At 36.9% G+C, this 144,179-nt stretch overlaps 3 protein-coding genes and 2 long non-coding RNA genes across 16 annotated transcripts; 3 read left to right on the top strand and 2 right to left on the bottom strand.

The window, feature by feature from the left end:
* Positions 1-25,985: 25,985 nt before the first annotated feature.
* tmem182b (transmembrane protein 182b) lies at positions 25,986-31,133 on the bottom strand. Its single transcript, XM_065240079.2, has 5 exons — positions 30,641-31,133; positions 28,550-28,688; positions 27,674-27,769; positions 27,446-27,583; positions 25,986-27,156 (listed from the first exon to the last, which is right to left on the bottom strand). The coding sequence occupies exons 1-5, from the start codon at positions 30,794-30,796 to the stop codon at positions 26,888-26,890; spliced, it is 798 nt and encodes a 265-aa protein (XP_065096151.1). The 5' UTR covers positions 30,797-31,133; the 3' UTR covers positions 25,986-26,887.
* A 1,948-nt stretch (positions 31,134-33,081) lies between these two features.
* Positions 33,082-108,024, top strand: inpp4ab (inositol polyphosphate-4-phosphatase type I Ab). Of its 10 annotated transcripts, XM_065240081.2 has the most exons (25): positions 33,131-33,205; positions 33,470-33,535; positions 73,555-73,753; positions 73,844-73,888; positions 74,435-74,553; positions 74,970-75,086; positions 77,599-77,678; positions 78,040-78,151; positions 78,238-78,328; positions 80,222-80,369; positions 80,469-80,599; positions 80,899-81,003; positions 87,428-87,536; positions 88,616-88,633; positions 90,197-90,383; positions 92,445-92,660; positions 92,891-93,179; positions 94,022-94,057; positions 94,257-94,429; positions 97,230-97,353; positions 97,627-97,894; positions 98,024-98,121; positions 98,221-98,333; positions 100,039-100,193; positions 101,240-101,464. In XM_065240081.2, the coding sequence occupies exons 3-25, from the start codon at positions 73,669-73,671 to the stop codon at positions 101,418-101,420; spliced, it is 3,000 nt and encodes a 999-aa protein (XP_065096153.1). In that variant the 5' UTR covers positions 33,131-33,205; positions 33,470-33,535; positions 73,555-73,668; the 3' UTR covers positions 101,421-101,464. The 10 variants fall into 10 exon arrangements, with proteins under 10 accessions (XP_065096157.1, XP_065096158.1, XP_065096152.1 ...); XM_065240085.1 differs by lacking the exons at positions 33,470-33,535; positions 101,240-101,464 and adding an exon at positions 106,781-108,024 and having other exon boundaries at positions 33,082-33,205; XM_065240086.1 differs by lacking the exon at positions 33,470-33,535 and having other exon boundaries at positions 33,082-33,205; positions 92,891-93,032.
* LOC135718034 (uncharacterized) lies at positions 57,518-58,559 on the top strand. Its single transcript, XR_010520533.2, has 3 exons — positions 57,518-58,035; positions 58,125-58,190; positions 58,265-58,559. It is a non-coding gene; the product is annotated as an uncharacterized lncRNA (long non-coding RNA).
* Positions 65,788-66,830, bottom strand: LOC135718035 (uncharacterized). The gene is made up of 3 exons (XR_010520534.2): positions 66,312-66,830; positions 66,157-66,222; positions 65,788-66,082 (listed from the first exon to the last, which is right to left on the bottom strand). It is a non-coding gene; the product is annotated as an uncharacterized lncRNA (long non-coding RNA).
* A 4,550-nt stretch (positions 108,025-112,574) lies between the features above and the next one.
* On the top strand, positions 112,575-138,640 carry cacnb4b (calcium channel, voltage-dependent, beta 4b subunit). 3 transcript variants are annotated; one of them, XM_065240090.2, is made up of 14 exons: positions 112,575-112,782; positions 114,338-114,421; positions 125,352-125,483; positions 125,729-125,851; positions 126,029-126,156; positions 130,926-130,975; positions 131,229-131,248; positions 131,415-131,495; positions 132,181-132,239; positions 132,334-132,443; positions 134,948-135,099; positions 135,273-135,368; positions 136,157-136,345; positions 136,533-138,640. In XM_065240090.2, exons 1-14 carry the CDS (start codon positions 112,720-112,722, stop codon positions 136,815-136,817), a joined length of 1,572 nt encoding a protein of 523 aa, XP_065096162.1. In that variant the 5' UTR covers positions 112,575-112,719; the 3' UTR covers positions 136,818-138,640. The 3 variants fall into 3 exon arrangements, with proteins under 3 accessions (XP_065096162.1, XP_073671469.1, XP_065096163.1); XM_073815368.1 differs by lacking the exon at positions 130,926-130,975 and having other exon boundaries at positions 112,577-112,782; positions 131,230-131,248; XM_065240091.2 differs by lacking the exons at positions 112,575-112,782; positions 114,338-114,421 and adding an exon at positions 118,746-119,237.
* Positions 138,641-144,179: the final 5,539 nt, after the last annotated feature.

The following is a 144,179-nucleotide window of genomic DNA, read 5'->3' as shown; positions in this document are numbered from 1 at the left end:
TTGAGCGAAAGAGGCCCAAACAAGAGAATGATTGAGATGGATAATGGTACCTCTGGGGATAAAAGAGTAGCGCGGTTAAGAGAAACTGCAGACTGACCTGTTCCTCTCTCTGAATTAAAACACCAAAACTCTCTTATGACACACGGCCCAACATGTCTCTTCATTCATTTAATGTAAAGCTTATTTCATTTACATTTTTTAACCTGCTTTTATCGGAAGCCACAAGAACATGATTTTGGTGCGATATGGATTTTTTTTTCAAGCGAAGAAGATTGTGAAGATACACTGCAACAAAGGCAGATCCACCAGGCTGTATTCCACCAGCACCTGTTCGGTGGTTCCTGCTTGTCGCACAACATTCGGTCCCACAAAGGGTCAAGGGAGATGGCATTGATGTTCTACTCTACAATTACGCCGCTCGCCATGTCAGAAAGAGAAACCCCCCACAAAATCACAGAAGGTGAATACACAATTATGAGGGATCGGCGTAACTGCGATGGCCTCGCCGCACTGAGTGTGTCTGTCTGAACCTCCGGGTGATTGTGATGGCCTGTCTGTTCTTCTCCCCAATTCATCCAGCGCCGTCTGACTGCTCTGTTCACCATAACCTTGCAATCAGCCCACCTGACAGTGTACCATTACCCATGGTAACAAGCCTGGCGTAATTTCAGGCGCGGAGCAGGCCGCGGCGCAGACCGGGTTGATGGTGTATTGATGGTGCGCGCCTCTGTTATCTTTCCCCTTAATTTGTTTTCAAGAACTGTGATTTACATTTCAGTTGGATTAAACCTTTTAATGTATCGCCAGCGTGAAGAGGGCCTCTCTGAACATCGCCTCTCCCCCTCCATCTTCCGTCCCGATTTCAAACGGCACATTTTCAGCCCTCAAGTGGAGAGGATTACAATTACAATTAAAAATCAAAAGCCCGTGTGTCCACCTAACGACTGCCCATCACCCTTTGTGCTGCTCCAAACAACGTGCAGCCGGAGAGGAGAGGCAAGCAGATGTACCTCTGCACCGGAGCATCAGTAGGTATTTCTGACAGTTCGTCTTGTTATTACGCAATGAGTGTTATTTTAGATGAAAGTATGGGCGGCAAATGACATGCAAATGTAAGTCATTTGGCAGCAGGTAAAAGAACATTCAGACAGGCTTTTTAAAACAATGGTGTGCAGTTTAATATAGGAGTTCAATTATCTGCCTTGATGTTCTTATGCGTTCTGTAGGCTGAGGTCCAGCCTGTCAACAACATCGGTGTATTAATATATCAGGATGTATAACTTCTGTTTTAACTCTTCTTTTGCTAGAGTGTTTATATTTAATACGAAAAACTATTTGATGTTTTGTTGATTTAAAATTTGGGTTGTTATAAAGTGTCAACCTTGCTAAGTGACAGTAAAATGTGACACATTTTTTTTACTTCCTACCTTGTAGGCCTTTAAAAGCACTTAAAAAATAAAAAAAATCACCTAGATTACGGAATGTGATCAGAAACGTTTAATCAGTTTTGCCTTAGTCCATGAAAGAAAAAAAAAGCAAGAAAGAAAATGTAAATTATGAAATCGTTGACTCGCCCATCAAGTTGTTTTGAACATGGATACATTTCTTTGTTCAGCAAAATACAAATTAAGATATTTGAAAAATGTTTATAATCAAAAAGATCTGGGGCACCATTTACTTGCATAGCATTTTCTACTATAGAAGTCAATAGTGCCCCACATCTGCTTGTTTACAAAAAATCTTTAAAATATCTTATTTTGTGTTTAGCAGAACAAAGTGTAAATGATGACAGATTTTTTTAAGTTAACTATACCTTTAATTCTTTTCTGTTATTTTGGATATCTTTTTTATTCAGAAGTCACAAAAAACAACAAAATGTATAAAACAAAAAGAACTGTATACACTGAGCGCATTAAAATCCAACCTCCTTCATGGTAACAATGCACAAACCAGCCACACTGCGATAACCCCTAATGTAAATTATGATATTTAGGAATATCTTATCTGTTGGTTATTCATTATTATTACACGGCTCTCTGGAATGCTTGATTCTGATTGGTCAGTTGAGACATTTGCAGGTTCGTTCTTTTCGAATAATAACCGCTCCAAAATAATAACGTATAGCCGGACTACTTGCACAAGTAAAATCGTTCCGCGCCAATAAAGATCAATAAAGATTACTGTCTGTTTGGCGCCATCTTGTGACAAACACTCGACAACCACGACAAGACACAGAGAGCTTACTGAGACTGAACTTGACAAAATAGAGCATGACAGCTACGAAGCCAACACACAAAAAAATACAGAATGGCCATTAAAACTTCTCAAAGACTGGCTAAAAGAGAAAAAATGGAGACAAGTATGAAGCAGAGGATCTTAATAAGGTATTACGATCATTTTATGCATCTGTGCAAAGTTTCGCGGAAGGATAAAAATGTTAATTTAAAACAAATATGCCAATAAAATGTTTCAAATTCATATTCATGTCCAGTTTTTTTTCTTATGTGGCAAGTAGCCGTGTAATAAGCGGGATAATGTAGAGGCAGCCGGTAGTTATTGGGAAATAAGCCCCTTCAGTGTGATACAAGACCCTCCGCTTCGCGTCGGGTCCTGATCACACTGTCGGGGCTTATTTCCCAATAACTACCGGCTGCCTCTACATTATCCCTTACTTATTTTGCATTTTTTGCTAATTTCTTTCAAAAAACAAAATGTCAATGGAGAAGAAACGGGTATAGTATAATTTGTGCATAATAATATTCAAATAAATTCAGTTTCTCCAGGGCAATGATATCAATGAATTTTGCTTCTGTGCCACTTATTGTTAATTTCTGCAATCATTAATACCCCATGATGATACTTAATTCTGTATTATTAAACATATTCCATTTATTTTTCGGTAAGATGATTGTAGAAGTTTCCAATGATAGTGTGATTACAAAGTAGCCTAATGTTTTTTTTTATCTGATTACAGACCGTGCAGTATTAACTGCTCGACTAAAATGTCTTTTTAATAATTCCCAAAGTCTTTACAGAATAAAATCTATCCACAGATTATTTTGCCTATAAACCGATGAAAACTTTTTTTCTCTTTGGAGCAGTAAACGCACAGCCAAAGTTCATGGCCTCAATGCATTTAATGCTATACAATGCATTTATTTCTATAAGGCTAAATGCATGCAAGCTTATGTGGCATATAAAGCTAAAACATGAAAAAGCAGATTTCTTACCAAATGGTTGTTTAGTAAAAGTCTGGTTTGTTAGTTGTCCGTCTGGCAGGTGATGACACCCCTCACAGCGAATGCTGGGGTAGAATTACTGTTTACAGGTCACCAGGGGGTGCTGTATTGATTTTACATGGAGCGTACTGTGCCTAATATATTCCACTTTTCTCTTTTAGGCTAAAAGCATTGTATTTTTAACCCTTAACTTTTAAGCTGCTCAGTTTGTATAAACTTTTAACCTTTGACTATCAAGTTGCTCAACTGTATAAATATTCATGTAGTTTAATAGGTATAATGGTGAGGAGGGCGAGGAGAGATTTGGGGGCATTTAATGTAGATTTTTGCATGAAGATTTACAATAACCACAAAAGGTAAACACAGCAACTGGGTATTTTACAGTTATCAAATGCTTTAGCGACATCTAGTGGACGTAAGTGTCACTGCACATTTTGCATTAATTTATGCACAGCCACATAAAGACTAAACCAGTAATAGAATGCAGTGTGCGTATGTATTCAACCTGTATACACTTTTGTATAAGTTTATATAACTTTGTGTCTTTGAGGGATGTCTGTTGCGTGTCTACCATGTATAATTATTTTATATGCAAGCCAATTATTATTAATACAAAGATAATTGTTTTTTTTTTTTTTTAACCAAAGGGCCGGTGAGTAAAGGGTGTGGGGCTAGTGCTGTGTGGTTTGGCGTTTATTCATCGAGCCTTTGTCATAGATAATAGATGAGGTTCAAAGACAAGTATTATAGCAACATTTCATTAAGAGGTACAGGGCTTTTGATGTCAACCACTTGTGCAGCACCTGTAGCTTTGATAGTTAATCTCTGGACCACACTGAAGAAACCACATGGGTTATAATATACCTCTTGTTGGAGCTCAAATTCTTCCATATTCACCCAGGCGTGGAGAGCTTATGACCCACAAGGAACATTGGTTGTCGATACTGATTTTGCTTAGGTGATCTGATGACATTTCCTGATATAGACAAGATAAAAAGGTATTTTGTTTATTCTTAACAACACTACAAATAAACTTACTTTTAAAGGGATAGGTCACCAAAAAGGAAAAATCTGTAATTTACTCTCCATCATGTTGTTATAAACTTGTCTTAATTTCTTTGTTCTGCTGATATTTGAGCAACGTTTATAACCAAATCGTTTTTGAGCACTATTGACTTCTATAGTAGTATTTGAAGAGTTTGGTTCCAAAACACAATAAATCCATATTGACTAATTTCGTTTAAAATGTGTTTTCTATACCAAGAAAGTGACAAGATGAAAACCACTTTTTTCTGTTAAAAACTTTCACATAGCATCTTTAGGTTATAATAACATTAACAATTTTAATCCATTATTAGATTTTCAAAGATTTATTATAAAAACTGATTATTTTTTCCACAAAATCCAATTTTTTTTTTCAAAATGCTATAAATCTTTAGGGCTGTCAAAAGATTAATCGTGATTAATCGCATCCAACATAAAAGTTTGTGTTTACATAGCATATGTGTGTGTACTGTGTAGAAATATTATGTATATATAAATACACACACATTCATGTATATATTTAAGAAATATTTGCATTTAAATACTGTATATACATTTCTATAATTTATATTATATATAAATATAAATATTTTATATATAAATATAACAATTTTTTCTTAAATATATACATGATTGGGTGTGTTTTTATATATAAATAATAATTATACACAGTACACACACATATGTTATGTAAACACAAACTTTTATTTTGGATGCGATTAATCGCGATTAATCTTTTGACAGCCCTAAAATCTATTCAATCAATATTTTCATCTTTGTCATGTTATATTCATTTAGTTGACTAGTGGTATACATTGATTAAAAAAATAAACATTAATGGCATTAATCAAAAGACTTACTTTGTCATATTAAGATCACTGTCATTGTTGCTGTCAGCTTTGGGACGTCATCGCTGAACTTTTTCGACAGCGATCAGCTGTAAAATGTTTTGGTTCTGCTCGACTTTCGTTGACTTTGCGTAAAATAATGAAAAATTTTCATAAGATCCCCTGGGGTCAATGTGTTAGCATGACAGAAGCTTGATGCTGTCATGTGAGAACAAGCAACAGTCGGCATTTTTCTGTCTCCTGAGTGCCACTCACGTAAATTATTTGATTTTAATAGCTTACGCTTCTTCCCCACCACAGAAAACCACCACAGGTTTATCAATGCCATCACAAATTATTTTGTTTTTGTTTGTTTGTTGATCACAAAGTAGATGAGCAAAACTAGGATTCTGTGTTTATTCAACGCGCCACCATTGTTGTTTACAATGCGTGGAATGGTGCGCTGTGATTTGTTGAGTGGATTTATTGCAATCTGCAGAGAAGGAAGACTGGCGTTTATTGCTTTTTGGGTAAAAAGGGAGAAAAGATGACAGAATAACACGGCGGATATCGGATTTTGTGTAAAATTAAGCATTTACTTTTTAATATTGACCTGATATAATACTGATTTTGGTGGTAACTATTTTTTATTGCCTTTATCATGTTGAAACCAAACTCTTCATTTTTTCCTACTATGGAAGTCAATTGTGCTTCTGTTCTCTGCTTCCTTACAAATATCAGTTCAGCAGAACAAAGAAATTTATACAGGTTTGTAACAACATGAGTGTGAATAAATTATTTTTGGGTGAACTATTCTTTCAAATAAGCATTTAAAACCAACTTTTAATGGTTAACTTTCAACTCTTTAAACCAATAATAAGGCACTGAACAAGGCCTATTTTAAACATCCATTGGAGATTATATTGAAAGACGAAAGATTTGCTGATGTCTTCCTTAGAGTAACAGACAGCAACCATCTAAAAGTGGCGATAAGATCAGACAGAGGTGGAAGCCGGATATTCTACTCTTTGGTGCTGTGATCAAGTATTAGCGTATATTACCGGTGACGCAAAATCAAAGCGGACCCCTAGCATTGTCCTTAACGTCACGTCTCTCTAATTCACACTGTCCACATGTTTCTAAGCTTTTGTTCTGCGAATTACTTGTCAAGACATTCAGAAAGAGATGGAAACTCCTGTCAGCGGTGCAGTACCTTAACAGCAGACCTCTGGGAAAGTTAAATGTGAGCTGAAGGCTTGACTGCGGTTAAATACAGCTTTTTGTCTGATGGGTTCACGAAAAATTTGAGGGCCTTTTAATGCAGAGGTTCTTAACCTTTTTCGACTTCAAGGCCCCCTAGTTGCCCACAACAATATTTGAAGGCCCCCAAATCACTCAATTTTTCCGAAATAAAATTAACTAGAGCTTGGAATGACTAGACAGATATTCGCTAGAAAAATGACTAAAATAAAATAAGATAAGAAACATATTGATTTTTGTTTGTTTTGTCCAAATTTTAATAATTTTAAGTCATCTTGAGGCCCCCTTGGAAATCTGCTGAGGTCCCCCTGTTGGCCCCGCCCCCCTGGTTTGGAAACATTGCTTAATTGGTACAGAAGTTGGATTTTTTTTCAAATAGTGAAACTAAATTGTATGAAGAATAAAAAAATTCTTTAAACACTGTTATTTGTTAAACATTAAAAGTAATCACAAAACCAACAATTTTTAGAGGGGCAAGATGAAGCCCACGAGAGCCTGTGTCTTGAAATGTCTACGGGTCAGGCACCTACTACAGTATATGCAATCCTGAAAGAATATTCAAAATGCGTCTAAAATTTGTTCATAACTATTCAGTGATTCCAAAAGCTTTACTTTTTCTTTTTGCAAGCGTCTGTACACAACGTGTGCATGTGATGTGTGTGTTACGCTATGCGATCTTGCGGGAGAGAAGGTGTTTGGCATAATTAGGGCAATATCAGCAATGTCGCATTGCTCCCTCCTCTCTGCGATGATGAGAAGTACTGCCGGGTCTGTTGTTGCCTAATTCTTGCTAACAGCAGCCGGTGTAATCACACACCCCAATTAGCCACCCCTGCGCCCCGCTTCCCCCAACCACTTCCTCTGCACGCCTCTCCTCACCACGCTGGGTAATGAGCTTTCATCTGCCGCTGTAGTCCTCCGAACAGAAAAGAGCACCTCGCGGTACAATCAGTCATCGGCAAGATCCGAGCCTTACATTTACTCAGCTTGATTTTGTCACTTATTACTATTACATTATTATGTGGTGAATTATAATGTCGCAAGCCAGGATTCTTAAGCTCATTCTGACAGATGCTTTCCTTGCATTACCATTTACAGTATCGATAGATCCACATTAAAGTGTAGCGTGAGTGAGTTGCTCTCGGAAGGAGGGATAAATCTAAAGAGGGATCGATATCAGCATTCTCATCTGTATTCTAGCACCACCTCTCTTTTCACTGTCTGTTTGTCCTCTTATCTCTGAACGTCCTCAACAAATCAATGAGCCAGTGGTTAGTACAGAGACTGTCTGTTCAGCATTGTGAAACGTCCCGTATTAGAAGCCTGTAATGCATCTTCATGATTGTATACTACAGTGGATGGATCACATGAAGGAATTCGGAATCTTTTGATTTTATATCTTTAGAAACTACATAGTTTTTACCTTATTTAAGTACAGAATATTAGGGCTGGGAATTAAAACCAATCTGGCGATTTGATTCAATTCTTACGGTTTGGATTCGATTCGCTTCAATGACAATCATTTAGCAATATTTCTTTAAAAAAGTTCATTTTGCAGACATTACTTTTTTATTTAAATATAATGCTGTGTACACACCAAAAGTGAATTAAATTATTTGCGATTGCCGCAAACACACGCTATTCGCATCAAACGTGTCTTTCGCGCAAGTTGAAAATATTCAACTCACATGACGCAAAGTTAAATCCCGTAAGTAATCTAGATCGAGGAACACCGTGTGTTGTGTTTGGTGTGTATGCAACATTAATGTTGGTAGCCAAAATCCTCCCACTCAAAAACTAAAATCACTAAAATGCACATTTACATTAACTTTTCCTATACAAATGCAACAATGCACATTACTGTAAAAGTACTGTAAACATTTTTAAATGTGCAACAGTGAAATTCATAAGCAACATAAAAAATGTTTAATAAAAATAATGGTTGCATAACAACAACCCAACATTGGGTTATTTTAAAGTCCAATAGTTTCCCATTATTGGTAAAAAAACAGCAATTTTTCCTTGACTGAAGGCAATCAAAGGCAACAAAAGTTTATTTGTATAGCATATTTTATGCCGAGGCCCCCCTCAAGCATACCTCAAATTCATCCGAATGATCAACATAACCCTAAAAAGTCTTAATAAAACAATGATAGAAAGTCATTGCAGAAATAAATGTTATATTTATTTTAGGATCTTTCCTTTGGTTTATTGAAAGTTGTTGGTGCATTTGAAGCAGGAAGTTTTACATTCATTGATGTTAATAAATGAATCAAACAATGCACCGGCAAATGAGGGATTTCCCGACAGTTGTGATCTCGACCAATTTTAAAATAAAATCAAACTTTGAGAGCAAGACAAAACTGAGTATAAATGCAAAACTACTACTGCAAAAGATAAAAAACAGATTTACAGTAGCAATTCCAATGAACTAATAAAATAGTTAACAATCACTTTTAATTATAATATAATTCAGATGTTGGTATTAATAGCCTCAGTGCATCTATGTTTATCTAATTATATAAATTTTACATTTGCCACAAAATGTTTCCAGGCACAGGGCCACCTAGCTTTATGCCTCTGGTAGTCAAATACTATAAGGCACTGGCCACATAAGCTTGGTTCATAATCCATCTTTGGATACAAGCCACTCAAGTTCTGCTATAGTACAATCTTCAAACAAAACATCTGAAAGCCTAGATGCGCAACAAATGTTCATAATAAAATTATATGCAAATATTAGATGCTGAGGGCTGGGTTTTGTCATTTGTGCAAAGATTGGGTGAAATGATGCAGGAATCATTTTTCTTTGATTTATACCATGAATATGTATTTTCTGAAAACATTATTAATGACTCCTTGTTTACACATTCATGGTCGTTTGAATGCACTATCACTAATAATGTGTGAAAAAAGTTTCTCTGTTAAGTTTTAGTCTATGTTGTCTGTCAAAGGTAATGACGGTTAACAGATATGGATGAAGAAAAGCAAAAGAATTAATCTTGAAGAACATTTGTGGTTATTTCCACAGAGACTTTAATGTGTTCAATGAGTTGTTTGAAGACAGATGTAAACTGCTTGATTTAAAACAATATAACTTAACTCACACCATCCTTTATTTTCCTAGAAGAATGGTTGTCATGGTGAGCCACTGTCTGCAAAGCTCTGCAGATATAATATTCTGATGTTTGCATATTTAGGGCTTGGGCTTATAACCTGAAGGTGGCTGGTTCGAGTCTCGTGGCCAGGGGGTTGAGAATGGTTGCGAATGAGGTGCCCTTGAGCAAAGCACCCTTTGCTAAGTTGCTCCGGGGGGGTGTGGGTTCACGACTTGCAGTGCGTATGTTTACTACTTACGGGAATGAGTTAATTATGCAGAGGCTCACAGTGGATGAGTAGTAGCTAGCTGTGAGTGTATATTGTTTGTATGTCGTTATTGTGGTGCATTGTGGGATTGAATGAGTGCACTTGATAATGCCCACTATGATTTTAAACACCACTACAAATAGCTGTTCCCTCAAATAGCACTTAATATAACTGTATAGGGGGCTATTTCAGATACATCCATAGATTTTGCTGGTTACATTTACGCATTTGGCAGATGCTACTATCCAAATTTTGAGACAAAAAATAAAGCAATAACGTGCAATACAAACAAAGTTTCACCAAATTTTAGAGACAATGCCTTTTGGAATAGGTTCTGAATTAACTCTTATTCTAAGGTTTAAGCTACATTTTTGAGAATGCAAAGTCTGAAAACAAACTAGACTCAATTGAAAACTGTACTTTGACCGATCCGAGCCTGGGCATGCTTTCGTCATTAGGATGCGATTGTTTTGAAGAAAACAGGAAGTTAAGCGCTCTCTTAACACTGGAACCCATCATAATGTTAAGTCTATGTTTTTTATTCTGCGTTATTTGGTGCGCGATGACACACAGCCCACTCACATGCCTATCATATTGCTTAGTTGATCTGTCGCGTGTGCAACTCAGACATTCACATAACCCTGCTGCGCGCATCAAAAGGTTTTTACTACGGCAGATGAAGGTGAGTGGTCACGCAATTGACGTCTCTCATTTTGGACCGCGCTCTGGTGTGATTTGCGATCACACTACGAGTTTCGATCCTGAACCCAAGAAAACCGCACCGGAGCCCACCTCTGCAAGCTGGCCAGGACACGATTACCCAAACTACGCCCGGGCACGGTACAGAGTGATCACACTAGTTAAACGAACCAGGGGTCTCATTTATAAATCGTGCGTACGCACAGATTTTATCGTAAAGTGTCCGTACGCAAAAATCCACGGCAAAGTCCATATTTATAAAAACTGTCTTTGACGTGGAAAAGTGCTTAGCGCCAAGTCAGGGTCTGAGCAGACGTACGCACTTTTGCTTGTTTGATTGCTGCAGGTTTTTGGAAATATAAGCCATTCTTGCTGCTCGAAATTGGTTTAAACATTGACAAGTGCTCATTTATATGTCTATGACATTAATTAAGCATCATTTAAAGGCGGAGATCTGAAACCGCTCGGCTGCGCACAAGTACAAGTTCATTTGCGATTTATAGATTTAAAAGCTGTATGCGCGTTTTCTGCGCGTACGTTCGGTTTATGAATAACATGTACGCATTTTTGATAAATAATCGTAAGATCAAATGTAGGAATGTTTTTACGCAGCACTTTATAAATGAGGACCCAGGTTTTGGGGGTCAATCTCGTGCTGGCGCGGTTTGGTTGGGATAATGTTAGCGCGCCCATAAGATCCACTGAGTAGATTTTTGCGGCACCTAAGGCTGTGAATTGCAACCAACAGTTCAGTCCACAGCTTACCCCTATGTTAGCCACCACAGTACAAACATATCATTGTCTGAGAAAACGTAGTAACAACAAACACACTTTATATAACCATTTGTTCGTTTAGGGCTAATGTAGAAACATGGAGGCGCAATATGGCAACTTTTATGGGGGGGGCAGGGTGTATATAGATTAAAACGGCTCTTTATAAGGTCATTAAAACAATACATTTTGTAAGGTCTTTATACACCACTGATAATATAGTAATAAAAGTTACACAATGCACCTTCAAAGAAACTTAGGATCCACTGTTTAGCATTAACATGTTCCATGCCATATAATTCCTGTATGCTCTCTATTATTTTTTTTTTACAACATAATACAATTTTTCCTTGCTAATTTTTGCATGTTCCACCAAAGTCAACCCAGCGTCACAAGTCATCCACTGGCACTGCTCACCATACGGGCAACCTAAACCATGCACACACATAATGACATACACACAAACACCACACTCACCTCCCAGCCCTCTGCTGAGCTGTTTGTTTAGGAATCTTGGCCTGAAAATTGTATTCCATCGACCATGCTCGCTATCAACACACAATTATCTGGGTTAATCATGTGGAACAGTGGCAAATTCACCTGGGGCTTAGGAACTAATGACATTCGCGTCTGGCCTGCTTTAGTGAAATAGCCCCACACCTGCAGCGGGAGAAACGAGATTGCCAAAGAAAATTTGGTCTCATTTTGTCCCCCTCCCATCTAACGCATGTGCACCCTCGCCCCTTTTGCGCTCTCTTTCTTTTCTTCACTCTCTTCTTTTTGAATCTCCACCTTTGCTCTCACACCCCGACCATTTACTGTCACTGTTTCTTTACCCGTTTTCATTCCTTATATGCTTTCCCTTACTGTACTGTATGTTTTTATTCCGACACCTTATCATCTTGTGTTATTTCCCTTTCATTCTTTCCATCTCACAATACCCATTCCTTCAGGTGTCAGCTATGTTTCCATTTTTAAACAATGAGTCCGCTAGAACGCATCAGCAAAAGACATCAGAGCGTCACCGTCAATCGGGCGATTTCTGATTTGCGTATCAAGACCCGTCAGATGAAAAATGCATAAAACACCAGACAGCATCTCCCCACTAGAACCGAGATGCTCACATGCACGCTGGACGCCGAGATGTGCTCGCGCTGCATAATAACGGCGTGATTGTGAGCGGGCAGAAGGAAGCTGTCACGACATCACCTCTCCCACAATTCCCCAGCTTTATGAAGTCATTTCAGCCAACTTCCAATACAGGAAGAGAGTCTCATCGCTCATAATTATTTATCGATACTGTGACATACTTTTCTCATCACAGGCCGCATCCATGTGTGAAATAGCAGCGTGCAACTGGGAGATTATTACCTGTGTGATTGTGATAGGCTCCCTGTGTGCTTGGGATAATCAGCAAGGCACTGCCACAGACAAGGCTGCCAATCAATGCGACACTGAATCATCTAAACTCATTGCAACAATCGCATGGGTGTTGAATCTAGATCTGGGTAAATTGGCGTACCACCGTACAAGAAAACTGCTTTGCCAGCACCCATCGCATCCGAAGAACATGTCCCTTTATGTAAATGATTATGTTACATGGCAATTATATAGCATACAGTCATAGACAGCTGGATGTTATGGTACTCTGTTGTATTCTTTAACCACCATGGCTATTCAGTCCTAAAATGCAGTACATAATAAAGCAATGCAAACAGATCACACGAAGGCCAGACATTATCGAGCACTATTTTACAGACTCCGTATATATATAAATAAAGACCTTCTCAAGTCGACTCCTCCACACAGGGCTCAGAGTTAATTGAAAACTAAAATAAATAATCAAATTTAAGGCTTAATGTTACATTTTAGCACATCCAAAAGAGGCATGTGCATAGGACGGATGCGGTGTTATCCTCCAAAGTCCATGACATGGTTTAACAGTCTCATAGAATTTACAAAACGCCCCTGAAGGCCCACATAATCTCCCCTTTTTCCAGCTTAATGGGAGATAATACAGGAGCGTACCCTGATGAATCAACGCGCAACAGCAGCTTTAGTTTGATAATTAATGCCGACGTTGGAAATAGATTTGCGATTTGGCAGCACAGGTCTCACAGACTGATACGGCACAAACGTCTCCGCGCAAGCCAAGCCCTCCGTTCCAGCCGGATCTGCATCCATTCAGCTAATCTCATTTTTTCAATAGTGTTAATTCTTCGACTAAAGCCTGTTATCTCATTAAGAGCCCTGCCATGGGATCCGATGGCACCCTGACATCTGTATTCATTTGGCACAAAATTAGTCCTGACACAAATTTAATGAAAAAAATTCTCCAAACACAGGAGATTAGAAGCCGGGCCAGGAATATCGGAAAAAATTCCTTTCTATATAAAGAAGGTTTTCCTTTCTTTTTCTTCTCTTTAGAGGTGGTTTAATAACATTTCCATGCTGCCTCTGTATTTGGTTGTTCCATTAAAACCTTGTGTATATCGAGGTCAAACGTAAATCCCTCCTTCTAAGATTCTTAAATCTCGAAGCTGAAATGGTCTTTTCTGCTATGAGGATCTCTATGTCACTCTTCAATTCAATGATCATGTTTGATTCGACTTTATTAATCTACTGACCGAAACAATTCGAAACAAAAGAAGTAAAATCCTTCGCGCACCTTACTTTCTCATTCTTCACACTTCGTCCTTTTATCACCACAGGCTGCAAGAGTACCGTCGCTGATAATTCCTGCTCGAAAAAGACATAAGAGCACTCATGGATGAAAGAAACTTGGATTTAATCTTTCTCTCCTTTTCGCACACACCTCTAGTGTCGATAATTTTTCTCAGGAAAAATGTGATGTGCAAGGGATGTGAAGGGGGGAGAAGAAAATTATAAACCAACAACTGGGCTCGTCCCTTTTTGACCCAATGTTGGGTTGAAAAGAACCCAGCATTTTTAGAGTGTGGTTCCCCAAAGAACCTTTTAGTCAAGGGTCCTTAAAGGGATAGTTCACCCAAAAATGAAAATAATGTCATTAATGACTCACCCTCATATCGCTCCAAACTCAGAAGACATCTGTTCATCTTCGGAACACAGTTTAAGATGTTATTATTATCTCGGATTTAGTCGGAGAGCTTGCTGACCCACGGTATACTCTCCATGTCCATTAAGTTAATAAAAACATCATCAAAGTAGTCCATGTGACATTAGTGGGTCAGTTAGAGCATCGAAAAATACATTTTGGTCCAAAAATAACAAAAATGGAGTCACGCGACTGCAGTGACACGGATGACATACGACGTGGCTGACGTGTTATATGGCGTGCCCCAGCTGTTTTTTTGTGTGCCCGGGCTTCGTTAACAGCAGGAGTGGGGAACCCTGGGTCCTGGAGGGCCACTGTCCTGCAAAGTTTAGTTCCAACCCTAACCAAACACAAGTGAATTTCATTTCCAAGTAATCCTGAGGACTTTAATTTGATTTTTCAGGTGTGTTTAATTAGGGTTGGAACTATACTCTGCAGGACAGTGGTCCTCCAGGACCAGGTTTCCACACCCCTGGTTTACAGTCTGAGGGAGACGCACACTGTAAGTTTGAAAACTAAAAACAACGCAAACATGTTTGAGGATAACACGTCATCTGCGACACTGCAGTCACGTGACTTTAGTCTTGCGCATGCGCTTCACAACAGGCGCGGAAGATAAGGCAATGCTGAATAAAATCGAATTTTTTTTATTTTTGGACCAGAATGTATTTTCGATGCTTCAACACATTCTAACTGACCCACTGATGTCACATGGACTACTTTGATGATGTTTTATTACCTTTCTGGCATGGACAGTATACTGTACGTAGATTTTCAATGAAGGGTCAACAAGCTCTCAGACTAAATCCGAGATAATAATAACATCTTAAACTGTGTTCTGAAGATGAACGGAGGTCTTACAAGTTTGGAACGACATGAGGGTGAGTCATTAATGACATTAATTTGGGTGAACTATCCCTTTTAAAGAACCATTTCTATCTTAAGGAACCATATAAAGAACCCTTATTTTAAGAGTGTATGCCAACTGGTAGACCATGATGCTAGCAATTGCAAGGTCTTGGGTCCCAGGAAATGTAGATATGTAGACTGAAAGTTCTGTAAAGTTGGGATTGAAGCAACTGCCAACGATAAGCGATAAGCATCCAAATGAGGCATTCAGGCCTAAGGTACATAACCTCTTTGAATTGTAGACATTAAAGATGAGATATAAGCAATTTCACATAACCAAAATTATCAAAGGACTAACATAGCATAATAAGTAAATTAAACAAACACAGCACAGCACAGTGCAATGCCTTACGTATGCCAGCGATATATCTCTCCTAAAACTGGAGAGCAGCAAGCAACCCAGGCAGGGTTGAAAGAAAAGAAGGCCTGCCAGGCTCAGTGCCAAAGATGGACAGGGGTTTGTTCAACACCTCAGCGTCTGTGACATGTCTAACAGCGGCATGCTGATCTCTCCGATCCTCATTAACCTGCCGCAGAGCAGAGAGGGGATGCACAGGGCACAGGGGCGCACAGCAATCACAGAACTCATTATGGACCCTAAAAGAGTTGGCCAGAGTGAGTAAGCAAGAGAGAGGGAGAAAGAGAGGGTAGCCAAAGAAACCAACATGTTGGCTGGCATCTCTGAAAAATAAAGGACGGCCTTTTATTTAAGAGATGCCTGTAAATGAGATATAAGTGAGATTGTGACAATGCAGAAAACATTTGCAGTGCCATTGCAGTTTAATAAAGAATTTGTCTCAAATCAATGATTTGCTTTCCTCCCTGATAATATAAATGCAGCCATTCAACACCCTCTCCAGGGACAACATGCCGGGCCCCCGGCCCTTTGAGCAAAAGCCCAGACAAAGCATCATCTCAATATGACCTCCGGAGGGCCCACTCATAAACAGACAGCGCAGAAAAGGAGGGAGCATAATTGTGGAGGGGACAGTAGTCCAACACCAGGTCCCCTGGTTGAGAGGTCCTGAATCCAGAAACAGTAATTTTCTCTTTTTGGCGAGCAAGTTCGAGAGGTAATTGTGCCCCGTGGGTGTCTCCTCTAGGTGAATAGTATAATCCAAAAAATATGAAGGGCATTTATACAAGCAGTCTGACTCTGTTGTGAACCCAGCCCAACATCTGTGGACTTGGGTCTAGGCTGTATAAAACTGTATCAAGTGCAAGTTTCAAGTTCACTTCCTACATAAAAAGTCACACTCTGCATCTAAAATGATATTTAATAACACTCGAGTTAATAATGCTTGCAGGTTTTATGTCATAAGTTAACATACATAAGAGTCAAATGACAATACAAAATCATGCCATGTCAGAATTATCATAATTCCGAGATTCCAGCTTGTGTTAATGTAGAGGTGTTTTATGTATCCAGAACTCAAAATTATTTTCTTAGTGCACCGACTTGTACCACCTGACAGCCGCAACATCATGCACAATTTGCACAAACACTCAAAATGAACTTGAAAAACGTAAAACTTCAGGAGAAATTTATATTTAAGCTATTGGCTAATGTCTTAATGCAAAATTGTATGTAAATATGAACAAATAACACAATGCAGTGAGTCGCCCATGATAATTTTGAAATTTAAGGACATAAACGGTTCCATTTGGAACATCACGGGTTGTCTTTTCATGATTACCATAACTATGACATGGCGTAGAGGTTTTAGGCGCGCGATACTAATGGTCGAATCAGATTCAATGGATTGTGCTAAGCTATGCTAAAAGTGTTAGCGCCAGACCCGGAGATCAGCTGGATGGATTCCAAAACGGTAAGAATCAAATGTTTAACTCTAGGGGAGCTGGAAAATAAGCATATTTTCAAAAAAAAGTGGAGTGTCCCTTTAATATACCTGAAACTATTGACCCTGATAAAAGTATTGGGAAATTTCAGAATTAATCTGCATTCAGGCTAGCAGCGACTTTCTCGCTGTGTGTTGCTCATCTCTTTTAACGGGATGTTTCTAAATCTGGTTGTCTCCCATTGGTAGTCGCCAAGCGGGCCGCACAAGCCCTGAAAAGTGAAGCCAACACGTCTCGATCGTGTCCTAGTATAGGTCATAAACCCCACCCCCCTCATGTTATTCAATGGGACTTGAGACCAACCAAACAATTTAATTTTCAACTATCTTTTTTCCAAAGCTGGTTTTTGTCATTTACTGTAGTTTTATCACGCTGATGTAAATTCAAGTGTTTGTTTTTAAAATAAGTTTGTTTTAGTTAGTTATTTAATGCTATAAAAACGGTGGTGTCACGTCATGATTGAGAGCTGTGATATGCGCATTCTGTGAGAGCAAGGGCGGGGCCTTGATTTCGCGGCTTTACTTTATGCTCACTACTGCACAGGACTGGTCCCGAAATCGCTACTGCGCAGACTCAAGACCCAAGATGTCATCGCCGTATCGGGACACTGTCGGCTTCACTTTTCACCAATGGAATCTTTTTTACAGTCGCTCCCGAAAATCGCTCATTATAAAGTTAAACTTTTCTCAACTTTGTCAGGTGACTGGACACGCCCCATTCAGTCGGCAACAGTCACTGTCGCTCGTGTCGCCAAGCTTCCATTGAAATCAATGAGATTGTGTCGCTCTGCTACTGCTAATTTGAATACAACTTTAGAGTTTATATAAAAATTGCCAATTGTCTTAACAAATGATGAATAAAATGTATATATATACAATTATATTTGACTTTTGAGTTATTATTTTAAATATGTGACTCTTTTTTTAGGGGAACAGTGAAAATTTTGGCAGGGCAAGTGAAAACTTAAACCACTGGTCCAACTGGGCCAGTATAAAAATTATTTGCGTTGGGCCCTGCCTATAGGCTATATTATTTGGTATATGCTGTAATACAGTAGTTCGTGATTTAAGACACAGGGACAATCTTATGTGGACAAACATTGCATTGTTTAACATTTTAAGCAGGCAGTTAGCATTTTCATACTAACTGCCTCTGCCTGCCATACCAATTTCGGGCACGCTCCCCGAAATTCTTAGGCATTAAATATGTTTCCGCCCGCGCAGGACTTTTACAATGCATCTCATGCAATATCCAATCCTCATTGCATGGTTGTAGTATGTTTTCACTACAAACCACAATAAATACGTCAAGTCCGACCAACGGAAGCGTATTATATTTTGAACTTTCAACCCGGTCTCCCAGAGGTGTTTTTAGTTTACAGCAACTGTTTAAAATTTTTTAGTCACATTCAACCGGTCGGTGTGCTTCCACTAAACCCTGGACACTAATGAAGGGTAGGTGGACCAAAATATATAAGTGAATGTCCACTGCCGGCATTGTTCTAAAAACCATGGTTACCATGGGTCCAATGCCCATTCCAACTAAAGTCTGATGCCCATTCCAACTAAAGTCTGATGCCCATTCCGCCTAAAACAGTAAATGTTCATGATTTACTTTGAAAGAACTAACAAAATTCTACCTTCTGTTAAAATTTCATGCAAAATATCTGATAAAATGAGAAAGTTAAAACCAAAAACATGTGAATAAGCAGCATTTTCGGTCACACACCTTCCATTGACATCCATACACAACTTTTTCCTCTGATTTCTAATATTAAAAATATCATAACTTTTTCAATCCTCAACAGATTTTTACAATCCAGATATCTTTGTAAATGGCAATATGCTCTGTCTAGTCGTGGTAAATTCTGAGCTTTGTGGTTTTTGAAAATGTTGTCCTCATACCTAACACACTATAGAAACAAAAATGAAAGGCAAGCCAGCCACTACAGTAGCCTATGTGGCTTTTCACTTGTTTTGTTAAACTGAGGTGTAGTAGCTTTATTTATTTATTTATTTTGTGCAGTGTGTCAGATATTTGTGCCTCGTTGCCTCTTTTAATCGTACCTCTGGAAAAAACTGTGATGAGATTAAAATGCTTTCGTGGGTGCCGTTAAAGCTCCTGAGGTAATTGTTCTGGACAGTTCTATCTCTCTGGGACAAAGACCCTCGGTGATGAGGAGGACGAAAAACCATGCGAGCCGCACGGGTGACAGTCGAGCAGCGGGAAAAGATCGCGCGGGGGGTTGTTGTGGGCAAGCGCCAGTAATGAATCTGCCAACAGGGGAAGCGGAAGAAAGAAAAAAAATGAACTTGAGAAGATATGACCGAATTTGACTCTCCCTTATTCATTAAAACCTACCTTAAAACGTCAATTCATCGCGGTGGTTTGACGAGGGTCGGGAATGACAGAGATGTTTAAACCGGTCGCGGTGGCGGAAGCGGATTTGACAGGTTCAGGTGTAATTACACGCGCCAAGCTCGCGACTCAGATTAACAGCGTGGCGAGTGCGGTCTGATAGTAAAGGCAGATCTGAGTTGATGAGGCGCATCACTTCATCTAAGTCAAATATCACCATCTCGCCGAGCATCTCAGGGGTCTGTTTGCCTTTTCCAATTATAAAGGTGTGACAATAGACTCGACGAATGTATTGTAATTCGTTCATGCAAGAATGCCTTTAAAGCAAAACAGGGGACATTGAGGTTTGGATCAAATTTGATTCGTGTTTATTTCAGATGTACAGTTATTATCTGAGCTCCCGCGTCTTATTCATAAAACAGTGATTTATTTTCAATCTCAGCACTGTTGTTCCAGATATCAGGGATGAGCTTTTTGCAACAGTCCCTCTGATCCCCAGGGTGAGCGCTTATTGCGTCGCGTCACAGTTAAGACTTAAAGCAACACTGCCCTCTAGTGGTTGATTTGTAGGCTATAAAACAGAAACTATTAGAAACACTAGGTAGATCTCTGAAGTTCAGAGACAATCTTTTAAATGTGACTAAACTCATCTCAATATCAAGACCCATATATAGTTAATCAAGTATAGCTACTTTGGATTAAGTCATCCTGATTTATTTCCATTTTAATATTTATTTATTTATTAGGCTACATATTTTTATACTAGCTTGGCTTATTTTATGTAACATTTTAAACAATGATAAAACATAAAATAAAATCTAGGCATGGGCCGTTTACCGGTTTCAAGGTATACCGAGGTTTAAAACAGTCAAGGTTTCAAAACCACTAAAATGTTCTGATATACCGTCTCCAAGGTATGAGCTGTGTTTATACAAAATTCATTAAATCATGAAGTCATGTGATTGATTTGATGTTTACATTTAATATATATTACGAAAATATTATATATGTTTTGAAAGCATATTATAATTTAAAGGCTTTATTTGTACCTGGCATTTGAAAATAACACATTTTAGTGTTGCAATGGCAATACCGCAACACCGTGAAACCGTGGTATTTTTGCTAAAGGTTATCATACCGCCAGAATCTTATACCGGCCCATGCCTAAAATCAACAAGTAAAACAAAATTTTTGAGTAGACTATATGAACAATTATGCCTCCAGATTGTTTAATACATTGTGGTAGCCCTTGCTCACAAAAATATTGAAGACCCCTGCCTTAGACACTACTGCAATATACATGAAAGGTTAACTGTTATCCTGTGTTTCAAATAATAGGTTACGCATCTTAAGTAGGCTACATACATTTGTTGCATCTCTTCATGCTAAATATTAAAAGGTCTGTTTACATAGTCAAATTTTAATCTATAAATTCCTTTTAAACATATATTTAACAAATGTTTTATGAGCATTATCACACTGTACAGTGCATGAGAGAGTTTTAATGTTTTGCATGATGGCTTACATAATAATTAGAAACAATTTATATCTCCATCAATTGTATCAGGTTTCAGACATATTCATAACCAGTGGTGTAGTGCAGGGTATACGCAGGTATACGGAGTATACCCACTTCTTTATTTGATGGCATGGGGTATACCCACTTCTACTTTATTAAAGTTTGAGGCATAAAGGGGCATGAATAAAGAGTTTACCCACTTCTCCAGGCACCACTACACCACTGTTCATAACATAACATAATCAACAACAGCAAACAACTTCATTATGATCACCACAACAAACAACTTTGGGTTCCTTACAATATGACTTACTGAGGGACTAAAACTGCTATATAATATGTACTTAGTAAAATGTTAAAAATAATGTAAATATTTATGTATTGCTATAAGCAGCTTTATAACAAGGCATTGTGAAGTGTTCTGCAAATAAAAATATGAATTTCAAATATGAATTGAATATTGTTTTAAACAGTGAAATAGATCTGGAGCTGAGGCTACAGAAACACATTCAAGGCTGTAGCCTATAACAGTCCCTGCTCACTCATATAAAATGTTTACAGAACAAAAGAAAGTAAATCAATATACAGAATAGATTTAATACATTTGGAGACATACATACTACTTGAAAAAGAACATACATACATTGATTAAAGGCACAATATGTAAGATTTCATCACTAGAGGTCGCACTTTCAAAACAAAACAATGCTTAACTTCTTACACCCTGAAGCTATTTTGGGGATTTTCGCCTGGATTTGGCCTACCCAATTTCAAAAGCATCCCATACCCACATGCAGAGGTTTACATACAAAAGTTTGGTATCATTTTACAGGTAACCCTTGAAATTACATAAAACACTGTTAAATGTGCTCAACATGGTTGTATGTGATATCAGTCCTCTAATAAACACAAAAATAAATAGGCGCTTTTTGATGTTTTTTTCTAAAGTTTTTATTTGAAAGTATATAACTCTGGCCCTGGGTATCTCAGGTCCCTGCAGACAGTTTTGTTTGATTCCAGCAATTGTCAGCTTACAGAGGAAAAAGGAATTTTTTCTCTATCATAATCTATGCAAAAGTTATTTTACTCCAACTGAAGGGAGGAATAATACCCTTTTTGTATACAATTTCTGCCTAAGAACATTTGAAGTGTCCCCATAACCACATACAGTGGAATAAATGCAATTTCTTTATATCATTTTAAAGAAAACCCTTTGAAGTTACATAAAAAGCTGCTGTTTGTGACAAATTTTGTTATTTATGTTGTTTTTCATATGATGAAACACCAGATTTTATTTTTTATGTTGTAAATACTGTCTTTGATAGTGTATAACTCTGGTTCTGGATGCTCTAGCAGACTGCAGACAGTTCTGGTTGTTAGCAGCGGCAGACAGTAAACACCCAAAAAAAGAATGAACTCTTTAGCATGTCGCATTCAAAAGTTATTCTCATTTTACTAAAGGGTGTGAAAATACATTTTTCATAAAAATATTAATTTTTTGTTTTGCACATATAATAAAAAGCTAGGGATTAATTATGCACACAACCAAAGAAAATGCTGTGAATGGACTCATTGTTTAGAGTAGGACCTAAAATAAAAGATGGTGTATCATTTGTGGCTATCTGTGCTATCTGAGGCAGTCCACACTCAAGTTTCACATATGTTTACAAAAGACCATTTTTTACCTTATTATTCATTCGATGATTGTTGGATATGTGTTGATATTAGAACAAAAATAACGCTGTAGTCTTATTCCTGAGAGTGAGAGCTTTCATTTGATATAAGACTTGCCCATGTTTGTCATTTTTGAAAAATATGAAATATGTAAATATTAAATGATATAATAAAATATTGGGGGGGTGATAGTGTAAATTAAGTGTAAATAACTTTCTTACAGTACAAGATGTGTCAAAGTGATGCATATCTGCAGAAAGTAGAGACTCTAAGCTTTCAAACAGTATCTCATATGTGTTACTGGGGTCCATGACGGAGCATCAAAGATTAAAAGAATATTTTATATTAAGTCAAAATACGAAATTCTGGACCCGGGACAGGGTCCTCAGGGTTGAAGAGGTTTTTAATGACATAATGAAGGAGAGTTGAGCATATAAAAAAAAAAATTTCACCATCCAGAGACGTATGGAATTCGCTAATCATGCACGGATGAGGTAATAAATGAATGTTTACCTGTACGTTTAATCACATTATTTTATGCCATTGTAATGAATTAACTGCAAGGTACAACAGCTGCATGCTAGATGCTTTATAAACACCACTTTTGCATTTGTCCACTCATGTTGCCAGAGTTTCTACACTGTAAAAAATCTTTGCTGCCTTAAATGTTTTTAAAGAGATGAGTCGCTACAACTTATAAAATGAAGTTGACTTCATGATAAATAATAATAAGTTGAAATGACTTGTAAATCTGAGACCCGACCCGCTTATTACACGGCTACTTGCCACATAAGAAAAAAAAACTGGACATGAATATGAATTTGAAACATTTTATTGGCATATTTGTTTTAAATTAACATTTTTATCCTTCCGCGAAACTTTGCACAGATGCATAAAATGATCGTAATACCTTATTAAGATCCTCTGCTTCATACTTGTCTGTCTCCATTTTTTTCTCTTTTAGCCAGTCTTTGAGAAGTTTTAATGCCCATTCTGTATTTTTGTGTGTGTTGGCTTCGTAGCTGTCATGCTCTATTTTGTCAAATTCAGTCTCAGTAAGCTCTCTGTGTCTTGTCGTTGTTCGTTCTTCTATCCACTGTTTAAATGTTTTGTTTTTCCGTACATGTTAAAATTATGGTTGTCCAGTGTTTGTCACAAGATGGCGCCAAACAGCTAGTAATCTTTATTGGCGCGGAGTGATTTTAATCGTACAAGTAGTACCGGCCATGCGTTATTACTTTGGAGCGGTTATTATTTGAAAAGAACGAACCTGCAAATGTCTCAACTGACCAATCAGAATCAAGCATTCCAGAGAGCAGTGTAATAAGTGGCTTTAAGAATGTGGACAGTGTAGCTACTCAATAGTACTTTAATTGCAGTCCTTTCTTACGCTTACATTGAACAAAATTATAAACGCAACACTTTGTTTTTTGCCCCCATTTTCATGAGCTGAACTCAAAGATCTAAGACTTTTCCATGTATTTGTTTCAAATATTGTTCACAAATCTGTTTTAATCTGTGTTAGTGAGCACTATTCCTTTGCAGAGATGATCCATCTTCCTCACAGGTGTGGCATATCAAGATGCTGATTCAGGGCCGGAGTGGCTCAAATTCATTTTCAAGTGGTTGATGTCCTCAGGGCAACACATTTTGTTGACCCAAGGACAACATTTTTCTAAATAAAACCTAAACCCACCCCAAACCCCAACCCTAACCAAACCTTAAAATCAGAGGGACATGTTAAGTAAAACAGTAATAATCTAGAAACAGCTAATACTGGTTGTAAGCTTAACCTTAAAACAAACTGTAAATTTATTTCTGAAATCTGATTGGTTGATTTAATTGTTGTCCCAGGGTCAACATAATGTTGCCCTGAGGACCTCAACCACTCTGCAAAATCAGGAGAGCCGACCGGAGTGGGACTCATTTTCAGCCCTGGAGTTTCCGGCCCACTTTAGTTCATGACTGACTATATTAAAATAATATTAATATATTTTCTGCAGCTTTGCAATTCATTTTATTTTTCAAATATTTTATTTCCAATTCAATGCAAATACAGTAGTACATGTGAAACAAAACTTGTCTTCACAGGGGAGCGCTTTGAAAAAGCAGAAGAAAACAGCGCATCCTGCGTTTTCTATGTGTTTCAGATGTTAATGGACCCTAATGCAAGAATTCTTTCAATAAGTGGTCGGGACTCGGGAAACAATAAACTTAGACATAAAGCAGTGGGGACATTTCCCACTCACAAATTATGCGAGTGGTGCTAGATAATATTGTGAAAATACTGGCAGTCTAGGGAAAGCAACCTTCAACCCGGTGGCATAACAACACCGGCCCTTGTGGCCAAAAAAACAGACCAGCCCACCGGGAATTCTTCTGGTCCTCCAAATGGCCAATCCGGGCCTATGCTGATAAGAAAGCATGATTGTTGCACACACTGTAAACCCGAACAGTACAATGTACTCATTTAAAATGAGTGAACTGAACTCAATACTGTGAAAAAGTTTATTGAGCTTAAAATTTTTATGTGTTTTCAACAAGTTCGCCATTTTAAGTTCCAAAAACTCAAATAAAATGAGTCAAAGAACTCAAAAAATTTATTTATTACTTCCAAACGGAGTCATTTCAATACCACAGCCTCATTGTAACAAACACTGCAAATAAGTACAAACTTTTGGTGATTGTGATCAGTTCAATTTGCCAGGTTAGCTAAGAAAGAGTCTGGCACTGCAAATTTACTTCAGTTTAAAGTTAAATCAACACGATTGGTTGAGGAGGTTCCAGTTCCCAGCATGCTTTGCATGAGCCTGCAATACGAGAGCATTTTTTGAAATTAAGTGCTATTTTATGTGTTTTTTAGTAAAGAGAAAGACTAAATGGTGTTAAACATTTATTTATGTTGGAGATTTAGAAGAGTTTGCTATTTTTTTGTTTTGTGGTTACCATTGTTCAGAAGTGTAGTGCCTGTGCTTAGGCTGTAGGTCGGATACATGTTGGTTTATCATATAAACCATGATGACTGTGTGAAAGTCTGCACTGAGTTCAGTCTCAACACACTTTCAGTGGTATTACATTTTCATAAGTCACATGATCTATTTCTGTGACTTGTGAACAAAATTTAATGGTAAAAAGAGGTTTTAAGTACGGTATACAAAAAATATTTATCGTAAACAGTCCTTATAATAAACAGTAGTTTTATGTATATTGTACTTGAAGAATTAATAAAATGAAGCGTAAACTTTTAAATTTGGGTTAACTGAAATTTTTTAAGTTATCTTTACTTAAAATTTTTGATGTTGGCTTACTTAAAAAAAATTATGTAATCAGTTTCAACAAAATTTTTGAGTACTCTGAACTTGTCGGGTTTTACAGTGCAGGCATGCCTTAGGCTGGCCACACTAAAAGGCCACTTTAAAATGTCTGCCAAAAGTGTTGCGTTATAATTTTGTTAAATGTATTTACTTTAGCTGTGCTACTGTGTACCAGTGTGCTACCGTGGCCAATGCAGCCTATAGAAGTGGGAATTAATTTGGACCCTCATGATTCGATTCAGAATGGAATCTTACGGTCCCGATTTGATTCAGAATCGATTCTCGATGTACTAATTAGCATATTTGTGACGTCATACGTCACATTTGCGCTCAAAGCCATCTAGATAACAAACTATGTTACAGAAAACGCTATTTGCACAGTCAGATGACTTAGTAAATTAAAGGCACTGTTTCTCCCTTCTGCTCACTGAACAGAGAAAATGCAGAGGAACTTATCGAGTGTATTTTGTTTTCTTGCAGTTTAGAATTAGTCAAACAGAGCTGTCCTAAATATATTAGTTTTTTTCTTTCTCTACTGCTTGTGTATAAGCTTCGCTGTAGGTGCTCGTGCGGTGTGTGCTCTCAAGCTGTCCGTGTGCAGCACCGCTCCCGCAGTTGAGTTCTGCCTTTTGGTTCTGATAAAGTCATGTTATTATTTTGTAAACTAACTTTTAAAAATCGTTTTTTGATATTTGTGAATAGATTCAGAATTGTCCACGTCCGCATCGCAATGCATCGAAGATTCGATTTCCCCCCACTCCTAATGCACAGAAAAAAAACAGCATAATGTCCTCTTACTTTTGAGTCACTTTGGCACTGACAAAGTGTTAGCTGCAGTGCCTAGATCAGCAAAATCAATTTCCCCTGGGTCAGCTCATGTGCTTAACAGTACAAAACAGTACAATCTTATTACAACAGTTCCTTTGGACATTGGTAAGTAAAGACTCACACACCATATTTAAACAACAGAGCTATACACATTCCTCTCGCATCGAGAATATCAGCTTCTCTGTGTTCCTGGTTGATGCCCTGCTGGTTGATGAAATGAGCAGGAGGAACAGGCCAGTGAGAAGGCTGAGGAAGGCAGCAGTGGGAGCCAACATAAAGGATGGACCGTAATGGACACTAAGCTGCAGACTGGGACACACTAAACGCCTGCGCTGGAGACCGTACCTCTCTAAAGAGTCTGAGACCTGCATCCATAAAGCAAACATCAACACTACAGAGAAGATTAAGACACCTGCAGGGTGAAAACAATGTTTGAAAGAAGGTATACAATTCACTATTAAATGAAGAAGCAAAATAGGTATTTTGATGACTGATCTTTTTTTTAAATCCGACCCCACAAGTGTATTCGGATTTCATTTGTATGACTTGGTACTGTAGTATGAAAAAAATACTTTGTATAAAAAATTTTATGATGTCTCACAACCTAACCTATATGTGAGTGGGGCAAATTTGCAACTATGTCATCTTTCTAACTGTTAAAATAGTTACAAATGGTCATGAATGTGTTTCACATTCCTTACCTCCAGTTATAAAGAGAGACCCTCCAGCCTCATACAGGCGATGGCTGGTCCTTGGTGTTGCGCAGATTGTGACAAACCCTCCAATCAACATAGAGGTGGCTCCCAGCACAAAAATAGCACACCAAAATGCCCTTTGCACTAGAATTTATGAAATTAATTTAGATTTCTTTGTAAACAGAGTAAATGATGATGAATCCGTTTCAAAGACCATTTCATAAAGGTTCTGACCTGTGGCATAATCTGAAGTTGGAAGGCCATTGGCAATGGAGACAGGAGCGTGGGACAGGTAAGCTGGCATGCAAACCTTCTGGTATGGCTGGTTGGCTGGTAAAAAAAATGGAATCAGTATACAAATAATTTCCAGCAAAATTAGAATAATTGTGACCCTGTCTGTGAAACCATCAAGGTTTGAATTCAATGATTGTTTTTACATTGATTTCAATCTTTGACATGGTTCTTACTCAGCAAATATTAAACATATAAATGTGTAGGATGATGTAAAACAATAAATTACAAAAAATGTCTGGGTTTTCGCAATCAAAATAAGAGGAAGTAAAGAGATGCATTTGTAAAAAAAAATTCTGTATGTTTGCATTAGTGTATTTAAGTTCATATTAAGCAGTGGCGACCGGTGACTTCTCTTCCGAGAGATTTTAAAATACTGTATGTTTTGAGTATCGTGTGTTGCTCGTCATTTCAAAATATGTGTTTGTTGCTTCATGTGCATCATGTGTCTTGTCAAAATACGTACGTGCTGCACACACGTCAAAAGGATTTTTGGTTAAAAGAAATGCTCATATAAGTGAAATAATCACAAGACACTAACTTAACACTAAACTCTAATTACGAAGCGAGTATGGCAAACACCAGCGTATCTTTTATCATAAACCCCTTCGAGGAATCTGCAGCAGACACATATTATGACCTCACGCGTGATGCACATTAGTTTACATGACACACCGAACACATATTTTGAAATGATGAGCCACACACATGACGGGCTACATACATGTTGTGATGAGCTTCGCAACGTGCGCCCTCGAAAAAGAAGTCACCGGCCGCTACTAAAGTTTTAAAAAATGATAAAATAAACAAATAACTTACTGATCCAAAAAGTCAACATGCTTTCCTGCTCTCCATCTGAACCCTTCTGATAAGAACATCTCCAAAAGAGGCCTTCGTGATAGAGGAGAGGCATGTTTTCAACCGGGAAACTTTCATCTGGTTGTGTATTTAAAATATCCTAATCAAACATAATTTAAAAGTCAATAAACAAGTTGTAAGATTAGTTAAGAAGAATGTCATAACAGTTTGTTGCTTGTTACTTCATGTTGACTTCTGTGAAAGAAATAAAGCATAAGCATCATCACAATAAAAATGTTCACTGTAAAAAAAAAATCATTTTACGGTAAAAAAAAACCTGCAGCTGTGGTTGCTAGGAATACAGGATTTTTTAAAAGCTTTTATTATTTATTGTTTAATTTTTAGTTTTAGTTTTGTAAACTTCACAATTCTTAACTGTGTATTTAAATAACTGTTATTAATATGTTATTGTATGTTATTAATAATATATAAATGAATATATATGTATATATGTATATATGTATATATATATATATATATATATATATATATATATATATATATATATATATATATATATATATATATATATATATATATATATATATATATATATATATGTCATAAACATTAATTAAACCACACAAAATGTAACATAAAACCCCCTAATTGTAATGTACAGTCTGGGAATTTATACCGTATATATAATATATGATAATTCAGGGCCTTTACTTTGAAAAAAGTACATTTGACTTTATTTTACTGTTAAATTAAATGTAATATTTTGTTATTTAATATTATTTAATATGTCAAGTAGTTTACAATTAAACACTGGGTTTTACTGTAGCATTTTTACAACTTGTTTTAAACTTTATACAGCCAGGGGCGTCAGTTTGTGTTGAAAAGTGGTGGGGACAAAAAATCAGATGAAAAAACATTACAGCATGACGGGAAAAATATTGAATAATGGCGCATCAAAAATGGGCATAGTGTAGGCCGGTCAACAACACAAAAATACTCAGCATAAAGAAAAAAAAATCTTTGTATTTTTGCCTTGTTTTCAGTAAAAATATCTAAAAATTCTTGAAATTAAGATGCATTTTCTTGAAAAACAAGAAAATAAGTCTAGTTTTTAGACGAAAAATACCAAATTTAAGTGATTTTGTGCATAAAACAAGCAAAAAAATCTGCCAATGGGGTTAGCACAAAAATGTGAGAATTTTTCTCAAACACTAAATTCGCAAATTGGCAGATTTTTTGCTTGTTTAATGCACAAAATCACTTACATTTGATATTTTTGGTCTAAAAACTAGATTTTTGCACATCAAGAAAAAGCATTTTAATTTAAGAATTTTTAGATATTTTACTAAGAAATTTTTTCTTGAAAATCTGACTTTCTTACTTAGTATTTTGTCTTGTTTTCAGTAGAAATATCTAAAAATTTTTAAATCAAGACGTATTTTCTTCATGAGCAAAATGACTTAAGTCTAGTTTCTAGACAAAAAATATACAATTTAAGTGAATTTGTGCTTAAAACAAGCAAAAATATCTGCCAATGGGGTGAGAAAATTTTGCTTAAATTAAGTGTTTAAGAAAAAAGAAATCTTATTTTTAGATTTTTTTCTCACCCCATTGGCAGATATTTTTGCTTGTTTTAAGCACAAATTCACTTAAATTGTATATATTTTTTTGTCTAAAAACTAGACTTATTTTCTTAGGTCATTTCGCTCATCAAGAAAAAGCATCTTGATTTAAGAATTTTTAGATATTTTTACTGAAAACAAGACAAAAATACTAAGTAAGAAAGTCATTTTTGCAGTGTAAGTCGCACGGGGATTGTTTGATTTTTCAGAAATTTTTAACCAAATGCTTTCAAAAAGTGGTGGGGACAAAATCAGCCATTTCAAAAAGTGGTGGGGACATGTCCCCAGCGTCCCCAGTGTAAATGACACCTATACAGCACAGATTAAAGTTCTATAGCGTTACAATTTAAACATTAAAGCATTTAAACATGTACCGTAAATATGTAAAATGTATTCTTAAAATTAGATTAAGAACATGCTCAGAAGTTTGAACTTTCAAACACATGGTACAGTAAATATGCCCACTTACCTTTGTGACTCTCCATGGTCTGAAAACTGCCACATCACCTTGTTCGCAAGATTCAGATACCAAAAGCCAGTAATCAGACCCAAGAGACCCCAAAAGAAATATTAAGCTTAGAGCTCCAAAGAACCCAGCCAAGAACTGTAACACTTCCAGATGCATGGCTGCTGGATCGTCTTTCTGTCAGTCTCTGTCTCTGAATTTCTTTACTTCTTGGTCTGTGTTCCCAAAACCATCTCCATCTGCTTTGTTAATCAGTTTCTTTAGTGTTCACATTATTTCTTGTCTTCCTATCGAAATCTGAGTTCTGACTCTCACTAGTGTGGCCACTGTGCAATGACCCATGCTAAAAAAAGACCTGACATCACTATTCTTAGACTACTGTAAGGACTTATTTTAAAACAGATGTCTAATCCAGTAGCAAAATAAAGAGCAAGTATAAAAATTAATCTTTACAATATTTAAACGGCAATATGTGTCTGATAATTATTTTATGATTGTAGCACTATTCATATCAGGTTACACAATCTGTTCTCATTTAAGCTGTTCCGTACTGTGAGGTAATGGTATAGAAAATAGCGTCTGTCATCATGTGTTGCTGGAGTCAGTATTCAGTAACCACATTTAATAAAAATAGATGTACTACTGTAAAATGTTTATTTGAATTTGAAACAGATCTACCCGTGTTAAGACACTTAGGTCCTAATTAAATGAATGTATATTGCTGAGTAATAACAACAGTGAAATATTAACTTAAGTGTTATATTAAATTATTTCTGTTTAATATCTGAAAGAACATAATGCATAATTTCACAAAAATAAAAATGTCACTTTTACCACAATATATTCCCCAATCTGTAATTCCGTCACCTTGATCTTTATCAAGATGGCAAATTTGCTCTGAACCAAGCACACTAAATAGCTATGTTCATATGTTACTCGCTATTATGTAATAAAAGTAAATAGTAAATAAGTATGCAAAATATGTTTGCGCTTACGCTGTCAGAATAAAAATTGCAAAAAAAAAAAAAAAAAAATGGTTGCAGGCTGTCACTGGGGCAGCTCCCTTTAAAAAGATCCTAAAATGTATTTACATGTTACATTATGGCACCAATATACCTTTGATGTACAAATATGTACTGTTTGGTACCAATATGTACCTCTTTAGGTGCAAATGTGACAATTTTTAAAAGGGTACTGCACCAGTGACAGCTATTAAATTCAGGTACTAGGTAGATTAAAAAATCAGAGGCTAAGTAAAAAGTATAAAGCTTTTAGCTTGACTTAATTTTGAAGCTAGTTTCACCTTTGCATAGTTCACCTATATTTTACATAATACACCATCATATGAATGGCTGTGGTTGGTATTTTCCAGTTCCTCATAACCATGCAGAGAATTTTATTGGAGCCCAGTATAAATCTGGTTAAAATGAGTCATGTGGATTTTTCATGAACATGGTAAAGTATACCTAAAGTGTGACCACAAAGTAAGCAGGAAAAGTTTTATTCTGATGATATTACTTTGATACTAAATAAAGTTTAGCCTGTGAGGAAAGATAATACATTTAGAGTATTAGACAAAATCTTTACATCAATTCTAGTTGTTTTGTTTCTCTGTCTGTTTTAATAAACCTTTTTAGTCAATTTATACACCTATTTGTAATGCTAGTACATTGTAGTAGTTCGCCAGAGAAGAATACTTTAAAATGTAACAAAAAAATATATATTATATAGTGCTGCTAATTAATACAAAATATTTAGTTGTATTAATTCCTGTTAGTCAAATTATCAGAGATAAAAAAATATTTCGTTGTTGATTTTTTTAAGTAGACTAATTAAGACTAATTTTGTGGATTAGACAAAAAGTTTAAAGAATTAACAATGATGTGTATATTTACAATCATCCACATGATGGCAGAATAGAGCTAAGAATCTGTAAGTTTTCATATTTTTGCATGGCACGAAATACCTGTGTGAATGCACTTAGATGCACATGAAACCGTAAGCACGCATTGGAGACTTTTATCTCAGTATTAGAAAATGTATTATAAAATATATTATTTATTTATCAGGTATATTTTTATTTTAAATATGATATTTTTATTCTTAAACAAAAATGACAGCAATTACCGTCAATCTTACTCCCTGGCTTCACATTAAAATCCTTCCGATTTTTGTTTTGGGATGATATACTCCCTAGTTTCAACGTAATTAAAACATAATAAAACAAATTTAGTAGTAAATTTTCTAAGTGTATTACTTAGACAAATTATGTAAATACATTTTCATTAGACAAACCAGAATGTTAAGCTAACGCGTTGTTTTACTTTTGTCTCCTGAAATCAGATTATTTGTTTGTGTTGCCTGAGTGAGCGCGCTTGCACGTGTATCTGCAGACAGAGCGCGTGGAAAGGGCGGGACCGGACATGGAAGCGTCATGCACAAGGGCGGAGTCTCGCCCTGCAGCAGAGAAGCGCGCAGGAGGCAGAGCGCTGGAATTTGGCAACAGAGATTAGAAAGCATCTTTAACTCTTCCCAACGATATGGATTGACATAGCGACCCACTGGGATGTGAGTGCATTTTATTTGTGAAACATTAAGAAGAGTCTTTATGTTATTTGATGGTTACAAAACCACAGAAAGGCAATAAGTAATGTGCGTGCTGTTTCTGTGCTCTGTAGTGCGCAAGGCGATCGAACTAAAAATAAGTTAGGTTTGTATCGTTGTTATCCACTCGGTTGTGATGTATGTTGTGATCGTAATAGTCTGTTACGAGCTTTTATGTGAGAAATCTTTAAAGACCAAAGCGAAAGCTACTAACGATTCTTGTCGCAGGGAAAAGCCTGGAAGTGTCATTAATCGGCGGCGGAAGGTTAAAGTGAATGCAGTGTGACTTGAAAGGCCAGTGTTTTCTCTTGCTAAATTATCTGACATCATGCATTGTGAAAGTGAAACACGGTACAGGTTTAAACTTTGGCAAGTGCTTTCAAAATCCTTGTGCATGTGTAATTGTAAACTTGTAAACATTCTTATTACGGCTCATTACTTAATAAGGATGTGGTTTATGATAAAGTGCCCTGTGTACTAACGTTACATATGCTGTTTGGTTGTGCAATAATGTTTAGGATCATTATGCATATATGATAAGTTATAAATAGCTAATCTGTTTACTCAGGCCCTAAGAGAGGTCTCGTGGTGTATTCCGTCTATACACCAATTTGTCAGGTTTACCACGTTGGATCTCGTGAGGCTGGCGTTGTTGCATAAATGTTGTGTAATTGACCACACTGGGTTTTGGTGATTTGTTATAGTTTCACTAAGCTGAGAGGAAAACATGGGCACATGGCAGGAGATTGCCTTTATAAAGCACGAGTTAAGCAAAATATGAACATATGACACAATATGATACTGTTCTCAATCTCGGGTCCTGCAAACCTGTATGCATTAAAGGGGACATATTATGAAAATCTGACTTTTTTCAAGTTTAAGTGCTATAATGGGTCCCCAGTGCTCCTGTCAACCTAGAAAAAAAATCAGCCCAGTGCAAGCATGTAAAAAATAGGTAATTGAAATTTGGCTCCCCTTGTGATGTCAGAAGGGGATAATACTGCCCCTTAATCGGCACTATCCTACCACGGCACTGCCATTTAGTGCAGAGATCAGCTCATTTGCATATTAAAGCCCACACCCAAAAACTGCACATTTTTGCTCACACCTACAAAGTGGCCATTTTAATATGCTATAATAAATGATCTATATGGTACATACGTACTCTGGGGACACCAAAGATTTATTTTAAAAAGTCTTGTGAAATGTCACCTTTAGTGTCTTACGTGTGTAACACAAAATAATATATTTAGATTTTTTCGTCTATACAGTGAATCAAACTAAGTGAATCAAATTAAGAGCCCATTGACATTTCAAAATGCTTTTTATTTTCACACTTTGATAGTCATAGATTTGTAATGACATACAGGTTAGCAAATGATAGCAATATTTTTCTTCTTGTTTGGCTCAACCATCCATTTTAGACCTTTTAAATTGATATCAGTCTGTTTGATTGTAAATTATACATTTGTATGTCTTATAATTGTATGTAGAGCATAGCTTGTTTTTAAGTATCTTGTTTATACTTCCAGATTGGCTAACATTCGCCACAGGAAAAGTACTCAAAGGCTGTGTACAGAATAGGGGTGGACACAAGTAATCGATTGACCAAGTACTCGAACGTGGCATTGACAAAAACGATGACCGTGTGTTTATTAATTTTTTATGCTTTTTTTGTTGTTATGGCGGAATTTGGATATCTAGTTAGCATTACAAGCGCCTGTGGTAGTAAAGACTGGGTGCGTGTTTAACGTCGACGTAAGCTGAGCAGACCACCGTATGACATCAGTACCATACATGATTCAAAAGCTTCCTATGCGCACTCGTGCCGGCCGCGGCACCCCCGCTGATCCGTGCAACGATGTAAAGCCGAACATACCTCACATAACTGAGGCACTGTGGTTTTAAAAGGATGCAGTAATTTTCGGATTCACTTCGTTAAGAAGAAAATACAGTCAGTCAGGTGCAAAATATTCAGTGCCGTCACAGGTTCATGTCATCATTTAAGCATGTTTTAATGCATATCCACAACAGGAGTTAAACTTTCTGTCCAGTACATAACTTAGTGCAAGTCTTGCATTTTGTGCAGATATATGCATGTTGTATAATACATTTGTGTTGTATCAAGGCTTAATATTATGTAGAGTGCGTCATATAGAAATCGCTTCAGTTTGTGTTTGTTAACCCTTTAGTTTCACTTCATCACACAGCTATTCCTGTTAGAGGTTTCTGTTAAAACATTTAATTCATAAACAATTTGGTATGTGTTCACTTTTTTTGTCAAAGTTTCTTCAAGTTTTTTAAAGTTTTTTAATAAACAATATTTTATTTCCACTATGATGCGCAGGCCCTGTCCCTTTGATTGCCCCGCACCCAGTTAATCGAGTACTCATTTTCCAGACCTATGGATTAATCAAAATGAAAAATTACATACATGCACATCCCTAGTATGAAAACGCCTACTTTCATAGTATATAGTAGAATGGACCCTTTGATAGACTCGATGCATTTGATGGACCCTTTACTCTCTCGTGATCTCGGGAGAAGATTTATCCAACAAAGAAGGAGGTGCATTGTTTATTCAAAAATGTCCAAAAGAGGTAACGTGGCTCTATTAAAATGCAAATACATATATTAAACAGCTGTCCCTTGTGGTTAAATTGCGCTAATTTAAAGCTCACATAACACACACTGTTTCTGCATATCTGATGTTAATGTTTAGAACCTATAGAGTAGTACTACATCCTTCATATTTCCAAAGTCTTTAGTTTTATCAGATTTATAAAAGACAGATAAGCTCTACTGATTCTTTCCAACAACGTACAAAAAAATTAGGAAAGAGGAGTTACGAGCTGTGAGAGGAGCAAGTCACGACCCAAGCAACATTGTATACAACGCTGGATTTCCAAAATAACACAGAAGTCTTAGTTACCGCATGCAACTTAAGATTCGGTTGGGACTTTTAAATAAAATCCAGTGTTTAACAAACACACACGCTGTTACCCCGTATATACAAACTATATCCATTGTTTCCATAATGCTGGATTCTTCTCCTTACATCCAAAAACACACTTCTTCTTTTGTGCCATTGTTGAGTCTTGATATAAAACAAAGCTGTTGCGTTATGAGATGCCTGTGACTTTTAGCATCCTCGGTTCTCACTCTCCCGCTGATTGACGTGTGGGTGTGGTTTTCCGAGGTTAGTGCCCATAAAAGGAAATTATATGTATGGCATATTTGAAAAAAAACTTTCTGAAACTTGTACGAATCCTGCTGAAGTGCATTCGGCTCAGAAATACTCGGTAACATGTCCAACTGCTTTTTTGACACTTTGCCTATTTTTATCATGAGGAAACCAACTCTTAAACTGTGTTAATAAGTCAGAATGCATGAAATACCATTGAACCCCCCCTTAACGTCATTCCAGTTAACGACTAACTATAAGACTATGTATGTCACATAAGCTCTTTTCACACAGACATTCCGTAAAATACACGGGAAAGGCATCCTGGATTTTTCCGGAATCGTTCGATTTTTTTTGTTCTTTACACTGCCATGATTACCGGCATCTGATGGTCCCAGAAAGACAGGTGACCTGTTGAAAGTCCCGCCCTCTCTTCTATGCAGCGTCTGAAGTTTGCAAATTATTTAATATTTCTCTCTCTTTTTTCTCATTTTTGTTTATGATAAGACTATAAAGGATATGCTGGTGAATGATCTCAGCTTCAGAATGGATATTTGACAAGCTCCCTGATCTCTGCTTTAATATAGTTTCTCATCGTGATTGTTTATATGCATTTAAAACCCGCATTTTGAGGAGCTGAACGATATATCTTGTTGGGATGACGCGCTGGTATTTTCGTTTATTATAGCTCAAATGAGCATGTGACGCGATATTCTTTTATGCTGCTGAATGATCTCCGTCTCAATGCAGTAAGTGACGAGCTAACTTACCTGATTCTGCTTCAGTCCAGTTTGCTGACATTTCTCAACGTGAACGTTGTAAATCCCTCATTTTACAGAGTTGAACCAACTTCATGTTGCCATGACACGCGCGTCCTCACTACGGCACGTGCGTCATTGTTTATGCGTCTGATTTATCATTTCCTGATAACTGCTTCAATCTAGTTTGCAACATTTCTCGTGGTGAATGTTTATATGCATGTTATCTCTCCTTTTAAGGAGCTGAACCATAACTTTTGTTGTGATGACACGCGCGTCCTCACTACGACACGCCCATTATGGCATTATTTCGGCTTCTTATTCACACAGAGGGTTTTCCGTGTATCTGACTAGGTCCTCTTTCCGGCAACGATCCCAAAAGATTAACCGGACGAGTTTGTGTGGAAAAGTTGCGATGTGCGGTGACATTGTTTAATGTTGCAATGACGATGTGAGCTGCGATAAATATTTTATATTTTTTCATGTTTTAGGGGCCATTCACATGTCGCGCCTAAAACGTGTGGAAAACGCTTGACACGTAGGTTATTGTCACATGATCTGCACGCTGCGCTTGTGTCATTCTGAAAAGTTAAAATGTTTTTGAAAAGTCTGGAAAAACGAGCGCTTAGCACCACGTGCGAGTCGCGACCTCTGCGCTTCCAGAGCGCACATACTGCGCGCCTACATTTGAAATAATGAATTTGAGCGCGCAATAGACGCAATATGTGAATCACCGTTTCCACAGTACCTGTGTTTGTGGGGTCATCTCTCCTAAATCCAAAATAATTCCATGATATATCTTAAGTGCTATTCCTTTTCACCACAAGGTCTTGGTCTGACAACACATTTTTCTCACTCTTCTCTCCTTTCTCCGCCATCGTTTTTGCTAACAGGCACAGCGTCGCAACTGACACCTCACAAATCAATCTGAGCGTAGCTGACTTGGGGTTTCCCCTGATTGGCCTAATAGCATGAACGCGCAAACCATCCGTGCGTCCCAATTTACTGCCTACTTCCATACTATATAGTAGGCAAAGAGTACGAGAAGTAGTGCTTTTCGCCTACTATATAGTATGGAAGTATGCGGTTTGGGACGCAGGGCATGTCTTCAGGACTAAATGTGATAGGTCAAACGTTTATTACATGCGCTTACCGTTTTCCCTTCATTCATCGCGTCAAGGCTGTCTGTTGCGATGTGTTCATCGCGTGAGTTCATATCGCGATGACAATGAAAATTCGATGTATCGTTCAGCCCTACTAAATATTACCTACTGCTTTAACGGTTGATGATCATTTAATCAGTACCTACTGTCACAGTATGCGATTTTGGACGCAGGATAAAATCTCTTCCTTCACCCTCACAATCCGCAATGACTGGCTCACATCATCGCCTCAGCTCGAGGAACATTTAGCTCTGCTGAGATCAGTGTTTCAGTTTTATGTCAGTAATTTAAAGTTAGTCATATCTGTGACTCATACTGTACGTTACTTCCAGAACAGGTCTGCGATTAGTTTAACACATTTTTAACTGATTATTTCTCCTTGGTACCCAGAGAGGCACCTTGACAAGATTTAATGCTTGAGACTTACAATCACCGATACTTGTTTTCTCCTGAGGAATAAGCTTGTAGGCCTGTGCCAGGTTTGCAATGTCTATTTTTCTTCCAAGGACTCCCAGGCTGAGGGCAGGAAGCACATTTGCCATTGAGTTTGTGTAAACTGTGGAAAATCTTTATAGGCTAAGATAAACAGATATATCATCTTTTTTGCAAAAAGATGCTTATGCAATTGATGACATGTATTTCGGTCATGTTCAAGTGATGCACAATAGGATACATGTTGTGGTTCTCTTGGATTGTTTTCAGATCTGTCTCAATGACTCCCGAGGATGTAAGGAGATCAAAATCATTTGTTATTTGGCTACTCATACCATAATGCTACCAAAATGCCTAATAGTTATCCAGCACATGTCTATTGTTGATATATCCTGGGATATAAGATATTGCAGTCCATGTGGAGCTAAAACAAGAGTCTGTCCGTACTCCGTTTATAATATGTTTGCCCTGGAAAGCTCTCTGGTAATAGTTGTAAACGTGACCATGTGGAATCCTCCTCAGTCATATGCTGTGCTGAGGGAAGGATGTTATGTAATTGTGGTCCTGATGCAAACCATCCCACTGATCCTTCTCCAGTCATGTGGATGATGGAAACCTGGAAGCAATGTTGAAAAATATATTCAGGACTATTACCAGGACAATTCTTCTTTAAATATATAATCCTACAACATATCAAATGATAGAACAGACCATCTGCTTTTAAACAAAAAAACTGTTTCATCATATATTCATTTATTTTCTTTTTATTACCCCTCAAATATGGGTAGGTTTCTTCAAAAATACCACATTTTGAGCAGAAGGCTGAGATAATTGTATTTTTTAAGGACTTTTGATAGATATCAGATTCAGAGAGATTATCAAAACATACACAGAGTTTTTACTGTTTTTGAATCAGTGGCTGCTTTAGTAGTAGGTAGTCAAAAACACATTCGACCGGATTGCTTTTGTGTTGTAGACATGCATATGGTCAAATGTGTTTAAAGAGCCACTTAAGACCGCCTACTGACCTAATGTGTATTGAATGAGCACAATGTTTTTCCATTGGGCTAGGGCTGGACAATAATTCGGAATCAAAATATTTCAAGGTATATTTTTGTTCAATAATGGTGATATGGTTTCTAAACTTATTTCCGATATTTCGAAAACATTACAGCGTCCCGTGGCTATTCACATGTCACATCCAAAAACGTGTGTTAAGTGCTTGTCAAAATACCTTACCAGGTGATGCTGAAAAAACTGTGATGGGACCGAGGTGAGGGATGGCTATAGAGACCTCTTCACGCTGATTGGTTGAATTGCATGACCGCGCCCTTTCTGAACTAAGTTGAATAAACTTCATTTAAATCACTAGTATACTAAGATACCATCCGATAATTATATTGTATTTATATATGAAGAGTTTTGCTGCAAAACGAGATGAATCCGCTTTTAACATTTTTGTCAAAACATGTTTAATATTATGTTATCATGTTATTATCTTGTTTTATGGTGCTACTTAGCTGTATTTTTTAAGTTGTGAAGGTTTAAATCAAAACAAACCAACTGCAGTTGAATTCATATTAATTGGAATGCACAACCAAAAAACAAGATTTCTGAAAAAACGGAGTCATCTCGTTTTGCAACGAAACTCTTCATATAATCATTGGCTTGACATATGTACAATTTATCACATAGATGTAGCTAAAAATTTTTATTTAGTTGTGTTTGCGGATCCGCATAAACTGGGATCGTTTTAACCACATTGTCGTTTTTAGCACATTTTTAGCACATTCTCTGCAATATAAATGTACCTTTTTTGTACATAGGAAATTGCACACCCCTTTTATCACCACAGAGAAGGAACAAAACAGATGCAGGCTAAAATAATGGCCAGCATAATGTTTGTTTGCAGTGATCCATTTAATGCCAGAATAGAATCGTGGCACACAGCCATTTCTCTCATCCCCTTTTTAGATGGACCTCTGTGAAATAGGAGCTCAATATCGCTTATGTACGAAAAGCCGTGTCATTTCCCGCTGACCTTCAAAAGTTATTCTCCTTGTCTGGGCTCACTAAGGCTGAGAGAAAATTGCTGAATATGTGTTTTATATTCAGACATTGAACGCGAGACTTGTATCATGCATATCTTGTCAGGGTCTAGTTAAAGATTTCTCGTCCTGTGAGTTCTAGTCATTGTTATTGACATATAGTGTATTTGCCCAGAATAGAGAATTTAAGTACCCTAATTTAGTACCTTCATTCATATTCATTTACTTCCTCAAATTGATGCTTTGCTACAAGTGGGAGTATTTGCATCAAACCACATCCTTTAAGACCACTCAGACAAAGCAAAACAGCTCTCTCCAACTGCACATAAGCTCACATAAGCACATGTTCATTTCCACATATTCATAGTTTGATAAACACTTCTCACTTTCAATTATTATCCATTTTGAATTATTATTCTTAGCCTACATTTTAAAATTTGTGCAGATAACGTTAATGTTTCTCTTCATCAGACGTTAAAGATGTTTTCACATATAGTTCATTTTAAAAGAACCAAACCCAGTTCACTTAAAGTGAACCAGAGAAGGAACTAGCCAAATGTGTTCACAATATAGTGGACCCTTGTTCACATCAAAACTTTATAAGAAATCAGACCCCTGCTTTCTGTGTAGCAGTTGATTTTGATACATGTCAAAACAACACGTGAATCAGTCTGTGACCTAATTTTGCAACCAACCTCAATTCCGAAACGCAATGAGATGCTCTAGTAGCTGCCACAGGACAAACATGTTGTCATCTGAGACATCGTAAGGACAAAACGTGCTATGTAGAACAGTTTGTACATTTTAGGACTACTGTGTAGAAACATGACAGCGACTTCCATGTAAGGACACCCACAGTGTATGAAGATAAAAATGGCTCATTCTTAGGTCATAAAAACAATACAGTTCATATTGTGAAGTCTTTATACACTACTGATAATATAGTTATAGTATATTTCTGCACCTTTAGACACTCACACAAAGAGTGGATGAGATCAACTGATGATTCATTGAAAGCAGAAGTTGAAGTCCCAATGTTTCTATTTTTTAGTAAATCTTTATCCATGGTTGGTAAAAAATATGGTAACACTTTACTTGAAGGGGTGTGCATAAGACTGACACGACACCATCATAATCACGACATGAGACGTGTCATGAACATGAAGAAGATTTAATGCATGTTTATGTCAACTGTCATTAAGGGTATGATGGTTATATAATAATTATAATTATTATAGTTGAACACCATCACTAAAACTTATAACCGCCAAAACCCTGTAATTTAAATATTTTTAAAAGATTTTTTATCATAAAGAATGTTTAAATACTAATTAAAAACTGTCTGTGTTATTAATAGTCTACGTCGCTCTCACGCCCACCATGTTCTCAAACAGAAAACTACATCACGAAGCAGACACTGACAACTCAAATTATTTTAAATACTTTGACAAAATAAAACGGACACATCAAAAGTTTATACTAAACTTTATGTATGTGCAGAGTACATAAAAAAACTAACAGAACTTGTTCTTTCTCACACAGGGTTCTGAAGAAAACTAACAAAATATTTAATTAATTTAATGTAATTAACTTTGTACTGATATGGACCTAACTCTGGATGGCTTAACCCATTATTGTACTGTGTTCATTTGATTTTAAATCAAAATATACTTTTATAAATTTTCATTATTATTAATATTATTATTATTTATTATTGGATGATTATTTAATTTCTCTAACACCTGGAGAAAACTAGAGAAGATGATGAAGCTGTTATAAAACTATTTGACATAGTATTAACACTTGATGACATTTTAATGTCAAATTACATTTGTCCCACTCCAGTTGAGGTCAAGAAAAATATTCCTTTTGCTGTTATAAATCTATTTGACAGAGTATTAATAATTAATGACATTTTAATGACAAATTCAATTTGTATCACAGGTAAAAAGTGGTCAGTTATGTTGTCTTAGTAATGTGAAGTTGTCATGACAAGTTATAATGTATTGGTTAATATCAAGTTGTCATAATAAAGCCATCTCAAACAATGTCATCTTTGCAATAAAAATGACACACCTAATGACAGCTGTCATAAACGTGCATAAGATGTCCTTCATGTTCATGACACGTGTCATGTCATGATTATAAAAACATGAAGAGTTCAGATGCAAAACCCAAGTGCATATGTCATGTTTTTTTGTAAATGAGCATTTTTATAAGACTCTTATGTTAAAGGCGGGTTTAGGGTTAGGATTCGAAATTCGTATTGAAAAGATAGAAGCATTCAAACCCAACAGTTTCTTGCTTCCACCAATCTCTCACTTCCAGCTTTTATGACATCATTTTGCACTTTAGCTTCAAATCAGATTTCAGGCTTTGGGGTAAACTAAACACTACTGACTTTTTTAAAAAAGAGGGAGGAGACACTTTGTATTCCCCACCATAAATTCTTGTTTCAATAGAAATTATGTTAATGTCGAACAAGGCTGCACACAAGGAGCTTCAGTGGGTTTTTGGTATATTTTTTTTATAACTGTGCTTTCAAAAAGCTTGATACTCAACCTGAGTTCATGTGCAGGGAGAAGTAGCGAGCGATTTCATTTTTGCCAGATTCACAATTTTACCCTTAATGTGGAGAAAAAAGCTTGCAATTACTACAGGCAAGTATGAAAACTCCATCAAAAGTTTTATCAAAAGTGTTTAGCAGATGAATGCATGTGACTGTACATAAAATATCTATATTTAAAAAAGAATGCTGAGCCCATGCTGGGTGAAAGATGGCTGATGCTCATTTTCATCTCAAAGGGGGACATCTGTGGTTGTCCTCTAAAGAAATTATGCAAGCTCCAATTGGATGAACAGGCAAAAAAAGGAGGGGTAGATGCTTTTTGTTTTGTGCACAAAACACATACACCCTCACATAAGGAGTCTCTCACTCCTGATCTCTCTTGCTCACTTTGAGTCTCTCTGTTTATCACATACACTTTACGCACACACACGATTCCGAGGGCAGTGCAACTCTTAGATCAGTGTCTTCATAATGCTGCTTAGGCCATCTGGAGATCTTGCATAGTGGAAGCTATGTGCAAAAACATTAGGTAATCGGCTGTTTGACCCATACAGATAAACAGACTTAATCAGAAACCTAGGTTTGTTTTTAATAAAACATCCCACATTTGCATTTACCTGAAAATGTTAGAAATCTTGGGCATAACAATATGCCCAATACTTTATGATAGTAGGAGAAGACACCGAGTCTAAAAGTTGACAGGACAAACTTGTAATTAGATGGGAAAAAAAAGTTTACTGCAAGCTAGGGAATAGTACTGCTGGATTGTACTTGCATTACATCCTATTGCATGATCATAAAACTAGCATAATAAAATAAGTTGATTACAGGATGATAAGGGACACTTGTGGTACCACCAATTTAGGTACATTTTTAAATCAAAAAGATTGTTTGCCATCATAAACAGTCCTTAAAAGAGGGTAAAAACGGCTGAGAAAAGTTTTACCTGAGTGTGAATGTGTGTATGTGTGTGTGTGTGTGGGAGGAAATGATGCAGCTGTAAATGAGATGGGTGTGTGGGCTGTGGAAAGGAGAGTCTGATGTGTTACAGAGATGAGCAGTTCTTGGTCATTTTGAGCTTAGTGCGTTAACTCTTTGTGTGGGAAGTTCCAACCAGAGAAACAAAAGAGCATTTGAGGGGGATTTAGGCCACTCACCTCCTTAACTCTGTTTTGTTACCATGTTTGTGTTTGAGAAATGTGGCAGTGGAAGTTTGGCAGTCAGACAAAAAGTGAAAACTGGGGAAAATGTTTGCCCTTTTATGGTCTTCAGTTTTTGCCATCTGCCTAAGAGCCCGTCCACATGGAGATGCGTATGTAAGACTTTTGTACCGTATTGGCGCTTCGTCCAGATGGAGCATGAAACCGGATCCCAGAGTGGAAAAATCTAAAAATCACAACAATGTATTTTATAATACGAAGATGTTTTATTCAGGCACTGCTACGTCATGTAACAACAACAGCTATGGCAGACTATATGCTTCTGTTTGTGCTGCAGAATGTAGTGAGCCTATAAGCTTTACTAAAGCAAAATCTTCTGGTCCTTTGCCACTACGGTTAGCAATGACTATAGACAACAACAAGGTTTATGCACATGCTTCAATTCTTCTTTTACGTTTTAGTGTACCTCTGTGACAGAATTACAGCGCCACATACTGGTCTGGCATGTATCGATTTGAGTCAGTTTCAGTGTTTCGTCTGCACGCAGATATTTCGTTAGACAACGCCATGTTTACCGACTTTTTATTAGAATGAGGAAAAAGTGATTGGATAGAGAAAGCTCTGGCTTCGTGTGGATGTGGTCTCAGTCCACAATAAACACTCTCACTTTCTTTATTGTCTCTCTTAAATATGAGAAAAAGTTTTATAGCACTGCGCTTTAAATTCAAGAGACATTTAGTGTCATCCTTCAGAAACAAGACTTGATTTTAAATGATGTTTCTGGACGGTTTTGCAAAAAGGCAGCCCATATTCCATCTACTGTATGGTCTCTAAATTTGTGTCTTCTGCATTTTGAGTTGTCATTGAGTTGAGGTCGACTGACTTACAGATCTTACAGACATACAAATACAGAAAGAAACAATACTCTAGCTACGTTTACATGGACACCTTTTGCCTCCATCGAAATGAAATCATTCTGATTGATACATAATATTATAGTGTTTACATGAACACGTAATAATGTGATCGGATTGATGTGCGTGTTTATTTGGCATCAGCTTCAAAGCAGATTTGATCATTTGACATGCGCACATTTCACTAATATAGTTTTGCGTTGTTTCAAGATACACATACAAGGTCATAATTTATAAACGACAATCACACAAGCAGATTTATCAAGCAGAAGGACTGACCGGACTAAGCTGTCTTGTATCACTTTACAGAGGATTGGATTCACTTCATGTGACTTCCTTTAACAACACAAGCTCACGTTCTTTGCATCATGCGTAGGGGTGGGTATCGATTTAGATGTTCCAGATCTATTTGATTTCGATTCACAAGCTATAAGATCGATTCAGTTTCGATTCTCGGTTCGATTTACGATTCTGATTCTCTGGTCGGTTTTTATACTCGATTCTCGATTTAACTCAATGAATTTAGATTTAATACAAATACTATATTTCTAAAAAAGAACAGTGAACAGACGTTTACAAGTGGGTAATTAATAAAAAGAAATTAATAGCCACAAACCGGTATATTAAACTCTTTTATTTTAAGGTACACTTGGGTAAAATTATGTGCCTGTAAAATGTTCAAGCATTTGGCTTTTATTTCTAAAAAAAAAAACAGAGGTATAGACATTTGACTCCAAAAAATAAGCCTATTTATTTCAATTTTTACCCATTTAGTGTTTATAAGTGCCAGTGCCAACAATTAAACACTTTAATTTATTAATATGCACAATAGGTTTCATGCTGTAATCTAGCCCTGACATCAAAGTATATATCTGGTTTATGTACATTTCTACACCTGCAGCATTTACCATTAGGCTACTTACAAATTATATATAATTTCTGGGGTGAGCCTATTTGCTATGGTAACAACCTGTGTGTGTGTGCGCACACGTGCACCTGTGTTTGTGTATGTGTGCACGCGTGCTGTGCATGAGGAAGAGTGACACCCCAGTTTAAAAAAAAGTTTAAGCAACTGTGATGCATTGCGCGATTGGTCTGACTCGCGTGAGAGAGAGACAAGGGTGCATGCGTGTATGTGTGTGAAGGGGTTCTTTTTTAAGCTATACTCTCTTGCAATTGAACGTGAATACATTGACTACTTAAAAACATCAAAGCTAAACATCATATCTAGTCAAACCACATAACGACATCGCTACAAATACAGTATAGGATTAAAATCAGCGAAAGCTACGTAACCTTGTTTCATTGACGCTTAGTGAAACAGTAGTGGGTGTTTTCGGTTCAGATGCTGAATAGAATGTAATTATCCCAAACTTTAGACATTCTCTCTCTTCCCTTTATGGACATATTTACTCTCCGCCATCGCGCCAACTAAATTCAAAATGTATCACGCGCTATTATGTGCTTCCTGAACATTGAACAACGGTCCGTGTGAATCAGAACTCGGCGCGTGTAGTGCGCGTCATAGGAATTTAACGAAGCTTCGAGGCAGAATTTTTGCCTCGAGGATTTTTTTTAATCGAGTTAATAGGGTAACTCAATGAATCGTTTCAGCCCTACTTTATATTCATTTATAAAATTTATTACAATTGTCCATGTAAACGCACCTAATGATGGAAAACTTTATGGAAAATTGTAACAAAATGATTTAAGCAGGTGTTTTTTAATATTAATTCTGATAAAAAATAAATTAATACAGATATACATGCAAACTAGTGATGCGCAGATTGTGTGTATATCTCCAGGCTCTGCGGATAATACACGGTTCAGGTAATAAAAAAATCATATTATATTATTTGCGTTTGGGTCGCTGGTGGATGAAATAAATGAACACTCGCCAAATGCGGGAAATATCAGCTGTGGCAAGTAACTTTTTTAAATCACTAGCCAATTTGGCGGGTAACTTTTTAGGTTCAATCAATAATTTCTTCGTAAAACCCCTTTCTTCTGCTCATCTCTATTGCAAACTGAATCTGTTAAATATAAGTGTAACATGTTTTGGTGACCCATACTCGAAATGAGACCCCTGCCTATAACCCGTCCTAGTGAGTAGTGAACATGCGCACTGTAAGTCATGAACAAACACACACAGGTTTTCCACGGGTCCTTGAAAGTTTGTGAATCTGAGGGGATTCAAGGCCCTGGGAAGTTTTTAAAATATACTTACATAGATACAGGTCATTGAAAGTGCTTGAATCTATTTTATGCAAGAAATTTTCTGGAAAAAAATCCATTCCCTGTGTAGGATAGTATCAAAAAAATTCTAGACTTTTTAAGCACAAGTGCTAAACTGTTCGCTTTAAATGCTTATATCTTCTGTATGCGCATGTTGATTCATACCAAAATGCTTTTTTGCATAGTTGTGTTTGAGACATGAAAACATCTCGGGTTACGTATGTAACTGTTGTTCCCTGAGAAAAAAACAAGATACTGCGTCTCCCTTGCCATACTTCCTGTGTCCCTGTAACGCCATCTTTGGCAATATTTCAGATAACGATATACTTCCTGGCTCCCACGTCACCCTGTCTTTGTCATTAAGCCTCACAATTTGACATGTACATTTTAGACACACTTACCCCTGGAGTCGTCCCCAAAGTGTCACCGCAGTGACCCAGCGCAAGTTCCCTCGAAAGGGAATTGTAACAATGTATCTTAAAAGGTAACACAATGTAACCTTGCTCTCACTTAAAATGTGTCCCCACATTTAGTCCTTGAATTTGAGGGTATTGTACCTGGAAAGTCCTTGAAAGGTCCTTAAATTTGAAGTTAACAAAGGTGTGGTAACCCTGCACTCACACCTGGAGCAGTGGGCAGCGCCCGGGGAGCAACGGTGTTAAAGTTGGCTTTATACTTCTACGTCGATTGTATGGCCTAGCCTATGCAGAAATGAAAACCCAACTGATAAGCCTATGGGGTAGCCTGACGTGCACCTCTCCCAAAATATAACAACATTTCACTGCTATGCGGGATGCAAACGCTGTGATTTGTCTGCTAGAACTCCTCTCTCAGGTTAAAAAGATTTGCGTTGCATTTCCTTGCATGCATTTCTGCTTGCGATGGTAAAAACAATGATGGACCATTAAAGAGAGCTATATTTACAACTCATGTTGCAACAAAAGTCTGTTAACCTCAATCGTGCTTATGGTTCTCTAAAAATGTATACAATTCGCTTCTTCTTCGGCTTTTGCCTCAATGTTGTAACATGCTTGTGGACATTACCTATGTAATTGCACACCGAACAACGACACAGAAGGTTCCTGTCTAGGTTCTACACAGAACTATAAAGCCAGCTTAAGGTTCCTTACTCAAGGGTAACCACAGTCACAACCTGCCATGAGACTCAAACCGTCTACCTTTCATTTCAAGCCTGACCCTCCAACCACTAGGCTACTACTGGCCCTCATTTATTCATTGGTTAAACATATATTTAGGTCAGCCTCTACTCCTAAGAGGACCTTTTTTTTTGCTGTTAACATTATACATTTGTCTTATTTAAACATCCTGTCATTTCACTCACTTATGTAGTGAGTTCCTCTTTGTTGCTCATGAGAAATGCAGTAACCAGCAGGCGAGAAGTGAACAATACTTTCACTTCAGCTCTCAGTGCCCCCCGTACAGAACTAAGACGTTCAAAGGAGTCAACCGCTCAAACCACTGCTTGTCAAAGCATTTTTTGTTGTTTAAAATGACATTGAAATCTAGTTTCACTCTCACTTGGAGGAGGCTGAATCAATGTGCTGTTTTCAGCAGAGTAAATGAAAAAAAAAACTGTGTCAGGTATTCTGGGGGGAGTATCTGAAAAAGATCTCCCTGTCTTCCTGTTCCAGTTCATCTCACTCGTGGTGGGGTCTTCAGGAGCTATGTATGGCACTCAGTATTGGTGCTAAGGTCTCTTTCTGATCCACTGAGGTTTAAAACAAAAGGTTTTAGTCCATATAAATGACCTAGGCACACTAGCCTGATCTCTCACTGAGGACAGAATTGCAGACAGAACATTTCAGCTTCATGTTACAACTGATGTTTCATTATAACATTGGCAAATTACTTGGTTCAAACTCTGACTAGGGATGTGTGAGACTAGTTTTCTAAATGGGACTGCTACTAGTCGACACCTAAAACACTAGTCAACTACACAAAAAAAAAACAAATATTCTTGTAAATTACTGTCATTTATGTGAACTTCCGGGTCAATTTGACCCGTTTTGATTTTTAAGCTGTCGGATAAACCAGTTAACCTGTGATTTTATTCTTGAAATTTTCTGACTTTTTCTCATTTATGGCCATGAACATGCATGCAAAGTTTAGACATGCTGATATTTTTTGAAGTGTACCAAAATAATTTTGTAACGATTTTGAGGTTCACGGGTCAATTTGACCCGCATTTTGTTTTGCTCCAAAGCAACTGCATAGACGTAAATTAAATATATATTTTTAGTGTTTGTTGTTATATTGGTGTTTTACTATCCTGAAATGGGGGTAAAAATGCTTCTCCTCACTATTTTGAGTACTGAAAAAGACTTTTACAGACACAGATGGTAAAAGTGAGCTATAATTTCTGTTTACAGTGTATATGAAATACTACTTAAGTTTCAGTTTTCTTCCAGAAATTTTGTCACTTTTTCTCATTTAGGGCCATGAACATGCATGCAAAGTTAGGATACACTGATGTGTTTTGAAGTGTTTTTTTAGCACAAATAATGATTTTTGGTACGATTTTGATGTTCGCGGGTCAATTTGACCCATATTTGTTTGTTCCAAGGCAACTGTATAGACACAAATTAAATACATTTATTGCGTATATTTTGGTGTTTTACTACCCTGGAAAGGGAAAAGTGAGCTTTTCCTCACTATTTTCAGTACTGATAAAGACTTCCTCAGACACAGAAAAGTAAATGTGAACTATCATTTCTATTTTCAATGTGTAAGAAATACTATGTAAAGCAGATGAATTCAGACCCACAGTAAATCCAGAGGTGAATACAGGTGATGCCAGCTGTGTCCCACAAAACATGACACCAAAATAAGCATAATTTGTGTAAAATGCAAGAGGTCAGAAAGCACATGCTTGATGTGTGCACATCATGTAAACAGTGATTTCTTGAATTTGTACAATTAGCCTCAAGAACAAAAGATGAGCCTATTTAGAAAAATAAAAACTTAATTTCATTTCACAGCAATATTAAATTGTTCATTTAGGATGTCTTTAACATAGGTATGTTAAAAAAAACATGTTGAATTAAAATTTAAAATGTTAAATGTTGCAACAGTTTTTGTGCAACATTTGTTAAAACAAACATGTTAAAAATTGTGGTTAAATGCATTTTTTTAAATCTTACTTTTTAATTTTAAGTGTTTATGTGTGACAACGACTGATACTAAAATGGTTAGGTTCATACCTAATCCCTTCTTGTTTTTCATGTGATATTTAAGGAATTGCATTGAATCCAATGCGGGTCAATTTGACCCGCTCCATCAAAATCGTCACAAAAATCGAACACAATACAAGGGTTAATTTTGAGTAAACACATAATTTAAATAATATTGTGAAATATTTTAAATATATAATAAATTATTTTAAAATGTTATCTTAAGAAACAAAAAATTAAAAAAAATCATTTTCGCATGCGTTTTCTTTATTATTAGTCACGCATGGGTCAGAAATTGCCACTGGATGAAATTACCACTGGATGGTTTACACACAAATAAAAATGTAGTGATTATTTACTCACCATTCTGTCAGTCAAAGCCTTTAGGACTTGGGGTTGGATTGGGAGCACCTTTTCTCAAGCTTTTAAAGGACGCGTGTATTCCAAATGTCCCCATGGCATACAAATGGGTTTGGTGAAAAACAAACAAAAATATAAAGCATTATTTGATTAAATTCTTGACCTGTTCTGTCTACCTGCATTCTGCATTGTGGATGAAGTTTTGGATAAGCACGAGTAATCTAGGGATGCTCGAGTACTTGAACGTGGCATTGGTGGTCGATCACGAAAACATGGCCGTGTGGGTTTATGTATTTATTTATTTTTTGTGGTTATTTCGGCATTTGGATGTCTGGTTAGCGTTACTCAAAGTAACCCAAAGTTGGCATTTTAGCGTCTGCGTTTTCAGTTGATTCAACTAGGGCTGGAACGATGCGTCGACGTAGTCGATTACGTCGATTACGTAATTACGTCGATTTGCCGGAAATGCGTCGATGCGTCGCACTGTTTACATTTTGAAATGAAGGCGGCTTCAGCTCCGACCGGGTGATACAAGTGTTATACTAAACAGACAGAACGCGATCAAAAGTGTGGGAATACTTTAAGCAGAGACCAAATAAAACACATACTGTGTAAAACTGAAATGGCATACCACAGCAGCGCAACACCTGTGTATGATCATCTTAAAAGAAGAAAACCTGGAGCTCTCCGACCTCAAAATGACGAGACGTCAGCGTAAGAATTTGAACTATTACAGTAAGTTTTTATACTTACTCTATAAACAATAGAATCAATACATATTGTGCTTAATACAGCTGCGTTTACATCTTCGTTTAATACGAGCTGCGAGACGCCTGACAGACGTGACATTGCATCGCTTCTGGGCAGTATGTTGAAACAGTAAATAAAGAGCAGGACATGTTTTTATATTAAGAAGTTATGAAATAATAAGTTACTGTCACATTGAGAACTGATAGGCATGTGCCCGCGTGCACTGAAAGCCAGCTGGCAGTGCGGAGTTCCCAATGAACGTCTTTTTTTCGAATATGTGCGCAGATATTACAGAAGCTCGTCTTGTAAGGTATTCCTGACATGCGTTTATTTAAAGTAACAGCGGCGTAAACGCCGTTTATAAAATATTAGAAGATCATACTAACTGAACTTGTTTTTTACCCGGAACTTAAGAAAAGTTAAATGTTAAAGTTAAACGAGAATGCAGTACTACTATTAGTAATAATATTAACAGTAATAATATAACCATTACATTTCATATAAGGGTTCATGAATCACAATGAACTTATTTTTACTTCAGTCTGAACTAATGCTGAGTTAATGCATGTACTAATCATAAACTAATGTTTAAAATATTAATATATGCCTATTTTATTGTTTAAGGTGAATAATGCCTCTTTTAAAGTGGCACTGCCACTTTATTTTTCATGTTGAAAATTTTGGTTTGTGTGTTTGTTTAATTAAGAAAATGCTTAAATAAAATGTTGGCGTTAATGGCAGATGTTACATTTATTATTTGTTGGGGAATTATATGTATAAAAAAATCATTAGACTATTCGATTAATCGAAAAAATAATCGATAGATTAATCGGTTGAAAAAATAGTCGATAGTTGCAGCTCTAGATTCAACATTTATGTTGTATCAAGGCTTAATATTATGTAGAGTGCATCATATAGAAAGCGCTTTAGTTTGTGTTTATTAACCCTTTAGTTTCCATTCATCACACAGCTGTTCCTGTTAGAGATTTCTGTTGTTAATTCATTAATATTCTAGTATGTGTTCATTTTTCTGTCATAGTTTCTTCAAAATTAAGTCTTATTTGAATTTTTTATAAAAAATATTTTATTTTCACCATGATGCGTTTTTCAGACCTTTAGATTTATCGAAATGAAAAAAATGACATATATGCACATCCCTGTCTCACACAAAGGAAACAAACAAAGGTCAAGATTATGGATCATATTTACTTTGTCACCATATCCATTTGTGACTTCATTACACTTGGAATATACGGCACATCATGTGAAGTTATTTTATTTAACACTATTGCATAATTATGAAGCTTGAGAAGAGCTGGACATAATTCATACAATAATGTAACCAGAAAAAAAGAAAACAACACTTTTTAAAATTTTCTTTTTTTAGTCTTGAAGTACAAATAAAGCTAAGGGGGTTTGAGCGAGATGAGGCTAAGTAAATATAATAAAATTTACATTTTTGGGTGTACTACTCATTTAACTAGTAAAAAATACTTGTTGATCTTATGGCTTCTGCAGAAGTTGAGAAATGGGTTATGTAAGTTATGCCAGTAGAAAGTAAAAGTCTGTAGCCCACTAGCTTCATTTGTCTCGCACATAAAAGTCTTGTTTTTGCATTTAAAGGGGAATTCCGCCCTAAAACGGAATTTAGGGTGTTTTTTCGTTGTTAACGAGTCAAACTTTCATTTAAAAGCATATTTATGACTAAAGAGCAACATTTAAGATACTTAAGATTTTCGTTTTCTGGTAAACTGGCCTTTGAATGGGAGTGAATAGGGCATGTCGATTGAGCGCACAAAATCTCTATTTTTACAACACTAAGGAGGCTCGACACAACGTGATACTTTACTCGAAGTATCACGTGGGTCTCTACACATGAACGCGAGCATTGAGAACATTGTTTGTGTACACAGATTTTAGTAAAAGCGAAAAGTTTGGAACAACTTACCGTGCTGTTAAACTGCGTCCCGCCGCCATATTGCCAGTCATGAGCAATCGATTTCAGAATGCGATTGAATGGACTCCATAGGACGCTACTTTTCAACTACAGGGTCAATATTGTTTTTCACTTGAGACAAAACAACAAATTATCCGTGCATTTATATGGAACTATGCTTTAGGAGCTATCCATCTTTACTCTCCTTCCTCCTTATGTCGCATTCTGAGATCGATTTCTCATGACTGGCAAGATGGCGGCGGGACGCAGTTTAACAGCACGGTAAGTTGTTCCAAACTTTTCGCTTTTACTAAAATCTGTGTACACAAACAATGTTCTCAATGCTCGCGTTCATGTGTAGAGACCCACGTGATACTTCGAGTAAAGTATCACGTTGTGTCGAGCCTCCTTAGTGTTGTAAAAATAGAGATTTTGTGCGCTCAATCGACATGCCCTATTCACTCCCATTCAAAGGCCAGTTTACCAGAAAACGAAAATCTTAAATATCTTAAATGTTGCTCTTTAGTCATAAATATGCTTTTAAATGAAAGTTTGACTCGTTAACAACGAAAAAACACCCTAAATTCCGTTTTAGGGCGGAATTCCCCTTTAAGCAATGATAAAAGTACAATCGCACAGAGAGAGTCACACACCATAGAGTTTTAAAAAGCATCACCATAGAAACGGCTAGCTAAGCAGAGCTATGGACTTTTAAATTGTAATTTTTCTGTAAAATGTTATCTTATTATCTTTAATGTTATGAAATTGTTGACATTTAGCAAATAACCATATTAAAAACTTGTAAAGTGGAATTCTTGCCTCAGCTTTTCGCCATGTTTTTTAATATAGGGATAGGGAAAGGACAGTAATTGAAGGCAGTGAATCTCTCTCTCTTTCTCTCTCTCTGTCTCTCTGTCTCTCTCTCTCTCTCTCTCTTCCAAACACACAATCTTCTTTTTCTCTATCTCTCTCTGTAAGTGTGTTTGCTATGTTTACATTAATGCGTTTATCCTTTAAAACGCCTTACTGTTGCTACGTTTACGCCTTTCATCTACACTACATCACCGTTTTTGACCCTCATAAACGGATTCGTTCGCAAACGCTGAAGACCCTGTTTTAGTTTGAGAACTCAGACGTTGCTCTGAGTGTAAATGAACGTAGACGGAGTCTTATGTAAACGAACAGCTGTTAACGTGACAGCGCATCATTTTCAAAGTAAAAATTATTTTATTCATGTAAATGTTGGTTTGCAACGGAGGTTTTGCCAAAAATAGTAAACATCTACCAACCAGCTATTACGCTATATCGGATTGTTTTAACATGTATCCTTATAGATAATGTCTGTTTTATATTAATGTTTGAGTATTGTTGGGTTTAATGTGTTTATGTTTTCTTTAAATTTAGTTAGCTTACGAAAGATAGACTGTCATTTTAAACGCCATATAGGCGTTGTAAAGGCCAATATGAAGGGAGAATTGTAATGGGTCAGACATTATTTTTGAGTTTAATTTAAGTTTTGTTTGCTACTTTAAATGAATTTCGTTTCAGATAATTTGTCTCTTAATTTTAATCGATGTTTTGTTGATAAGTTTTGTGAATATAAATTAATAAAAACAATAAACTTTACGTCATTAATATAATGCTCGTTTAGGCGCTTGGCTTTTAGCTATTCTGTGTTGCTAGCGGAGGACGTGCACGGACCTCGCACACTTTTAAAAATTTATGCAATAAGCATTTCTGGTAAAGGCTAAAGCAATACTTCACCTCTTACTATGTTTGATTGAAGTTTGAATTTGCTGATTTATTTTTGCTTCAAGTTCGCTATACTGTTAAGTACTGTTCACTTGAATGCTTTCTTTTTAAATCATAAAGACCTTTCTGTTTAGTTATAAAATAAAAATTAACCTATTAATCATATTAATATGTTGTAGGGGGGAGCTAGAACAGTATAAGTGTTTATGTTTTGTTTAAATTTAGTTAGCTTACGAAAGCTAGACTGTAATTTTAAATGCCATATAGGCGTTGCAAAGGCCAATATGAAGGGAGAATTGTAATGGGTCAGAAATTATTTTCCAGTTTAATGTAAGTTTTGTTTGCTACTTTAAAATGAATTTCGTTTCAGATAATTTGTCTCTTAATTTGAATCGATGTTTTGTTGATAAGTTTTGTGAATATAAATTAATAAAAACAATAAACTCATCGTCATTAATATATAATGCTCTTTTAGGCATTGCGCTTTTAGCTATTTGTGTGTTGCTAGCGGAGGACGTGAGTAGTTGTATAGGGACACCATTCGTCAAACTTTTATGACCCCCTCCCCCACCCGGTGACAGTTGCTGTCTGACAGGTCGTTTTTATGACCCCTTTGACAGGGGGGCGGGACCATCAATCAAAATCTGGACAAGTTGTCAACTTTAGACAGAAAGTATTTAATGGTTTTATTGCCGGTCATTTAGAGTGATTGTTTTTCCTGAGTGTGTTTTATGTTAAGCGTATGGTGTCATGTTTAATGACGGCCCGTGTTTCGACATTTACTGTTTATTGACATTTGATGTCAGATCTCAACCATCCTCCCACCTTTGCTCGCCCCGTGCGCTTCTCAATACTGACTTTTACACCGCGGGTGTGTTGTTGAATCTAAAGTTTTGCAACAGCATAAGTTTATTTAAAGGCAATCACTAATCATATATATATATATATATATTAGATGTACCAGGCTACGCTTAAAGCCGATGTTTTCTATCGAGCTATAGTTTCTGATCAGACACAAAGTCTGAACTAAATAAAATTTTAAACGGTTCACGAAGTCCGGGAATCTTTTCATGACATGGTCTACAGTTTCACGCGTATTAAAGATCCGGCGGTGTCTGACAAAGCGTCGGGTGATTGTTCATATCTGTCATTTAAAATAAAGTTAATAAATGTAATTCTGTCCACTATGGCAAAATAGGAATTTATTTTAGATTTAGGGGAATCTTTAACCATGTCTCTGATTAAAACTTTTGATTGTAACATCACAAGTTATTTAATTAAATATTCTGTATACGGGTATAGTTTAAGCAATGACCTGAGCCATTACCTTCGGAGCCGTCAATACTACATTCTTTAGACGATAGTCTAAACTAAATAAAATTTTTAAACGGTTCAGGAATTCCGTGAATCTTTTCATAACCTGCACTATAGTTTCACGCGTATTAAAGATCCGGCGGTGCCTGACAAAGCGCCGGGTGAGTGTTCATATCTGCCATTTTAAAATAATGTTAATAAATGTAATTCTGTCCACTATGGCAAAATAGGATTTTATTTTAGATTTAGTGGAATCTTTAACCAAGTCTCTGATTAAGACATGTGTATACGTGCACAGATGGTGACAGAGAAACTTATATATGACGTTAATAATCTTTTAAATGTTTTTAAGACGTATTCATCCCCATTTTGGGGTTTTATTTTTAATTAAAGGCTTCTTAAAACGTGTGAATATGTGTGTATTATACAAAGAGTCTTATATTGTCTGCTCTGACAAAAATAAAGTATTTTTTAGGTTTAGGGGAATTGACTGCGTGCGTCTTATAAATACAACTTGATAATACGTTTGTTTTGTAAAGAGACTTCTTTAAAGTCACGCAAGAATAAAATATTTTAGTTGTAACTGGTTAAACTTAAAGCCGATATTTTCTATCGAACTAGTCTATTTTCTGTTCAGACACAAAGTTTTCTGATGCTGATATTATGTCAGTGTGTGTTTGTGTGGGGGTCGTGTGATGTAATCTTTGAAAGTTTATGACCGAACCTTTATTGGGGAGCGACAAGAGATCTCCCGGAATCAGTTTGGATGGAGCAGAGCTGTTATACTCAAGTCTATTGGTATGTATGTGTTTCGCTGTGTTCGTTCCAGTATTTTGTATGATTTATTTAAAAACTAAAAATTCGATCTCTGGTATTGCAGCGAAATTGTCTAAACTGGTATTAACTATTCCTGGTAAATCGCGGAGAAGAGTGGCCTGAACAAAAAAGTCAGACCGAGACTAGAACCTCCCGCAGCGTAACACGGAAATCTTGGAACAAAAGAGACGCCGACTGGCTCGTGTTGTCCGGTGTGTTTTTATTTAATCCTGTTACAATAGATTTAAACAAACTGGTTTGGTTTAATATTTTCTAATAACATGTGTTATCTGTTTTAAAGGTTTGGATATCAGAGGCAAAGCGAACGTTGTGTGTACTATTGCAAAATATATAGCGGATCTCCACGGTACGTTTATCTTGCATAAGAAAATTGTTTTATTTAGATATTTGTCCTAATAACTTGTTTTTATCTGTTTACAGGTTAGGATACAGACCACAACGCTTTGGACGTATCTTTAAAAAAGATTAAAATCAGAGACTTTTTGGATTTGTCTGGGGACATTTTAAACATTTTGTGGCAAATTGGATTTAAAACATTTCGGATACTGGATACCTAGTTTGATTTGTCCACAGAGCTTGTTTAAGACGTTTTCACCGCATTTTAGGGTTTATTTTTAATTAAAGGCTTCTTAAAACATGTGTGAAAATGTGTATATTATACAATGAGTCTTATATTGTCTGCTCTGACATAAATAAATTTTTATATTAGATTTTAGATCAATTGACTGTGTGTGTTTTATGTCAAGCGTATGCTGTTATGTTTAATGACGGCTCGTGTGACAGCTTGTGTTTAGGCATTTGATGTCAGATATCACCCTTCCTCCATCCTTTCGCACAAGACCTGCATTCTTTCACAGGGGGCGTGTTGTAAAGCGATTAAAGATTTCTAAAACTCAATGTTGGTAAAACAATCCCCCATTACGGTGTCAAAAAAGTAAAATGTTTATTTTAGATTTAGACAAATCATGAACAATGCTACGATTAAAACATTTGTTTGTAACATCACAAGTTATTTAATGAAATATTCCGTATACGTGTATAGTTTAAGCAATGATCTGAGCCATAACCTTCGGAGCCGGCAATACTATAATCTTTAGACGAAAGTCTAAACTAAATAAAATTTTAAACGATTCATGAGTTCCGTGAATCTTTTCATGACCTGCTCTATAGATTCACACGTATTAAAGATCCGACGGTGCCTGACAAAGCGCCGGGTGAGTGTTCATATATGCCGTTTTAAAATAACCTTAATAAATGTAATTCTGTCCACTATGACAAAATAGGATTTTATTTTAGATTTAGGGGAGTCTTTAACCAAGTCTCTGACTAAGACATGTGTATACGTGCACAGATGGTGACAGAGAAACTTATATATGACGTTAATAAACTTTTAAATGTTTTTAAGACGTATTCACCCCATTTTGGGGTTTTATTTTTAATTAAAGGCTTCTTAAAACATGTGTTAATATGTGTATATTATACAAAGAGTCTTATAGTGTCTGCTCTGACAAAAATAAATTATTATTTTAGATTTTAGGACAAATGACTGCGTCTATCTTATAAATACAACTTGATATATACGTTTGTTTTGTCAATAGACTTCTTTAAAGTCACGCAAGAATAAAATATTTTAGTTGTAACTGGTTAAACTTAAATGTACTATTATCTATTTAACTATAAGCTATATTTTCTGAGCAGATATTTTTCTGTTTCTGATGCTGGTCTTATAACAGTGTGTGGGAGATGATGGCTGTTCACAGCAGGTGGCGGGTTGTAAACTAGGGTCTTTTTAAAACTGTAGTGGTAAAAAATGTAATAGCACATTGACAAAAATAAAGCATTTGGTTGTAACAAATTATTTAATGAAATATTCAGTATGTGTATAGCGATGAACGGTGTCAAAATCACCGGGGTCCCAACAATACTATAGTCTTTAGACTAAAGTGTATTTATTTTAATATAAATAAAATCTTAATCTTTTCGTGCACAATATTCTGAGCACGCCATTAGATTGTGTACCAGCGTTTACAATAGAGAACATACGCGGATGAGTGTTCATATACACCGTTAAGAAACTTTTTTTTAAACGATTAAAGACATTTTCAAATCATCTTATGGGGTTTGTTTTAAATTAATGACATCTTAAAACCAACAGGGAATATGTGTTTATTACACAATAAAATGTAATTCTGGCCGCTCTGACAAAATAAGGGTTTAATTTTAGATTTAGTGAATTCTTTAATCAAGGCTCTGATTAAAACACATGAATGCGCGAACCACAGTTGCCAGAGAACGTACGCTGAGGCGCTCTTATGGCGTTAAGAACCTTTTTATTGTTTAAGACATTTTGACCCCATTTCCTGGTTTTGTGTCCGCTGTGGATCCCAACCTCTATGTGTTTATTATACAACAAATGCAATTCTGTCAGCATTTCTAATTTAGAACGCCTTTGATTTAAACATGAGGGTTTTAAAATGAAACGGCCATGTGACTTTTATGACAAAAGCTATTCGATCTTAATTTTTTGTTTTAACATCCAAAAGTTTTATACACAGTCCATAATTAAACAACTAGGTGTGTATGAGTAAGATTATATCTAATGTCACACGAGCAGCACCAAATCGCGCATGTGTCTGTGTGTGTGTGTGTGCATCCAGGCTGTTTATGTGTGGGCGTGTTTATGAGCCTGTGTCTTTGCAAGGTGTGTGTGCGTGTGTGTGTGTGTGTGTGTGTGTGTGTTTGCATGGGGGTCTATGATGTCTCTGTTTGTTACTAAAGTTTTGATATTAAGTCTGTGTCCTCAATGACAATAAGTAAGGGTTTTTAGATGTAGGCTTTATTACACAGATACTGATTAAATCATGTTATGCATTATTTGCGATTTAAAGAAACTTAAAAGGTTTAAGACATTTTATCTCACATTGTGGTGTTGTTTTTTAATTAATGTAACCTTAAAACCATCTGTTATCCATTTAGGGAACAATAAAATGTTAGCAAATATTATTTATCAAAGTTGACGATGTTATAAGCCAGGATGTCACTAACGTGACAACAAACATTTATTTAAAGACAAAACATTTTAACAAAATTGCCATGGCTTACAGAGACACACTAGACTTAATAATAAAAATAAAAATATACTATCCGAACATCCTAACCTGGTATTAGGTTAGATTAGGTTTTAAGGTCAATCAGCGTCTTTAGCTTTACAACTTACAGCACAAAACCCCCAATGACAGGATTTTTATGAAGTGGAGCAGACCCTTGGTATGCCTGTGGGGTTAGGTACAACTAAGGTCAACATCTATCAGTGCATAATAAGCAAACATGAAATTATATTTTAACTATGGTTTGTTAATGATGTTGCTAGGTTCGCGTATTTTTTCTGAAACAAACTTTTCTTTTCAAACTTAGTTAGGATACACACGTTTGTCGCCTCAAACACCTGATCAAAGTTTTTCTTCGCTAGCGACAACTAATGTCTGAGATTTTGTAAATTCATCAGATGTTTCTTACTTGTGTATTTTCTTAAACAAACTTTTTCTTTTCAATCTTAGACAGTCTTCATACGTTTGTCTTTCGATAAGTTGTTCATAGTTTTTCTTCGCTAGTGTCAACTCATGTATGAGATTTGTAAATTTCATCATATGTTCTTACATGTGTATTTTCTGAAACAAATTTATGCTTTTCAAACTCAGGTAGTCATCATACTTTTGTCTCTACATACATTTGTTCAAAGTTTCTTGTAGCTAGTGTCAACTGATGTCTGAGATTTTGTAAATTCAACAGATGGTCTTACGTGTGTATTTCTTAAACAAACATGTTGCTGTTCAAACTTAGGCAGTGTTCATACGTTTGTCTTTTCATAAGTTGTTCATAGTTTTTATTTGTTAGCGTCAACTAATGACAGAGATTTTGTAAACTCATCAGATTCAAACAAAACTCATTCATTTCTGTAGTTTATGTAACACCTTGTCAAACTCTTAAAGGTAGTACTATCTGTTTAAAACAACAATGCAAAGTATTTAAGATTTACTTGATAATCTTTTACATCAAAACAAACTAGGATAGCAATATGTTTGAATCTGTAACAGGTGATACCACCAATAGCGTGTTGTACATAACAAAGTCTGTAAAATAATAAAGATTGATTAGGTTTTTATTTAGTAAACCTTTTAACACAAAGTGTAGAGTCTTTTGTATGTAACAACAAAGATGCGATGAAACAACGCAAAACAAGAGAGGATGCGTTTGTTAAAACACATATAAATTAAGATGCATACATCTACAAATGGGGGCAATGTTTGAAATAGTTTGGCCGTATAGCCTCTAAATTCGGGACCAATAGATTAAAGACATTGCCCCATTTGTAGATGTATGCATCTTAATTTATATGTGTTTTAACAAACGCATCCTCTCTTGTTTTGCGTTGTTTCATCGCATCTTTGTTGTTACATACAAAAGACTCTACACTTTGTGTTAAAAGGTTTACTAAATAAAAACCTAATCAATCTTTATTATTTTACAGACTTTGTTATGTACAACACGCTATTGGTGGTATCACCTGTTACAGATTCAAACATATTGCTATCCTAGTTTGTTTTGATGTAAAAGATTATCAAGTAAATCTAAAATACTTTGCATTGTTGTTTTAAACAGATAGTACTACCTTTAAGAGTTTGACAAGGTGTTACATAAACTACAGAAATGAATGAGTTTTGTTTGAATCTGATGAGTTTACAAAATCTCTGTCATTAGTTGACGCTAACAAATAAAAACTATGAACAACTTATGAAAAGACAAACGTATGAACACTGCCTAAGTTTGAACAGCAACATGTTTGTTTAAGAAATACACACGTAAGACCATCTGTTGAATTTACAAAATCTCAGACATCAGTTGACACTAGCTACAAGAAACTTTGAACAAATGTATGTAGAGACAAAAGTATGATGACTACCTGAGTTTGAAAAGCATAAATTTGTTTCAGAAAATACACATGTAAGAACATATGATGAAATTTACAAATCTCATACATGAGTTGACACTAGCGAAGAAAAACTATGAACAACTTATCGAAAGACAAACGTATGAAGACTGTCTAAGATTGAAAAGAAAAAGTTTGTTTAAGAAAATACACAAGTAAGAAACATCTGATGAATTTACAAAATCTCAGACATTAGTTGTCGCTAGCGAAGAAAAACTTTGATCAGGTGTTTGAGGCGACAAACGTGTGTATCCTAACTAAGTTTGAAAAGAAAAGTTTGTTTCAGAAAAAATACGCGAACCTAGCAACATCATTAACAAACCATAGTTAAAATATAATTTCATGTTTGCTTATTATGCACTGATAGATGTTGACCTTAGTTGTACCTAACCCCACAGGCATACCAAGGGTCTGCTCCACTTCATAAAAATCCTGTCATTGGGGGTTTTGTGCTGTAAGTTGTAAAGCTAAAGACGCTGATTGACCTTAAAACCTAATCTAACCTAATACCAGGTTAGGATGTTCGGATAGTATATTTTTATTTTTATTATTAAGTCTAGTGTGTCTCTGTAAGCCATGGCAATTTTGTTAAAATGTTTTGTCTTTAAATAAATGTTTGTTGTCACGTTAGTGACATCCTGGCTTATAACATCGTCAACTTTGATAAATAATATTTGCTAACATTTTATTGTTCCCTAAATGGATAACAGATGGTTTTAAGGTTACATTAATTAAAAAACAACACCACAATGTGAGATAAAATGTCTTAAACCTTTTAAGTTTCTTTAAATCGCAAATAATGCATAACATGATTTAATCAGTATCTGTGTAATAAAGCCTACATCTAAAAACCCTTACTTATTGTCATTGAGGACACAGACTTAATATCAAAACTTTAGTAACAAACAGAGACATCATAGACCCCCATGCAAACACACACACACACACACACACACACACGCACACACACCTTGCAAAGACACAGGCTCATAAACACGCCCACACATAAACAGCCTGGATGCACACACACACACACAGACACATGCGCGATTTGGTGCTGCTCGTGTGACATTAGATATAATCTTACTCATACACACCTAGTTGTTTAATTATGGACTGTGTATAAAACTTTTGGATGTTAAAACAAAAAATTAAGATCGAATAGCTTTTGTCATAAAAGTCACATGGCCGTTTCATTTTAAAACCCTCATGTTTAAATCAAAGGCGTTCTAAATTAGAAATGCTGACAGAATTGCATTTGTTGTATAATAAACACATAGAGGTTGGGATCCACAGCGGACACAAAACCAGGAAATGGGGTCAAAATGTCTTAAACAATAAAAAGGTTCTTAACGCCATAAGAGCGCCTCAGCGTACGTTCTCTGGCAACTGTGGTTCGCGCATTCATGTGTTTTAATCAGAGCCTTGATTAAAGAATTCACTAAATCTAAAATTAAACCCTTATTTTGTCAGAGCGGCCAGAATTACATTTTATTGTGTAATAAACACATATTCCCTGTTGGTTTTAAGATGTCATTAATTTAAAACAAACCCCATAAGATGATTTGAAAATGTCTTTAATCGTTTAAAAAAAAGTTTCTTAACGGTGTATATGAACACTCATCCGCGTATGTTCTCTATTGTAAACGCTGGTACACAATCTAATGGCGTGCTCAGAATATTGTGCACGAAAAGATTAAGATTTTATTTATATTAAAATAAATACACTTTAGTCTAAAGACTATAGTATTGTTGGGACCCCGGTGATTTTGACACCGTTCATCGCTATACACATACTGAATATTTCATTAAATAATTTGTTACAACCAAATGCTTTATTTTTGTCAATGTGCTATTACATTTTTTACCACTACAGTTTTAAAAAGACCCTAGTTTACAACCCGCCACCTGCTGTGAACAGCCATCATCTCCCACACACTGTTATAAGACCAGCATCAGAAACAGAAAAATATCTGCTCAGAAAATATAGCTTATAGTTAAATAGATAATAGTACATTTAAGTTTAACCAGTTACAACTAAAATATTTTATTCTTGCGTGACTTTAAAGAAGTCTATTGACAAAACAAACGTATATATCAAGTTGTATTTATAAGATAGACGCAGTCATTTGTCCTAAAATCTAAAATAATAATTTATTTTTGTCAGAGCAGACACTATAAGACTCTTTGTATAATATACACATATTAACACATGTTTTAAGAAGCCTTTAATTAAAAATAAAACCCCAAAATGGGGTGAATACGTCTTAAAAACATTTAAAAGTTTATTAACGTCATATATAAGTTTCTCTGTCACCATCTGTGCACGTATACACATGTCTTAGTCAGAGACTTGGTTAAAGACTCCCCTAAATCTAAAATAAAATCCTATTTTGTCATAGTGGACAGAATTACATTTATTAAGGTTATTTTAAAACGGCATATATGAACACTCACCCGGCGCTTTGTCAGGCACCGTCGGATCTTTAATACGTGTGAATCTATAGAGCAGGTCATGAAAAGATTCACGGAACTCATGAATCGTTTAAAATTTTATTTAGTTTAGACTTTCGTCTAAAGATTATAGTATTGCCGGCTCCGAAGGTTATGGCTCAGATCATTGCTTAAACTATACACGTATACGGAATATTTCATTAAATAACTTGTGATGTTACAAACAAATGTTTTAATCGTAGCATTGTTCATGATTTGTCTAAATCTAAAATAAACATTTTACTTTTTTGACACCGTAATGGGGGATTGTTTTACCAACATTGAGTTTTAGAAATCTTTAATCGCTTTACAACACGCCCCCTGTGAAAGAATGCAGGTCTTGTGCGAAAGGATGGAGGAAGGGTGATATCTGACATCAAATGCCTAAACACAAGCTGTCACACGAGCCGTCATTAAACATAACAGCATACGCTTGACATAAAACACACACAGTCAATTGATCTAAAATCTAATATAAAAATTTATTTATGTCAGAGCAGACAATATAAGACTCATTGTATAATATACACATTTTCACACATGTTTTAAGAAGCCTTTAATTAAAAATAAACCCTAAAATGCGGTGAAAACGTCTTAAACAAGCTCTGTGGACAAATCAAACTAGGTATCCAGTATCCGAAATGTTTTAAATCCAATTTGCCACAAAATGTTTAAAATGTCCCCAGACAAATCCAAAAAGTCTCTGATTTTAATCTTTTTTAAAGATACGTCCAAAGCGTTGTGGTCTGTATCCTAACCTGTAAACAGATAAAAACAAGTTATTAGGACAAATATCTAAATAAAACAATTTTCTTATGCAAGATAAACGTACCGTGGAGATCCGCTATATATTTTGCAATAGTACACACAACGTTCGCTTTGCCTCTGATATCCAAACCTTTAAAACAGATAACACATGTTATTAGAAAATATTAAACCAAACCAGTTTGTTTAAATCTATTGTAACAGGATTAAATAAAAACACACCGGACAACACGAGCCAGTCGGCGTCTCTTTTGTTCCAAGATTTCCGTGTTACGCTGCGGGAGGTTCTAGTCTCGGTCTGACTTTTTTGTTCAGGCCACTCTTCTCCGCGATTTACCAGGAATAGTTAATACCAGTTTAGACAATTTCGCTGCAATACCAGAGATCGAATTTTTAGTTTTTAAATAAATCATACAAAATACTGGAACGAACACAGCGAAACACATACATACCAATAGACTTGAGTATAACAGCTCTGCTCCATCCAAACTGATTCCGGGAGATCTCTTGTCGCTCCCCAATAAAGGTTCGGTCATAAACTTTCAAAGATTACATCACACGACCCCCACACAAACACACACTGACATAATATCAGCATCAGAAAACTTTGTGTCTGAACAGAAAATAGACTAGTTCGATAGAAAATATCGGCTTTAAGTTTAACCAGTTACAACTAAAATATTTTATTCTTGCGTGACTTTAAAGAAGTCTCTTTACAAAACAAACGTATTATCAAGTTGTATTTATAAGACGCACGCAGTCAATTCCCCTAAACCTAAAAAATACTTTATTTTTGTCAGAGCAGACAATATAAGACTCTTTGTATAATACACACATATTCACACGTTTTAAGAAGCCTTTAATTAAAAATAAAACCCCAAAATGGGGATGAATACGTCTTAAAAACATTTAAAAGATTATTAACGTCATATATAAGTTTCTCTGTCACCATCTGTGCACGTATACACATGTCTTAATCAGAGACTTGGTTAAAGATTCCACTAAATCTAAAATAAAATCCTATTTTGCCATAGTGGACAGAATTACATTTATTAACATTATTTTAAAATGGCAGATATGAACACTCACCCGGCGCTTTGTCAGGCACCGCCGGATCTTTAATACGCGTGAAACTATAGTGCAGGTTATGAAAAGATTCACGGAATTCCTGAACCGTTTAAAAATTTTATTTAGTTTAGACTATCGTCTAAAGAATGTAGTATTGACGGCTCCGAAGGTAATGGCTCAGGTCATTGCTTAAACTATACCCGTATACAGAATATTTAATTAAATAACTTGTGATGTTACAATCAAAAGTTTTAATCAGAGACATGGTTAAAGATTCCCCTAAATCTAAAATAAATTCCTATTTTGCCATAGTGGACAGAATTACATTTATTAACTTTATTTTAAATGACAGATATGAACAATCACCCGACGCTTTGTCAGACACCGCCGGATCTTTAATACGCGTGAAACTGTAGACCATGTCATGAAAAGATTCCCGGACTTCGTGAACCGTTTAAAATTTTATTTAGTTCAGACTTTGTGTCTGATCAGAAACTATAGCTCGATAGAAAACATCGGCTTTAAGCGTAGCCTGGTACATCTAATATATATATATATATATATGATTAGTGATTGCCTTTAAATAAACTTATGCTGTTGCAAAACTTTAGATTCAACAACACACCCGCGGTGTGAAAGTCAGTATTGAGAAGCGCACGGGGCGAGCAAAGGTGGGAGGATGGTTGAGATCTGACATCAAATGTCAATAAACAGTAAATGTCGAAACACGAGCCGTCATTAAACATGACACCATACGCTTAACATAAAACACACTCAGGAAAAACAATCACTCTAAATGACCGGCAATAAAACCATTAAATACTTTCTGTCTAAAGTTGACAACTTGTCCAGATTTTGATTGATGGTCCCGCCCCCCTGTCAAAGGGGTCATAAAAACGACCTGTCAGACAGCAACTGTCACCGGGTGGGGGAGGGGGTCATAAAAGTTTGACGAATGGTGTCCCTATACAACTACTGACGTGCACGGACCTCGCACACTTTTAAAAATTAATGCAATAAGCATTTCTGGTAGGCTAAATTAATACTTCACCTCTTACTATGTTTGATTGAAGTTTGCATTTGCTAAAATTTATTTTTTGCTTCAAGTTCGCTACTGTTTAGTACTGTTCACTTGAATGCTTTCTTTTTAAATCATAAAGACCTTTATGTTTAGTTATAAAATCAAAATTAACCTATTAATCATATTAATATGTTGTAGGGGGAGATAGAACAGTATAAGACTTTCCCAAACACATTTTTATAGGTTCAAAAATAGTGTCTGTTATAGTTGCCAGCAAAGGACCCATGTATGACTTTTTGTCAATATCGCACACCCCTAGGCTGCGTAAATGCGCAAAGGTAAGCTATTATTAGAGTAATAAGTTATTTTACACTTTTATGCGCATGCCCAGTTACATGATTGGTCATGTTTCATGGGTTTATGGTGGTGTATAGTGTGGATGAAGATTCTTTTTAAAATGCCAGTATAAACGAGGATCGTTTTCATTTTAAAATGCCGTTTTAAAACGCAAATGCTCTAATGTAAACATGGCCTTAGACTCACACACACAATTCACACAGTGCATCATCATCATGCATCACTGTTTTAATATTTATTTCGCAGTCTATGGCTTGTGACAGTGTTTGTTTATATATGTACATGTTGTCTATGTGAATGCATGTATACGAGACAATTTTTTTACAATATACTATCACACAGCTTATCTTGTTGTTCTGGAACATGTGGCAAGCTAGGTTCTGTTTATCATGCCTGTCTGTTGTGTTTACATTAAGAGCTCCCTTTTTTCCTGGAGGCACAAATAATTCTCAAATTGCTTTGTATGTGCTTGAAGGTGGGTAAACAGATGTACAGTATGCTGTATTCTGACACCCGAATTCAGAGAGCTACAGTACTCAGTGAAGTAGTGTTCACAATCTGTATCTTGGAGCTCTTCTATTAGGTGTCCTGTCCTGGACTAAATGTTCTCTGTAAGACTGATTTATAGTTGTACTGTATTATTTAGATTGACAGGAAAGAAGGGGAGGGGAAGTGTGTTGGACCGGGTTCTTCAGAGCAGATCCAATCTGCTTCCCTCATTTTATCCATTTTGAATGTCATTTTGGGTTTGTCTTCAGCAAACTTTATTTGGTGCTTGCAGGGGTGGAGCGAGGGGATGGCTTCTGGAGCTCAAGCCCCAAATTATTTGTAAAAAGCCCCGAATCTTTTCAGATCTGTAAAATGAATTCATCTAGTACACTGGTGACAGCATTCAGCTTTAAACTCTCCAGTCCTCCACTCAAGTGAAAACAAATAAGAAATTGTTGAAGTTAATATGCTGAATCTCCCCACAGTAAACACATTTTTCATAGTGTTTATTATTACATTGCTTTCGTTTTTACTGTAAAAGTATATTTATAGTTATATCTGATGTAAATACTGTTAAATAGCGTCAACTGATATTTTTTCTGCATGGCTAATGGCTACTGTTACACTTCGGTTTAATCTGCCTCCTCTGCTGCATACTGTCATTGATAACGTTGTATTTAAAGTACATTTAATCACACTGAATTAAAACTTGCTCATTGCACATATTATCTATCTCTTTTTTTATAGATGGATGTACGATTTTTTTAAAGATGTCAGTCAGAAGTAAAAAGGTGAGAAAGTAGATAGTTACAGTACTTAGGCAGCTTATGTTTGGCCCATATGCATTTCACTGAAATTCTCAATGATTTTACCTCAGAAATTCATTGATAGACAGTTATAAAATGTGAAACCTCAATCTCTTACATTACAATATGCTTATGTGTGATAATTGTTAGTGCAAAGAGAGAGAGAGGAGTGGAGAGAGAGATCAGAGAGAGTGCTTGAGAAATTGTTCTGCTAGTGAAGTCAAAATTGTTATTCTTTCTTAGCTTCATAGTTACTGGATTACAGCAAAAATATTTTGCCTATTTTTGGATAAGAGAAGTTAAAGTGTCATTGTCAAAATTTGTTATGTTACAGTTTCAAAATGATAATACAGAGAACACTTTGTTTAAAAAAAAGAGTTTATAAAGGTGCCATAAATGGAGAAAAATTATTAGCAGGGGACCATGCTTTGGAACTCCTAGATTTGGGCTAAGCCCCCAATGTCTACAATGTCTGGCTCCGCCCCTGGGTGCTTGTGATGCCATATTAACAGAATATGACAGAATTTGAATATAAATTTAACTACCAGTCATGTGCATCTGGGATGGTTTCTAACGCTTTTCTCCAAAGCAACCAAGTTTCAAGTTTTCACAATTTCGAAACAATACCTGTTGTGAGAGAAAGAGAATAAGTACTTTTTTTAAGATAGGAGAGGTGTGTTTACAATCAGTATTAATTTGTCAAGTATTTTTGGAAAAGATAAACTTTTAGTAGTTTTTTGAATATAGCGAGAGATGTGGCTGATCATACTCCTATGGGAATATCATTCAACCAGCAGGGAGAAGTGAAGGAAAATGAGCGGGAACGTGAATTAGTGCCCTTTTGTGAAGGTAACACAAGGCGCCGCTTCTTTGCTAAACCAAAGGTTCTGGATGGGGTGTAGGAGTGCATGAAAGTGTGAAAGTATGCCAATGCAATGCCAGGTTTTGAAGGAGCGCTCTGAGCGGAAATGTCGAGGGGCAACCTTCCGATCTCTCTGATTTTTGTAACTCATCCGTTTAAATTATATTAAGTCTTAAAGTTCTGCATAATTAAGGGCGTGGCCACTTGAGTGACGGGTGAACTGCCACTGCTCTCACTAGAGTCGAGCTAGGCGGGCGTAGATTCTAGGGTTGTGCCGATAGACGATAACATTGTGTATCGACGATCGTCCTACATATCACTAATAGCGGACTTTCATACAATAGTTGGCGAAAGTTGTTATTATTATTATTATTATCATCATCATAGTTTCTCATTAACATGCGCATTGTGTACTTTTCCTCGCATGAGAGGGTTTCACTTTGCACGAGAGAGCTTGTAATTCCTTCTCGCACGCACGTGGACTCAATTCGCGTGGCATGGACTCCTTCTAGCACCTAAACTTATACGTAATATGCGCGGCTCTGACATTTCCTTGCATTAGAGAGGTTGTTAGGTAGTGTTAAGACCACTGAGTTTGTTATTCCCACCCATTGGCACGCAGGAAATTTTAGAGCGCCTGGACTTAAAGGAATAGTCTACCCTTTTGCCATATTAAACTATTACCTCAACTTAGATGAATTAATACATATCTATCTTTTTTCAATGCGTGCACTGTACAGTGCGTCGTGAATGTGTTAGCATTTAGCCTAGACCCATTCATTCCTATGGTACCAAACAGGAAAGCCACTATTTAACCCTTGTGCATCAATTTAAAAAAGTTACACATAGGTTCACAGGGGACAAAAATGTCCGTGTCCAAAAAGTGTCATAAAAATATTATAGATTTATATTTTTTTCCACTTTCACTGATGCAATTTTTTTAACCAGCATCAGCTCTAATCACAATGACCAAACATTCATTAATTTTCAGAATTTTAACCCTTTAAATGCTAGATTGTTTACATAATGCCACTGCTGTTTTTTTATGAAAAAAATAAATTTTTTAATTATTTTCAATTTACTAAATGCTAAGCAGATTTTTTTTTCTTGGAGTATTACAGCCTTGGATATGTCAATGATTAACAACAACATTAATTTTTATGCATTCATATTTTTTATGCAGTATCAGATTAAACAAAAAGGTTACCTCTCAGGTCCATAAAGGACAAAAATGTCCATTTCAAAAAAGTGTCATAAAAATATTATAGATTAATATTTTTTTCCACTTTCACTGATGCCATTCAAATGCTGGTTTGTTTACACAATGCCACTGTTGTTCTTTTTGAACAAAAACGACACCTCCTTTGCAGCGGTTGTAGTCTTGTGATATCCAGTACAATATATTTTTTTTCATTCAAACTGTTCACACATGCACACACACACGCTCACACACACGCACGCACACACACACTCACACACACACGCACATTCTGGTTTCCATGTTTTGTGGGGACATTTCATAGACGTAATGCATTTTATACCATACAAACTGTATATTCTATTCCCCTTACCTACCCCATTCTCTAACCCCAACCATCACAGAAACCCTTCTACTACTTCACATTTTCAAGAAACATCATTCTGTTTGATTTATAAGCTTGTTTTCTCATGGGGACCTCAAAATGTCCCCACAAGGTCACAAAAATACTGGTACTCCTATCTTTGTGGGGACAATTGGTCACCACAACGTGATAATTACCAGGTACACACACACAAAATTTTCAGTACACACATACAAACCACACTCTGACATCCATACCAACACACCCACACAATTATAGCTTCGTAATATATCTAATAGGCTCTATAATATGCATAAGCAGAAAACAACAATAAAGCGATAATTTGCTTTATATGCCAAACCTAAAAAAATGGCACCATCTGGTAAAAAATAGTAAAAATTAAAATTTCGAAGCCTTGCCAACAGAATGAAAGCCTGTTAACAAAGATTGCATCATTTTATAGTTGAATGGCACCGGGATTAAAAATTGCAGTTTTAATGGGTTTCAATGGGGACATTTTTGTCCAAAAGGTCCTGAGAGGAAGTATTTTGTGTACCTAGTAGAAAATTGATTTTTTAAAGGAAATGAAGGTGAAATATTAAAATTCCAATAAAAATGCACACCGGTGGCAAATTGTATGCAGTTAGCATTAACGCAGGCAAAGTTATAAAAAAAAAAAAACTGAAAAGGACAAAAATGTCCTCAAGGATGCACAAGGGTTAAAGACATGAGGAGTTATACCAGTAAGTATGGTGCCACAAAATAAAACTTTTTTTGGTACCATAGGAATGAATGGGGCTAGGCTAATGCTAACACATTCACAACGCGCTGTACAGTGCATGCATTGAAAAAAGATAGGTAAGTATTAATTCGTCTAGATTGAGGTAATAACATAGTTTAATATGGCAAAAGTGTAGACTATTCCTTTAATGATGCGGATGGATCAAAGGCCTTGGTTTTAAGGAGGTTGCGGTCATAACAGTGTTGCCCTTGCTTCTTTTTTGTCCAACAAAGCCAATGTATGTAGCCAAATTTGACCAGAATTCATTGAGAAGCATAGCAAGTATAATCGCGCAATTAATCGTCCCAGCCTTAGTTTCTAATAGAAATTAGCTTTCATTGTGGAGACAGGGGTCAATTCAACATTTCGAAATTTAATCAGCTGGCATGGATGTGGGCTGAAATCAGTTCCTGGACCATGTTATGATGTTTACAAGTGTTGTTTTTCAGTTTTTGACCTTTTGTCCTATTCTCAGGATATATGAAAGACTATACATAAATCTCTCTCTCAATCTTTCAGATCAAAGAGGAGGGAACAGCCACACACAGGAGTGTGTGCTAGGCTCTATGTGTGTGGGATTCCAGCGCTCCTGTTATTCTAACCACAACACGCACACAAAACCACCCTGCCACAATGTCACGGAGGGAACGGCCGTGGTCGGTGTACAGAGCCAACACACTGGAGCTTTCTTCAGAGATGCTTGGACTCGCATTGGCAGGTATACAGTAGTATTCAAGAAGTAGAGTTATATGGCATTTGCTTTAATGTTGTATTTTTGGGTTAAGAATGATAACAAGTCTTTCTGTAGGAAACAGCCAAGACCCCGATGAGCCAGTACTGGAATTCAGTCTTGGTCAGTTTTGTTTTTCCACGTTTCCACTAATACACACACAGGATTTCCCCACATATTGTTGTTTATATGTCTATGTGGTAGTGCAAAGAACAACAACAACAGTAAAGTAGACCATACAACATGTAAGCAGTATTTAAGTCTTTTGTACGATGAACAGTATAGGGTGAACTATTTTGTTATCTGAGATGCTGTCAAAAAAACATTTTTACTTTTTAACCATCAGCAGGCAAGACTGCTGGGCATATAGGACTTCAGCAAGCTGTCAGGTTAGATCTTGAGAATGTATATGACATTTAGCAGAAGTGGAAGTATTTTTGCAAGAACTACTGTACTGCTTATGTGAAGTTAACCTCTAAAGCAGTTTCGTTTGGGTTTAGGTGACTGCCTCGATCTCTCATCAGTTGTAAATAAAGTGGTTTAACCGGGGTGGTCTGATTATATCTCCAGATTATATCTAGAAACACTGTATCTCCATCATATAAACAATGGAAAATCTTCAAACCACTGTGACCCTCAGTGTGAACGGGTTTGTTTGTGGTTGTTTAGTCTGCAGCGAGCTGTCCACGCCGTCCCTTGACCGAAAACCCAACAGTTTTGTCGCTGTGAGCTGTACAACGCCCCCTCAGGCTTTCTGGACCAAACATGCACAGACGGAGATCATCGAGGTACGATGGACACAAATTTTCACCATAAGTCAGTCAGATCTTGTAGCTTAACTTGTAGAGCGAAGTGCTTAAGACCCCAAGGGCACGGGTTTCATTCGCAGAGATGCACTCACTGCATTCAAGGTACATTTTAGGTACTCTTTAGGATGCTCTTTGAAACATTTCAGATTATGCTGTGATAGCATGGATCAACAGCATTTACACAGCTTGTGTCCATGATAGCTACACTACAGTGCATTGGTTTGTAATTTTGTTTCATTCTGCATATAACATGCAAAATTTGCTCATGCCTTTGCCGTACAAATGCATTGTAGCCTTGCTGTGATTACGACTGTTAAAAAAAAGTGGGGTCATAAAATTCATCCGTAATTGCTGGACTGATATTGATTTCTAAATGGTCTGACCTTGGTTTTCAGGGTACAAATAATCCCATGTTCCTCAGCAGCATGGCTTTCTTCCAAGACTGCAACATTAACCAGCATACACAGGTCAAGCTGTCCGTGTACGACGTGAAAGATCGGTCACAAGGAACGGTGAGTTTCGACTAGGACTGTCCATCGATTAAAATGTTTAATCAGATTAGTCACAACCTTTTTGTGTGATTAATCTTAATTATTTTTGTTAAAAGTTTTTGTCATAATTTACTATATGCCACAAAATAAACCTTCGGACTGTCACTGTGCATTTAAAGGTAAATGCATCAATGTGGTTAATTTTGACAGTTAAAATAAGGAAATTAGGAAATGTCCTTGCTTTTTATTTAAAAAATCTGGTCACCCTAAATTATAGGGCACACAAGTCCACATGGTAAATGATATTTGAAAGAGTTTAGAAAGAGTCTAATGTTTATAGTATAATTAGTGGGGGCATACAATATAGATTTATTTATTACTAGATGCGATCCTGGACCACAAAACCAGTAATAAGTAACAGGTATATTTGAAGAGTTTGGTTCCAAAATGCAATACACGCCATTTTTGAAAAAAATGAGGTACTGCCAAAATCAGTATTATATCAGCTCAGTATTTAAAAGTAAATTCTTAATTTTACGCAAAATCCAGTAACCGCAGTGTTATTCTGTCATCTTTTCTCCCTTTTTTCCCAAAATGCGATAAACGCCACTCCTCCTTTTTTACAGAACACTATAAATCCACTCCAGAAATTACAGTGCACCATTCCACGCAATGTAAACAAACAATGGCAGCGTGCTGAGTACACGGAGTCCTAGTTTTCCTCATCTACTATGTACTTCGTGATCAACAAAACAAAATAATACTTTAATAGCATTGATAAACCTGTGGTGGCTTTCTGTGATGGGAAAGAAACGTAAGCCATCAACATCTAATAATTTGAATGCACATTTGATTGAATAGATTTCTAGCATTTTGAAAAAAACACTTTCATGGATTTATTGCATTTTGTGGAAAAAATAATTTGTATTTATAATAAATCTTTGAAAATCAAGTTATGGATTTGAATTTTTTATGTTTTTATAACCTAAAGATGCTATGTGAAAGTTTGTAACAGAAAATAGTGGTTTTCATCTTGTCACTTTCTTGGTATAGAAAACACGTTTTTACCGAAATTTGTCAAAATGGATTTTTGGAACCAAACTCTTCATTTGTAGCAATAGCCAAAAATACATTGTATGGGTCAAAATTATTGTTTTTATGCCATCATTAGGAAATCTAGTAAACATTTATTTATTATGAGTAATATGTGTTGCTACACTCTTAAAAGGAATGTGTTAAAATAACACATCTTGTGTCTAGTTAAGGACAACACATCTAGTTCAATAGTTTAACACAAAAAAAAGTGTTAAAATGAACACATCCTGGGTGTGTCAATTTTAACACATTGTTTTTTGTTAAACTATTTAACACCCATTATGTGTCATTTCGTGTTGATTTTGAGTTCAAATAAATAAAAGGGGACAACACAAGATGTGTTAAAACAACACAAAGTGTGTTGTTCTAAAAATAACACAGAGATGTGTTAAAATAAGGGCAACACATTAGATGTGTTTTCCTTAACTAGACACAAGATGTGTTATTTTAACACATTTGTTTTAAGGGTGTAAGGACTGAATTTGGACAACTTGAAAAATAGTTTAAATAGTTATAGAGAGGTTTTGTGGTTCAGGGTCATATAATAAATAAATAGTGTGTATCCAATATGACTCCACAGTCAGTCCCTCCAGAAAAACGCGATTATGCGATCGCATGATTCAATGCATAATCAGCCAAAAGTACGCATATTTATGCGGGGGCCGCATTTTTAAAAAATACGCCCCCTTTTCATCGCATAAATTGCACATTTCCGGACGCAAAATATGGAGGGCTTGCATGATTTCAGAATCCCTGCATTTTTGCAGCAAAAAGTCACATATATCTTAGCAGAAAGTTGAAAAATGTTGCATTTACTTCAACTTAACGCAGCCATGGCCCCTGTTGCCATGGGAATGTTATGAAGTGACGTAATTACTCAACGTGAACATCAATGAAAAGCTGCAAAAGCTGCAAACAGTTTTTGCAAGTTCTTGCAATTTCATGCATAAAATTGCATAAATACCCCGCATATTCCATAGCATTTTTTAAGAAAACGTGCCGCAAGATCAGAGATTTTTGTCTGCATTAATCACAAAAAAACTCCACATCTTTGTGGAAGGACTGCACAGTCACTTTTGCACCCTGAATTTGAACTGCATGCTGTAACATTAAAATTTTCGAAAGGCAGCCAAGAGGTGTGTTTTCTTTTTTGCATAGTTTTTTGCATCCGTCTCAGTCAGAGCCCTGCGTTTCATGCATGCATGTGCACACACACACACACACACACATACAAACCAGATCCACGGACCACTAAGAACTCCGCCACATGCCATTAATTCTACACAGCACTGAAAATGCAATTCCTGCCTTCAATCACTGCCCACTGCGATCAATTGCATAAAATTATTTCAACACATTAATAACTAATAAATCACATGCGTTAACATGTTAATGCTGACAGCCCTAGTTTTGACTTTACTGTCTTTTAACTTTCTAGATGTACCTTCTCGGCTCAGCGATGTTCACAGTAAAGGAGCTTCTGCAGGAGAAGAACCACATCCTTAACTTACCTCTCAGGTAAACCAATCCACCTTTGTTTAAGGGCGTGATTTTTTAGCAGTGACAGAAAAATCTAAAGCCATCTGTCACTTTGACAGATTACACTGAGGGTAATTTATTACAACTTGCCCATTCGATGGCAAGTGTGCATTTGACTGAATCTGGCGCTGTGTCTCGAAATGCTTCGCCATACCTTTCAGAAACCGTGTTAAAGTCGTTTGAGTTCAGTCCATTTCAGTTTTACTTATTTATTCAAATTTTAATCCTAATTGTATTTTGTAATATTGTTTTGTTCATAATTGTCAAAATGACGGACAATCAAGAAGTCTACCGCAACTTTTGTATTAGCCATAAAAGTATTTGGCACGATTTTCCTCAGGTCGGCAGAAAATGAGCATGTGGGAAATATCACAGTCATCGCCTGGCAGCTGGAGGAGAAGAGAGATCAGCAAACACCAATCAAACAACTACAAGACACCATCAACGGCAGGGTGAGCCCAATTACAACCTATTGCTGCTAATCCACAGCATATTCAATCATTCGCTTACGATGCAAGTCTTTTGCTTCTATCTGCAGACCGTCCTTTCTGTGGATGAAAGTCTGACAGAATCGGTGGGAGTTCGAGCAAAATACGCTTCACTGTGGAAAGATACGTTTCTACGATCTGGTACAATAACATTTATGCATTAACTTGCAAAATGACTTGCAGTGTATAGAAGGTGTACATTTTATCAGTATGTGCCTTCACTGGGATCAAATCTCATATCATTGGAGCTGCAGGAAAGTCTAGACATGTCAAGTAGAAAAATAGCTTATTTTTCATACCCTGTGGAGGAAATTTGAACTTTGAAATGTGATTGTGATCAGCAATATGAAAATTTTTATCCTGTACAGAGGAGCTGCCCACCTCTGGTTATTATGTTTGCCATATGTGGCAGCACTGCAATATGCATTGCACAGATTATTATTGCCGTAAGCATCAAAAAATGTGCAATTTTGGATTACTTTTGTTGTTGCTGGATAGTATTGTCAGATTATAATGCTAATTCGCTTGTTAAAGGAATATTCCACTTTCATAAAAATAAAACCCCGATAACTTACTCACCCCCATGTCAATTTTTTTTTTTTTTTTGAGGAAAATATTCCAGTTTTAGGGGTAACGCACTACAAGTAACGTGCATTAAGTAATAATATTACTTTTCTGAAGTAACGAGTAAAGTAACGCATTACTTTATAAATGTACACATTAATATTTGAGTTACTTTTAAAAAAAAGTAATGCGAGTTACTTTTTAGTTGAATTAATTTGATAAAAAATGTTTTACTGAATTAAACTAAATGTAGTTATGTAGAATTTCGCACTATGTGTGCGCGCCTGAGCGGGAACAGTTTGAGTGAGAAACGGAGATGGGAGGCCAGAGCTTGACATTTTTGCAATGGAAATATGCTATTTCTGAATGCAGAACTTCTCAGTCATAAAAATACACCTGCAAGGCCTGAAAGAGATCAATCCTCAGCCAAATAAGAAAAGGTTACGCAAAAGTAACTTAAAAGTAACATAAATATTACTTTCCATAAAAAGTAACTAAGTAACGCAATTAGTGAGGCATAAGGGTCTTACCAAGTGGATCATGATTTTTTGACAAGAAAAAATAAGCACTTTTAAATCACAATTTCTCATCTTGCACTAGTTGTGTGACCTTACGTATTGCATAAGCACGTCGAAAGGTCAAGCGTCACATATGTAAAATCCATAACAAAATCCGAGATGACCATGAATGAATTGCCCGGCGCGCAGTAACATCATCACTCCTGACTACTCCCCCTCTCTCTCAAACTTCTGTTAATATTACTGCGTGCAAAGGTTGAAGTGCTGCTAAGTTCTCTTTCGCCATACAATATAGTTCTCATTTTTATCCGGTTAAAAAATTTAAAATAAAAATTTATTTTGTGCCCCCAACTACTCATGTAACATCCTTTAAATAGGCTTCTATATTCATCCCTGTTTGGATCCTAAGGAATGAATGGGGCTAGGCTAAATGCTAACACATTCACAACATGCTGTACAAAGAATAATTGTACGCATTAAAAAAACATAAGTATGTATTAATTTGTCTAAGTTGAGGTAAGAACATAATAAAATATAAAAAACAGTGGTGTTTTCCTTTAACAAGCTGATAATAATCTGACTGGTGTATTAGCAGTGTTATCGACTTAAAACCGGGTCACCAAAACGTTATACTCCCCTGTCTTCATTTCATGCAGTGTTTGATTCATACTTTTTAATAGCTTTTGGGGATACACTGACAGATGTTATATATTATCCTTTTGGGTGCAGTGTGTGGTACTAAGAAAAAAATAATTATGTTTAATAGTGACATACTCAAGCTCAAGGGCACCTGGCTCCATTTTATTGACAGAAGTGAAACTAAAAGCATGAAACTGGATGTACCCAGAAATACCCAGAAATAAGATTTTAGTGCAACAGGTGTACTTCAGTGTTTGATACAAAAGAACTGCTTGGCACAATTGATGCTTAATTTTGCCCCTCTGTGTCTCAGTGTTTGGGGGCACCATGTGTCGTATGTATCGTTTTCCAACCACGGACGGAAATCATTTACGCATCCTGGAACAGATGGCCGAAAGCATCTTATCTCTCAACATCCCGCGACAATTCGTCAAACTATTACTGGAAGATGATTCCACCAGGTGTCTATCATAATCTCACATATACAGTTCACTGAAAGCCAATGTGTTTATAGCATAATGTGCTTTTATTTACATGCATGTGTCTTCTGGTGTTTTTAGGGTATCCGAGCTGGAGGAGTTGGGAGAGTTGTCTCCGTGTTGGGAGAATCTTCGGCGACAGATCGTGACGCAGTACCAGAGCGTCCTCCTGACCTATCAGGATACGATCACGGACCTGCAGGACTACAAAGGCAAGTGTGTTCTTTCAGGTCCATGTTATGATCTTCTTACTGTGTTTCACACTTTAGTTTTATAATTCTTGAGGTGTGATTTTCAGTTTCCTATTGCAAGTGTGAGATGTACACAGGAAACACATGCTGATGTGTCACATTTAGAAACTTTTGGAAAACCTAAAGTTACCCAAATGTTCTGTCATGTTTACTTGTTTTCTAAAATCAGTTTGTTTTGTCTTTCAGATTCAAATATTTGCAGACAAACAGTTAAATGATAAAGGGGTCTCTTTCTCTCCTTCTCTCTCACTTTTCTCCAGGTCCATCATTTAAAGCCAGTAATCTAAAAGCAGAAAGAAAGTTGGAGTTTATGCCCACCAACCTACATGTACAAAGAATGAGAGTTCAGGACGAGTCTGCCTTTGGTTAGCCCTTAATTTCTTTTTTATTCTGCCTAGTCATACTGGCTCTTTGTCAGCATACAGTGGCAAGAAAGAGTATGTGAACCCCTATGAATAAACTGGTTTTCTACTGTAATTTGCCATAAAATTTATCTGATCCTCATCTAGGTCACAACAATCAACAAACACAATGTGTATAAGCTGACAACACACAAATAATTCTAGTTTCTTGTGTTTTTTAAAAAAAACACCCATTAAACATTCACAGTGCTGGAGGAAAATGCAAGTGAACCCTTGGATTTAATAGCTTGTTGAACCTCTTTTGGTAGCCATTACTTCAAGCAAGCGCTTTCAGTAGTTCTGAATCAAACTTGCACATCGTTCAAAAGGGATTTTTACCCATTCCCCTTTACAAAACCAGTTCAACTAAGACACATTTGTAGGATGTCTGGTGTGAACCGCTCTCTTGAGGTCATTCCACAAGGTTTGACTAGGCCACTCCAAATGCCGCATTTTGTTTTTCTTAAGCCAGTCTGTGGTGGATTTACTTTAATGGTTAAGGTCATTGTCCTGCTGCATCATCCATTGGCTTACTATTGGTAAGCTGTACCCTTTTTGCACCATCAAATTTTTCCTGAACAAATGTAGGGGTGTGACGAGACACTTAATCCACGAGACGAGACGAGACACGAGATTGGGTTCACGAGAACGAGACGAGACGATATTTTTACACTTTTTAAGAAACCCTAGATGATAAAATAAATGAATAAGAAACTGAAATCATGTTATTTTAAAATGTTTTAACTAATCAAGGACTGCCCCTAACAATTATTTTACTAACTGATAATGAAGTAATTTGTTATTTTTGGGTAATAAAAATAGACCCAAGTGAGCAGTAGCCTTTAAAATTACATAATAACGAAGATGCAATAATAATTGGTTCAAATAAAGTATTAAAACCAAGTTACATTAAACAACATTACATTAACAAACACATTACATTTGTGGTCTATAAATAAATAGCATTATGTATATATTATAACAAATGCCTGCAGGGGGCGATAGTAGACTCGTCTCGGATGCTATCTTCACTTTCACTTTCACTTTAGACGGAAAAAAAACGCTTATTTTTTAGCCAAACAATGTTTAAATCCATTTGAATATTTTATATACGTCCATTTCTTTACAATAGAAATGAACATGCAGACATTAAATCATGTAAACTCTGTGATGGTTTAATCTGCTGAGACTTCACATCTGACACTGATCTACAGAAAAACACAACACGTCTCAGACTTCATACGAGCTCCCAAACGAACATTATTGGAAACCCAAACAAAAAAGCAAATGCAGTAAAAGACAGAATATAATGCATGCACTGTAAGAGGCTAATTATACCAACCACGCTTTAAACGCTTGGAAACGCAAGGCGCGACGCACTGCCTTTTAAAAAAAAAAGAGCAGTGCGTGTCGACGCGGCTTTTAATATTGCTAGGCAACCACCTAGTCAGCTGTCTTGTCAATCAAATATTGAAGCGTGCGTTCTTTTGCTGTTGACTGTCATATTAGCAGAAACTTTAAAAAGAGGGCGCTTGATCTGACCTTGTTTGAGGGTGAGAGGTGCACAAACACGCAGGAGAGAGTGAGCGAGTGGAGTCCGGTTCTTCAAAGCAACTGTAAACTTACCTCACCACAACGTAAGGCCCGCATCTCCCCTCATTCGAGTGGACAATGGAAAGACGCGAATGACGTCGGGCGCTTCTCCGCTCTCAGCGTTCCTTCAAAGGCGCGTGCTGCGGCCGCCGGCAAAAACCGCAAGGCGCTCAGCGCGCATAAACAGCGCGCAAACGCTCCATGCCCATAGAATATCATTTAAAAAAGGCGCCTGCAACTGCCTCCTCCGGAGGTCGCATATGCAGGCTGCATACGTCATTAAGGTTTATTTCAGATCATTAACTGAGCATTACATTCGCAAGTCGTGAGCATATTACAACAATTTGCGATTAACTAAATTATTAGTAAACTTTATAATTGTTAGTCTCTAAAAAGACAGTCTTTATGAAGTAAATGCAGTTTAAAAATGCGACCTCCGAAGGATGCAGCCTTTTTTTTTGAGAAACGGCCAGAATTTCACCTACACAAGAAATCTCGCGAGACACACTTAATCTCGCGATACACATTTAATCTCGCGAGATCTCGTCACATCCCTACAATTCAACTTTTGTTTCATCAGTCCATAAAATATTTTCCCAGTAGCACTGGGGTTTGCCAAGGTGCTCATGAATAGAGATGTGTGCCAGTTCCAATGATGTCTTCAAGCCTTTAACTGTTACTTGTGTTTTTTTTACTAAATTGAGTATTCTGTGTTGAGTATTCTGTTTTGTGTGTTATCTTGCACCCACTTCTAGGAACGGTAGCTACAGTATTAAATTGTCTCGATTTATAGACAATTTGTCTAACTGTAGACTGATGAATGTCTAAACATTTTGAAATTGTTTTGTATCCCTTTTCAGCCTTATGGAGTGCAACAACTCTTGATCAGATATCTTTAGAGATGCATGGTTCATAAGAGCTGATTCTTCTTAAGGACAGCAATCTTAAAATGTTTGAGTGTCTTTTAACTATTTCCCCACCATTGACGTTATCTCGTCAATTAAGAGAAAACGCTTCCCTGCCAATGATGAGTATTTCTGTCTTCCGCAACTTATAAAACCCGGCCGTATCACCCTAGGGCAAACAGCTGTATTTCCGTGTCAGTTTTAAGGATTGCTCTAAATATGATCTCTATCAAATGTCCTTCACAAAAAATTGAATTTTCTCAGCTTTTTGCTAAAAATTTTGTGTTTTTGAAGAAACCTATCCATATTTGAAAGATGATAAAAAGTGAACAAATGAAGCTAGGATGAAACTTCTTTCTTTCTTTCTTTCTTTGAAAGCAGAGGGTCTTTTATTTTATTTGATACATTGTATGTTTATATATTTTAAGAAGAAAATTTTCTGGGAGGCATTAAACCTTTCTGAAAATCATGAAAAATGCTGGCGCTGCCTGGCAAGTTTAAAAAAAAACACTGGCGGGGAAAGAGTTAATCAATCAAAGTTGCACTAAACCGCACCTTTAAACAAATTTTATTAATAGGCTTTATGCCCAGCTGCACTACTTCCTGAACTTTAGCCAGCTCCTTGTTTCCTGTCTGCCATTGTTGGACAAACTGATTAATCCAGGTGTGTCTGATTATTGTTGTTGTGACTACTGAGGTCAGGCACACCTGGATTTTTGGCCAGTTTGTCCAATAATGGCAGACAGGAAACAAGGAACTGGCTGAAGTTCAGGAAGTAGTGCAGCTGGGCATAAACCCTATTGGACTCTAGTTTGCCAGCCTCTGACACAAATTAGCTTTCAATAAAGTAATTAGTCTATGGGTTCACTTACATTTTCCTCCAGCACTGCGAATGTTTAATCTGTGTTATCAAAAAAGACCCAAGAGACTTGTAAAACTTTGTGTGTTGTCAGCTTATGCACATTATGTTTGTCTATTGTTGTGAGCTAGATGAGGATCAAATCACATTTATGGCAAATCACTGTAAAAAACAGTTTATTCCTATGGGTTCACATACTATTTCTTGCCACTGTGCTTTTTATTGAAGGCATAGTTCACCCCCCCCCCCCCAAAAAAAAGAAAAAATACTGTTTATTTGCCATATATTTTAGCATATTCAAATAGCCACCTTTTCCTGAGAATTTCCAAAAATATGTAATCTTGAAGTTTATTTATGTATAACCCTGGGATGAGTGTTGAGGGTTCTGTCTATTCCTGTCTATGATTGGCTTTTTATTCAGTCCGAGTTATAGTATGCATTTCAAACATGCAAATGTGATTATGTATAACATTTTTATGAAGTGCCCCTAAACTTTTGAATGGCAGTGTATATTGCAAATATATCGTAAATGTGCATATTATAGTGGTTTGCAGTAAATTTTATGTACTTTGAATTCATTGGAAAATGTAAAGTATGGTGGTGCAATAATTACAATTGACACATTTTATAGTTCATGAAAATATGAAACTTCTTTCATAATATTCTCACACTCATGGCCATTCCAGATGTGTATGACTTTAGTTGAATAATTAAAAAAAACATTGTATCCGTTAGTTTTCTTATTATTCTTCCGGCTGCTTCTTCTTCCGCCATTGCGGCCTATGGCAGCCCATAGAACAGTACATAGGAAAGTTATGAAATTTGGCACACTGATAGAGAACCGTCCAAATAATATCCACAGCAAACTTTGGAGACTCTATCTCAAACCCTCTAGCGCCACCAACAGTCCAAAATTGCACTTACGTTTTTCTTGTTTCCTCTGATTCCTTGGCTCAAGCCGATTGGACGTCATTTTCCGTCATGAAAATTTTTCCGCCATTTTGAATTATTCGTGAAAAACCTACTTTTGCAAACTCATCCTAGAGCTTTTTCCCGATTGCCACGAAAATCGGTATGTAGCATCTACAGACCCTCAAGGCAAAAAGTTATGGAATTCATGTCGATTCGTCAATCCGTTTCCGTAAACCACCTCAACAAATTTTACGTAGAGCGCTAAAAAACGGATTTGAGGCTGTATCCTCGCCAAACTTAAGCCAATTAACACAACACTTGGTACTTGTGATGCCAGTTAGGAACTGAGGGGGCATGCCCAGTTTTGTCGCAGCGCCACCTAGTGGAAAGACAAATGTTTTACACGCTTATAACTTTGTCTGTGATTGACATATTTTGACGGGACTTGTGTCCTTGGAGTCCTGAGTAGTCGCAGAGTCCAATAATACCAAACATGCCTAGAATTCGCCTTACGGTTAGCCCTGCACAGCAAAATAGCACTTAAAAAACATGCGCGGATATCTCCGCGAGCGTTATTCTGATCGACTCCAAAACACCATACGAAGAACATGACATTACCTTCTGAACAAAAAACTCTATTGGCGTTCAATTAAAATTTCCATCAGAAATGGCCGAAAATTGCAAAAAATGAATGATGTATGATCAGAGTCTGAGGCCACACAAAAACATTTTAATACTTGCACCACTAGTTGGCCTCATAATTGAACAAAACCTTTGATATCAAGCAATCTCTATGTTCATACAACTGTTTCTTCACTAAACTAAAGTGTATAGTCATGAAATTAGCTAGATGTAACTCAGTCATGACCTGAGGTTGCATAAATGATTTTGTCATAGCGCCACCTAGTGAATGGCTATTTTTGCTTAAAACCACTGCAAAGATTCATTCAAAATTATGAGACATCATAGATTGTTCCTTTCATTGCTTGAAGTATAATCTTTGGTGGATACTAATTCATTCCCTAGCAACCAATGAGAATATCCTAACAACCGTTTTGCAAGAACTTTTTCTCTGAATCAGAACATCGTAGAGGCATGAGGGTGGTTTCTTTTGACTCATAAACACCACTGGAACATTTTGTGATCTGTGTTTTGACACACTGTTAAAGCAACACTAAAGAGTTATTGCTCTTTGCTCCCCCTACAGGTTAGAAGCGTAATTGTTCATTAGCACTGTCGTAAATACTGCTGCATAGCTGGCTCTGATTGGATTGTAGGTCTGCTGTAAAGCAAGTTTTTGTAGTTTTCACTCGAACTACAGGACCACTACCCGACGGTTGGAAACTTCTTTAGTGCGGTTTTGGCCGATAGAGGGCTGCAAAGCGAATGTGAAAGTGCCATTCACCCTGTTTTGAGTGGATGAACCACTGAAACTTTTTTGGAAACGTTATTTTAAGGTAAAAAAAACTCTTTGGTGTTGCTTTAATGGAGAGATTTTACTGAATAAGAATAGCTTTTTTGCTGATAACTGTTTTTATTATTTCATCCGATATCATAAGGTTTTTTTAGGTTCTTTAAATTGCTCATCCAAACTCAAATTTACTTCATTCTGTCCCCTTTCGGCTTGACCCCGGTATTGCTGCTTGCAGCTATATTTTATATTAAGATCATCTTATTTTCTTATCTAGGGGTCAACATGGCAAAGCTCCAAAAAGCACAGACATCTATCACTGAAGTAATTCAAATGACTTTAATAGGTTACTATATGCCTTCTGAAGCAAAACAATGTTTGTTAGAGAAAACGGTTCATAATTAAGCTTATTTAGTGATCAGTACATTGCATATAAATGGCAACATACAGATCAGCATGGCAAATTCTTACATGGCTGCACGTAAAATAACATTAAATATTATGTCTCGTGACTAGTTGTCATATGCGTGCTTTGTCATAACCCTAACCACACTGTTATTTATAAAATAAAAGTCATATTGGATGGGAAAATGGCATTTTGATATTTGAGTGAACTATTTCTTTATTTAGGATAACTTAGTAGTTATTTAAAGTATACAATAACACAAACATGTTAATGTGACATAGATGGGTGTGTCTGTGTTCTAGATCACACTTATGATGTGGTGACGCTCGGTGCCCCTGCAGCTCACTGTCAAGGCTTCAAAAATGGTGGTTTGCGGAAACTCCTCCCAAAATTCGAGGAAGCAAAGAAACTGTAAGTTTTGATTTGATCCTGTCTGGTTTAAAGATGTAGGCGGAAGTGTGTGTGTGTGTGTATGTGTGTGCTTCAATGTATTGGTGTACACTAAATTTGAGTGTATGTAAATATGGAGCTATCATGAGTTTGTGGTAAGGACCTCATGCACAGGTGGCTGTTTCGATGTGCACTACCAGTCAAAAGTTTTGAAACAATTGACTGAAATGTTAACAATGATGTAATTAATTTAAAGGTGTATGCTTAAATGCTTGAAATGTTTTTCATACACTGTAGATAAAATATACCTGTGCCAAACAGATTAATTTCTGTTATCAAAAAACTATTTGAACCATTTCATTTTCATTTCTTTATTTATTTCATTCATTTAAAAAGAAATAAACAAAAACTATGAACCATGTGAACTCCTTTTAAAATTCATCCAAAGGTGAAACTTCAAAAAGCTTTTTAATAAAATGACACAAGGACTAGGCAAAGGCTGACTGCCCTTCGGATTATAAAATATAAGATCATTTTGATTTATTTTGGATGCTATCACAACATAAATCCCACAGTTACATTTGTGTTATGTCATAGTTTGTATAAGTTTATTATTATTCTAAAGTGGAAAAATATAAATAAAAACGAGTTAATGTTTCGAAACTTTTGATCGGTAATGTATATGTTGTATTATTGACCGTCTGGTGATTTATCTATGCAGATTTGATCGAGTCTGTATGCTTTTATATGTGCGCATAAAAATGCTTGAGTTCATTGAGTCATTATGAAATTTTTTTTGAAAATTAATTTCTATGCATTGAGCAGCATTTGAATTATAACAAAGCTTTATCATCTCATATTAAGCACTTTGTTTTTATTGTACTTTTTGCATGTTGATAATTTAGAGAGTGTATATATTCTATAAAGTTTAGTCTCTAAACCATTTGCTCTTATTTAAGCTTTGTTTTTCCGGGCTGCTTTTATGTGCTGATATGTCGGTGTTTAAATTTTCCTTTAGGATACACCTTAGGTGTTAAGATCAAGTTTAGTTTTTTTCTCTTGAGTTTTAATTGCCTGTTTTGCTTTTATTGCGTGTTCAGCATTTATGAGGAGGAATGGTGAGTTTTTTTTGTTTTAACTTGTTTGTTGGTTAGTTTTTGTGGTTTGTTTTTTCCATGACAGTGTTGATTTATCTGTGATTCAACCCTTCACTTTGTTTTCTGCAAAATATTAATACCGGTAATTTGTGTGTGTTCAAAAATGAGTGTCATATATTTGTCCATCCTAAGCATACACAAACATGTACAGTACTGTGCAAAAGCCTAAGGCCACCATTAGATTTGTTGGTTTTGCAATGGTATAGTGATCATATATAATTATTTATTTTTATTAGAATACAGGAAATGTGTATGTAGTATTAAAAACTGTATACAAGTATACGTGTCAAGTATTTAGGGTAAACTCCCCTTCCACTTGAACAATAGCAGGCAACTGCAGAATCTCTTAAACCTAAATTAAATTAAATCCTAATTTCTAATTCTATTCTAATGACTTCAGGACTTCAGTCTCCTCAAAAAAGATCAAGATGTGTTCAGTGCCAAGAGAGGTCCCACTAAATACTGACTGATGCTTGAGGAAGATATTTCGTTTTTATTTTAGTATTGTACTGAATTTACTATTTTCTGTTTGTATCTTTATAAAAGACTATTAAATAAATATGGATGGACATTAAAAGGGCTAAAAAACCAAGCTGGACTTCTGCACAGTATTGTATATCTGTGCTTCCTGTTGGATATTTCTGTGTCATGTGAAATCCCTGGAGAATTTGTTACTGTAATAGAGTGAACTAGTACAATAACTGGGTGAATCTTATCAGAGGCTTTGTAGCAGAGACAGACCACTCGTATGTATGTAAATGCGAGAAATCATATGAATATGGCCTTACAGTTAAAGGAAAAGTTCACCATAATGATCTTTGATCTTACAATAAATGTTCGGGACATACACTGTAAAAAATGTGCTGTAATTATGCAGCTGGTTGCCAGTAACTTACTGTGTAGGTAAAGACTGAAAATGTTTAATTTTCATTTAACTTTGAACTAACTGTTGCCAGTAAATAATATAAATGTAAAATCTACAGTAAGTTACTGGCCGCTAGTTTGCCAGTAATACCCAGTAATACTGTAATTTCAACAGAAAAAATTATATTCAGCATAAAGTATAAATTAGGCCTTAGACCATCTTCACTTGAAAAATCAAAAATCTGTAAAAATGAATATTTCTTGAACATCAATTTTTTTAAAATAAAATAGCTCCCATGGTGTTTAAATACCTTACAAATTAAATAATGTAGACTTTTTGTATACTTATTTGCATTGCAATACCGAGAATTACCACAATGAAAATAAATTGGATTCTTTTACAACGACACATGGTTCTGTTGCTCCACTGTCTGTCAATCAGAAAACTGATGGCGGTCTATGCTTAACCACAGCTGACCCTGTTGTTTGTTCCTATTTGAGCCCCTCTCCTCCTGTACTTAGAAAGGGCAAATTTGAGAATATAAAGTGTTTGTTTCTCAAAGCCTTAGAAGCATTATTGTTTAAATGAAATGCACTTTTATCTGTCTGTGTGCTTGTGTATTCTGTGTTTGAGTAATCAAGTTCTCTCTGGGCCTGCAGCAGTGCTCTGTCCAGCTCCCAGTCCATCGTCTACATCCCTCAGGATATTGTCCGTGCCAAAGAGATCATTTCCCATATAAACACGCTCAAGACTCAGGTCAGCTACTACACCGAACGATTGTCACGTGCTGCTAAGGAGCGTTCAGCTAATGGCATGGAAAGAACCCTCGCCATCCTGGCAGATAAGGTGGGTGCCAGATTAGATGCAGCTTCTCAGTCAAACAGTTGTCTTGTGACCCTGCACTTGTAAACTCATTTAGTCATTTGTGTAATTTACAGTTTTCAACATAAAATCGTACTACGTAATGTAAAGAACATTCTGAGAAATATAACCTTGATATTTTAAATATAGACTGAAATTAAAATGAAATCAATGATTGAAATCAAGCTTTAAATCTCATAATTATATTATAGGAGTTTAGTATGGATTTCACAGGCAGGGTCATATTTTATTATTTTGGCTCCAGAATATTTGTTAATGCCAGTTTTTGAATTTTAAAATAAAATTGTCCCATGATTTATTTATGCTCTTGCCATTCAAGAGCTTTATTTCACTTTCTTCAGCCGAACACAATTGGAGTTGTATTAAATAATATACTGATTTCGTTATGCCACTGAATGAGCACATACCTTAAAGTAATCCAAATAATTCATATTTTCTGAAGCAAATCGATGTGTTTGTGAGAGGAAACAATTAATATTTATGCTTCTTTAGTCAAGTCAAGAACAAGTCAAGTTTTTATTTCAACCATATAGCTGGAAAGTACATAGTAAAAAGAGGCACAGTTCCTCCAGGACCATGGTGCTGATCTAATTTTTAAGACCAGTCTAAAAAAATTATTTGCTTGCTTAACTTTAAAAAATGAAGGTAACAATTTGCATGCATCTTTTTAATTCATTTAAACTAATTATTGAGTAAATATTATAAAAAAATTATAGTTAGACTAAACCAATTTGTTTAGTACAACCAACATAATTTGACCTCTAAAAGCTTAACTCATTCCCTGCCAGCCTATATATATAAACCTGAAATAATTTTTGTGAAGGAATTTTGTTAGAGACCAGAATCAGATTGATTATCAAAACAAACATAGAGTTTACAATTAGTAAATAAGGTTTTGGCTTCAGTTTTTTCATAAATTGGGTAAGTGCGTCCATCTGGTGGATAATCGCAGTATTGGAGATTAACATAGAAACACTTTATTAATGCAAATGTTTTTTTCTTTTAAAAGAGTTTATTAAGTTGAAATAACTTAATTTTAATTCCAAAGTATGTGTGATATTAAGTGGTCAAATTACATAATTGTGTTTAATGGGGACATCTCATTTTTCCATGTTTTAGTGCTATATTTGGGTCCTCAGTGCTTCTGTCAACCTAGAAAGTTTAAAAGAACAACCCAGTAACTTAGTTTTGGTAAACCATTCTCTGCAAGTATGTGAAAAAATAGGTCATTGAAATTTGTCTCCCCTTTGTGATTTCAGAAGGGGATAATACCACCCCTTAATCTGCACTATCCAACCAGTGCAGATATCAGGTCATTTGCATTTTTAAGGACACATCCAAAAATTCCACATTTTGCAAAGTGGCAATTTTAACATGCTATAATAAATTATCCACATGGTATTTTGGGTTAAAACTTCACATATGTATACTGGGGACACCAAAGATTTATTTTACATCTTGGTTTCAGCCGTAACAACCTAAACAAACAGCTTTCATGGAACAAACGTAACTTTCGCTTATAGAGTCCTCTTAGAATAGTTTATTTCTGATAACAAGCAAAATAAATAACAAGTAGATAACCAAGTAGATATATCATATCGACACTGGATAAAATATGTACTATATAATGTATACAATGTTAACTGCAGATCGGCTGCCAAACCTCCCTTCACATAGCGATGATGCATGATCGGCGTCTTCCCTCGTGTTTAGGAAACAAAACATTTGTTATTTTCAATGAGGTATTTGTTCCAGAGTTCAGTTCAGCCACAAGTCAGACTATTAAACAAACAGAGATCGGAAGTTAAGTAACTGCGACAACGCATGTGTGTCCGATGAAACCGTCTATATGTGAATGCTGGGAATATTTCAGTGTCAGGAACATCACAATGTTGGACAAATACAGTGACTTGTTACTCCTCTGAAGTGCTTATGGTTGCAGTCTAGAATCTGATTGAATCTTGCACTTTTTTCCACCTAGGCCTCAAAATTTTTACCTGCTCAACATCTTTCTTTTACTCTCAGACACGACAGCTGGTGACCGTGTGCGACTGTAAGTTGCTGGCGTCTGCAGTGCAGGCTCTGAACGCAGCTAGACCAGAGTACATTGCCTCTAAAAACTCACCCTCGGCTGACTTAGAGCAGGTGGTGCTGAGGAACGATCAGGACACTCTGCTGGCCAAGTGGAGCGGCGGGAGCAGTCGTTCGTCCCTCCATGTGGATTGGCATGAGGAGGAATGGGTAAGAGAACTTCTGAACACTGCATAGAGGTATAACATTTGTCAGATCACATATACAATGTATATAACAGCACCAAAATCCATCACTGGTGCACATGCTTGAATTCACAAATAAATTCCAGGAAGTTTGCATATGAATTTTTTTTAATTAAAGCATCCGCCAGATGCCTAAATGTGGATAAGGGATTGCAGCAGGTTTGGAACTAACTCTTTAAGAGAATCTGTTTACAGGAGAAGGTGTGGGGGAATGTAGACAAAAGTCTGGAGTGTATAATCCAGCGAGTGGACAAACTGCTTCAGAGGGACCGACTGCACACCAGCAGCAACGAGGACATGCTCCAGATTGACCAGCAGGGCGGCACCAGTAAGAAAGGTAACGAGAAAAGAAAAGCCTTCTGGATCAACCCTGTCTGCATGGAGGAGTCTTCCTCAGAACCACAGCAGCAGTCACCCTCACCATCATCATCATCATCACCTGATCTGAACCCTGCATGTCCTGCTCATGCTGAAACATGTGCCCGTAGGTCTCTCTCTCTCTATAATAGTGCACATGCATGCATATACCTGTTTATCATTTCATCACCCTTTCTATCTCTTTCACACGCTCACATATACCCCGTCACCTGTTCATTTCCAAGAATATTGCATGCTGCTATAGCAACTAGCTTTTATAATATTTTTGCACAACTTGTTGATTTTCTTCTCCCACTTCTAATCATCACCGGTAATATTACTTGTTTTACCTAGGTGTCTGCTGTATGTCATTCTGTATATTGTCTGACTTTTAAGGTCTAGTAATATATGGGTTTGTTTATCTTCTTATATACAGTATGTCTGTATCAGAGCAGAGCAATATTAATGTACGGAAAAAACTGAGACCCAAGTGGTTTCAATGCCATCATTTATGTTAATGAGTGTATGTTAAACATGTGGGTCTCTGTTGATGTGCCATGGCTCAGTGTTTCTGGGACATTCTGTTGTTTGACCCAGCATATTTGCCTACTGTGAGCATGTGACCGGGTGCTCTCATTTGGTTGGATGGCTGGTTATTATGCACACAGGCTGTCTGGTGTTGACTGTCTGCCAGTTAGTCACTTGGCAACTCCAGCATGCTGCGATGTAAACTGGTCTGTGTCATTATTTGCAAGAAAGATGATGACTTTCCCTTTGTAACATTATTAAATTTCAGCAAACCATGGAGTAGAAAAAATGTAGTTCAGTCGTTCAGCCTGCTTGTTTTTAATCTGCTTGGGGAAATTTCCCTTAAATGTGTTGAGTCAAAATGTCCCGTTGTCTTTGTGAGCTCTGTCTGCCGTGCTCTCGCATATTTAACTGTTGCATGTTGCACCTCCGTCCCTCTAGATGGCAGCAGCAGTAGTGGAGAAGAGAGTTACCCAGGTAAGAGCCCCTTCCCTGTAAGCTTATGCGCTTAAAACGTGTTCATTTCTATGTTATCTGTTGTCTTTCGTTTTGTTATTAATGTAAATTGATGTAAACCTTCTGCCATTAGTAATGTTTGGTTAACCCTGTGCATGCATTATTAAAGTGATAGATGTCACAAGAAACGTGTGTATGTGTGTGTGTGTGTGTATGTCAGGTGAATGGAGTGAGGTCCTCTATCCCCTATTGACGACTTTAACGGAGTGTGTGGCCATGATGAGTGACAAAGCCAAGAAGTCTATGGTTTTCCTGCTTATGCAAGACAGCGCACCTACCATCGCAATGGACCTAAATCTGCAGTATCGGCGAGACGTGGTCTTCTGCCAGACAGTTAGTTCTCTCTCAGACACAATCAGTCACATACATTGACAGACACCTCTATGACCTTGAATGTTTTTGCCTTGAAAGGTGTTAGCACCGCAAAGGCTGTGGATTAGATTTCCATAGCACACACATCCCAATATTCCTTTAATGCAAGTCATTTTGGATAAAACTCGCTGGATAAGATGTGGCATTCCCAAATTAAATGCATTAATGCATAAATAAAAGTTATATTTAAATTAAAGTTAAAGGAACAGTATGTAAGAAATTTATATAAATTAATCATAAAATGGCCCTGATATGTCACTAGACATTGAGGAATCATTTTCATTTCAAATACTTATATCACTGACAACAGTCGTCTGGCCAGGATATTGTCATTTAAAAAGTGGAGTTGCAGCCCTCAACTGATGTTTATTTTGTCATTTTGTGTATTGGCCACCAGTTGTGTGATTGCAGTACCAGTTTTGGCCACAATCCTACATACTGTTCCTTTAATGCAGCAAAGACAAAAATGCTATAAAAGCCAGTTTTTTGAAGCCATACGAAGGCAACATACTGAAATGAGATCAAAATTCAGTATTTACGGATAATCTTGTGTCCCCACAGCTTGTGTCTCTAGTACAAAGAGTGTTGTTCCAGAAATGGCGCATCATCCCAATTTAAAACTCTCACTCAAAACAGAGCACGGGAACAAGTGATGCGTCCAGTTACGAGGGATCCAAAAATATTTTTTAACCCTGGAGAACCCAGGAAAATCCAAAAACCCATTTATTCTATTGAACAAATTTGACCCTGTGGGTTCACCAGGGTTAATGATATTCGGGTTGCGGTTGGGTCGTTTGAAATAAAGATGCTAATTAACAATTTTAAACAATTACTACTTTTAAAAAATGCGGGCCAGGAAGCGGGTTTAATATAGACTGTTTCATCAGACGCTCGTGCGGTGACGCGTCTGGTCCAAACTTTATTTCCGGTTTCAGTTTTTTTAATGGTCTGACTAGTTGCTAAACTGAACTCTTGAACAAATACCTCGTCGAAAATAACAAATGTTTTGGTTTCATACGTGTTGTTTATTTTACTTGTTATATAAATAAACTATGTTTAAAATACTTTGTTGTTATTTATTCTTAGCGGAGTTTACCGTAAGTTACCCGCTTGTTTATGTTGTTACTCCTGAAACGGTCTTTATTTTTATTTATTTATATATTTATTTATTTATGCGGCACAAGTTGCGGGCAAGTTACTTTAAAACGTCGGTCGGGTGCAGGTTGTTTATACATTGACCCGCGCATCACTAGCGGGCACAGCAGGACAGTGTCTGCTTTTCTCTGAACTGAGACCCGTTTAAATTTCACAACTTTTTTTGTTGCTTAAGAGTTAAGAAAACAACTTTTAAACATGACATATTAGGGTTAAGTCTCACAGAATCTTGTCTGACAGCAATAATAGCTGAATTTTAAGGTGCCAAGTGCTGACAATACACCCCTAATCAGGGACGGATTAATGCACAGGCCTACTGTACACCTGCCCAGGGCACTAGACCAGCAAGGGCCCTGGCAAATATACTGTGTGTACATTTTTTCATATTTTAAAAATAATAATAAAAAATCAATAAAATGGCGTAAATAACGTGTTTTTAATTAGTGAATAACAAATACATTAACAAATAAATAATCATAATGCTTCACATGAAATTTCCATCACTGTTGAGGGCGAGTTAAAACAAATTGTACTTTTGAGGGAACTAGATTTAATGGAAGAGTGTTCCCGGAAGGAAATCACTAAAGATTCTCATTAGCTAAGCTAAAATGTGTTTTTTATTAGCAATCAAATGTACTTTTTGTACGCAAGCATGGGATGGACACAAGTATTAAAAGGGAAAGACTATCAGAAAATAATGATTTGTGAAAACAATGACTCTTCAGGATAATATTGTATTCTGAAGCTTATAGCGCACTGCACAAAAGGTCATGTGTTTATTTCCCAGGGAACAAACATTCTGATTAAAATGTATACCTTGAATGCACTGTAAAGGCCGAGGTATTTTACGCATAAAGTACACATTACACAAAGTTCATCATCAAAAGAGTGCATGCTTATGTTGTCTGCATCCGAAAGTTCTAAAATGCTGCCTTGGGACATGAATGTGTGTGTATTTATATACATAATAATTGCACTGCACAAACATATATATTATGCAAAAAACAAATTTTATTTTGTATGAGATTGATCTAGATTAATCAATGCCCAGCACTAATTTTAACACATTTTGATTATATTTCTAGTGAGAAATTTGTATTGTAGTTTACAAATATAGGATAAGTTATTACCAAGGCAATCTTTGTGTATACTTCAAACACAATTCCATTACGCTGCCTATGAAGGCTGTCTGAATGTGTTTCCCAGAGAAGCCTTCATGCTTCCAAAGTCATTGCCTCATGGGGCCGCGAGGCAACAAGTCAGCTGCCTAAGCTTTCGGACGCAGCCATTGTATGTGTATGTCGTACATGCGCGTACAGGAATAGTATGTAGGCCATAAGAGGTATTGCCGTTTGTGCGCGATGTGCATTGTGTCAAGCGTCAGCGAACGTGTATGAGTCAAATGAACTATACTTTCAAGGATGTGCAATCGATTGTGCCCGTACGCTCGCGTATGGATAAAAATCAGACAATACCCAAAGTCTAAGATGTCAGTTGCACGCATAGAAAATCTATATTTGATGCAGTACTTCTAAACCTTTCACACTCCTTATCTCACATATGTCTTCCTGTGCTCTGTTTATCTGTCTTCCCCTCTCTCTTTAAGCTCACTGCTTTAATTTGTGGCTTTATCATCAAACTGAGGAACTGTCTCCGTGACGACGGCTTCCTGAGACAACTCCACACCATTGGTCTGCTCGCTCAGTTCGAGTGTCTATTAAGTACTTTTGGTAAACACACACTTGCTCATACATTCTACAAATTCTCACAAACTACAAATATATTGATGTTGATGTAACACAACGGTATAACATGGCAATAGATATCCCAAGGAACACGTAGGCTGTGTCTGAAATATCTCCCTATACCCCTAAATAGTACACTATATTTATGGGGACATCCATTTTTAGTGGTGTCTGAAATCATAGTGACATTATTGAGTGCACGCATTAAATGTGCATTATATACTGTTTTAAATCACATGCCGCATGTACTTTTTACAGGAGAGGAGTTAGCCATGTTAGAGGACATGAACGTTGGAATAATGGACCTTCGGAATGTCACGTTTAAAGTGACGCAGGCCATCTCTACCTCCTCTCCCGACATGCTGCCGGTAATCACCGGAAATCGAAACGGGTTCAATGTTCGCATCCCTCTACCAGGAAGCATGTTTGACGCGTTGCCGAGGGAGATTCAGAATGGTATGCTCCTTCGGGTACAGCCAGTGCTCTTTAATGTGGGCATCAATGAGCAGCAAACGCTTGCTGAGAAGTAAGTACTGATTATATAAAGTGTTTACATAACAAACTAATAGTGTTATATCTTAATATCTATTTCTGATAGTAAGCTGTGTTCACATTAAAAATATTGATAATCTAAAGTGAATTGGTTGTGTTTAAGGATTGGAGACACGTCGCTTCAGGAGGTCATCAATGTGGAAAGTCTGGCACGACTGAGCTCCTACTACCAGCAGTCTAAGGAGGTTTTGCCTGATGACTGTAAATCGACCCTCTCATTCTCTTTCTTTATCTTTATACACAACTAAATTAAAATTATTGCAAGGGATCCTGGTTCACCCTCATTTGTCTTTCTCGCAGGTCTTCCTCACTCTCGTAGTCAAACCTGTCTCCCAGAACTACTGCGGTTCCTCGGTCAGAATGTTCATGCTAGGAAGAATAAAAATGTAGACATCTTGTGGCAGGCTGCTGAGGTAATAAAAACCAAGTAGTAAACTATGTGGCTTCTGCAAACTAATAGTGTTAGTATAATGGTTGGGTGTATATAGTCAGTTCTTCTCAAGTGCAAACATGTATCGATGCACAGTAATCTTAAAACCCGAATAGTTCTAAATTGTAAAATATTTGGTTTGAAAAATGTTCCTTAGATATTCAGTGTGGCCTGTTTCTAAATATGTTGTGAGGCCGCTGTATAGATGTAACAGTAAAATGCATAACAACTACTGTACACCGATCAGGCATAACATTATGACCGCTGACAGGGGAAGTAAATAACACTTATTATCTCTTCATCACAGCAATGTTTTGCTGAGAAACCTTGAGTCCTGCCATTCATATTCATTCATGTGAATGTTACTACATGTACCACCTACCTAAGCATTGTTGCAGACCATGTACACCCTTTCATGGAAACATTGTTCCTTGATGGCTGTGGCCTATTTCAGCAGGATAATGCACCCTGCCTTAAATCAAAAATTTATTCGGGAATGGTTTGTTGCCTCTAAATTTCCAAGTTTCAATCCATAATCTGTTGGATGTGTTGGAAAAACAAGTCCGATCCATGGAAGACCCACCAGGACCTTCTGCTAACATCTTGGCGCCAGGTACAACTTTAGGGTTCTAGTGGTAATAGTCCATTCTTCGATGGGTCAGGGCTGTTTTGCAGCAATATTACAAAGGTGGTCATAATGTTATGAATGATTGCTGTACATAACATTAACACACAGCGGGGAAAATAAGTATTTGACACATCAGCATTTTTATCAGTAAGGGGATTTTTAAGTGGGCTCTTGACACAAAATATAGCTATCAAGCCAAATATTCAATTCATGCATAGAAATCAGAACATTTAAGTATACAAGTTGAGTCATAATAAATAAAGTGAAATGACACAGGGAATAAGTATTGAACACACTTTATTAAATACTTTGTAGAAAAGCCTTTGTTGGTGATTACAGCTTCTAGATGCCTCTTGTATGGAAAGACCAGTCGTCTGCATTGCTCAGGAGTGATTCTAGGGTTCCTTGGGCCTCTTTTATGAACTTTGATCTGAAGTTCTCTCCAAAGATTTTCTATGGGATTTAGGTCAGGTGATTGACTGGGCCAATCAATTTTTAAAATCCCTTTCTGGTAGATGGCAGCAGAATGTCTCGGTACATTTCTCCATTCATCCTGCCTTAAATAATATGAAGTCTGCCAGTACCCCTTGCTGAAAAGCAGCCCCAAACCATAATGCGTCCACCCCCAAACTTAACTGTTGGTATGGTGTTCTTGGGGTGGTGGGCAGTGCCATTTCTTCTCCAAACATGGTGTGTAGAATGACTGCTAAAAAGTCAAATTTTGCTTTCATCTGACCATACTATAGTCTTTCTATGCCATTGTGCACCTTGTTCTCTTCATCTGTTCAATACTTATTTCCTGTGTCATTTCACTTTATTTATTATGACTCAACTTGTATACTTAAATGTTCTGATTTCTTTGTATGAATTCAATATTTGGCTTGATGGCTACATCTGGTGGAAATTTTGTGTCAATAGCCCACTTAGAAATCCCCTTACTCATAAAAATGCTGATGTGTCAAATACTTATTTTCCCCACTGTAGGAGTCTAGCTGAAAATTAAGTGACAGATTGTCATAACTCCTGTTATACAAACGATATCTGTATACTTCGTTCTTAGATTTGTCGACGACTGAACGGAGTTCGCTTCACCAGCTGTAAAAGTGCAAAGGACCGTACTGCAATGTCAGTGACTTTGGAGCAGTGTCTGATCCTGCAGCACGAACACGGCATGGCACCGCAGGTCTTCACGCAGGCCCTGGACTGCATGCGCAGGTAAGACACTTGAGCGACTGCCTGTGCTGCGTTTTACGAGCACTGCACGCTTTGAAGACGTCTGTTTCTTTCTCTCAAGTCAGCATGGCACGACACCTTCCCATTGCTTGTTGGCTTTGTAACATTTTGTATGCCTCACCTCTGCCATCTCATCTTTTCACCCTCTCACACACTCTATGAGAGAGTCGGACACTATAATGTAATTACTCTTGTAAAGTGTGATGGGACTGAACTTGCTGGTTTTTTTGGCTTTGTGCTTGCCAAATGTTTTGTGCTAAAAAAACAAAAAGTGTTTGTCTCAAAACTTCCTTCAACCCGTTCTTATCTCCTGTAGTTGGAGTATTTAAAGAAAGTCGTCTATGTGTTAATGGCGGAAACTTCTGAGACGCTTAATGCACTTCGCATGACCTGCCACTGCTCTCTCCATTCCAAAATGCCACACCTGCCAATGTCAAGGGAATTATGAAAGTTTACCTGCTATAAATATTACAAAGACAGCTGTCTTAACATGTACCTCTTAAGCTTCCTGCTATAAACCAGCACAAAAGACTTTTTGTCTCCATTCACAAGCTGTGTGTAAAACAGATGAATCCACACCTCGTTGCTTTTCTATCTTTGAAGAGAAGAAATTTGTTTATATTGCTGTTTAAGATATGGATCTTTTGGCCTGTTGCATGCTGGGAAAGCAGCTTGTATTGCATGGCCCATTGCTGGCGGCAGCAACTCCTTACGCCCCCTTCTGTCCAACATGGGGAAACGCATCTTTCTAACTTGTTTTTCAATTTTTTTTCTTTTTTTATTCTCTCTTTCTCTTCTCTGTGGTTTTTATTTTTTGTTCCTATTTCACATTTTTATGTCTTTTTACTTTTTCTATCTACTGAAAATCTTTGGTTTTGGATCCCTTCACCTGATTCCATTTTATCTACTTATTTTATCATTAAATTGTCTTAATGTTGGTCACGTCACCCCCGCGTCCTGTGCATGTCACCCCATTATGTGTGTCCTCCGCTCTGCTCTCTGGCCCCCGTCCCTGCCCCTCTCTGCAGCATTGGGACCAGGGAGGGGGTAATTCAGAAGAACCTGAGCGGTATATTACCCATACGTGACTTCAGGCTGGACCCCAGTCTTCTGTACTCTCTGCCCCTTCTGGCCCTGAGCCCAAACCTGCTCATCGTCTGGGTGTTTCTCAGTATAGCCTACCTGCTGGCCAGACTCCGCTGCAGCTGAACCCGAGATCCTTACTGTCTTTTCTCTCTCTCTCTCTCTCTCTCTCTCTCTCTCTCTCTCTCTCTCTCTCTCTCTCTCCTACACTTCAGCTATCTCAGCACTTCTTCTTTGTTTCCTCTACTCACTCCTTGTATTAAGGAGCTGTGTGCAGACAGTGCTGATTTCTCTTTGGTTGATAGCAGACTGCTTTTATTCAACTCTTCCTCGCTAACAGCCTTGGTGGTTCCTTCTGCCTTACCTATGTATTTTTCTCTCTTATTTCTATAAGTAATTGTGGGCGACATTTAAAGAAACATGAAGGATTTGTTCATAAAATAGTGAGATTACAAATATTGTGAATTATTTTAGAGGATGCACTATATATATAGACATTTATTTATTGATTCAATGCAAAATATTCTTATAATATCTAAATGGATTTATTGGTGTTAAATGCCTAATTTCTAGCACACACACACATATACTGTGTATAACACCAGTGATTTTTGTGATTATTTATTTTTATGTCTTCCATGTGCTTCTATTTAAATGCAAAGCTAAGGCCCGGCCAAAGCTAATCTGAAGCATCATCGCACTTGCTTTAAAATTGTACGGCACTTTAGGGTGTTAAGCATGCCCAGGTCTTCCCACGTTTAGCAGGAAATACACATTTGCCCTTTTACAGCAATTGGTTTGCCCCTTTTACAACTATTCGCAGCCTTTCCAATGCGACAATTAGGACCATATAAGATTGTATATTTGATTAGGAAAGTAATATATTTATATATATATATGCAATTAAGTTATAATGATTTATTTCTATCACATTGATGTTTACTGTAAAGACATTTTCTCTGTCGGTTGGCAGGAGGTGAATGGCATAAAAGTGTATTTGTCAGATTTTTTTGTATTTTTGTTTAAAGGAATCTTAGAAATAATGAGTTTAATTGTACTACAGAGCACATGTGAAGCAGGCTGTTGATTACTACAGACAATTTTAACTCAAGTTGTAAAGTAAAATAAATAAAACAACAACTTATGCAATGGGGGAGCACAAAGTAACACTTTTTGGCTTTGGCTCTATCATTCAAAAAATATTTAAGTTAGATCATCAATAAACACACACATCTCTGCTAAAAATGAACACTTAAAGTTTGTTTGTGGGACCTACCGTTATTGACAATTACACAGAACATGACAGGAATGCAAACGTGACAACTTACCCCACAGGTGAGGTTAATTGTAACAAACAAAGGGTTTGCTGTAACACCTGCTAGAAAGTTTAGTTTAAACAATAAAATTCTGTCTATATACTAAAGGTGGATATTGTTTATGTATCTTCCTATAATAGATGGATATCCACAAATTCACCCATTCGTGATCCTTTATCTAGCCATCCTTGTATTATGCATCAATGCATATAAATAGATTTTTTGAAAGGGCTGCATAATTTAAGGAATATGGCAATACGCCGATTTTTGGGGACTTTAGCTTATTCACCGTATCCCATAGAGTTAGATATGTCCATACATACCTTTATCTTCTCTGTGCGTACATCTCCGTCTTTGTTCAATATATTAAAGGAAACACATCATAACTTTTCACAAATTCACATGAGATCATCTACTAACCGTAAGAGAAAAATACCAAAAGCACAGATTGCTCAGTCCTGTATAAATATGTAAAGTAGCCGTGTTACAATTAACCCCGCGTTAGTTTGTGGAAATGTTTATATTTGACCCAACAGTGGCTTAAAACAAACAAGCATTTTGGGTTGAAACAACCCAGCAATAGGTTAAATTACAACTCAACTTGTTTAGTTCATCCCAGTGCGGAGTTGAAAATAACCCAGGAAACTCATAGCAGAGCTGCAGTAGGCTACTTACAGAAAAAAAGTGCTATAAATGTGCCATTTTTGTTAATTTATCAATAAATATATATAGCATATATATATATATATATATATATATATATATATATATATATATATATATATATATATATAATATAGCATTACTACCATCACGCTGACAGTGCAGATATTTGATAATTTAGCAACATCAGCCAGTTTCACTAATATTGTGTGTAAAATGATTGGGATGATACAATTTGGATGAATTTTATTAAACCAACCAAAGGTAATTGTAAATACAGTTTATGTGAAATTATTTTAGTTAACCTGTGAATTAAATAAAAATAAACTCCTGTTTTGTTTTTTAGGTTTAACATAAAACTTCATATTTGTTTTAGCTATATTGGTAACATTATTACGTATTTATTGTAAATGCTTTTTTTTATTAATGTCTGTGGTAATCGACAGCATGCTTCCCAATTTCTACATTTAATCCAGATTAAGATAGATGTGTTTTGCAGGAATTAGAAATAGAATGTATTAGCTTTTTCCAAATATATACTAATAACTGTTTCCCAGATGTTCAGGATCCAAAGCTCAAGATTTCTTCCTTAATTTTTTATGTATATATTACTGTTATAATTGAAGATTACAGCGTAATTCCACTTCTTTGCCAAATTAAAAATGGCATCCATGTGCTTTGCAAAAGTTGTCTGCCCACATGACCTGTCTGGTACATCACCTGTTTACATGTTAGCAACACTTTTGATAGAGCTGCCACAATAACTTTATACAAAAACACCTTTGGTGGCCTACACATACATTTTATCTGACCAACTAAAATTGGGAATCATGTTTACTCCTCACTTGGAGCTAAATGGATTAATTTATAATGCTTTGAGGATGTGGCTCCATAAGTCTATTTTTGGGATTAGATAATTGAAATTGGCCCGTTTGCTTAGTTATGTTAGGCCCACTTCCAGTTTCTTAGTGTAATCTACTCTACATTTGGAAAATGGAGGTTGCAGTGCTTGATTTGAGGGGCATTGTAGGATGCACAAAACAGACAAAGATACATCCTCAGTAATGACTGAATGTCTGGTAGATTTAAGAATAGAAATTAAAGATTTTTCTTTAATAGAATTAAAGGGGTTTGTTAAATGTTTTTATTCATAGATTTTATTATAATGGCCAACATGGTTAATATACTGGTATTGGAAATCTAGTGTTTAATTCTTAGATGGTTTTGTGGACTGGTTAGGTTATGATAAATGGATAGGCTCATGAGAAATTCTATTTTTAAAAGATCATTTAAAATATTCAGTTGTTTTATGCTTGCTTTTGCAACATTTCAAACATTTCAAGTTTAAAATTTAAAGGACAAGTTCGGTATTTCACACTTAAGGCCCTGTTTTCAGATTGTTTATGGTGAAATAGAACGGTTTTGACTGAAATTTCGACATATGCGGCTGCCCTGAGAATTTTCGGATGTTTGTTTTTCACCTCACACCTCTACAATGGGTTTAATGGTGCACTGGAACAATCCTTTCTAAAATGCATTAAACTTTCGTTTACAAAGACATGAAACTCACCGAGTGGTCAGGGGTGTTCACTGATATGCTCACACAAAAATCGCTGCAAACGATGCTTTCCAACAGCTGTTTTAGCATTCGTTGTAACTTGTGGACCTATTTTTCCAAACGCCTCACACCCGTACATTCTTCCGCTTAGAGCTTGAATAATAGACACTCCAGCCCAGGTGGTGGCGCTAATCCGCCATTGCCAATTGCAAGAATAGAAACAAAGTTCCTGGCGCGGAGTAATACCGTACCTCACAGGACATCTAATACAAGTCAATGGAGTTGGCAAAAACTAAGATAAAACCTGTTGGAATGCGTCTTTTGCAGCGATTTTTGTGTGAGCATACCAGTGAACACCCCTGACCACTCGGTGAGTTTCACGTCTTTGTAAACGAAAGTTTAATGCATTTTAGGAAGGATTGTTCCAGTGCACCATTAAACCCATTGTAAAGGTGGGAGGTGAAACACAAACCCCCCAAAATTCTCAGGGCAGCCGCATATGTCGAAATTTCAGTCAAAACCGTTCTATTTCATCATAAACAATCTGAAAACAGGGCTTTAAGTGTAAAATACTGAACTTGTCCTTTAAGTATTTGATTGATATTTAAATAACCTTTTAATCTGTTTACATCTATTTACCTTGTATAAATGGGCAATCATTTATCCCAAATTTAAGAGTTTCTATGGTGGGAAATATTCATGTGACATAAGTTACTTAAATGGAACACACTTGGGTGTGCCATTTGGATTTACAACCATCAAAGATGTCATCATTCATTCACCTTCATGTCTTTTGAAGCTGTCAGACCTACTTTCGTAAAACCAGTGAAGCAGATATTGTGCCATTAGATTATGGCAGAATGTCCAAGCTGATGTTTTCTATACAAGAAAAGTGAATGGTGACCAAGATTCAGAGCATATAATAAATTGTAGTTTAGTCTGTTTCTCATAAAGCTATCATGTGGCTTCAGAAAATTTTAAACAGAAAATAGACATTTCGCAAGACTTTTTTAAGATGTAAAATAAATCTTTGGTGTCCCCAGAATACATATGTGAAGTTTTAGCTCAAAATACCATATATATAATTTATGCAAATGAGCTGATCTCTGCACTAAATGGCAATGCTGTGGTTGAATAGTGCAGATTAAGGGCCGTTATTATCCCCTTCTGACATCACAAGGGAAGCCAAATTTCAATGACGTATTTTTTTGCATGCTTGCAGAGAATGGTTTACCAAAACCAAAAAAAAGTTACTGGGTTGATCTTTTCCACATTTTCTAGGTTGTGGAAACCCAATTATAGCACATGGAATATGTCAGATTTTCATGATATGTCCACTTTAAAGTAATTTTGTCCTTTTGGAGCTTGACAGCCTTGGTCCCCATTCACTTTCACATATGGAAGAGAGCATGGTGAACTGTCTGCTAAATTTCTGTTGTATTCTACACACTAAGTTTCGAAAATCATAAAGGTATTTAAAATAAAGGAAGACATCATTTTTAGTTTTAAAAACAAAAGACAGGGACATAGTTGGCTAACTGTTTACCATAGTTAATTGTTTACTACACATTATACAGAGGTGTTGTAGCCTACAGATCTTCAAGATTATATTCTGCCATTTTTCTTTAGTACATAGTGTTGACTGCCTGTACCTAAAAACACGAAGGCCTAAAAGTTTCGGGCTTATAGGCATGTTCGTTATATTAACTGAATTTGTAAAATGATGTCTGAGAATATGTCATCGCATTGTGCTTTGTTTTAAACCTTTTCCACTCTCTTCCTCTGTTTACCCATAATGCACCTGCTTTACACGGCTTACATGTGTGCTACCATCTACTGTGGCTGTGATCATTTCTGCTTGTTATTATTTAACGTGACTTTTTTATGTTCTGTTGGTTTTTTTGTACTTGTTTTTACATACCTTAACCCCAACCCATTTCCCCTGGCAGTGAGGGCTGTCGCCGTGAGAATACCGTGAAGAACATTGGATGTCGCAAGTATGCCTTTAACAGCCTGCAGCTCAAGGCCTTTCCTAAACATTACAGACCTCCCGATGGCACTTTTGGAAAAGTGGAAACCTGATGAGACGCGTTTAGAAGGAATTGATTCAATTCATCAATCATAGTGTAGCCCAGAAGTCCTATACTGTAGAAATTCAAAACCTTAAAGCAGCTGACTGATTATTAATGTACCACATTATGGTGTCTTCAAGCTAAACTACGGTAAAACAGCAAAAGTTAGTTGATAGTTATCACATATTTACATTTCAGAGATCAGCTTGAAGTGGAAATGTTTACTGATTTGTATTTTTAGATACAGACAAAACCAGTAGGGAAATAGTTGCATATCTGATTCGTTCTCAATATCACTAAACCCCATATCTGTGCTACTGTATCTCCAGTAATGCTGTATTTTATCATGTATGTCCTCTGCTTTTCCATATACACGTGCACAGTTGTGTGTAGTGTGCTTTGTCTTTTGCCGCATTACAATATTTTTTCCTTTTGGCCTAAAGTCCTCACATTTCATGCCCGTGTTATTCCTCCTGTGTCATGTTCATATTTTGGTCAACAACTTTGCAGCATTTCTTGCTAAACATGCAAAGCCTTTGCTGTCAATTTCCTGTTGATCATTTTAAACCTCGTACATTTATTAAATAATGTATGTAGTCTATTCTCTGCCAATAGAGATGATCGGAGCAAAGTGATCAAGTGATCAAACATAGCGGGCAGCAATGTTTTTTTAAGAGCTTCATATACAGATGATTTAGAAACAGTGTTCATGGCCTTTAATAGGTTGTCATTTTGTTCTCGTTTTAATGGGTTATGTTTTTCATAAACATGTTTTTGCTTACAAAGCACCTGTTTGACTTATGCTTGCACTTTCCAGAGCGACTGTGAAATGTGAATCTGCAAACTTTTTGTATTAAAGGGTTTTTTTTTTGGTTGTGCACTGTCATTTCTCTTTTTGGACACAACATTGTTTTAATTATTAAATGTTTATACAAATTTATTTAAGAAAAAATATGTTCACAAATATTTTGACTGATCTTGATTTGTATTTATTTGTTTTTATGGTACTGATCTTACTGTATCTTATACGATGCCCTTAGATATTATGTCTGTCTAGAACAGAGTTCTGCTATATTATTAAAATACTGTCATCAATATATGATGCTATTAAAATGAAAGTAAGACCATTGGTATCTGTTGTGTTGTTTTTATCATAATATTATTTAATATAAATTTTTAATGCATGCCTATTTACAATATTTTTTTGGTGTAGTAGTGCAGATTATTAATTTTATATGTATATCTGTCTATAAAGGCTTATGCAGGTAAGTGCTAAGGGTGTTCCATGGGTCCTTAAACAAATAGACTGCTGTTAAATTATTTGGAAAAAATATAACTTAGAAATTATTTACAAACAAACACTTGATCAAGTATTTTACAAGACATAATACCATGAGTGAGGTCAGGCACTAATGTTTATTGATGGGGCCTAGCTTGGAGGCTGAAATTTACAATGCTTTTGTACCTCTAAAGAATGTTAATTTGCCCAAATTTCTCAATTTAGGGATTGACCTATACACTTCAAAAAGAAAATTCTACTTTTCACTGGAAAATTTTTATTTTTAACAAGAAGTTTTCATGTTTACAATTTGTACTTTCATAACCAATAATTTTCTGTTTTCGAAAATCATTACAGTCAAGTAATTTAACAAAAGTATCTTTAGTTATTTTATAAAAATTATTATTATAAAATGTTTTTTATCATCTAACATCTAAATATAGGCTAATTGTGTTTTACCATATCCAATTGTTGTCACACTTTATTTTATGGCATCACTGTTACAGTGTAATTATACATTTAAGTACTAAGTAATAATCATTAACAACGTGTACTTACTATAGGGTTGGGGTATGGATTATGGTTTAGGGTTAGGCTTAGTTGCATGTAACTATGCATAATTAACTTTTATTACTATAATAATTACATGTAGCATGTGTAACAAAGACACCGTAAAATAAAGTGTTACCAAAAAATCATACGGCACACCACTTTCACAATAAGCATTAACAGATCTGCACAAACCTGTATTGCAATGCTTAAATTACTTGTTTAACTGGAGTATTATACAACCCGAATTCCAGAAAAGTTGGGACGTTTTTTAAATTTGAATAAAATGAAAACTAAAGGAATTTCAAATCACTTGAGCCAATATTTTATTCACAATAGAACATAGATAAAATAGCTTGTAAAATGTTTAAACTGAGAAATTTTACACTTTTACCCACTTAATTAGCTCATTTCAAATGTAATGCCTGCTACAGGTCTCAAAAAAGTTGGCACAGGGGCAACAAATGGCTTAAAAAGCAAGCAGTTTTGAAAAGATTCAGCTGGAAGAACATCTAATGACTAATTAAGTTAATTGATATCAAGTCTGTAACATGATTAGCTATGTCTTAGAGAAGCAGAGTCTCTCAGAAGTAAAGCTGGGCAGAGGCTCTCCAATCTGTGAAAGACTGTGGAATACTTTAAAAACAATGTTCCTCAACGACAAATTGCAAAGGCTTTGCAAATCTCATCATCTTCAGTGCATATCATCAAAAGATTCAGAGAAACTGGAGAAATCTCTGTGCGTAAGGGACAAGGCCGGAGACCTTTATTGGATGCCGGTGGTCTTCGGGCCCTCAGACGACACTGCATCACTCATCGGCATGATTGTATCAATGACATTACTAAATGGGCCCAGGAATACTTCCAGAAACCACTGTCGGTAAACGCAATCCACCGTGCCATCAGCAGATGCCAACTTAAGCTCTATCATGCAAAAAGGAAGCCATATGTGAACATGGTCCAGAAGTGCCGTCGTGTCCTGTGGGCCAAGGCTCATTTAAAATGGAGTTCTATGGTCAGACGAGTCTAAATTTGACATTCTTGTTGGAAATCACGGACGGCGTGTCCTCCGGGCTCAAGAGGAGGGAGCATGTTATCAGCATTCAGTTCAAAAGCCAGCATCTCTGATGGTATGGGGGTGCATAAGTGCATACGGTATGGGCAGCTTGCATGTTTTGGAAGGCTCTGTGAATGCTGAAAGGTATATAAAGGTTTTAGAGCAACATATGCTTCCCTCCAAATGACGTCCATTTCAGCAGGACAATGCAAAACCACATACTGCAGCTATTACAACAGCATGACTTCGTCGTAGAAGAGTCCGGGTGCTGAACTGGCCTGCCTGCAGTCCAGATCTTTCACCTATAGAGAACATTTGGCGAATCATTAAACGAAAAATACTTCAAAGACGACTACAAACTCTTCAGCAGCTGGAAATCTATAGAAGGCAAGAATGGGACCAAATTCCAACATCAAAACTCCAGCAACTCATAGCCTCAATGCCCAGACATCTTCTGTTTTGAAAAGAAAAGGAGATGCTACACCATGGTAAACATGCCCCGTCCCAACTATTTTGAGACCTGTAGCAGAAATCAAATTTGAAATGGGAGAAATCAAATTTGAAATGAGCTCATTTTGTGCATACAATTGTAACATTTCTCAGTTTAAACATTTGCTACGTTATCTTCTATTGTGAATAAAATATTGGCTCATGTGATTTGAAAGTCTTAAAGTTTTTATTTTATTAAAGTTTAAAAAACGTCCCAACTTTTCTGGAATTCGGGTTGTACATGTATATATACATTTAATGTGAAACTTGATTTTGTTTTGATGAACACAAAGATGATATCCTGGCTGGAATTGATGACAGCTGTGACCAACTCAGCAACCTGGTAGCAAGGTTCGAGTGCTTTTTCCAACACTGTGGGCAGTGTTATTTTTCCACGGCACACCAAACAAGTGGTCACGGCAGTGGTTGGGAAACACTGCCCTGTAGGGTTCGGTTTTGTATCACTACTAAACATAATTCAATGTTTAACTGCACCTTTTTGGATACATAAGGATCTATTAAGGATCTAATCTTTAAAAGATTACGCGGGTATTAAATGATATTACGCAGTGCCTGAAATGAGTCCCCAGCTATTGAAAGTTACCAAGGGGACTATTTTCGGGTGCTGCCCAATATCATTGCGTCTGCTGCAGTCATGATACGGCAAAGTCCTTGATTGTTATGCCGGAATGAGAGTGTAGTTCCTAGCTATATCAGCCTAGAAAATCGTTACTTTTATTTTTCCGTCTGTCTTAGTACATGAGGTAACTACAGAAAAGTCAAGTTTTACATAGGAACATTTTGAAACTCTTTGGTCATTTTTGAGCGCAATGCTAATGGTCTAATCAGATTCAATGGATTGCTAAAAGTGATACTGCCAGACATGGAGATGAATGGATTCCAAAAAGGTAAAAATCAAATGTTTAACTCTAGGGGAGCTGGAAATGAACATATTTTCAAACAGTGGAGTGTCCCTTTAATTTTTGTATCCCTAAATTTGTTCCTTAATGTTAACAATATAGGTGCTTAGGGTATATAATATTCTACCCCAAAAGGTACAACATTTCATTTTGTTGTATAAAAAATTAACCCTTGAAAGTACCACCCCAGCATCAGAACCTTTTTTGTACTTTTTTATAGTGTTGTTTTTTTATTGTGCTAAATATAATATATTTATAAATATTTATAAAACATGCTAAGTTCATGTAGCTGTTTATCTGAAAAACAATGCTGTAGCCAGTAATTCTCTTTTTGTAATCCGCCTTCCGTGTTGGAATGTCTGTTTTTGTTTTGGTCTGTGTGATCCTTCTCACTGCCAGTTTACCCAATAGTGTATTTCAACAGCCAGTTAGAAGTTGCTTAAATGAGACCACAATGTCCCATAAATGCAACCTCCGGTGGACCCAACCTCTGAAATGAGATGCAGATTGAGTTATAGAAATTTACATGGGCAGGTTTGTACACAAAACATTGCAAACGTAAAAATTGGCAGATAAACTTATGCTTGCCATCATCAGTTGGGCTTCCTGGGGCCTGTTTCAATAAGGAGGTTCAACCAACTCTGAGTTTCAACTTGAACTCTGAGTTGACTTACTCTGAGATAGGAAACTCTGAGTTTCCCTCATTTCAGGGTTAACAAACTCAGAGTTTTCACTTAACCACCTTTCTGAAACGGGCCCCTGTATGTGTCTGGCAACCCGATCTCCAAAATTTTGCATTTAGACTGCAGTACCAAGTTTAACCACTAGAAGTCAATGTTACATACAGCTTCTTTACAGCAACACAGTTTATTAAATTATAAAATTAATTAATAAAAGACAAATATGTAAAAAGGTGAAACAACTTTACAAATGTACAAGTTCAGTTATAGGGACTTGCTAAGTTGGTTTATAGATTGGCGGTTAATTGCGGTTATATTTATGGATGGAAAAAAAGTGAAAAATTACTTGAATAAGGATGTTCATATAAGAACATTTATGTTTTTGTGAGAAAATATGTGTGTTCGACTTGCCCATACTGATTGACGTGTTACCCATTGGTTACCTAATACTAAGCTTAACTTTATTTGCTTAATGAGGAAATGCAATTGTAGCCTAGGCTACTACGAAACGTTGTCCTACACCTCCAAACAATTTCAGTAGCCTACTTCTGTATTGTAAGCGATTATTTTCATTCAGGTGGGTCTTCCTTTTGTCCGAGCAACAACCAAAAAAATTGACTGACGTTTGGTGTGCGCTCACGAACGCGCAGCGCCGTCCTGCGCGCGCACCACACACGGAGTTTTTCATCTGAAGCGCTACAGCAGAGCGAATCTTCACAAGCGCGGGGAAACACGCACTCACATCACCGAAACTGGATCAAGCAGTCAGAAACCCTCCAAACTTCCAGTGGGCCGTGCCTGCAGGCCAGCAAACCCCGATCTGGACCGATGTGCTGGCCGAGATGTCTCGACACATTTACATCAGGAATAAGATCGGCGAAGGCATCCAAGCGCCTATATTCCAGGTGACGATACAATGGGTTTAATGGCCTATTCATTATAGAAAATAACTATACGATTTGTGTGTTAATATATATAGCTTACAAGAACTAAACAATATTATTAGATTGGTAAATGAAATACTATAGTTTGTAGTTTGTGTTTTTACTTATGGGATGCATTACACTGAAGTGCACTTTGTTAAATGTTACACTTTTTTCAGTGAGTTATTCATCTCTTACTTTTGGATTAAATTAGTATCTTCAAATAGTGAGGAAAGGTGGTTTAAAGGTCACAGCGATACCATAGAAGAAGAATGATTGGTTCCTCAAAGAACCTTCAAGTCAAACCTTTTAAAAGAACCATCACTTTCTTATGTGTTAATGGTGGAAAAAGTTACTTCAGACTAAAAAGAAAATATTACAGTAATATTCAAGTTTTTAATGAAACCATAGTGAATGACAAAGAACCTGTTAGGAACCCTGATTTTTAACAGTGTATACCTTTACTTATCGCTGTGTAGAACCTTTAAGCATCTTTATTTTTTAAAGTGTAGTTTTAAATAAAAGTGAGACGTTTACCAGCGTTGTTGTTTAAGGACATGTAGAATATTTTTGTTTTCAAAGGGAAATTCACCTGAAGCACCTGACTTAATGGAGAATATCCCTAATGCTGTGAAATCTGCGCAATGACCCACTTTTAGGTGGCCCTATTTAACAAACCTTAAAAGGCTCTATGTCTGTACCCAAGTAGTACTATAGAGCTCTAGAGACCACTGAAATAGAAACAAATCAGACCTGGCTAATTACCGAGTCCCTAAAGAAACAGTTTTTTGTCAGTTTTAACATACGCACACTTAATGTCTCTCCCTTTTTTTCTCGATGCCTCACTGCCTTGAATTGTCTCACTCTTGCTTTTTCAAAAACTTCTATTAGATTTTTTTTGGGGGGGCACGGAAAGCTTAATGTTACTAGTAAAAATGCCCGCTTAGACCTTTAATGTTAAATCTTTCAGTTTTAATGGTTTCTGGTAGCAACTCAACTGGTAGAGATTGGCAGCCAGCAACAATATCAAGGTCATAGGTTTAATTCCTTGGGAACACAATGGATAAGAAAGTACATTTTGAAATTCACTCTAAAATATAATGGGTTGCTTTTAACCCACGATGGGTAAATACTGGACAGAACACACCGCTGTGTTAAAATGTACCCAATGCTGGATTGTTTCAACTGCTGGGTTATTACAACCATATTACAACCCACCCTTGGTAATTTTTTAACTCAGCATTTTTTTAAATGTGTATATGTGTGCCAAATAGCCTATGTACTTGTGATACATTGCACAGAAAATTTAAATTGATTCAAGTACATAGCTTTTCGAATCAGTAATGCACTAGAATTTTTTTTTTTTTTTGAATGCCAGCATTTAGCTAACCACCGTGTTTCTACTACACTCTGTACAGTCAATTTGTCTATTATAAATTCTGTTTTTTTATTGCATGTATTATGTAGTATTAACAAATGAGGAGCAACCCATATCTGCAACAATTCATTCATGATTTCATCATTGCACCCTCTACAGGTGAACAGAGGAACATATTCACGGCGCAGTCGACTGAAGAGGTCTGATGGCAGCACCACCTCCACTAGTTTTATCCTGAGACAGGTAAAGACATTGTCTGTTTGAAGGCCTGCTTCTCAGAGGCAGGAATAATAATAAGAAAAATAAGGCTCTAAGGTTTGGTTTGGCTTAGTAAATATGTGATTTTTCAACAATTTTGTACCACACATCAAACACATTTATTAGTCAGTGTAGCAAATATGTTATGTGGTCTACATAAGGTTCTTATGGCCTCAGATAGGCTTGATGTGTTAAAATAATGTTCCTTATAGAATTTATCACTTTTCCAGATCCAACTGTGTAACAGTTATGATCTTAATTTATTAATTTAAATATACACTCTAAATACATATTATGTACTGTATACTATGGTAAGGCCTTCTGTATAGATGGTATGCATTTGACGTCACCTTCAGGGAAAGTGACTGCGGTTACGCCCACTGAGTGGCAAAAAGTGACAGCATTAGCATAACATGCACTGTAAAAAAATCAGTAGAAATTGCAGCTGGGTTGCCGGTAATTTACCGTAGATTTAAATTTATGTTATTTACTGGCAACATTTTGTTCAAAGTTAAATGAACATTTAACATTTACAAGTCTTTGTCTTTACAGAGTAAACTAAAAAAACAGCATCAAGCAAAACATTCTGGGAAACAAAATCTGAAGCAAAACCCAGAAAAAAGTTGATGATGATTTCTGGTTCCCAGAATGCTTAAATCTACGGTTAATTACCAGCAACCCAGCTGCAATTGCATTGTAATTTCTATAGGAATTTTTTACAGTGTGGAAAACGCGTCTAAAATGGGAAAAAAGTCGTTGTGTGATTGACTTTGCTGACAGATTCAACAAAAACTTCAAACTTTCAGACTGCAAAAAACACTCAGAGGAGAAGTAAATCAGTAGCAGTAGCTATATGTCAGCTATGTAAAATTTCGGGATAAAAAATCCTATAAAAATACACATAAATGAATACTCTTATTCTGTGTAATTGCAAAGTTTTGTCATTGAGCCTTCATTAAAAAAAAACATCAATTATGATGAGCCAAGTGTTCTACAAAGGTGGGATGGTTTAATGGTTTTAGGCAAGACAAACATATATGTCAGGAAAAGCAATGTCTGGCCATATGCCAATGTCCACAGACTGGTTGTTTGCCAAGTTGTTAGGGTCACTGTTAAAGAACAAGTTCGGTATTTTACACTTAAAGCCCTGTTTTCAGATTGTTTATGATGAAATAGAACGGTTTTGACTGAAATTTCGACATATGATGCTGGCCAGAGAATTTTTGGGTGTTTCTTGTATCACCTCCCACCTCTATAATGGCTTTGTAGGTGCACAGGAACAATCCTTCCTAAAATGCATTAAACTTTCGTTTACAAAGACGTGAAACTCACCGAGTGGTCAGGGGTGTTCACTGATATACTCACACAAAAATCACTGCAAAAGACGCATTCCAACAGGTTTTATCGTAGTTTTGTCCAACTCCATTGACTTGTATTAGATGTCCTGTGAGGTACGGTATGACTCCGCGCAGGGAACTTTGTTTGTATTCTTGCAGTTGGCAAAGGCGGATTATCCCACCAACTGGGCTGGAGTATTTATTATTCAAGCTCTAAGCGGAAGAATGTACGGGTGAGAGGCGTTTGGAAAAATAGGTCCACAAGTTTACAACGAATGCTAAAACAGCTGTTGGAAAGCATCTTTTGCAGCGATTTTTGTGTGAGCATATCAGTGAACACCCCTGACCACTCTGAGTTTCACGTCTTTGTAAACGAAAGTTTAATGCATTTTAGTAGGGATGCACCGATACTGGTATTGGGTATCGGCCTCGATACCACATTTTCTAAAGTACTCGTACTCGTTAAAAGTTCCCCGATACCTGGAATCGATACCACGGTCTGAGAAATGTCTATGTTTGAGCGGCGTGTAAGGGGTTAATGCCTCTTGTGTTGTCCAAAGGCAGAGTTTACAACAAACTGGAGAACTAGTCCTTTGTTTTTTTTGTTAAATTATATGACTAAAGCTGTTACCTGTAAATTTAAATCATGTTTTTTTATTAAGTACTCTGTATCGGTATCGGCAAGTACTGAAATGCAAGTACTCGTACTTGTACTCATATTCCAAAAAAGTGGTATTGGTGCATCCCTACATTTTAGGAAGGATTGTTCCAGTGCACCTATACACCCATTGTAGAGATGGGAGGTGAAAAACAAACACCTGAAAATTCTCGGGGCCGCCGCATATGTCGAAATTTCAGTCAAAACCGTTCTATTTCATCATAAACAATCTGAAAACAGGACTTTAAGTGTAAAATCCTGAACTTGTTCTTTAAGGCCATCTACATTCAATTTAAGCTGATAATAGTTCAGGATGAGCTCCGGCGTGGTCACGTGGAAAAGTGATGATGTTGCATACCCTCTATACACCAATACTTCCCAATCCGGGTCCTCAAGGACCCCTTTCCAAAACTAATTCAACTGATCAGCCAAAATGGTAAACATGTCTTCCTAACAAGCTGATAAGTTAAATCAGGTGTGTTAAATAAGGAGACATCTAAACTTTTTGGAAGAGGGTCCTCGAGGACCAGGATTGGGAAGCACTGCTATACACTATATATACGCTTTCAGCAGTAACAACATAAACATGCGGCTGTCGTGGTCCGCACGTAACTTCCGGTAAACTCCGCTAAGAATAAATACCAACAAAGTTCTTTAAAAATAGTTTATTTATATAACAAGCAAAAAAACAACACATAGATTACCTAGGAAACCAAAACATTTGTTATTTTCGACGAGGCATTTGTTCAAGAGATCAGTTTAGCAACTAGTCAGACCATTAAAAAAAACGAAACCGGAAGTAAAGTTCAGATCCAAACGTGTATCGCATCAGCGCACGTGCGTCCGATTAAACAGTCTATAGACAAAAGTATTGGGACCCCCCTTCTAATGAAGATGTTTGGGGCCACCCTAAACAGAGCACTGTTGTTTCACAGCAAAAGGTCCCCGGTTCAAGCCCTGGCTGGGTCAAGGGGTCTTTCTGTGTGGAGTTTGCATGTTCTCCCTGTGTTAGGGTTAAAGGGCGATTTATAGTCGTGCGTAGGTCCTACGGCGTAGCAGCGACGGCGTAGGTTCCGCGTCGGTTTTCATTTATACTTGTGCGTCGCCGTCCGCGTCGACGTGCAAACACACGCGAAACCGCTGGTTGGCAGTAATCACGCGTGTAACCACAGTAGCAGCAGAAGTCGTCACAGAAGAAGAAGCTAAGCAAGTTAACCCACAAACGAAGAAGAAATAGCAACTTGTTGTGTATAATTTGAGAAGACCAGCAATGATGAAAGTAAATAAACAGCGACTTATGTTTCAGTTTGAGTTAAATCACTCCTCAACATGGCTCATCTTTGTTTTCACCGTCTCAACCGGAAATACCTATGACGCAGTTTTTTTACCTGACGGGAGGGGTTCTGGTGGACCAATCACAGCGCTTACGGTCCGCGTAGAGCCGACGCGCTGTTAGAAATTTTGTGAGGTGCGCGTCAGGCTACGCAGAGCTACGCACAGGCTACGGATAGCCTACGCCGTAGCTACGCCGTAGGACCTACGCACGACTATAAATCGCCCTTTACTTTGGGTACTTCAGTATATGGTTTCCTTCCGCAGTCCAAAAACTAAACGCACACTAGGAGAAGGGCAAATTGACATCTCCAATTCAACTAAACTGCATTTTGAACCTGACTGAATGCTGAAATGGTGTTAAGAATATATAAACATGTTTATCTATTCCATTTATACCTATCAAAACAAATATTAATGCTATACCATACAATACCATTTTAAAGAATTTTATTTCCATCTATGTTCTTGTAGCTCAATTGGCAGTGCATTGCATTAACAGATCAAATTTTGTGGGTTTGATTTCCTGGGAAAACACAAATGTGCTAAAAAGGTATGCATTGCAAGTCGAATCCAATAAAATTAATATGAATGTAATATAATATCTAAAGTATACAGAATTTATAAAGCATATTTTTATATAATCATATTAAATAGATATAATATTTTCCTTAAAAATCAAATTAAGAAACAAACATCATTTACAAATAAAAGAGAAGATTATGAATAAGGACTGTACATCCGCATTAAATAACAGAATGAACGAATGTTAAAAAAGGCAGAGAGAGTCTCTCTCTCTCTCTCTCTCTCTCCCTCGCTCTTTCATCAACACTCACAGTCAAGGAGAACACACGTCAGCATCTGCCCTGACTGGAAGGCTGCTCGGCCAATCAGCATACGGCTGGTCAACTATGTCATCAGGCTGAGATTGAGGAAGGGTTCTCTCTCCCCCTCTCTCTCTCTCTCTCTCTCTCTCTCTCTCTCTCTCACTCACTCACTCTCACTCTCTCTCTCTCTGATGCGGGGAGCCGTGCCGCGTATGTGCGTGTGAGCGTGTGTGCTGAGAGATGATGAAACGTCCGCGTCAGTGAGCCGTTGGGAAGCTTCTCCCTGCCTAAGGATGTGAGAGAATTGGAGGCTGAACGAGGGATCCACTCCATCCTGCAGGCCGAGCCGTCTGCACAGGCCTGCTTTCCCTCTCTTTCTCTCTCTCTCTCTATCCTCTCTTTCTCGTGAGGCATCTCTCACCCTTTTTTCCATCCTTGTTCTTCCTCTGTGGAGCAAGGGGATCGTCATCCCCCATCGATTAGTTTTTTTTTGTGGTGGTGGTGGTGGCCGCCTCCTCCCCCTCTCTCTACATCTTCACCACCTTCTCCTCTCTCATTTTTCTCTATTCTTCAAGAAGACCTCTTTGGAATAGCAAACCTCCATGTATGACAATTTGTACCTGCATGGATTTGAAGACTCGGAGGCGGTGAGTTATTTTTCTCTCGATTGGAATTGACTACGGCTATATATAGTGTTTTCCCACTGGCTATAGGCGTGCGTGCGTGAGCGCGCTTGTGTGTGTGCTGAACACTGGCTCAGCTGTGCTGCACATACACGGCCTGTGAGATTCAGTGTACCATGATTTTCTAAGATGCAGCCCACCGATCTCCGTGGGTGTACTATAGGGAGATGTTCGTCAGAGGGTTGTTGGTGTTTCTGTATGTCTTTCTAATAGCACACGTTTCCCATGAGCATTCATTTATGTTACATACAGCACATTTTAGATATGCTACCTTAAAAAAAAAATGAAGAACCGGTGTGTCTTTCATTCATTCTTCAATTGGAGTTTGCTCTCAAGAGAAACACATTACGTGACTATATTCCTCTGTAGGGCCTACCAGATGTTTTCTTAAGGTGGAAGTTATTTAATGTGTTATCATATGGACTGTAGGATTGTTAAAGGGGCAGGGTAATTTTTTTTGCTGATGTGTAGAATGTAATGAGTCACATGGCTTTGGTTCTCCACATGAATGCCTAAAAATGAATTCAAGCCAACAGTCTGGTAAAGCCATCAGAGATTGTGTGTGTATATGTTATAGACCCATAAAACCTATACTCCAGTTTTCATCAGCGGTGTTTATTTTTCACTCTTCAGTACTTATGGACTCCATTGATTAAATATACAGACAGGATAAACAATGTGAAGTGCAATGATTATATCCATGTGTTAGTGTTTTGTGTATGAACTATGAATATTATCTATGCGTAGCATTTATGTAAACTTACATAATAGGCTACAAATTGATGAAAATAATATTTAACAAGGCTTCTTCCTGTTTAAAGTCACACCACAGAAAAATGTTATATTAACCACCCTGCCAAATTTGAATGTTACAAAATGCCAAGTTTGGGAAATATTGGAAAAACAGGCAGGATTTTCCAATCCTGGAAAATCTGCTTCCAATTGCTGGGAGAGTGTCCGCTGTCGGCGCTGAAACCACGCCCACTTACGAGAGCTGCCGTGTCTCTCACCTTTTAAATACCGCTACAACCCGAATGGATGCTCACAATTGTGTTAGAGGCGGGGCCATGCTCAGTGGCTCTAGTGCATCATCGAGCCATCGTTTTAGCTCCTCCCAAATAATCCTGAACACAAATGTGGTATAACGGTATAACTCCACAATTTAGTACTACATAGTATAGGTCTTCCCACGTTCACTTAGACCCAAAAACGCGAGTTTGGGTCTTAAAGTTTCATGTGTGGCTCGGACACGGGTCGGGTATAATATTAGCGGTAATTTAAATGAATGCGTTTTTGCCGAACGGACCCGAAAAGACCCAAACTATCTAGTGCGTGTGCATTGAGTCGTGCCTCCTCTGTTTACCAAAAGCCCTTGCGGCATCATGTGGCTGGCGGTAGGTAAATTTCTATTGAGACAGACCTGTCAATCAATTTTAAATGCACATTTTAGCAGTCACCCTGGTGTTGTTGTCAGATAACAAGGGAAAATAAATGTAGCAGTAGGCCAAATTGGTTGCGAGGTCGTCGGCGTTTCTTTCCGTCTGACTGGTGCGTGCGGGGCTGCCATTTATATTATCGTCCAGTCGGTTCACAAAAATTGCCACTGGGTCGGGTTGGACTGAGTCAGGTCTTCCTTTAATATATATATATGCATGTTGGGTTGTGGAAAAAGGAGATTTGGGTCATTTCGCATCGGGTACATTTCTTTAGATCCGAGAAGACCTCTACTACATAGTTCACAGTCTTTTTAATGTGTTATAGCGATACATAATGTATTTTGAAACAATTTGCTAAAATGACTTTGCACAGACTTTAACTTTTATGATTGAATGACCAATAGCATTAAAATGCACACACTGTAGTATAAACAAGCTATCAGATTCATCTATCTGATTTTACATATTCAGCATCACCCTAGTTTTCTAGTACATACATTTCACCATATGCATACATTGTATTCATACACAAAACACTAACACATAGGTAAAATCATTGAACGTCACACTGTTTATCCTGTCTGTATCTTTAAACAATGGAGTCCTTTTGTAAAAAAAAATTATTGAATAATTCCATAGTTGCTTTTCACTAAAGGGCTCGTTATAGTTGTGCGTAGGTCCTATGGCGTAGCCGCGATGGCGTAGGATCTGCGTTGGTTTTCATTTATACTTTTGCGCCGTCGTCCGCGTCGACGTGCAAACACATGCGCAGACCGCTGGTAGACAGTAACCACGCGTGTAACCACAGTAGTAGCGCGAACGTCAAAGAAGAAGAAGCTTAGCGAGTTAACCCACAAACGAAGAAGAAACAGCAACTTGTTGTGTATAATTTGAGAAGACCAGCAATGATGGAAGTAAATAAACAACGACTTTTGATGCAGTTGGAGTTAAATCACTCCTCAACTTGGCTCATCTTTGTTTTCAATGTCACAAACGGAAATACGGTTAGGGTACCTGACGGGAGGGGTTCTGGTGGACCAATCACAGCGCTTGCGGTCCGCGTAGATCTGACGCGCTGTTAAGATTTTTGCGAGGTGCATGTCAGGCTATGCAGAGCTACGCACAGGCTACGGATAGCCTACGCCATAGCTACGGCGTAGAACTTACGCACGACTAAATCGGGCTTAAGAAATGATGGAAAAGCCGCTAAACACAACTTCCATCAAAAATGAGATAATGGTCGGTGCCAATAGCCCTATGGTTAGTGTGTCGACATATAACACCGGTGTGCTTTTCGAATCCTGTCTCTGTGGTCCTTTGCCGATCCCGCTCCCCTATCTCCACCCATCGCTTTCCTGTCAACTCTTTACTACAATTCTATCCAAATAAAGGCTTAAAAGGCCTTTAAAAAAATGTGATAATGATATTAACTGAATGTTTTTGGCACATAATATACGTTCATCAAATACTTTCACTTTAAATCCACCTAATCCCAGCCTCAGGCCATTCAGAAATACCTATTGTTGGCAGAATCTGCTAAATGCCACGTCTATTTTTCAGCAAAGTCCTCTAAGTGCACGTAAAAGAGTTAGATGAATGATGGCGTGCGCAACCACCATGCATTACATTCAAACTTGGTTTCCTTCTGAGTGCTTGGACCTGAATACAACCCAAATGTGGCAGACACATGCATCACAGCGCCCCCTAATATTTCAATTTCTTCATTCTTACCTTATGAATTCTGACTTTTATCATTTGCAATGTTTCTAGTTGGATCTTTATTAATTTTGCAACTCTTTACTATGATTAACTGTAAATTTGAATTTATTTAAAGCTTGACTTATTTGGATTTATATCTTTCCGTTCAGATTAATCTGACAAAGTCACTTTCCTGTAAAAAAAAACATGAACGTTATCTCATCGAAATTGAGGATGAAAGCCATTCATTAGAATTTTTGCTTTTTTGCTCCGAATCATCACTTCCGCGCTGTAAGATAAGCAAACTTGTGCATTTTTTGTTTCCCGAATCAGGCGTTTTGTGATTGGACTCACCGGCCTCAATTGGGTCCCTGCTGAAGTAAGCTCGTATGAAGCGACTGCCTTCAGGGAGCAAGTGTTTCGCCGTAGGCAGCGCGCTGAGATTTTTTAGCCGACTATGAGCCTTTTTTTGCTCTCTCTCTGCCTTCCTCTCTAATGCGATATTGACCCGATCATTCTTTTCACTGACTTGAGCTAATGTTGTTTCCAAATTGGATCAAAAGAAAACAGCTAGCTTCACTCCACTTCACTTCGGCCTGTATCTCTCATTAAATAGAGGACTATGTAGCTTGATGGTGGGACCTTCTTTATTATCTTATAGGAAATGCGTGTGAAAAGCATCAGTGGTATATTTGTTTTATTGCCTGTTAAGAGCTTATAGGAATCATGGAACCATCTGAAGACTTTTTCGAGATTTCAGGTGACAATGTTCAGATTATGTATTGCGAAGTTTTTCATGGTCCGGATAAGGATAAAGTAAAGGTATGTGTGTTTAAAGGGAAATGTATTTATATGCAGAATGTGTGGTGTTTGAAAAAATGCTTTGCTGAGATCTGTCGAGCTTTACAGGACATCTTTGGGGCAGCATTTGTACACCAAATAAAGATTTTATAGCAAGTTAGAAATGGGTTGTGTTGAAATAATTTAATATTTTGTTTTACTGTAATTATTGATACAGTATATTTATAGTTTCTGTTTCAAACATAACAGCTTTCTTTCCAGCTAAAGATTTGAGGATATGAAGTTCTAGATGTGGTTTTTAGAAGTTGCAGTATTGTGTAATATAACACTTTTTGTAACATTTTACATTGCAGTGTCCATGTTACATATAATAAAGTGCAATAACAAAATGTACACAACAAAAATACATATAAAGTGATAAATTAACTAGTGTACTTTCAAAGTGCAGATATTATTATATAGAAAAACGTACCATAGACTGTGAAAAAGCTGAGCTTACCTAACATCACAGGTGTTGTTTTCTGTTTGCTTAAGGAGCATGTATCTTTATGGGCTGACAGCTCTATATAGCAGTGGAGGTACAGGTGGGGCTTTTGCAGACCTGTGTTTGCATAAGTCTGAATTTGCAAATGTGAAAATCAAAGGCATAATGAAAATCCAGAAGAGCGGACCTTATGTAAGGGATAATGTAGAGGCAGCCGGTAGTTATCGGGAAATAAGAATATTATAAATAACGTTGCATTTTTGTACCTTTTTGTAACACTAAAAGGGTAGTCACCCAATTATGAAAATTCTGTCATTATTTACTCACCATAAAGTTTTTACAAACCTGTAAATGTATTTGTTTTGCTGAACACAAAGGAAGATATTTGTAATCAAGTATGAAACAGGAGCACTATTGGAAAGAAAAATACTATGGAAGTCAATGGTGCTCAAAAATGGTTTGGTTGCAAACGTTGGTTAAAATATCTTCCTTTGTGTTCAGCAGAACAATGAAATGTATATCGGGTTGTAATAACTTAAGGGCGAGTTAATGGTGACAGAATTTTCATTTTTGGGTGAACTATCCCTTTAAGATTTTTTTCACAATGTCCACCAATGAACGTGAGAACTTCTTGTATCCAGTTTTGCTTTTTCAAACAAAAAAAACTTCATTTCAAAAATGAAAATTCTGTCATCATTTACTCACTCTCATGTTGTTACAAACCCATATAAATGTGTTTGTTCTGATGAACACAAAGGGAGATATTTTGAGAAACGTTTGTAACCAAACCATTCGTGGACCCCATGTACTTCCATAGTATTCTTTTTTCCAACTATGGAAGTCAATAGGGTCCACAAACGGTTTGGTAACAGACATTCCTCAAAATATCTTCTTTCATGTTTATCAGAACAAAGAAATTTATACGGGTTTGTAACAACATGAGAGTGAGTAAATGATGACAGAATTTTCATTTTTGGGTGAATTATCCCTTTAATTTTAGACAATTTTTTTAAATGATACCAAAGTTGTTTTTTCTTTCATTTACTCTGAAGTGTATTCACCCATTTAATCAGGTTATTTTTCTATTGCTGACATAACTTATACTTAACGTTAATGGCATGTTATGACTGGCTAACTTCCATGTAATAGCATTGGGAAAAGTCAATAGGACCCCAAACGGAAGCGGTTTGTAATGCCTAAATATTATTGCGTTGCCAATTATCATGTTTAAGTTACCATATAGGGAATCTTGGGGTGACATGATGATACATTTTTGGTTTGACAGCATGCTAACTGTGGGCTAAAACAATAAAGTGAAAGAAAACCCTTACTTAGATAATAGGGTCATTTTAACCCAGCAGTTGGATTTGCCCATATTTGACCCAGTCGTGGGTTAAAACAACCCAACATTTTTTGGAGTGCAGCATTTTTAATGATGGGAAAGCAGTGGGATCCTGCATAGTTTATGTGATTCATCAGAGCGGTCCAAGTTGCTAAATGCAAAATATGCATGATATTCAAGTCATAACCATAAAAAAATCTGAACGGTTTTTGCATTTTTGATGCAGTGTCCTGATTGGTTTGAGGTGGGGTCCTTGCATTGTGACATCACTGCATGTACTGCATGTATGTAATGTGGTATGTGCTGTGTTTTGGCAGGGCTCAGCTGATTCCTACACTAGCAGGCCGTCTGACTCAGATGTGTCGTTGGAGGAGGAGAGGCCGGAGGGGGGCAGTCAGGGCCGGCAGGAGCGAGAACAGCAGGCTGCACAGCAGCTGGAGAGGGCAAAGGTCACACTTGCTACATATTAATATTAATGAAGTATAATGGAGTGTCATGTATGGCATTCTTCATGCGATGACATTACAGTTGTGTACCTGCTTATATTAACCACATTTGATTGAAAAATAATCAGTATAAAAAATATAAATTGCAAAATGCCTTTGTAAGTTTGATATCTATTAGAAACACATCAAACAATAGTCAATTCTGACTAAAAATTTTGTCATTCCATCTTAAAAACATCGAATTCCAGGCCAAAGCGGTGGCTTTTGCTGTGAAGACGAATGTGAGTTACTGTGGCGCTCTGGATGAAGATGTGCCTGTGCCGGGAACCGCCATCTCATTCGACGCAAAAGACTTCCTGCACATCAAAGAGGTACAGGGGCCCGGGCCCATTAATGACAGCATTGCTACTGTGGAAAGATTCACTGTAATCTTTAAATATAGAGATCCCATGCCAAAAAATTCATTACTGAAGATGCTTTCACAAACACTTGCAAGAAGTTTTTCCAGGCTTTCATTTCGTTTGTCCTTTTCTTTGCTCCGCATGCAGAAGTTTAATAATGACTGGTGGATTGGTAGGCTGGTGAAAGAAGGCTGTGAGATTGGTTTTATCCCCAGCCCCCTGAAGCTGGAGCACATCAGAGCGCAGCTGGAACAGAAGAAAAGCCGTGTGCAAGGGTAAGCTGAGAGAGAACCTTGCTAGCCAGTTGATGGAGCATTTGATTTTCCATGACCTAATGGTCCAGAATATTCATAACAACAAAAGCCCTGTTCGATGATCAAACTAACCTTGAAATTAAATCCAAGTTTCCAAATTTTACACCTCTGCATATTTTTATCCTATACATTTAGTCTTTTTTGTGTTACACAATCTATGATTTGAGTCATTTATAAAAAAAAAGGTACTTTGGGTGCTTTTCCCAATCTACAGAAAACCAAATGCTCTAAAGTTCATTATAGACTATTTTGATATAGACTTTTATAGCAGGGGTTTTCAAATTGGGCTCCAGGGACTCCCAGGGGTCCTCCAAAAGGTTCCAAGGGATCCCCAGAAAATTTTAAAAGAAGAAAAACAAAGCATAAGTTGTGAAAAGTCTATGGGTGCATCCCAATTCAGGATCCTTTTAAGGCTGCGGACTTTGAAGGCAAGGCTCGATATTTGAAGGGAACGAAACAAACTGAAATGAGACAGTCTAGCCTACAGGGGGAGTTGCGTCACTTGCTGTTCCGAACTTTATTGAAGCAATAATATAAATTCACATCACTAAAACATAATTTATAAAAGTAAAACAGGGGCATTTAAAGCAACACTATGTAGTTTTTTTACCTTTAAATAATGTCTCTAAAATTATTTCAGTGATAGAACAACTTTTAACTGGACAAATTGTACTATTGCTGCAACCTGAGCAGCCTCCTAGCTGCTACAAGCACACTCTGAAAGTGGCGGTGGAGGGTAGGAAACACAGCCATGCCCCTCCCCCTTCCTGCAGAAGAGTGTCTGATACCAGGCACTGTTGCGCTTTTCAACCACATGGGGGAGCTGTAAGTCATTTTTACATGGAAACTACATAGTGTTGCTTTAATTTGCAAAATATACACTTACTACTAACTTCAGTTTTGAATGTTTATTTCAAAATACCCAAACGTCACGGGGCGCACATTGAATCTGTGAAGGATACATCTATGGATCCTTGGTTTCAGGGGGGAAAAAGGCCACATTTGGAGGCTTGTATGTGAAGGAGCCTTCAAATTAGGACAGCCTTTGTTGTGGCTCGAAGAAGTATTTTGCCTTCAAATACGGCCTTTGAGTCGCAGCCCCTGAAATTGGATGCACCCTAAAGTTTGTAAACAATTTGCTGTCTTTATAATATCACAATTACTATTTATCTAATACAGTTTAATGAGTTTACATTTTTTTAACAAGTTTAAATGATTCTTTATAAAATAAATATTTATTTATTCATTCATTTATATATATATATATATATAAACTAAAGGTTAAAGGGGGGGTTTAATGGTATTTCAAGCATTCTGACTTATTAACACAGTTATAGAGTTGTTTCCTCATGCTAAATGTAGGCAAAGTGTCAAAAATGCAGTTGGGCGTGTTTCAGAGTATTTCTGTGCCGAATGCACTTCGCCAGGGTTCGTACAAGTTTCGGCTAATTTTTTTCGATTACGGTTCTAACTGACGTTTCAGGGGTTTTCGATACGTATCACTTCTTTATATGGGCTTCCGCCGGAAAACTTCCCCTGGAAAACCCCGCCCAGCCGTCAGTCAGCGGGAGACGCTAGAGCTTGCTAACAGCTTATCACGCCACTCAGCTTTGTTTAATTTCAAAAGTCAACAATGGCACAACAAGAAGTGTGTTTTTGGATGTAAGGAGAAGACATCCAGCCTTATGGAAACAATGGATATAGTTTATTATCCGGATTAGCAGCGGAGTTTTGCGTGTGTGTGTTTGATGCGGTGGATTTTCATGACGAGTTACACGCGGTAAGTAAGACTTCTGTATTATGTTGGAAATAGGCGCGTGTATATTATATAAATGACACGAACATGTAGTGAATCATAAGTTAAAACAGTGTTGTATAGTGTTGCATGACTCGTACTCGCTCCTCCCGTGTTATAACTCCTCCTTCTTCATTTTTTCGTACGTTATCGGAAAGATTCGGTAAAGCTAATCTTTCTTTTATAAATCTGATTAAACTAAAGACTCTTCAGAGATATAAAGGATGTCATACTACTCCATAGGTACTCCAGATTAATATCAGAAATGCAGAAACAGCGTGTGTTACGTGAGCTTTAAATATTATGTGGAGGTCCCTGCTATCAAAAAGTTTGAAAACCCCTGGACTATAGTATATAGCATATTGGAATAGAAACATAATGCAAAAAATGTATAGAATGTTCCTGCAATGTTCTTGTAACTCGACTGGTCGAGCATGGCGCTAGCAACGCCTAGGTTTTGTCTTCAGATTCCAGGGAATGCATGACTGATTTCGTGTATAACTTGAAGGTTACTTTTGATAAAGTTGTCTGTTAAATGTATATGAAGTTAGATATTAAAAAAGTCACTGCATGTTTGATTTTCTAGGACATGCCAGGGTTTTGAAACGTCCACAAATATTAAAAAAAGGGTGTTGGATTTTTAAAAGAAATGGCCAATTAAAGATAGTTGTGTTTATTAAAAGTGGGAACACATTGCACCGCTTTTCATTTATAGAAGTTCAAAGAATACTCAGAATAAACTCTGTGGATGTGGTGGATCTGCATTTTAGTTTTAAATAATGTCTAAATGTTGCTTTTTCTCTGATTACCTGTTTCTACTTCACATTGTTTAACAGCATTGCTGTCTTTGCCAAACATATTATTATTCGAATTTGACCCCAGATTGCAAGTTTTTCACAATACACTGTTCTTTCATTGTGTTTTAGCTACTGTACTGTACTTAGAGTATGTCCAAGATGCCCTATTTGGGTGGCAGCAAAAACGCGCTGTTTTCGTGTCTGTACCTTTAAATGCAAATGACCTACAGCTTCTCACTCCCTTGCCAAAAGAGACAGTAAGTGCTTTCAGTTAAAATAGATCTGATTCGTGTGAACACAGTCTTAGACAATAGTATCTCACTATTGAGATATGGCGGACAGCGTACAACTCGCTGAGGGCAGAAACTAGGGCAATGCAGGACTGTCAGTCAGTGGTTGTGGGCGGGACTTTATCAGTGTGATGAAGTGAATCATAACAGAATGTCTAATTTGTTTTTAATGAGGATTAAAAAAGGAGTGGCTGGATTTTTTATTGTAGTGTGGTTGTGTTCACACACTGCCAACACACATATATGTCCAAACACCTTTTAAAAATGGTAGGACAAGTGGGCAGTGCTCCGACATGTGGCGCAGATGTAATTTCTTCACATACTTCTGGGAAATGCTCATGCCTGCTGCCTTATAGACAATAACTTGTTTCCCTTGTTACAAATTTGTGCACCCTGGTTATCACATTGAACAATTTTTGTACAACACATGTATGGGGATTTGTTTTAAGGCTCTCAACTGGTGGGCCATGACCCAAAAGTGAGTTGTAGGTCAGTTCTTATGTAAATAATAACAATGCATGCTAAACTTTGAACAAAACTAGAAAAAACCCAGACAATAAGTTTTACATTTTGTGGTTTACTATTCAATGTAATTTACTTTTAAATAAATAAAAAAAATCCAAGTAAAATAAGTGTTCTTAAACAAAACAAGTCTAGTAGTATTGCATTAGATCAGTGGTTCTCAAACTTTTTCCGCGTGCGGCCCCCCTTGTATACGGTGCACTTCTTCGCGGCCCCCCCCCCAAAGAAAATTTATGACAAAAACTGTTCTAATATTAAACATTTTAATTAAACAAAACATATTAAGTTATACAAAGTATTGGTTGGTTAAGTGTTGGTTAATAGCCTTATTTTTTTTAAGGTTTAATTACACAGAATTCATGTTAAATGAATGTCATTTATAAAATGACATAAAACTGGGGCCCCCTGGCACCATCTTGTGGCCCCCAGTTTGAGAACCACTGCATTAGATGGTCTCTAGATGAAACAGCCAGGCAAGATGTCCAGTTTCTGATTAACATGTTTACTTAAGATTAGGAACAATCCCAAAACACTTTACACGGCACCGATTTCAACTGTAAACGGGAAAGTTTAATGCGGTTTGGCTCTTCGATTACACGACGATGGCAGACATTTGATAACAGTTTTTTTTAAAGTGCACATTTTTGATAATGACTCCTTGTCAGGTCAGTTCAAACGAATCTGCCGAAACCGTGACGTCATGCGCACGTGTTAATTCAGTCTACAGGCATGCGCGAGTATAACCAGAACAAAAAATGGTGGCCTACAGATGCTGAGTTTATTAACACTTCTACAACAAAGTATACACAATTTTGGCCCAAAATGCTTGACACTTTCGCCATCTTGATTGTCCGTATTAGAATGCATATGTGCGCAGGCTTACAAGGTAACATCGCCATCTACTGGCCTGGCATACGCAATAACAGTGGATTTAGTCTTTTTATGCGGATTCGTGTAAACGCAGATCTTTGTTGTCTGTACATGAATGACTTTTTTATAAACTTTTCCAATTTTCACTACATCGTCGAATTGTTTGACGTTTAATTTGGTTAGATGACACTCGCTTGCAGTTTGAAATTGGATGACTGGCCCTCAAACCCAGGTGACTATCAATACCCACATGCAAACTCAATTCTAGGTACATGGATATTGACATCCAGGCAGTGTGGGTTTAAACAGGTTTTGTGCATTAGCATAAGAACTTAGATTATAAGGCATGCAGTTATAGATGTAGAGATATAGAGAGTAGTCTACGTATTGGTACGTTTGGACATATGGACGAATAATGCATTGTTTCTGTTTCTGTTTGTCTGCTCATTTCAATAGTAAGTCCAGTGGAAGCTCCTCCTCCAGTTTAGGGGATGTGATGTCATCAGGTGAGCCAATGATCTGATGGGGTGGGGCATTGTGAAATGGGGGTGGGGTTACAGGAATCTCCCCGAAAAAAGGCAATTCGTCAGTGGACGATTTTACTTCAACACTGTCCTGCGTAAGGCTAAAGATCAAACGAGCAGCTTCTTGTGAGCATGGGACAGTGAATCATAAACGGCTTTAAATTTGCTTTCACACATTTGCGAAATGCAACGACCCTTTATTTTGACATTTCCTTCTTTCCTTCTCTTTGTACAGGCAAGCAGAAACAGAAAGTGGTAAGTATGTCCAGACGATGGAAGAACCTTCAGTCATTCTTGTCCGATTCCAGAAATAATTCATTTTTTATCACTCCTCTCCTAAACAAAGAACTTTATGTCTAAATGACATTGATACATTTTTGTTATGGCTTGCTTAAGTATTGACCCATGATCTCTTGTGCAGACTGAGCATGTCGCTCCCTATGATGTTGTGCCTTCCATGAGGCCCGTGATTCTGGTTGGTCCTTCTTTAAAGGGATATGAGGTGGGTTTGAGAGAATGAATCTAACCAGTTCCTAGTGAAAAAAGAAAAAAAAAGGTGTATCATGCTTAACCTCAGGTTTGTGTTATAAACATGAAATTCATCAAAAGATGATGATGAGAACAGAAAATTCTTGTGTCAAGGCCATGGAGCTGACTTTCTGACTGGCTGCATATGCGCGTGTGCGCATTTTGGGTTATTGATACCAGAATAATATCATATCTATTCCAGTCTCTCCATCTCTTCACACAGAGAAAACAAAAACATACTCCTCCTCTCCACCGCTCTGTTACCACGGCAACAACCTTCCGGGGTCCGGGAGACGTCAGTGCTAGAAAGTAGAGCAGGGTTTGAAATTAGAAAGAGACAAAAAAGGAAGAAAAGAACAGGAACAGTGATGGAGAGAGGAAATCAGAGTGAGACGGAAAGGAGGCGTGCGTGAGACAGAAAGGAGGCAATGGGACAAAAAGCAACCCCTTGATTTATAAAGCCAAACTGGATGCAGATTTTGGTGTATAAATCACAATGTGGTTTGTTTTATTGAGTTCTAGCAAGTTTATGACTTCAAGTAGTTAAAACCAAATTGAATCAATATGTCCTCCATTATCCGAATATGACGTTAACCACATTGTGGAACTTTCAGCCCAATGTACACAACAGCTAAAACACATCAAATTTCTTTTTACAGGTAACCGATATGATGCAGAAAGCCCTTTTTGACTTCCTAAAACACCGGTTTGATGGCAGGTGAGTGCCATAAGGGGGTCATTTCATATCTTATCTTCAAACCATAGAAGACCTCTTTAAAACTATAGACAAATGTTTTTTTTATTTGTCATAGGATAACAATCACACGTGTGACGGCAGACATCTCGCTGGCAAAGAGATCAGTGCTTAACAACCCCAGCAAGAGAGCTATTATTGAGCGCTCCAATACAAGATCCAGTCTTGGTAAGACGCAGAGACAACAAAAGCACATCTGACATTTTATTAAAGGAATATAAATTGTTATTAAAGGAATATTCGGGGTTAAATTTGATTTGATCAAATGCTTATTCACAGTGCTGTACGCTCACCCCTTTGACTTCAGTCGTGTGCATTACTATACACAGATTTTATATTTAGGCCAGGGGCGTTGCTAGACATAAAGCTCTACTGGGGCACGGGCCCCCCATTTTTTTTTTTTACTTTTTCTTGAAAGCCTGCGGTGTGCAAGATACAATTTCCTTTGCTTAACCCACTATTCCAACATTGCAACAAGTACTGGGAAAGACAAACATTTATTTAAAAATATTTAAGTATCATCTTCATATATACATATATAGAACATAATTAACATGTTTAAAGGCATAAAACGTTTGGAAATAATGGCTGGAGAGAAAAAAATGTTATGCACATTTGCATTTTACATAACAATGATTAACAACTTCTTTTTTATTTTAAGAATATTTTCATTTTATGACTACTAAAAAATCTATCTTAGTTACTGCTAACTGATTATGTAATGACCTAGAGCTAGTGAACTAAATATTAATTTCATATCTGAAAATACAGAACAGTATAACACAGTTTTTGTATGTGAACAATGCAATTTTATAGACTATTGACAGAGGTTTTCCTGAAATTTTCCCTCTAATGTTTAAGCCCTGACAGGGTAAGATGTTATGTGTCTTTACTCCCTTAAATTCATCATCTCTCATTTTTCCTTCCCTTTTCCTGCTTTGCACAAAACATTTCTGATGTCCATCACATGCGTCAATGAGATTTTCATTATTATTTAGAAACTTACTTTAGTCTCGCCATATTTTCATAAACCAACTCTATCGCGTGTACTTTGTATGCGGCTGCGCACGGCAAAACAGTCGCGTGCACGCCTCAATTCATGTCCGCGTCCGCGCACCCATTTATGTCCGTGCGCGGACGCGGACATGAATTGAGGCGTGCACGCGTCAGTGCGACTGTTGCGTTGCTTTTTCAAATGTGAATTGGGTAACTACATTGCATATATATCCGTTTTGCCGCGATTGTCTTTGTAAAGGAATAAACTAGTTAACTGCTAAAATGTAAACTTGAGATTTACACAGGGGCACAAAAGATTTACACTGGGGCACGTGCCCCAGTAAAAGGGGTCTAGCGACGCCCCTGATTTAGGCCTTTAGCAGACACTTTTTATCTTTTATCTTTTTATCGATTTGTTTTAGGGAATCAATAATATGAGAAGTGCTATACAAAGTTACTTTCAACTCACAAGGGTTTATCACATGAAAGATGAGTCAAAATAATTGTCTGTGGTAAACAATAGCATGATACAACGAGTGTCTATAGTGAACTATTCCTTTAAAGGAAAACTACACAGTTTTTCAATATTTTACTATGTTCTTACCTAAACTTAGATGAAATAATAAATCTCTGTCTTTTTTCAATGAGTGCAGTTCATCTTTGTACAGCGCGTCGTGAATGTGTTTGCATTTAGCCTAGCCACATTCATTCATTAGGATCCAAACAGGGATGAATTTAGAAGTAACCAAACACTTCCATGTTTTCCCTATTTAAAGACTTTTACATGAGTAGTTACATGAGTAAGTATAGTGGCACAAAATAAAATGTGGCGAGGTCGAAGTGTTGCAAACTGCTCTTCCGCCATAACAATATAGTTCTCATTTTTTATCCGCTTCAAAAATCGCCACGTTTTATTTTGTGCCACCATACTTACTCGTGTAACTACTCATGTAAAAGTCCTTAAATAGGGAAAACATGGAAGTGTTTGGTTGCTTCTAAATTCATCCCTGTTTGGATCCTAATGAATGAATGGGGCTAGGCTAAATGCTAACACATTCATGACGCGCTGTGCAAATATGAACTGTCGCAGTAAAAAAAGATAGGGATGCATTATTTAGTCTAAGTTGAGGTAAGAACATAGTAAAATATTGATAAAACTGTGTAGTTTTCCTTTAATTTATAGCATTTATTTAAACTGGCATACTGCTATACAAAAGGCAGTTGGTCTTTTAACTTAACTCATTTCCCACTAAAAATATACAAATATATCAAATGAAAGAACAGACCCTCTGCTTTCAACAAAAAAAAAAAACAATACACAAACAAAACTGGAAAAAAATATTTCATTCTATCTATTTTTCTCTACTTATAAACTCTTAAATATGGGTATTTTTCTTTAAAAATAAAAATTTGTTTAGCAAAAGCTGTAATGATTGCATTTTTGTGAAGGAATTTTGTTAGAGATCAGATTCAGAACGATTATCAAAACATACACAGAGTTTAAAAATAATAAATAATTTTTTTGCTTCAGTTTTTTATAAATCGGGGAAGTTTAGTGGATAATCGTGGTTTAAAATTCACATGAACACGTTTTTTATGCAGATGTTTTCTCTTAATTGACGAGATAACTCGTCAATGGCGGGGAAAGAGTTAACTAACATCTTTTATTTGTGCAGCTGAGGTACAGAGCGAGATTGAGCGCATATTTGAACTCGCTCGCTCGCTCCAGCTGGTCGTGCTGGATGCAGACACCATCAACCATCCGGCACAGCTGATGAAGACTTCACTAGCACCCATCATCGTCCATGTCAAAGTGTCCTCTCCAAAGGTACCAACATTTAGTTACACAGTTATTTATTCAAGAAAGACGAATTAAATCTTAAAGCTAACGATGGTTAAAAATGTACAATTATGCACTATCCCTTTAACTTCAAAGGTAAATGGAAATTAAGGCTTTCTAATGATCTCTCCAGGTGTTTAACAAACTCTTCTGTACCTCAGGTCCTCCAGAGGCTCATCAAGTCCAGAGGAAAGTCGCAGAGTAAACATCTCAATGTACAGCTCGTAGCAGCAGATAAACTAGCACAGTGTCCTCCGGTGCGTCATCTCTCAAACCCCCGCACACACGCACGCACACAAGGAAAGATCTTAAAGAAACAGTACACCAAAAAATGACAATACTCTCACACATATACTCATCTTCATGTATGAACCTGTATGACGTTTTTTTCATGGAACACAAAATATTTTTTCAATGGCCTCTGTCCAAAGTCCTTATAGGGGGTCACCGCACTAGGCAGCCGTGTTTGCAACGACCCCGGGCAAGTCCTATATACTTTCTAAAAAGGATAGTTCACCCAAAAATTCTGTCATTTACTCACCCTCATGTTGTAACAAACCGGTATACATTTCCTTTGTGTCATTTGAGGTCGTTTCAGCTACTGGGCATGCGCACAGGTTGGCAAGCAGGCAGGACTTCCATTGCCAGAAGGACCATATTGAGCATTGCATTGTCCTATTCATAGTAACAGCAGTGCTCAATCTTGTTATATCCGATATCTTTGCTCAGTCCGCATTTATAGTCATTATATTAAAAAACAGCAGCATCAACGTTCTTTAAAATGACCAATAATCCCCTTTGTTGCAAAGTACTGTAGGTTTACATGGACAATTGATTTGTTTTGGTGTATGCAAGCTTAACAACAGAAAACAAGGCACATTACAAAAAATTAACAATATCATGTGGGTGAATAATATATATATATATATTTTTTTTTTTTTTTGCAAAACGATCTATTTATTACAAAAATAATTTTAAATGTTTCATGTTTCAATACTTTAATTCTTTTAATACCTATGCATGTGTATGTGTTTCTCTTTACCAGGAGATGTTTGACATCATCCTGGATGAGAATCAGTTGGAAGACGCATGTGAACACCTGGCTGAGTATCTTGAGGCTTACTGGAAAGCCACCCATACCTCCAGCAGCACCCCGCTCAACCCTCTGCTGGGCCGAAACCTCGGCCCCGCTGCCCTTGCCCCGTACACTACATCTGCCATCTCCGGCTTGCAGGTGAGCAAACACACAGACAACACACGCGTAGATGAGCTCATCCTTCTTATCAGCAGTTATTGTCACTCTGTACATATTTGCCAAGATGTCTGTTTGAGTTTATTTTGCTAATTAGCACAAACAGATAAATCATTTATTTGAATGCGTACAGTGCTGGCTCTTACCTTATTTCATGCTTGTGCATAAGAATCAGCAGGGTCAAAAAACAAGGCACGCCAACCACACCGGAGACCACTCGACCCCCAACGAACGGCGTAACCTGATGACCACAGACGAGAACTACCACAACGAACGAGCGCACAAAGGACGAAACAGGGGTTCGTCTGGATCGCAGCATGGAAGCGGCGGTCGAGACCACCACTACATGGAAGAGCAGCAGGGCTACCAGGACCCATACCAGGACACCTATAAGCCCCATCGCAACCGCAGTTCCCCAGGCAGCTACAGCCAGGACTCACGACACCGGCTCTGAGCGATCCTGCCCCGTTTTGTCCTCCAAGCCTGAGCCACTGAGCCACCAAGCCGAAATGGCTTCTGTCCTGAATTGTATACATCTTCCATTGTTTTTTTTTTTTCTCATTTTGTTAAGATCTCTTCTTGAGCTACAGAGCAGAAACTATTAACCCCTCCTTAACCCTTCGTCATCCGACCAAAGCCTGTATTTTCATCTGCTTAAAGTTTCCGCCTTGGGATAAAGAGACCTGGTAACATGCGGACGGGTAGAGCAGAAACAGGACTGTTGTTATGCTTTCAAATGATATTATGCTTGTTGACTTTTGTTTGTCTATTCCGTTGCAAAGATTTATTTCAGCTGAACCGAGCAACCTTTTACCTTCCAAATGTAATGGATCAATTGGAACGGAGCTAGCAATGGCAGAGAATCTTCAGGAACGAGGAGCTCTGTTAGTCTTTGTTATGTCATTATTGCCAGCATGTTACCTGACCGCATGCTTCCCCATCATTAGTGGAGACGACAGGTTGATTTCGGGATCGTTGCCCGTAAGTGGCTGACTAACTGGAATATTTCAATAATGTAACATAAACCTACTGCCAGCTGTATTTTGTTACAAAGATAAAATCCTTAATCTCACGATTTTCCAAAGCCTCTAGATGTAAAAAGCAGGACTCGTAGATTCAGCCACATAAAACAAAAAGTCAGTTCATCTGTGGAGTTCAGCATGATGCTAACATTCTCGAAAGCAGTGCATCCTTGCCATCGACTCATTTGCTATCGGCCATTATTTTCTAGTTAGGAAGAGAGCTGCATAACATAGGAATGCTGAACAAAAGTGTTGCTGTGATCTAGTCCTTAGTAGCGTTAGCAAGCATCAACTTTTTACAATCGATTTTCATAATTCATCACTAAACTGATGGCACTTCGATACTAGATCCATCTTTTCTTAAGGGTGCTTGGTGTCTATAAAAAATAACAATTATTTTCTTTAGCACTAAATGTAAACGAGTCACATTCAGTCCAATTTTGTAGAATCGAATGGAACCCTGTGCTCCGCCCTGCCAACTGGAGCAGCTGCTGTCCAGTCGAATTCGGCAGAGAGACCGCACGGAGACGGCGGCTGGCCACATCTCAATGCTACCCAATTCACCTGTAAACCAGCATTTTTGGCTCGTATGGTTTTTTCAATGTGAAAGGGAATGGCAGAGGACATGCATCCTTATCAAACGGAAGCAGTTCAGACACATAGAGACCCAAGGCCCTGGCAAACCATGGATTTCCTCGCCTGCATATCTTCGCCTTATCGGTTTATGCTAGTTTGTGTATTTTCGAAAAGAAAAATATTTTGAAGAAAAATAAACTCGGAAAAACAAGGACCGCAAGGAGTTCAAACGAGTACATTCTGTATGCATTTGTCTATGAGCATGCTTCTCTGTTAATGTAATATTGAGGATGATTGAACATGAGGATTTTGGCAGTTGATGCCCATTTGACTCATTGGAAGATTCATCTCGGAATTTGCCGCCTGAGACAATCAGATGGAAGTCCTCTGTAAAACCGGATCGTTCATTCCTTCCATCATCCCGCTCCCTACTCCAGTTTCTCAGCAGCTTCATCTGAGCTCCAGATAACAAACATTCTGATGTGTCTATTTTTCCTTTTTTTGTGAGAGTTGAAAAATAAAGATGGAAATGCAAATTGCATGCATATCATTTTAATTTATAGCAAATTTGAAAGAAAAAATGTTTTATGGAATATAAATTGTGTAAAAGGCAAATCTAGCAGTATTTAAGTTCTTTTACAAAAAAGAAAAGAAGAAAAAATAAATGGTCATTTTGAAACTGTGTTTGAAACGTCATTTGTTCCATTAAAATCTGCTTTATTTATTTATTTATTTATTATCTGTTTAATGGTGACGATACAATAAGAATTAAGCCCACGTAGTAAATTGATCAGCTGTAGTAAATAATAGGCCTACTGTCCTATCTGATATAGCCATATCTATATAAAGCTGCGTTTTTAATATATTTCCGTATTTTTAGATTTTTGTGTGTGTGTGGGGGGGGTGTAAAATATTCACTATAGTGTCTAGGAATTTTACTTCACTTTTTACATTATATTAATTATTAGATACCTTATGCGTCAACATTTAAAAAAATAGTTCATTTAGTATGTCAGAAGTATCTCAATAAATTAGTTTTGTGTTCAATATCAAGACGCTACTTTAAAGCTTGCATTTCTGCTAACACGCTTGTAATCATCAAATTTTGCTTGCTCATTAAAATCGCAGATTTGGTAGCTCGCCCCCTACTGACAAACTTAAGGTACAGTTAGCAACGAGCTAGATATTAATTGTTAAGAAAATACCCTGTATTTAGCTCAGCTGGTTTACATAAGCCCTGTTTTGCAGTATAACCCGAATATTGTAAATTTCCTGTACAACAAGAACAAAGATGTGTCAGACTGAGGAGTTGCGGAGACAGTTCGTCGCATGACATCAAAATACAACGACAGCGACTCGCTCTCGCGGTACTTTGATGTCATAAGCGCAGCGCTGCATTAAGCCGAACATTGTTCAGTTGAATCTTGTTTGAATTCTGTTTTAAAGAATTGTACGCTTAACTGTGCGTAATTTACGATACCATTATCTTTATCTATAAAATATTAAATAGCATTATAATAAGTTTTAATGTCCGTCCATATTTCTTTTTTATTATTATTTATTTTATTTACTCTTTTTATTAAGAGACAAACAGAAAAAAACAGGAAATATGTACACATAATTAAAAAACAAAACCATTTTTGAAACTAAATGTCTTCTTCAAGCATCAGTCAGTATTTAGTGTGACCTCTCTTGGCACGAAACACAGCTTTTTTGAGGAGACTGAAGTCCTGAAGTCATTCGATTAGAATTAGAAATTAGGATTTAATTTATTTTAGGTTTAAGAGATCCTGCAGTTTCCTGATATTACTCAAGTGGAAGGGGAGTTTATCATAAATACTTGACACTTCAGCCTATACTTTTATGCTGTTTTAATACTACATACACATTTCCTTTATTTTCTGGTTGTATTCTAATAAAGAGACTGAGAAATAATTATATATGATCACTATACAATTGAAAAACAACAAATCTAATGATGGCATGGTGGCCTATGACTTTTGAACAGTACTGATAATAAAATATATTTTTTTAATAACTTAATACTTCCCATATTTCCAATATTTGTTATTTCATGGTTGTGATGACGATCTTTATTCTGAAATGTGAAAATAGTAAAACATAGGCGGATGATTTTTGACTGGTGTGGCATCCATAAGCAGTTCTTAATTTAGACACAAGAGGGCAGTGTTTTCTTGAACATCACTCACTATTCTTTTTGGTCCCTTTTCTTTTCTCCGCCCTCTCATCTCCTATATGCCACTCCTCCTTAAATCTAGATTAAAGCCACTTTGTAGTTTAAGATGCATTAGAGATGCAGCTGTACAAAATAGGAAGTGTGGTGATTGGGACAGAGATGCAATGTGTTAAACCAGGGGTCTCCAACCTTTTTGTGAGCAAGGGCTACCACAATGGATAAAACAATCTGGAGGGCTACTTTTTGATATAGTCTACTCAACAGATTTTTTTACTTATTTTATTTTACTTGTTGATATGTTTTATCATTGTTTAAAATGTAACATGCAGCCAAGCTAATATAAAAAAATATTAAATAAATAAATATTATAATTGATGCTATTAATAGAATGTGCTTTGGCGGGCACCCCACAGTCTCTGTGCAGGCAAACGTGTTGGAGACCACTGTGTTAAACGCTTCTAAAAACTGTTTATGACAGATACACTGCTTCAAACCATCCAGCATGTTGCTGATTAGAAAAGATGCAAAAAGTTATAAACACCCTGATGGAGAGCTTATCAATCTGTCTAAAGTGCAGCTTGTAGTTATCTGATATTCAAATATCCCTGTAAAGTTTAAATGGGGGAACTGTGTAATATCTGCCTATCGGTCTGTTACGCTTATCTCTGCATGTATGCATTGCCAGACAACTTTATCCAAAGCAAACAGTGCAATTAAGGTATACTTATTATACCATATGTGTTCCATGGGATTCAAACACATGATCTATGCTTTGCTCTGCAAGTTGATTTACCTGTATCTTTATTTTGTCTATTTCTGCACCCATAACTGTCAAATTAGAGATAAACAGCAGCAATAGATTGCTCGATAGCTCCACTGCACTGGAAAGCTAATCGGCTGTTTCATACGCAGCACTTTTGAAATAAGTGCTTTTGGCTTTAGTGATTCCACACCTACTTTTTAAGTAAAGTGCATTGAATGGGCTCTTTGTGGTTGCCAGGCAACATTCAATTTTCTCTCTTCATTGAATGAGATGGTAAGTGCTTATAATAGAAATGACAGCTGTATTACAAACAATGACTGGGCCATCGTGACACACCGTAGTATAACATTATAAAACATTGGAAAAGTAAATTTGGAAATATGCATGCTTTCACATAATGCTATCATCAAACACAAACAAACATGAATGCAATAACATAAAGTCAACTGTTCTTGTATCCAGTACTGGACACTGTAGTGCTTATGAGCATTCGAGAACAGGCACCTCTTTACTGTCAAAAGCAATGTTCTTACTAGTTGCACACTGGATGCAAATCCATCCAAATTTGACATTTTTAGTACAAAGATTTCTAAAATCAAGTTAAAGCTCAGTGGAGTTTAATGTAAAGCTGAATTGTATTTGAATGGTACACAATATATATACTCTCTCATCATTAATGGAATCTGTACAAGCACAAGTAGAGGAATGACAGCATGAAAGCAAAAGCACAGATGGTCACACATTTGGGTTTCACAATGAGTCCAGTCGCCTCATCATGAGTGTTAGAAAACGAAGCCTGTTACCACACGTCCAGTCTCTCTCTCTTTCTCTCTTTCTCCTTGTCTCGTTCTATATCGATCTGCCTGGTTTACTTAGCAGTAGCACAAAATCTTTAATTGCTGTGAATGCATTTCACTGTGCATCTAAGGTGTAGGTAGTAACGCATGACTTACACAGGCAATACAAATAAATGTATTTTCATAAAATGTCTGATGATCCATTCTAAAGAATATAAAACCTAATCCCAGATCAGTTACAGTAGTTAAGTGCACCTGAATCCAGAGAATATATAAAAAATGTAATAATATGACATTTAAAGAATTTGTTGCATTAAAATGTTTCATGCATCCATAACATGAGAGACTTTGAGAGCACATAACATAAACACACTTATGAATGACTCGGACCCTCACAATCTGCAGGATACCACCATTATAAGGACTGTAATTCTTGTAGTCGAGTACACTGTCAGTCAATAATTGTCTTTATCTCTAATGGCAGCAGGTGATCGGATTACCAACATTTGCACGCAAGCCATCACAGTGATTATAATGTCTATAAACTATATATACTTCTTTTGCTTATAATGTTTTATTATATTATTATGTCTTATGCTGTTGTAACACTGAAATTTCCCCATTGTGGGACGAATAAAGGAATATCTAATCTAATCTAATCTAATCTAATTAAATATTCAATGATAAATTTGCTTTGCTCACCAAGTGAAGTGAAAATGTTGACTACGTGCTCAGCAGGATTACTGTAATGTGTGTGTGTGCTTTGCAGAGGTCATGGTCTAAAGATCAGTGGAAATTTGACAATGTTGATGCTTGTCTATTTTTTTAGGACAGGATGTCTACTTTTTTATGGTACTCTTTCACGGTCATGTTTTATTGAGTTATATGCTTACATCTTTAGGCTTTAAAATCTCTCTTTTGCAAGCACAGCAAAAAATGTTAAAGTCAGATTCTGGCTAATGCTTTTATCCAAAGCGACTTACAGTGTATTTAAACTAAAGTATACATTTTTATCAGTACCTTTCCAAACAGAATGCTCTTCCAATTGACCTACAGAAACTTCAGATAAACAATGGGTGTTAGCACACAAAGCATTCTTTCAAAACTCAATAAGTGATAAAGTGTTCTTTGTGAGCCGAAATGTGACACGGCACACACAATTTCACCTTCACCGCTTAATCACAGTCGTTCTTTATCAGAGGCGACAGTAACATCACCTTACCACAACTTCTTGCCTCTCAAAAGGTCACTAGAAAGTAGACGCCATTAATCTCTTTCTTCTCCATCCATCTTGGTTCCTTCTGCCTTGCATCCCCATTTTTTTCTCGTTGGGCCGAAAGTAATGCAGAGCTGACATTTTCAACGGCTTGCTCTGTTTTTTCCACCACGTTGTAAAAAAGATCAAATAGCAACATCAAAACAACTTTGCGTCACTGGAGGACTGGCGGGTTATTGTGAAATGCCATCCGTCATCGGTGGCACAGTGTTGAAGTGTGGCAAGAGCTCATATTAGGTGCCCTGTGCCAAGTGTAGCGTCCTAACAGAAGCATTTAGAAAAACATAAGGCTTATTGCAGATGTGATTCATTTTGTTTATTTTCAGCTGACAAAGTGTGCATGTCGCTTAGATCAAGTACCTACTTTTAACAAGCAGGAAAATTCATATGCATGAATGTTAGAGCTTTAGATAACTAAAGATAATTGGCGTCCTGGGAGACTGACCTTAGCTTAGCTTAGGGTTCTGCTCTGGCTAGAATTTTAAAGAGTATCATATTTTTTACTACATGTTTGATAGTCAGTAAAAAAGTACATTATATTATAATCTATTTATAAGAACACTTTTTACAATAATAATATATATATGCAATAAAACAAAGCAAAGCAAAGGAAGCGCTAAAAAATTAATATGAATGAAAAAAAGTCTAATGTGGCACAGGTTTCAGTGAAAGCATAGCGACAGACAGAAGACAATCCTAGCCGAGGCAAAGCATTCAGTGGGTTTACAGTAAAGAGAGACTATATGTTAATTAAAATATATAGAGGTTTAATTGGCAGTGTAGTTTAGTGGCTACAGTAAACCTTCTTTATCTGCAACAGACTTGCTTAACTACACCAAGTGCTGATATGCAGCCTAACATAACACATTACACACTCTTTGGCTTAATAATTGTCCTGCTGGTAGCTCCCGTGGTTTAGCTGTCAGTGTTTGTCACATGAATCAGCCAGTGAGAGGTTAAGGCATGTGTGGCAAATCTATGTTACAAAATGTATTATAAAAAAATATATCAATCCCAGATGTATATATTATAAAATGCAGAGATGTTTGAGAACCAGTGAGATTTGACATTTTTGCCATGCAGGCATATGTTTATTTACTGTATTTTTCCATGGATATGAGTCATATTGACTGCTAAATAAGTCAATGTCACAGACACTGTGTCACGCCAGCGGGACGCCTACTT

The sequence above is a fragment of the Paramisgurnus dabryanus genome, chromosome 7 (genome assembly GCF_030506205.2).
Source record: "Paramisgurnus dabryanus chromosome 7, PD_genome_1.1, whole genome shotgun sequence".
NCBI lineage: Eukaryota > Metazoa > Chordata > Actinopteri > Cypriniformes > Cobitidae > Paramisgurnus > Paramisgurnus dabryanus.
This window is presented reverse-complemented; position numbering and strand designations above follow the sequence as displayed.

Coding starts and splice junctions, on each gene's coding strand:
- tmem182b (XM_065240079.2), bottom strand. CDS start 30,796: ATGCATCTGGAAGTGTTACAGTTCTTGGCTGGGTTCTTTGGAGCTCTA. Junction 27,584..27,673: donor AACTTCAGATTATGCCACAG/GTCAGAACCTTT, acceptor CATAAATTCTAG/TGCAAAGGGCATTTTGGTGT. Junction 27,157..27,445: donor GTCTCTCTTTATAACTGGAG/GTAAGGAATGTG, acceptor TTCACCCTGCAG/GTGTCTTAATCTTCTCTGTA.
- inpp4ab (XM_065240080.1), top strand. CDS start 73,669: ATGTCACGGAGGGAACGGCCGTGGTCGGTGTACAGAGCCAACACACTG. Junction 90,384..92,444: donor TCGCCATCCTGGCAGATAAG/GTGGGTGCCAGA, acceptor TTTTACTCTCAG/ACACGACAGCTGGTGACCGT. Junction 94,430..97,229: donor ACGTGGTCTTCTGCCAGACA/GTTAGTTCTCTC, acceptor TCTCTCTTTAAG/CTCACTGCTTTAATTTGTGG.
- cacnb4b (XM_065240090.2), top strand. CDS start 112,720: ATGTCTCGACACATTTACATCAGGAATAAGATCGGCGAAGGCATCCAA. Junction 131,249..131,414: donor GCAAGCAGAAACAGAAAGTG/GTAAGTATGTCC, acceptor TCTCTTGTGCAG/ACTGAGCATGTCGCTCCCTA. Junction 135,100..135,272: donor TCAAAGTGTCCTCTCCAAAG/GTACCAACATTT, acceptor TCTGTACCTCAG/GTCCTCCAGAGGCTCATCAA.